We start from the raw sequence: 109,187 nt of genomic DNA on the forward strand, positions 1-109,187 counted from the left end.
TCATTCCCAGCATCGCCTCCGCTTGTGACAATGCCGATGCCATGAGCGGGTATGAATGAAAGGACTGAAGGAAGTGATTTGTCTGCACAATTCCATGCTTTCATTCTGCCACAAGCTGCCACCCCCCCCTCTCCCAAACCCTCGGGATATTTTCTACCCCCCAAAAAAGGGTGCTATACAGGATGCTTTATAGAATGAAGACACCGTGGTTCAAGTTTTCACAAGCAGCGTCTTCGTTCTCACACCCATGCAGCACAGATACGCAGCTGCCTGAGCTGCAGCCCTCTGTCATTTGTGGCCAGTCAGCCTGCTGGTTTGATACAGAGATGCTTATGACTATTGATGGAGTTTCCAGGTGGGTTTTTCTCTTATGAAGCTTTTTAGAGGAGCTAGATGGGCTGTTCATGTACATGAGCTCCTACTTAGTGTCTCATTTTTGCTCGTGGCCATAGGATGTGCCCCAAGATCATTTCTGTATCTCTCCTGAACTTGCCTGTGGCTGCAACACTTCTTTTGACTGGTTAAATGCCCCAGTCCTTTTCTTCTCCTCTTGTGCCTCCTCCAGTTCAGAATTTTTGGCCTCCTCCTTGCTTTTGGCTTTCCATCCTCTCTCTCCCCGGTCTCTCAAGCTTTTCCTCGCTGTGCCTAGAATTTCCCAGCCTGGAGAGCTGGGGAATAGTACAGCCCCTAGGGAGGTGGTATGTTTATGATAAATCAGGGAAGTGGATAAGCAAGTACCTGCTCTTAACAGCATTTACTACATGCAGATGTTTCCTCTTCCCTTTTTCTTGTGACTGAATATGGCAACAGACAACGTGCATCTGCAAATTACCTCTACCCTGCACTTCATCAGTCTGGGTCCACATTTTAGTCATCAGAAAAGAATGAGCCTGATTTAACATCCATTTACCTATCCTGGCTGTCTGAACTAAAAAAAACCCAACCAAAACCCCAACATCTGGGAAGACACAGTGAAGCAGAAGATGGTCTGCTGAGTTACACCCCATGGCAGTGCCCAGTCAGTTCCCACACTCCTCATCCCAGGGGTTGGAAGCCACTAAATGGGCCGAATGCATCCAGATTTAGTAGTTGCCAACAGTAAAAAGAGTGCATCATGTGCTGTGAAGCCTCAAGTTCTCTTAATCCTTGGGAAAAGGCTGGCTAGACAATGTGAGAAGAATCAGGGCTAGCAAGAGACCCGAGGCTGACAGCTCAGCATCACATTACTCCTCCTCTCAGCTCTGTCTCACTAGTAGGTTAGCACCTCTGTGGGCTTGGTTTTGATAACTAAAGAGGAAGAGAGAGACATGACTCCAAGACAACAGGATATTAGGACAGAAGGGTGGAAGAACAGCAAGACTGAAAACAAATCTGCTTCTAGATGGGGTTTCTGGTTCAAATAAGTGCAGTGTATTTTGAACTACAATGTGCACACAGTGCAGCGTTCTGGCTAGCTCTTTAGCATGGAAGTTGCTACACCACAGCATGGCACGCATGTGGTTGGGCTATCAACAAATCAGAGCAGTCCTGGCTTGCCTGGATCCTAGCCAGAAAAGGATGCTCTAAAAGGCTGTCTGACTTTAAATGTAATTTTGCTAAGGTTAGAATATTGCTTGTATTAGTGAAAAGCAGAAGGTAGTCTTGAGATTCAGGCAGGAAATCTGCATTCAATTCCTACCTCCAATACAGACTTTCCTTACGTGGTCTTGGGCAAGCCAAGTAAAACTCCCATGCTTCATACCCTGAACTTGTATAAGAAAAATTATACTGCCTTTTGTCCTTTGTCTTGACTACTTAGATAGTGAGCACTTGGGGAAGAGAAAGGCTTTCACTCTGTGTTTATATGGTGACTGGTTCTTCAGGGCATCAGTCTGCAATATTCCCTCAACACAAATAATGAGAAGTAATAAGTTAAAATGCATACTATTATACAAGTGTACAACAACCAAGCCCAGTGAAACTGCGGCGCTTGGTGTAGTTGGGCACATGAGTCAGTACCTCTCAGCATCATCCCGTATTGACGCAATGCCACAAGACCGGAGGTGGCGATGCCAGGCCATTCTGCCGTGTTTATTTACTGGTTATGTGTAGCCACGCTCAGCACATCTCACCCCCTGCCCTCCAGCCTGCCCAGAAAGACCAAGAGGGACTCAAATCAGGTAAGAGAATCACTAAGAGCCCTGAAAAGGAGGGATGATCAGGTCTGCATTTGCTTTTGGGAGCTGAAGAACATTGTGTACTTCCAACTATGAACCGCCTGGCTCTAGCGTCAGCTTCGCCCTGGGGAAGGAAGGGGTAGTATGAGACAGGGAGGAGCTCATCTCTCCTTATCCTCAGGGATGCTGTATGTACTCTGAGTAGATTTATGCATAAGATGTGTTCTCACTAGCAGAGCTTGTTTCTCTGCTGCATTTGAGCTCCCAGCACATGGACTCTTTTTTGAGCAAGCAGTGGGCAGACAGGGCAGAGACAGCAACATACACAAACCAGGGAGTTTGGTTTTATTTCCAAACAGTCAGACACAGAACCATAGGGGAGTACAAAAGGGAGAAGGCCGCACATTCTCACACTCCAGTATATAAAAAATAACTGTCTAGGCTAATCCAGACACCTAAGACTCAAGGCAAAAATATAAACTACGTGACTAGTGGGAAGAGAAAGAACCAGCAGGAAAAATCTATCAGCGCTTTCCATGGTTCAATCAGTCAGAGCTTGCTTCACTGGGAAAACAATCAATCAACCACTTCCACCAGAGCAGCCACCGATGTGCTATTCTGGAGGTAGTAAATCTTCGAGTTTATTTGTTCTTGGTTGCACTATCAGCTTATTTACAACATCACAGGAATCTTCCTGCTTGCTTATCCTCACTTCTCCAAGACCCTCCCAAGGATCTTTCCATCCACGATGATCAGTGAAGAACACCACTTACGGACTAACACTTTCCAGCTTCATTGCAAATCCGTATTTCCCTTAAACAGGCAGCCAAAACAAACGGCTTCCTCCAGGCATCTGGAGGGCATTACGCCTTTAACTGTCCATCTGATTTCCAACTGTCAATGCATTTTGTCTCACTTTAAGGCAGATGGTTTTGGTTTAGGGTGTTTTGGCCCAACCAGTAATCAAAAAGCCCTGCAGTACACAAATTAGGTATGTCCCTGCCCTGAGGAGTAAAACGTAGCAGGCAAATGAGAGGCAGATGACACCAAAGCTAAGGGATGATGCTGACAGCGCTCAGGCCAAGCCTCTCTGTAGCAGAAGTGTACAGGAAAGGACTCGAGCATGGCCGGTCCCACAGGTATGGTAAAGAGGGAGGTGTGAGACAGCATGGAAAAAAATGCACAAAAGCAAAATTGAGAAGATGTGACCAAGTGGTGCTGAGAAGCTGTGCAGGTGCGAGGGGTTTGAACTGCAACTGCAGAGGAAGAGGAAGCTGGTGGATGGATGGAGCACAGAGAAAGGTGCATAACGGTCATGTGGGTGATGGTCTTCCTCAGCACCTCATAGGTGGATCTCAAAGTGCTCAAAGCAGAAGGGTCTTCAGTCCCAGTGCACCAGTGATGAAAGCAAAGGGTGGAGAAGAGCACTGGGACAGAGATCAGCTATCCAAACCACAGGCCTGCGCTGTCCATTAGGCACTGGTACCTACGCCATCATTCTGCTCTCAAGATGTAGTGAAACGAGACATTTAGATGACCACAGCATCAAGTTGAGATTAATTTTCTATTCCCCATTTAAATCTTTCCTTGCATGTTTAAATTAATAGAAATCAGCTCTCAGCACTTCTAGATAGCTCCTGTGCCTGGGAACCTGGAAGCAGATTTCGATTCACAGATGCTTCTTGCTCCTCTGATCAAATGTGCTGCCAGGATTGGTAGACAGGAGCTGTCTTATGGAGCTTTAATGCACTTGGACTTGTCCCTATAGATGCTGCTAATGCCTTGATTGGTGCTATTGAAGTCTCTTCTTAAATATATGGTAATACATTCCTCACTGATGTCCCTGCCTTTCAAATCTCAGACCTGGAGTCATCATTGTCTGTAATAAGTTCATTCTGTTCCTTCTGCTTTACTGCCTGCCCAGCCTAGCTTTGATGAAGGAATTCATATAACTCACTAAACTCCAGAGCAAATTTGGATTAGTTTTTGAATTAAAAAGCCCCTATTTTCTATTGGGAAACCCTGCAAACTCAGCTTGGCATCTGATATTCAAATGACCTCTGCTATTTTGGATGCATCATTAGTAATGAAGACTCTGGGTGCCAGGGCTGGGAGTGCACTAATAAGCCTTAATTGCCCTGATGAGCCTCAGCTGGGGCTCACATTCACCCTCTCTGCCAGGAGCTCCATATAACCTCTAACTGTCAGGGCCTTTACTTTTTGCTTGAGTTGTGTTGTAGATGAGCCTCTCTCAGACCTGTTCCTAAACTGATGTTTAGCTTTCCTTGGTTGACCTTGGAGCTGGTGTGTTGATAGGGCCCGTCGCCACCCTGCTCTGCCTCCCGTGGTGTGGGGCTGTCCCTGCCCTGTGCTGGGGCTGCTCCTGGCTCCCCTTCCCTGGGAGCAGCTCTGCTCTTGCTGCTTCCTGATGCTGGCAGCCACAAACACACTACAGCTCTGATAGGATCTTCAGTCGATGGAAGACTCCTAATGGATTGATTTGTTAACTGTTTGAGAGAAGAGGATAGGTAATATGGGCTGTAATTCTTACGTTGCTTACTGTGCATGGAAATAAAATCAAAAGCAGTATTTATAAGTATGAGGTCTCTAGCTCTATCACAGCTTTGAGGCTCCAGTGGGGTTGAGGCGAGTGCTGGGAATGACTGACCCCAGGATGTCATCTTCTGCTTGTCTGCAGCTGGGCTCCAGCACTGCATGAGAGAAACCCTTTTTCACTTCAGGCTGTTCCATGGCACTCAGCGTATAGTAGTTTTAGCCACACTTTTCTGTACGGAGATGTTAGGCTCTAAACTGCAGTATGGAAGAGCACAAACAGGCGTGTCACTTGCTATGGGATGGCATTTGGTTATTGTCATGGGTGGACAGACCAAGTGTGTGAGGCACATCTCCCTTTGTGCCCTGAGGGACAGCAGCCCTGCTGGGGAGACTGTCCCTGGCAGAAACATGCTGTGTTTCATCCCATCCCGGGGTTTGTTGCACTGAATAAATAAGGATATTGCTGGGTTTCCTTCCCCAAAGCAGGAATGGGTGATACTGTGGTGTCCATGCGACAGGCAGCGCCTATAGACAGCTGGTACTTTTGAGCCTACAATTCTCCATGAGTCTTGTCAAAAAAGAAATACAAGACGCTAGCCTTCGGTAAGATCTCTCTTCATGGAGCATCCCAACTTCCCACCAGAACCTATCCATCAGTGTGCTGCAGAGCTGCTGAAACGCGGAGCCAGAAGAGGCAGCAGCTTCCAATTTAATTAATTTAACCCTCCAGTCGACCCCCAAGGAACACCTCTTGGTTTACATGCTGTCTGCCTCGGAGCTTGCATACTTCCGGACAGCAGCTTTAGGATTTCTGGGAGGTTCTTTTTCCTGGTGCCTGAAGAGTGGAATGTGGGGGAAGACGACCCTTGGGATATGGGTGGAGAGAAGGTGAGGAATTCAATGTATGGAATTAAATGCTATCGTGGCCTGGTTGGTAATGGCCTTCTGTGGGGCGGCAGGCCTGGTACAGACAATGGCTGACACAGCCCTCCAGAGTGGGGGGATGGCTCTCCCCGTTGTTCCCACAGCGCCTGAGGCGCCCCTTGCCCTGTGCCCGCCTCAGGGGAGCGGCTGCTGTCTGTGGGGCTGGGGGCCAGGCCACCCCTGCAGTGACACCAGTGGCACTGGTCATCCCCCCGTTAGTGTAAACCTCCCGCAAGGCTCAGGGCTGTTTCTGGGGACACCCGCGCGGGGCCCGGGGGCGTATGACGAGCCGCCGGGGGGGGGAAGGCCCGTCCCGCCCGGCGCGGCCTCGCCCGCCGCCCCCGCCAAGAAGATGGCGGCGGGGGCCGAGACCCCCCGCGGCCCCTCAGTCCCCTGGCGCCGCCGGGCCCGTCCCTCCCCTCCGGGCGGCGATTGGCGGCGGCGCGGCCGGGCGTGAGGCGGGGCGGCGGGGCGGGGCGGCGCCCAGAGCGCCGGGCGGCAGCAGGTGGCTCCGCTCCGCTCCGCGCCGCGCTCCCGCCTCGCCTCGCCCCGCCGCCGCACCGCGGCCCCCGCCGCAGCCAAGACGCCGCGGGCCGTGCTCCGAGTGAAGAATGGGGCGGCGAAGCTGGCCAAGCCGCCGGCGGCGGCGGGCGAGGCCCCCGGCGGCGCCCCCGGACCCGGGCTCTTCATGGAGCGCTCGCAGAGCCGCCTCAGCCTCTCCGCCTCCTTCGAGGCCCTGGCCATCTACTTCCCCTGCATGAACAGCTTCGACGAGGAGGACGCGGGTACGGGGGGGCCGCCGGTGGGTCTCGGTGGCGAGTGGGGCTGGGGGTGCGTGGCGGTAGGGGGTGGGCGTGAGGTGCGCCGGGGGGAGCCCCGGGGGTGCCGGTTTGCAGCGTGCGTGCCTGCACCCGTGGGCGCTGTGGGAGCGGGGGCTCGGCGCAGGCTGCGGGTGGCGCTGGGGCAGTGACCCCCGCCCTGGCCGGCGGTTTGGGGTGTGGGGGTCCCCCCGCTGCCCGGCGGGGCTGTGCTGGGAAGGGGGTGCCCACGGAGGTGGAAGGAGGGCATCTCCTCCAGCCGGTGGGGCACGCTCCCTCGGTGGGGACTGGGGGTGCTGGCGGATGGGGGGCTCGCCCCTCCGGCCGCCGCTTGGCCGAGCTGTGCGAGGTGCAGGGCAGCGCTCAGGGACAGGGGTCTGTTCCGCTGCTCGTTTATGCGCGATGAACTCACAGGCTAATTGTTCCGAGGGGCCGCTAGCAGCGTACGCTGTGCTGCTTTCGGGGAGGGGAATAAAAGGGGTTCTATTTAAACGAGGGCAAAGTAGATCACAAAACACGTACAGAAGCCTTATCGGAAGGGATGCGGTGATTTTTACCGGCTTCATAAAGACCCTTCTGGCCTCAAGAGAGTTGGCAGTGGTCATAAAATGTGACCAAGCTTGGAAAGTGGGCTGTCGGTAAGGGAAAGTAGGAAAGAAATGGGGTTGAATGGCAAAGGAAGGGTGCTGGGTGCTGGGGAAGGTGCTGGGTGTAGAGAGCAGCACCGCAGCTGCGTGGGTAGGGCGGACATGCGAGGGAGCGGTGCGTGAGCACTGTGTCCGTTCCCGGCAGCTTACTTACAGACCAGGGCTGTTCATCACCGTGCACACTGTATCAGAGACTGAACCTGTAAATGAATCTTCTGAGTGGTAAACGATGAAAGTTGGTAACGAAGGCGTATTTTAACGCTGACTGTCATGGTTGCATCCCTCAAAATGCCGGTGTGCTCCTTTGTCTAACGGCTTATCCCAAGATGTGCAGATGCCAGCAGGAATACATGGGTAAATCAGCCCTCTAGCTGCTACACCTGTAATGTTGTTGTCCTTAAAGGAATTGACGTAGGAATAAATTCATCATCGGTGTGATTAACCTAGGATTGTCATCAGCATCATGCAGGGGTGTCAGGCAGAAGATCGTATCCCCCCACACTTGTGTATTTTTTAAAAAAATTTTGTTCTCAAAATTTTGCTGATGATTTATTTGCACTTCACATTTGGTTCAGCTGCTGGGGAGCGTACAAGACAATAACGGGAGCTTTGGGAAGTCTCGGCGCTGTTGCTTCGGTAATGATTGATAACGAGACATGCTCGAGTACAAGAACCCGACATAATGCCTCAAACAGTGTGTCATTCCCTGGTGCCCGACCCTTCTTGCTCTGAGCAGGGTGATGGTTTTAAGTGAATGCTTCCTCTTCCAGTGCTTAGAAAAATGATTTTGCTCTGAATTTTATTTATACACTTACTGAATTGTCAGGCATGAATGTTAATAGGCTGCTCTTACTACAACACAAGTACTTGTCTCTAAATTAAATAAATCCTACAATTAAGACTTCATTCTCCAGCACCTTATTAGTGGATCTCGCCTGCTTGAGTTAGTCTCGTTAGTAAAGGTGCTTGGGGTAGCATTCAGTACAGTGGGGACATTGCAGTATTGCTACTGTATTTTGTGCATACGAGTGTGTATTCAGACACCTATGAGCAACCAGCAAGAACGAATGTTTGCCACTTTGTATTCCTTACATTAAAACTGCAAGTGTATAATTTTCTCAAGAAAATCAATGTCATGAAAGAGAAATGATAAAGGAAATGCTGAAATTGTGCCAGACAAGATTCTGTGTTATTCATACCCATGCACGCTCCTGAAATTGAGAGAGATTCTGACCAGTTTGGGTTGCAGCATGGTTTCTGTCAAAAAAATAGATCTTGATAGCTCATTCAGGGAGATGAATACTGCACTTGGCAAGATGTTCTCCACAGGAGATGGTAAGAAGGAAAAAAAAAATGATCCTACGAGCATTGACAAAGTAAACAATCCTATTTCGAACAGACACATCATCCATTTTGTGTGAAGCTGAGAACCACATCTTTAAGAGAATAGTCATCCTACGGAAAAAAGAGAGGAGCTGATAAATGGCCAAGCTTAAAGGAAACTTGACATTTTCTTCTGAGAAGGGAAATAGGCTAATGAGAGCTCAAATCTACAAGCAGTAGAATTTTTTCAGGTGTTTCATTTAAGTTACTATGGGTGGGTCATATTAAAGAAGTGTAAAAGAAAATTTGCGGAAGTGCCTACGCTGGGAGCCATGGCGATGTAGAAACATAGCTAGCCACATCTGGCCACTGCTAGCAATACCTCTGGGTTCCAGTATTCCCCGCTTCTAGTCTTGAAAAATTTCTCTGCTTTTGAAAAATGCTTTTACTTGTAGAATATTTCCTTTTCTGCCATGGCCGCCTTGTTCTTCTTTGCTGCTCATCTTCTGGACATTAGGTGAGAAAACTCTTCTTATCTTCCACAACTCTTCTGCCTGCCGTGCCGCTGGCATGTCTGGCCTGAGTTCTTGGCAATGAAGTGGATGCAGGTGATACCCACTTTATCTTAGTGCGCAGAAGCAGGTAGCCAGCATAGGCAGGATAGCTATAGGACTTGGAGCAAGAAACTGGATCGCTTTTGAATGCTTCCAGAGCATGAGCGTGATTGAGTTTCAGATGTGTCCTGTGGCAAATAAGGCTATGTGCCCATCTCTCTGTGGGCTTCACTCCTATGTTGTAATACCCTTGTCATTCCTCAGCTGCGTATACAAAGAGGATTCTCTGAGCAAACACTCAGCTCTATTCGCCACTAAGCTGCAGTGGGGCTTTGAAATAATGGAAATTACTGTCTGCACTCAATAGTGTAAGGAGTCTAGGTTAATAACTCTTTTGATCTCGGCATGGTCATGTTGCTGTCCTTCCCCCTGACTGAGTGCCACTATCTTCGCTCCACTGGGGTCCCCAGCAATGTCAGTGAAGTTAAGGATTTTTAAACTGCGGTTAATATTATCATAATTGTTGGTTTAACTTATGCAAATGTTTGTCCTGAGCTCTGATAATTTTTCAGTTATGGAGTAGTAGACTAAAAAGACATAAAAGTCAATCGCACGTTCTTCGTGGGCATGTTTCTAGAAATGTGAGCCTTAAATCAGTGCCTATGTCTAGCAGCGTGAACACAAATCTTAGCTGTCCTGAGGATCTGCCATGCCCTTGGTCTTGGCTGGAATCAGCCGTTCGGTATGCTGGTATTCGCATGACAACATGTTGAAAGGGACCAAACTGCCAAATGGCAAATGCATGCGGGTTAATAGTAGGGTGTTGAGGATCCGTCGTTACTGTGGGGACCTGCCTTGTAGGTGCCCTGTGAGTCCTGGGTGCAGTTTCTAATTAAAATTGTGGGATTGTGGAATGGGGTGTATGAAATCCACCTTTGACAGCAGCCTTAGACTAGCTGTGCCCGGTCTGGGACGAGGGATGTCCTTAAGGTTGTTGGGGATGTGTTTGCTGGCATGGAGGAGGACCAGCCTGCTCCATGTGTGGAGCATGAAGTTTGGAAAGCTGGCTAAAGCAGAACAGAAAGTGAGGGTTTGGTAGAGAGCAACAGCAACTGACTTGGAGCTGCACATCAAAACCCAGCGAGCTTTGGGCAGGAGAGAGGAGGTGGTTTTAGTAGTAGGGACAGTCAGTGTAACAGTGGTGGATCTGCTGAGAGTTGGCAAGCCAGAAGCAGTCCTTAGCTCTGCAGAGGTGGGAGCTTCTAGATGAGGACCCTGTGTACTGCAGAGACCAAGGACTACACTTAAAGAAACACAGGTAGGGAAATTTCAAAAATTGCTGAAGGGGACGGGGTTTCCCTAAGCCCCTGTGCCTAAACTGCAGGATCCAGGAGCACTTCTCAGGCTGGAGTGGGTGCTCCAGCCGTGCTGTGGCTTAAGTGGGTGAGATGCAATAACGCACCCGCTCCTGTTTAATCCTGCCTCCTGGTTTTCTCAGGAAGGACACCAACTTGCACTGGCAGAAGGCATCCGAGGCATGCCCTGACAGGGATGCAGGTTTGGGTGTTTGGGGGCTATAGTCATATTGCAAAGGCAGCTGCCCTCGAGTCCAGGTACAACTTGAGGAGCTGCGCAAGGGGAGATGTGTGTGTGCCTTACAGCGATCTTGTACCCATGCAAGTGTGAAGAACAGAGGCGCTTTGATCAGGAAGCCGGAGGAGGTACAGATTAGCTGTGAGGGCCGTGTCAGGGTCGGGACCCCAGCACAGGGACTGTCCAGCTTGGCAGACCTCTGTCCTGGCTGCAAGACAGCAGAATCAACCTGTGTCTCAGCCAGCTGGAACCAAGTGTTTGGCAGAAAGAAAATGGTTTCCAAAGTCAAAATGTCTCCTAGATACTGACGGTAAGCCTTCCTCGTGTCAGCTGCTTGTTCAGAAAAGAGTTGAGTTAGAGATAAAATTCAGCCTAGGCTGCTGCTTTCACATGGTATCAAGTGCTGGCAGATGCACTGTGTTACAATCAATCGCTTTGAAGAGAAGCTATGTGAAATATTATTAATTTAATGGATTGATAAAAACATTTAAAACATTGGGGTGGATGAACATGCTGTGGACGTGCAGTTAAGTTTAGAATACTCTTTTTGTCTGGGTTTTATCTGTTGAACGTCTCTAATTTTAAACATTGAACTTTTCTGTAATTTTAAACATTAAAGCATCACAAAGTTATTAGAGTGTCTATATATGTTTTCATGTTGCCATGGATATTTCTCAAGTGCAGCACTGTATTGGGTTGGGGTACATGATGATTTTTAAAGAAAATGATGATTCAAATGTTTTAACTAGTCCATTTATATATTTTTAAAATGTATATGTATCAAGTGTGTTAAGTCCTTTTGGTGTTTAGTCTGGTTTTGCTTCATCCAAAGCCACCTTTGAAGTTTTATAAGCCTCTAGCCAGTCCAGTGAGTTGTTTGTTAGGTGGGTAACCACATTCACAAGGCAGACATATAGGGCAGGAGACAAGGGAAATTATTTGCACATCTGGAATGTTAACTGTTTTTCTTTGTAATCTTTTACAAATGAAATGAGAGTTCATCCCTGTAGCCCTGCAAAGGCACAGACTGTAGGGCACATCTGACAATGCATCACCCCAGGGATGCTGCAGGACAAATCTGAATCAGTCTTGGAATACACAAGTATGTCGAGAGTTTGCCTGTGGCCTCATCCCTGCTGTGTACCTAGCCGGCTCTCTTGGCTTGTGCAGGAGGCAGCGAAAGCCATGGCTTTTCCCTCTTCTTGCACAGTAAGGGGTGTATCCTTGGCTGGAGGTTATCCTGGTGATTGTAAGAAACGTGTCTCTCCCTGCTGGGCACATTCTAGCTCTAGGTAAGCAGATGTTTGTTTCATAAATGGATTACAAAGAGAGAAAAAATGAGAACAATTTTGGAAGGGCTGCTGTCAAATCAGGTTTTCATCAGAGGAAAGTGTATCAAATGGGCCAGCATTTAGGAGACAGCCTAGAAGATGCTGCAGGTAGTACCTGCAGAGGTTGGTGATCTCACACCCAGCCATAAATTAATCCAGATGATAAATACAGCGACTCACTCTTGCATAGTGGATGTGCCAGTTGGGGCAGAGCTGCACAAGCCGTGCTGTTCCTTGCATCCCTTGTGTACTAAAGGCCAGCTTTCTGCTCTCTGGATCTGTTGCCTGCATGTGTGATCGGTAGGCTGCAATTACAGGGCATGGGTTTTGTCTTCTCTGGTGGCTGTGTGAGACCAGAGCGGAGTAGGAGCCCTGAGAATGAGTCAGCTCTAGGAACAAGTGATTTGAAACCTCGTCCTCATTTGTGTTGCTCTTGGTGGTGTGGCCGCACGCGAGGACCATAGTCCTTGGCCAAGTTCGTTCTGTGTCTGTAGAAATGCAAGGCAGAGTGGCAGTCTCTGTCCCAAAGAGCGTGCCATCTGTGGCAAAACCCAGCAGATGGGTATGGTTAGACAGATGGGAGAGCGCAGGGGAAGGGTGACGTGATATCGGTCAGCGCTCGGTGTGGCAGGCAGCCTTCCCGGGGCACCAGCTGCTGCCTGCTCCCGTCTCTTACGGGGCACCCAGCAGAGTCATCCAGCATGCCCCAACCTGGAGCATCCACCTGTGCCTCGTGCTGCATGTAGGCTGAGGAATTGTTTTAAACAATGATGTAGGATGGGGGAGAAGAGAGGTGGTGGCTAGCCCTGGGATGTCGAGCGCTCTGTCACTATGTGCTGTGTAGACATTTCCTTGGTGGCCATGTGGGTGTGGGTTTACAGGGAGAGGGGACGTGGATGAGGTCATGGGCCTCCCGGTGGTGGCACTGTGCTGTCCTCTTAGCACTGCTTATTGCAGCACACGCTTGCAGTCATGGGAAGGCACAACAGTATCTATCTCCTTCCCTCAAAACTGACTGCGTCTGGCCTGTTGTACGTTATAGGTGTTTGGAGGATGCTGTTACGTTCCAGCCCTGTGTGCAGGAATTGCAGAGGGTGGGTTGTATGTGACCCCTTGACAGCCACAGGGGAAGGGTATCGCTTTCTCTTATTTTGCTGTCAGTTGACTTCCAAATAGAAGAGTGTCCCTGGAAAGCTTGCTATCTAGGAGAGACCGTTTCCTTACTGCTTCTATTTCATGTGATGTTAATTCTAATGCAGTATTTATTAATTCAAAAGCACTCTGTTCTCCAGGCTAAAAAAATTATCTACCCTGTCAGATTCCTACATCAGGACAAGTTGTGAAATGCTGTAACTATTTTGCTTCAGCATTTCTGTTTGACAGAATGTATGTCTGCCTTGTGTAAGGGAAGAATTAAATTTGATTGGAGTAGTTGTTTTGAGGAATAATTTATCTGTGCAATTATTTCTGAAGCACTATCTGCTCATATTTGAGTGCCTTCCGTTAGATTAGAAATGTGAATGTTTTAATTTAGGAAGCGGTTTGCAAGTTGCTAGTATGTTTTAGTGGGGCAGTGAGACCGGGCTCACACAGGCTTCTCAGCCCTGCCATCTTCTCTTCCCTACCCAGACATCTGTCATGAAGCACCGTTAGCATATTTGAATAAGGATTTCTGGTCTCCTGCAGAACTGTTCAACACGCGATTTGAATATCCATCTATCCAAATGATGTTCCTTTGAGGTTTGGCTTTATTTTCTGGGAGAGGGTGTGAAAACGATGCTATACTGTATGGGAACATGTCATGATAGGGATCCTGCAATGCAAATGATGCCTCAGTAGGTGCCATTGCTTAAATCATTCGCTGATGACATACACAAATTAGGCACACTCTGTTTTCGCTGTCAAACAGCTATGCTTGCCTTGGGATCTTCATTTAAGTTGTATCTTTGCCTTTGCTTTTGCAAAACAGCACAATGGAAAGGCTGGAAAGCCCTGCTACCGCCTAACTTCAGGTAGGAATACAGCAAAGCTCAGCAGCCCTGTCTTTTAACCAGATCCAGCCACAGTTAAATCACGGTGGTGGATGTTTCAGCTTCTTGCTGTTAGAGTGTTATATCACCTTTGTCCAATACACAGAGAACTTGTACGGCCTTGCAGCAGCCGGTCTAAAATATTTGAATGCTCAACAGTTTGGAGAGTACAGCGTGTACAGAGGTAAATGTTTTTTTTCTCAGAGCTGTTCTATGACTAAGAGGAACTTGTGCTAATGTTTGTATGTCCTTATTCTTATGAATGTTGAAGTAGAAGGGGTCCTGAGGAGTCACTTGTCTGCTCCCCAAGTAACGATCCTATTCCTAATTAGAAGGACAGTTTATCCTAAAATTTAGCTTAAGTTGCCATGGAAATTAAGCAGATTACTATTGTCTTGCTCCCAGCAACATAGGAAACAATTGATCGCTGCTGTCTTGAGAGCAACTCTTCACACTGCAAAACTGTTCTTCCCTGTGCTGGTAATCGCAAGTCAGCAAGTGACCGTAACCACAACCACCGCTGGCTAGCACCCCTCTCCCTCCTTTTGCATTTTGGACGAAAGAAGCCTGGTTGAATTTTTTGCGTAAAGCAGTTTTCCAAGCATCGTGTTGGCCTTGTTGCTGGACTCAGGATCTTGCCGGAGGAGCGGTGTGAATGCTGCTCTGCCTGCTGCGTGGCTCCTAGCAGGGAGGAATAACTGTCTCCCACACGGTGTGTGCAATATTCCTATAAATACACGCAGCGCTTTACAAGTGTCCCCACTCCTGACTCACATTCGGGGTATGATCTGTGCCACTTTCCAGATCGTTCTCGGCAGGACTGCTGCCTGGCTACTCATTCCCATTCTGGCATTTGTGCATTTAATTTTTAAAATGTTCTGAAGTTACTACTTATTACATGTGCCTTTATTAAACTTCCTTGTGTTGATTTGGAGGGGTGAGCTATTTTATCCCATCGCTATCAGTCTGAATTCTGTATTTTTTGTTTAGCAAGACCTGTGCTGGTGGGGTGTTTGTGGCATTGAAAGGTAAGGGTAAATGGCTGTGATAAGGTGCATTGTCCTCCAGGCTCCAGGAATACTGCACTGTTTTGTGAATTATCTTGGCAGCGGGTGTGTGTATGTGTGTGTGTGTGTGTCTTCTGTAACTGAGAATCTGAGTGAAGTGCAGCATCTTTGAAAACCTTTGCTTTCAGAGCATCTGGAGTGGCCCGTTTTTTCAGGCACCTTCATTGCCTCATTTTGCAACGCTCGTTTCAAGGGACTGTTGAAGCGTCCCCCATTCAGTTACTACCCAAAGACAGTTGTGGTTAGTGGTGCTTCACATTAGTGACAGATGTGATTTAAGACCTCTAAGTTATAATCACCCTCCCCAAGGAACACATGATTGTGTCCCTCTCTGGAGCTGACCATCTTCTTGGGTGCAACAGCTCAGCTGTTGGTGGGTCAGACCTGCAGAATGACCCACCTTGGCAAGGAAGCGGCAGCATCACCAGTAGACAGGACGGTGTGGGCACAGCCTGCCTCTCCTGCGACTGCACGGGCACTATGGATGAGCCTGACATTTCCCAGTGGTGATGGTTTCCCAGTGGTGTGGGACTCTTGCCAGCTGCCCACCAGCAGTATGCATATGTACAGTTAGCAGGGAATGTATCCTGCCACGTGGATGAAAGACATGTGAATTGTGTTCCAGCCAAGATGTCTAAGAAGTTTTTAAGATTTTTGTTGTTGGAAATCCAGCTCCTCGTTTAGCACTTCTCACATCCTGGAAGGATTGCGTGGGAGGGTGTGTTTTTTCTTTCATTTTTTACTATTTACCTTTCTTTTCTAGTATTTGAGGCTTGGTATCACAGCAATAGTGAAAAGTTAGGAAATTTGATTCAAGATTTTAGGGTTGCTGCTTTATATCCATATTTGGGGGTTGATCAGATTATCAGGAAAATAGATTAGAAGGGTTTTGCTTTCTAATGCCTGTTAGGCTTTCAGCTGCTCTAGTCAAATCATTTCTGGATGGTGGTATCATGACAAATCAGACCCAGTAGCTTTCTTTGTCTCTTATGTTCTGTCCACGCTGCTGCCCCTCTGGCTGAAGCCCTGTCACCTACCATTACATCTCACCAGTAACCTGCAGGATTAGAGCAATTGGTCTGCAGCAGTTCTGCAGAGCGCTTCCACCTTTATAGTAGTTTTAATTAAATTTATGATAAAGGTAGGTAGTGGTCCAGCCTTAACTTTTGAGGATTGTCAGTATTTTGCTTTTCCCCAGTTCCCTCAAAACCAGAAGGAATTTCAGGAGCTGCTGTCATGACCCAGTGTTACATTTTGATGGCAATTTTGGTACATTTGTCAAAACCCACACACCTTTGTGGGGGTTGATCCTTGTACAAATGCCCCACTGCAGGGCAAAGCAAGGGCAAGACAAGCTGCTTTGGCAATTGCTGCTCCATTTTATGTCAAACACAGCAAAACACAGTCTTTCCGGCTAACACACAGTAATAAAGAAAATCCTTGGGGTTTAAATGTATATAAATAAAAAAAAAAGTACATTTTTATATATGTAATATAAAGTAATAAAGAAAATCTGCCTTTCTGAATCACATAGTCCACAGTTGCATCCCCTTCAGACTTGGGATTTTTGTTTCAATGTAAGTGAACAAGAAAAGGTTAGGAAGTACTGCCTGATGTGCCTTGAGATAAAAAAAAAATAAAATCTTTCTGCAACGAGCATAGTTTTGACAACAAGAATCTGTGCTTGCTTTAAATATTAAATATGCAAAGTTGGACATTTTCAAAAGTGCCTGAGACTTTTGGCCTCTAGTATTTGTTGAAAGTGAATGGGATTTGGGGCCATACCTGCCTTCAGCAGTTCAGAAAATCACCCTGCAGCCGTGCGGGTGTGGGGCTGAGATTCTGCGGCTCTGGTCGTGCAAAGCCAGCTCGAGCAGAGGAGCAGACTCTCCCTTGGATCCTCCAGGTCGAGTAAGCTGATGAGGGAACATTGAAAATGCTGGTCTGGAAGGCAGGGCAAGCGGTGCTGAAAGTAGGCGTGTGGGCCAGTGCTCAGCCTGGCAGACAGTGCATATTAAATCAGGGTGATTTATGGAACTGTTTCTGTTAAAAGCTTCCTCATGCACTTTAGAAAGCCGGGCTGCCAGGTTGGTCAAAATCCAATACCCAGACAGTTTGAATTGGCTGCCGGCTGCAGTAATAACCGTGGCGAAACTCGAACAGCCGTTTCATGCAGACTTTGCAGGCTGCCACATCGTTGCTGCTTCTCAGAAAACAGACAGTGTCAAAATGTTACGCGGTACGAGGACATTTCCATGGTAACGTTAGCATCCCATGACACCCGTTCTTGTACTGCGATGTCAGTGCATGCTGTCATCGTTGTACTTTCTTCCTCCATCTGGGGCCTTTAGGAATGCTGTGGTACGGATCATACGGATTTCTTCAGCGACTGCTCTAGTTGTGGGGCTGAGGGTGGAAGAGATGCTCTCTCTGGGCTTTCGGGTGTCTTCAGTAAGGCAAGCATTCCTTCTTTTAGCATAGCAACTCTCATATAATTCAGCTTAAAAGCACCTGGGTTTGCTTTTCTGCTGTGCTAAAAAAGCAGCTTTCCCTCTGTGACCAGGCAGCTGGCTGCAATGGCTGTTTTGTACCTGGCATCAGAGGCACCCCACTCCTGGCACGCAGCTCTTTGCCAGGCAGCTCTGAGATCGCTCTGTTTGTGAAGACGCTCCAGTCTCGTTTTGGGTCCAATCCTTTCAGCCCAGAGAAAGCTTATTGCTGAGGACCACCTGCAGCCCGACGGCGGTCGGCTCCCTCCTCCCCTCCCTTGGCAGGGGCCATCAGCTGCTCGGGACGCTGCTGGCTGTGGGGTGGGTTTTGGACAGCAGCCTGAGGCCTTTGGGTAGGGTTTCATCTGTGACTAGCTCCTGGTTTCGTTGTGTCTTGATCAGTGGTTTTGCCCTGTATAAATATTTCAATTCCTGCTGCTACCTCTGCAGTAATAATGTCCCACTAGGATTTTCAGTGTTCCTCCTGTGCGGTTTCCCCCCCGCCCCCCCTGCTTTTCTTTCTGTATTTCCACCAGGTCATTTACTCCAAAATTAGCATCACAGTGTTTTTTGGGTTTTTTTCACTGTGCAGGCAACACATGTTTATCGGCTCTTTTCCCTTGACATAAAGCTGTTCTCAATATTTTATTGATAAGCTAGACCTTTGGCAAGAAATATTAAAGGTAAAGATGTTTTCTGCGTGGCAGCCCGTGGACCCTCCAGCAATGTACTTCTTTCATTTCTGCTTGGTACTTTGTAAGAGCAGTAGGGAGAGCTTCTTCAGCTGTTGTGCATGCATAGGTTCTGAAAATCGCATGGATAGGGAGACAGTTATTTAACTTGACGATTTGCCTACTCAACATGCATAAGCTGTGGATGTGCAATCTAGCTATGTGGGTGCACAGCAAGGCTATTTCTCATACAGCGGTGCTGTAGTGTAAAGGGATTGTGTATGATAAAACCCAGCATTTGTGGTTTTAACATCTGGTCTAAAGTATTTCACTTGAAGGGACTGAGAGGATAAATGTGAGACTTGAGAAAGTACAGGCTGAGACTGGGGGAAGGAGCAGAACTTGACTTTCAATCGTATCTGTTGCCCAGGACCCACTTCTGGACTGTTTCACAACTGTAATTCTCAGCTCTCCTGTTTTGCTCAGGGCTCCACTTCGGGTCATGCCAGAGTCCCAAGTTATCTTTCTATAAACTTGTTCATCTGTTTCCACTGAATTCCTAGCTTCTGCCTGGTAACAGGAATAGGTCTGTTCCTGTGACCTGTCTGCTCTGTCTCTGCAGAAAGACTCTTACTGCTCCTGGACAGGAGGCAGCTACTGCGTCCCAAAGTCAGTTTTTCCCAAGCCAAATGCCTCTAAACCTGGCATCGCGTCGGCCCTATTTCAATATTTTTCTATTTCTGTCTCAGTACTGCCTGGCTTACCTACTAGAGAGCTCTATGAAATATTACATGGTCAGTTAAGGCAAAATTTGGCTTGCTGCTCTAGGAATAATACCAGGCAAATTATCCACAGTCCATTTTAGCTGATGAATTTGACTCTCTGTTGTCACAGTCTGTTCACTGCAGCCATCTGCTGCAGAGGGACAGCAACTTGTAGGACAAGTTGACTGTGGAAATCAGCAATTCTTATTTCAGGCCATAATTTTGTCTAATTTCCTGAGATCTAGAAAACTGTTTATTTCCTAAACCACCTTTCCCCTAGAGCCCTAAGACTGGCTTTCCAAAGATCACCTGTACAGTGTGTTAGCTCCATGAAGAATGTATGCGCGTGAATCCTGAAGCAGTGGCAACATGATGACCTGAAAATGTTCCACTGATCAAAATATACATTAATAAGTTCCTGGGCTTCTGTCAGTTGTGTTAAGAATGTGCTTTTATGTATGAGCTGACCAATACAAAAGTGTTCTGCAAGTGTCGGTAATGCATATTAAAGCAGCATTTGGCCTCTGATACTCAGTAAATGGTTTGGAAACTGGCTTTTGCCTGCTCTAATGCTAAACTACTATGTCAGGAAAGATTCTCAGCCTTTTATTTCAGTTTGAAAGGGGGGGAAAAGCTTAACGTCTTGATTTGAGTACATGTTACGAGGTTTAGACATTGTGAAAGATTTAGTGACCTGCTCTCTTAAGCTCCTATAGTCATCAGATTTGAGAGGAAATTGCGGTCAAAAGCGAACGTTTTAAAAGTTGCTGATCTAAGTGGTCTAATTGCCGACCGGTTTTTCCCCTTGATATTCCTATGCTTATCTCTTCAGACCTGCAGGTGTTCAGTCCAGTAAGGCTGCAGTGCAAAAAGGGGAAAAGAGCTGCAAAACTAGGACAGACTTGGATTATATTTAACAATGTTCTATTTCGACTTGACAACCAGCTATCGAACACCTACAAGTTTGCAACTGTGATTCACTCGGAAGCTGACATAACTGATGTCACGTTGTATTAATAGCTACAGAATTGTAACTGCTTTTAGCAATGAGATTCATTAACAGCCTCTACAAACACACTGACAATCAGTTGAAAACCTGAAAATATTAGGTATATATAAAAATGGATTATGCTATAAAGGAACCTCCCTGTGCTGCCAAATGTGTTTACAGCAAGTTCTCACGGGTGTTATGCATAATGATTCCTCTTCATCACTTTCAGTAGGTCTTACTGTTAGCAAAAGGTGTTTGAGGACTGATCCACACTCTAAATGAATTGGGAGCTGCTGATCTAATGGAGTTATATGACGAGAGTGTATTTGAGAGTTACTGCATCCACAGTGGTGCTCTTGTCAAGTGGAACCTGTCCGACCAGTTCCTGCACAGTGCTGATGGTGTTTTGGGAGGCGTTTGGTCCTTCACTCGTTTCAGTTGAATGTTTTGGCTTCAACAGGAAATGTGACAAACCATGCCTAGACAGTGCTTGCCAAGCTGTACTAAGTGCGTTGAGTTCAGCTCCCCTTTGAGTTTTGCATGCTTTCCTTAGTGTGGGCTGCTAGCCACCTCGGAGGAGATTGGCGCGGAGGAGGTGGAAGCGTTCGTTGCTTCCTACCATCTTCTCTGAACATACTGAATTAGTAGCTAACGATGGTGGCATATAACTGGTCCTCACCAGCCACTGCTAACTGTCCTCTGGGGTGAATGAGTCAGTTATTCTTCCAGGCTCTTGGTAAAGTCATTTTTGCGTTATGTATGTGTGGTTTTCAGGTTTGCATTGCTGGCATGATGGGTCCAGACATCGTAGAAGTGAAATAAAAACTGAGATTCAAGAGAGAAAGTGTTCAGGCTGACACTGGGTCGATGTTGAGTTGAGTAGTTGGACTTGTCACTGGGAGTAAATCTGTGGATGTGTACTTTTGGGCTGAGATTTTTAATGCTCTGGGTACCTCTGAGAGCCAGTCCATTGCTGCTTACAGCAGTCAGTCATCTGCTTCCCTGGGTTCCTTCTTTCCCTTTTTTCTCGTATGTACATCACAGTGCCTCTTCTCTCCCTTTTGGCCATGAATAATTCAATTGTGTTTAAGTTTTCAGGTGATGTCTGCTTTGTGTCATTCATCTATCACCCATTTTTGGCATCTGTCATTTGGATGTGACTTTGCTTTTGCTGACCTGCAGCTCTTGGGCTGGCCTCATGTGCTGCTTTCTGGAGGTGGAGAGTCTTCTGAGACCAGCAGGAATGTTTGGCTCAAGACACAACAAAATTGAGCCTTTGAAAATGGTACTTCCTGGCAAGGGAGCACAGTTCCTTATTTTGAGAGGATGGAAATCCTGGGCATTTTTTCCCCCTTTCTCATTGTTCTCTTTCACAAGGTTAGAAACCTTGTTTTCCGGTACACCACAAAACGGTCATTCACCCTTCCTTTCCTAGAGTTGTAAGCAATGGTCCAGATAATTAAGTACAGTTGATCGTCATCCAGTAACTCTGTATATTTTAAATGTTGCAATAGCCAATGATCCATTGGGCATGTAACACAGCAAGTGATCAGCCCCGCCCCCACCCCCCTGCTCAACGTGTCTCTGTTGAAACAGCCTATGACAGTGAAGGAGTGTAATTAGCAAGACACACAGAATGGGATTGAAAAAAAAAATGTGAAAATAAGCGGAAGGATTTGAGAAGGATTAGGAGGGCAAATGACAAACCAGTAGTTAAATGGTGCATGATTAATGATTGTAGAAGTGAAAGGTTGACTAAATATTGTGACTCTGTAATGGCTGTAACGGAGAATAGTTTGTTCGGAAGACTCCAGAAGTGGATTTATATCGACATAGGCTGACTCCAGGTTTAGACCTGTTTCTTAGACTTGGCTTAGGTCAAGGTGAGTATCCCCCGAGATGCTTTCCTAGTTGACTTGGTGACCTGAGATTCATCTTCCATTTTCAGTATTAATGATCAGCATCAAAATATCAGGTACCCCTCTGAGATGCTGTAACAGAGTTTTTCCTCTCCTGAACCTTGGTGCAGGTGGGAGTATCAGAACTGTCTGGAGTTACACAGGCTCATTGGCTGGTATTAAAGGAAATTATATCTGTACTGGAACTGTTTTTCCTAGTGCTACAAAACCGATTTGTGTATGCAAAAAGAATCTGAAGAAGATGCAACTTCCACAGTGCTTAGAGGCATAAGCAGGAGTTGCTCTCAGTAACATGGAGCTCCTGAGTGCTGCTCTTCATCTTAATGTTGATTTTGTCATGTCTTTTGTATAACGCCTGATCTGGGACTGGATTTCACCTCTGCTTTCTTATTACTGTATGTATTACTGTATGTTAAATTCTGATTTTCAAGGAGGTACTAAACTCTCCTGCATGTGTTTAGTAAATATGCTGTTAAGGACTTTGGAGCAAGCTCTGAATTTTCTCTCTCCTGTAGGATCTGTGTTTCTGCTGTTTTAGGATTAGTCTTTGCATTATTCTTAGCCATGTTTTGCCTTCCACGTGGGCCTTGGCAATTTTCAGATCTGCTCTCTTGCATCTTAGTGGAAACAAAGTTGTATGTCTTTTAAGGTTCAAGATTTGTCTCAAACTGATAAAAGCAGACAGAAATGGAAGTGCCACCCTAATATTGAGATACTTTGACCAAAGATTTGTAGTTGTCATAATTTTTCCATTGGGAACTTTGAAGCAGAGCTGCGGGATAGGGGAATTTTGAACGCAGCTAAGTGCATGGGTTTGCCTATCATGAAGAAAATTTGCTGTTAAAATTGTAGTATGGAGCTTCAGTGAAATTATCCGGTAACCTTTGGTTTGCAGTGTTGCGTTCTTCCCAGAGGGCAGGGAGCTATGGAGAGCACCTGCTGTCTATTCCTTGGTGCAAAGGAGGCAGCCAACATTGGAAGAAGCAGTTTCTCTGGGTTTTTGTTTTGTTTTTTGAACAAAATCTCACTACTGCCAAAAGTAACATTTTTCCTCTTACTGCTTACAGAGTAATGGTATGTGAGTGTTACAAGTTTTTTTATTTCTTTAGCAGGAGAAACTTCACTTCTGTTTCCCTGCAAAAAATTTGCAGGCAACGTGGTCCTCCCAGTTTCTTTGGGGCTTTTGTGCTGTGTTGGGAGAAAAGAGAAAAACTTTTTGCGATAGGTGAATCTGTAAAATCACAGAAACTGCAATAATGTGTGAGTGGGAAGGGAAGAGATTTAGGACTCTAAACTTTTTTGACTCATTTTTGGAAGTCTCCATTTCAGTCGGCATTCCTCCCTGCCTTTCAAGGACTGTTGCAAGCACAGCTGAACTAGTTACACCTCTCGGTCCCAGACAGCCCCACTGAGGCTATTCTGGCGCCTGCCATCGTCCACAGCCTGTTTGGATGTGCAGGCTGCAATTTGGGCATAGCTGGAGCATCTGTCCTCACTGGTCACCTAGCTCTTGCTTCTTGTGGTAGGTAAGAGGCTGAACCGTGGCAGGCGTTTCCTTTGGTGGGGACATTAATTTGAATCTCCCCTTCTGTCCATGGGTACTAGTTTTCATGAATCGATAGGAATATGCTACCTCTGAAACCTGACCCCTCTCTCTGGTGTAGTTCAAAGGTTCAGTAGTTAGGGAGGATGGAAAAAGAGGGGAGACAAGCCTTGTTTCCAGAGGCAGCTTTGTTGAAAATGTTATATTTGCCCTGCAGAGGGAAACCACTGCTTCTGGGTTGTGTGCTTAGAGCAAGGGTCAGGTTTGCTAAGGTACTTAGACACCTGAAGAGCCCCCAGAGCTTTAAAGAGAGCTTCACGAGCCTATTCCCACTGATCCAGTATCTATGATGCCAAGAGGCTAAACATCTTTAGGGATTTGGCCTTTAGCTGCGAGTGGTGAGGGGCTGGGGGACATGGGTTTGTGTACAGGCAGCCAGCGCACACCTCCCTGCAGGGCACGAGGGGCTGCAGGTGGCCTGAGCCCCCCTCGCCCACCGCATGGGCATCCTGCAGTGTCACCCAGGGGCTGTGGACCTTGGGGGCTCCAGACCTTTCACAGAGTCACAGGCCTGGGGTGTCAAGTGCAATTAATCTGAAGGTGTGGTAAATAATTAGGTCTCAGTGTCTGCAGTGATTTTCATCTTGTTGGTGAAGTTGTTACTGGAGGTGTATATTGGGAATCTGTTAATCTTCAAAGATAAAACCACCTATATAAAATGTATCAGTATGAAACGTACTCTGTCGCTGTGGGACAAATGACTATGAGAAATGGGGTTATATTGCACACTGCTTTATAATTGGGATCTTTGAATATAGTTCTGTGTTTGTTGGGCACTAATGTGGAAGAAAAAAGGTTTTATTTAATGCAACTGCTGGTTTATTTATAATGCTTTCAATAGGAAAATCATTCCGTTGTAGTATATCGGCCTGTGCAGGGTGCTTTTGATTTTTAGCAGGTAGGATTTAAGAGTTCTGTTCTCTCCTGCATACATATGCCTGTGCTTCCTTGCAGTGGGAATTAATGGGAATAGCCAACTGTGAAAGGAGAAGGACAGATCCCAAGGACTGGATCATACATAAGAAATTTCAGCAGCCTCTTATGCACAGCTAGTCATATAAATTGAGTTTGGATGGAAAAGGGATCAGTAAATGGGTTACTGTCATCTGCCCGTCATCTGCTGGGCATCAGGGGGTGATCAGCAAGTGATGCCCAGAAGACCAGCAAGCGTCCTCCAGTGAGGCTTGTGAATTATTACTAGTTTTATCTTCCCATGTCCTGACTTGCCTACAGGGAAAGTCACACTGTTAGAGGTGGGCTTTTGCTCCTCATTTTGAGAACGTTTTGTGGCATGTTCTAGGAAGTGGACAGCACAAAGTAAAAATGAGCTGGTAGGACCAGAGATCTACTACGTCAGGAGGAGAGGCTCCGACCTCCTGAGCTGAAACCAGGTGTTAAGACTACACTTGGAAGGTAGAGAAACACCACAAATGCCCTACTGTGCCTGGGTGCCAGGGCAGTGACACCACCGCCTTTGCGAGAACAGGGTGATACAGCTCCATGGCCACTTCTTGCCAGCCCAGCGTGGGCTGCTGCTCAGTGCTTGAGGGGTAGGTCTGCCTCTTGGCTCCGGGAGTGGAGATTGGGAAATGATTGTGTAAAAGTAGCCAAAGTAATTGCAAAGTGCTAGTACTTCCATTGAGAAGACCGTTGCCATTGCATGTTGTGTTTTAATGAAGAGATGAGGTGGTGTTTCCTTTTTTGAGATTTCCACCGGACTGGCAGCCTACAGCGTGTCCGTAAAACTGTTGGAGGGAAATCAGGCTCTGCGTTCAGTAGCTCCCAGCTTATAGAGTTTAATTTTGTCTCTGAGCGCTAAATTGCTTTGAGTTCAATAATTCATCTCCCTCCAAGCGCTTTAGTGTCATTTGATTTATTAATGAGTTGGCTTGGACGGCTGTCCTAATGCTTTATCACAGCAGAGTGAAATCCAGGGTTGTGCTAAGCACAGACTGCAAACGTTTGCACGTGTTGTGTGAACAATACACCATTTCCCTGTAGCTGACCCTGGAGGCACAGTGTGGTTAGTAGATTGGGTGTGCAAGAGCTGGAGCTGCTAAACTCTAACCTTGTTTTGCCCGTCAGTAACCCTTCCTAACACTCATCCTCTCTCTGACTCTCTCTTGCTGTAGAAGAACTTTCTACATATCATACTTTTTCTTGGGGTTTTTTTTTTTTTCAGAAGCGGATTGTGGCTCATTAATTAGATAATGTTTGTAGAGCAGTGTACAAAACCTGCCAAGGGTTACCGTCCTCGCTGGTATTATTAGAGCTGGAGGAAGGCTGCCAGAAGGTATTGATTACTTGGTAAAAATAAACCCTTCAAACTTCTTTGGTCTTTATTCATTACTGCTTTTTATCGCTGCATCCTGCAAACATTTCAGAGGGTGGATTTGTTTGCCGAAAGATCAAAACAAAATGTTGACAACTACTGATGCCAATTTGTAGCCTCCTGTGTGGGCGACATGAGAGGAATCTGTGCAGTGCTTTGGAAAGTCTTTCTAGGCTTTAAATCCACTTGGATCCTTGAACCATTGTTTGAGCAAAGCATCCAAGTGGCCAGGTTTGGATAGTACCTTCAGTATCAGAAATGAGAGAATCTCTTCAGGGCTTGTGAAACTGCATTGTGTACAGAAGCTTGTATGTGCTTCCTGAAGTTGACATTTTGATTTGTTTGGTGAAGTTTGTTGGTTAGTTGAGTGCAAGCTGAGGCTTGCAGGGTGTAGTGGGTGCTGTTGAGAGAACTGTGGCTGACTGGTGGGAAGGGCTTGCTGCCTTCTGTGTTTTCTAGTTCGTCTCACAGTGATGGTTTACAGCTTCTCTTATACCTCACTGTGGAAAACAAAATGTCACACTTTGAATTCATTAAGCAGCTGTGCAGAGGGGGGACTATTGAAAGGGAAAGCTGTTTTATACAACAGTAAAATACAGGGGGGAAATTCACATATATGTAGCAGAAAACACATGAAAAAGACAAACATTGTGTAACATTCAGAAGGGCCAAGTCATGCTTGGTAAAGTGAAATTTCTAAGGCGAATGGATCCAACAGGACACTTTGAGCAGGAATATAGCTTACGGGATGGAAGGAGATACTAGCCATTCATGGAACCAGAGGACTAAAATTTAGTAGTGACTTCTGAATCAAGTGTAGGCTTGTGGTGTCTCTGGTTGAAATGTACGGTCAGAGCAGAAGCAAAACATAGCGTCTGTCTCCAAACGGGACCAAGGACAGAGCACAGACCTCCAAACATCTGCACATGTTAGGACCTAGAAATTGGTTCAGCAGGGAGACTAAAGCCAGGCTTTGGTGGAGACTGCGAAGTGCTTTCTGTGCATGCGTCTGACTTGCAAATGGATTCACTCTATTTATCACAAGTCTCTTCATGTTCATTTCCACCCATTAAGCTTCTTCGAATGAATATTTGGGTAAATGGGAAGCTTTAAAGCAAATACTGAATGACTGCACTTTGAGAGTCATCCAGAGTCGTAAGAACCGACCTGCCATGGATCCAAGGGCACATGTTGTCAAAGCCACCCGTTAGTGCTTGAAGGTCCTGTGCTGGCCTGGCATGCCGACCTGCTTGCTCAGGAACAGAGCACCTTCTAGGTGCACTGACCAATGTTAACCTTTGGTAATCTTCAACAAGTACCAGCTTCTTTTCTTTCAAAACTTGGGACAATTCATGAGCAAAGAAAGGGCAAGAACCATCAGCAGATGCTATAAGCTCACTCCCCCTGTGATAGTTGCTCAGATTTCTTCTAGAAGTAACTAAGATGTGAGCAAGTCTTCTAGCTACCTGCTGCATAACGTGTGGATGAAAGAGGTTAAAAAAAAGCCAAACAAAACAAAACCCTACAAATTACAGCATTAACATGCAGCTGCGTAGGTATGTTACTGCTGAATGGGTGGAATGGCACCAGTGCTGAGAAGTGGCAAAGAGGTTTCTGTTTTTGAAATGTGTCATAACCCATCACTAACTTGAAGACGGAGAAAGAGCTGTGAGGCATGGGACAGTAAATACCTGACAGTACAATTTCCATGTTCTTTCAGTGGAGCTGTTTCAGTGTAGTTGCCCATTTGAGGAGACCACCGAATATAGGTTCGAATGCTGGTGCTGCTCGGTAGGTTCTCATATGGGCATTGCGGCATCATCTCTGGTGGTCCAGGCATGTGTGGAGTTAGACATGAGCATGTCCAGTGAGAGGGGAGCAGCAGATGCTCAATGTGGGGGGACAGGGCCTGCCCTAATGGTCTGGGTACATAGGGAGACCATGTAGGACACCCAGTAAACCTGTTGCACAAGCTATAGAGGAGGGAAACTTGGAAGCAGCTTAGGAAGTGAATGGGAAACTATTGCAGTTTGAGGGCTGTGATTTCACCTCTGTTGTGGCAAATGGAGGGATTAAGAGGTTTTGTGCCTGCAAAGGTGTCTGGAGAAGACTTTCTTCACAGAGGACACTGCACTGACATTGCTTACGAAGCACCTGCGTCTGCATAACTTGCTTCCTTCTTACACCTGCAGTTTACATTTCTGTTCTCATACTTGAAGACTGGGCTGACAGAAGGAGGCCCTGGGATTTCTCAAAATGGTACTGGCAAGGTCAGAGAAGCACAATCCCCCTTCCATCACCGACTGCACTCCGAGCGCTCCGCTTCACGCTGCTACGTGCAATTCCCGCACCAGCAACCTGCGTGCGTACAGCCACCAATAGGCAAGTGTCCAACACCATGGAGGAACCCTGTGAGGGAGATGAGTGCTGGGACAGGGCATCAGCCTGACCTCTTGATCACCAGCAGTATGGATTTCCCACCATTCCTGTGTAATGCACAGCAGAATGGGAAACAGTGAAACCTGAAAGCAGAAGCATGGCCTCTTCCCGGAGAGCCCCACTTCTGCCACCTGTGAGTTTGACCTCTTTTTTTATGAGTGCCCACCTCGTAACCCAACAAGTAGGAGCTGCCCAGATTTATTGAGATGCTTCTTCAGGATGCTGGTCCAGCCTCCACTGACTCGTGGCTTACTTAAGGACTTGCTCTACTCCTGACTTTTCCTGATTACTTTTGTCCAGTTGCTTCCTGAACCCATGTTAATTTCCAGCAGCATCTCAAAGTCCTGCAGTGAGGAGATACCCACTCCTTGGCAGGGGGCAGTGTCCGTGGCCCCTCTCGCCTCATTAGGTTGTCTTCTAAATTGTTGGCATGATGAGTTCTTGGCTGTGGGTTGCCACAGAGCTGTCGTGGGGCAGACCCTAATTTCAGCACATTATGCTGGTTTAATGACAGTAATAGAAAGTCATTTTATAGGCAAGAACAAATTGCCTTTTCATATGGGGAGGAGGATAATTCCTCCCATGTGTTACATTATTAAATTTGTAATCTTCATTTCTAATGCTTTTCAAAAGTGATATTAGCAGAATCTCAAATACAGATCTTAATTTTATGAGCTGCGTTTTTTTTCCCCCAAACTCCTCAAGTTCTGTAACTTTTCTTTAAAGGTGAACTTCAGCAAGGTTTTCTTTTATTAATGTAATAAATTAAAATCTCTTACTCGTTACCTATCTTAGGGCAAGCTTAAAGACTGCAAAGTTACTTACATTTTAAATAGCAGTAATGGATATCTATTTCCATCTTTGCTGAGTGGTGAGTTTTGAGTTCAGACTTATACCCTAGTTACAAAAGACTCTGGAGAGGAAAAAATGTCACATTTTCGTATGCCGTTTGCTAGCGAGGAGGCTGTTGTGATGCTCTTTTTTGTTGCCATGGAAACGGAGCCCTGAACCCATGGCTCTGCAGGCAGGAGGAGGAGGAGGAAAGGACAATATTTCACTCCTGAGCTTGCTTTGTAATTCTGACTCTTGATCGGGGACTGTGAATGGGTTGGGACTGGGGGTCTCTCTCTGAAGTTCGCTTTCAAAATGGTGTGTCCTTCCTTTTAATGTTTGTTCCATGTTGAAATAAATGTGAGGGCTGGAGCCTGATGGCACAACTCCACCCTCATACTGGTGATGCGGGGTTGGTGGCTGTACACACGCAGGTTGCTGGTGCGGGAATTGCACGTAGCAGCGTGAAGCGGAGCGCTCGGAGTGCAGTCGGTGATGGAAGGGGGATTGTGCTTCTCTGACCTTGCCAGTACCATTTTGAGAAATCCCAGGGCCTCCTTCTGTCAGCCCAGTCTTCAAGTATGAGAACAGAAATGTAAACTGCAGGTGTAAGAAGGAAGCAAGTTATGCAGACGCAGGTGCTTTGTAAGCAATGTCGGTGCACAGTGTCCTCTGCTGACCTTGTTGTGCTGCTGTTGGTCAGTCGGTGCCTGCACATCTTCTAAAGAGGTTCCCATCAAACTTTTTTTTTGTGTCAGTTATGTTAAAACTATTTTTTCACTCCTGAATAAAGATACATACTGCTCTATAATGCATGTTTGATCTTCCTGAACTGGTGGTGGTGTCTGCAAGACTGATACTGGCTGTATCACAAGTCCATACTTTTATTTCTTCTTCATCTGTTCTTTTTTCCACTGTCGTCATAGAGAGAAAGAGAAAAATCTGCACGGCGCTCTAAAGCGTTTTGTTTCACCCTTGCTCCTTCTAGAAAACGTATTTCTGAATATTTGGCACAAATCATGGGATTTTGGTGAACATCCTGCCATGTATGTGCCATGGGGTAGGCATGCTACAACAGCCATCAGCTCCTCACGAAGCTGCGCGGCTGCATGGCTGTTTTACGCTGTGAGTGATTAACACAAATTCCACTCAATACGATATTGAAGACCATAGTGTGCCTGTTCTTGACAAAGGACTGATTCTTCCTGCACCTAATGGTTGCTAATTGAGAAAACTAGATCTTGGTATTGTTCCTAAAATGTATCAGTCTTGCTACGTTGATGGCTTTTTTTCTTGAATCCTCAATAATCTTCAGACAGGCATGGTATTTTGATTGGTTTCCCACGTTCTCCTGTATCTTTCAGCAGAGACGGAGAAGTTATGTCTATTTTCCAGCTCTGGCCAAATGGCTTTTTTCCTCTATTGGAAGCTCAATACTGGGTGTAGACAAATGGTGAACTGAATTTCCCAATGGACTTCAAATAATTTGGGGTGGTTTTTTTTATGAGTGCTGCTTTTGTGCATGCGGTAAACAGATGTAGGCAGCAGTTATGTGTCTGCCATGTTTGTCTGTGGGAGAGTTTTATCACTCAGATGAGAGTCTGCATACATCTCTTCAGGGTTTGGGCTGTAAACGTTTTGCTTGAATGTTCAACTGCACTTCTAGTTAAATTTCAGTGCCTCTGTTTTTGGTATTGGATGGTGTTTTCCATGTTTAATGGCTCGACTTGTCACCAGTTGAAGATATTTATGAAAACTGGTGTTTTGACCACTTTGATTTCTTAGTCATGTGAATCACTTTACATTGTAAGGTACTGTTGCTCCTGTCCTGCTTCTGGGTACCAAAGCCTGATCCTCTCTTCCAGCTGTCTAGAGATGCCAGCAGCCAAATGATCAGAGTCATGAAGGGCAGGGTGCTGTCCTTTCACTCCACCCAAGCAGAACCAGGCACTTGCACTTTATTAAAGTGATCCTGGATCCTGAAAAGGGATCCATGTGAGAGAACCGGTATGAGCGCAGTGGATGCATTTGCAAGAGCAGAGCTCTCGTTGGTGGGCTGGAGTAGCTGGTGAGCCAGCTGGGCTACTGCTCTGCTAGGTCCTCTCTCCGCCTGCTGGAAAGGGCTGGGCTCTTCCCCAGGCTTTTGGGAAACGCAGCCACACTCCGTGCTCACCGCTTTGGCATCACAGGCATGCTGCGACTGGAGGGCTTCATTCTGTTCTTTGTACCACTTGGGAAGAAAATGGTCCCCTTTCGTGCAGCTGTGGTGGGATGTGGTTGCACATCCTGGCACAACAGGCACTGCATGGCTGTGGACCTGACAAAGGATGTCTCTGTGAGTCAAAGCAATGTGTACAATTAGAGGGGAAAAGTGTGCTGGCTCGCTTGCTTCCTTTAGTGTTTGCTGCAAGTATTACATGGAAGCACCTATGGTGAAGCCTGACACTGATAGTCGTATCGTCTGGTGAAACTGCCTGGAATTAGAAGCTGAATGCCTGAAATGGTTTAACTTCTCTGGAAACCAGACCATCATCTCCACCTCTCTGCTTCCACAGCGGATCAAATAATTGCTTCCAAATGGACGCAAGTTATTAAGCAGTGTGTATAATTAAAGTCAACTCCTTGTGAATTTGATCATTCATTTCCTTAAGGAAAATATGATGAAGTAATTACAACCCAAGCTAAACACAAATCAAATGCTATTCTAAGCGCCATTCTGCACCACAATTCTAGTTTATGAATGACTCCAGGGTTCTATGGCTTCATGCCTGTTAAAGAAATGTGGCTGTGTCTTTAATTGTGTTTATAACAAATGAACAAAAGGTTGCATGACTCATGCACTGTGCCAAGACCATTGCTTGCTCTTTTTGTTCACACACATGCGGTCTCAACAAAGTGGCTCGCTCCTAAAAGAGCATCGATGGCACAGAAAGGAAAAATCTTGTTAATAAATCTGGCCTTGTCAGCTCTTTCTCCCTGAATTCTGTCTGTACCTAAACTAAACTTTACTTGTCTTAGCTGTGGATTTGAGGGAGGTAATTATTTCTTCAATACTTAAGCCAGAGCCCTGTCCTCACCCTCTCCCCTCTCGCTGTCGTTCCTATGTAGCACATACTTTCCAGTTTCTGTGAAGTTTGGTAGAGCAGTGCAAGATCTGCAGACTTGGCGAACGCTGGGAAAAGGTGGCTCTGGCTAGAGAGAAAGACCCAGACTAGTGTCCCCAGAAGAAAAGGTCTGATGTGTAATCTCAGTTTATAAGTAACACTGAGTGAAAGCAAAACACTGGAGCTCAGCATTATAAATCCCCTGGGCGGAAAGGTGTGTCCGCTCCTCTGAGAAGTTCTCAGTGGCTTCAGGAGACTCACGACCTGAGCCCTTTTCTGCAGCAGGAAAACACAGCTTGCAAACAGGCTGCTTAAGTTATTTTATCCACAGTTTTCTTCCCAAAAGTTACTGAGCAAAGAGCAGGATGCTGGGCTCCTCCAGGAGGTATGGTTAGCGAGCAGGCAGGTTCTGCGGGCTCAGGAAGGGCAGAACAGTCTCATGCAAAGTTGCCTGGCTTAGCAAAGCAGAGGCAGGGCAGCTCTTTCATCTCGTGCCATCCATCTCCTGCAGTGACGCTTTCTATCCGCTTTATTTTTGTGAAGTCACCTCATTTTTGTCATCCTCTTCTAAACTGAGAGGTTTTCTGCAACTCAGCCTCATTCATATTTCAGATCCTGGACTCGAGCAGCATCCTCAAAGTTTTTGATGGTGTGAGATGGACAGCAGAATTAGGACAGAGTTCTCTGGTCCAACTCATTTGCAACTGAGTAGAGATCCTTACCTGGCTTCGTAATTTATGTTGGTCAGCTGGAGGACTTCCAGCCAGAGGGACACCAATATGCTCCACCTTTGGTCCTCCTTGTGAAGTAACAAGAAGAAAGCCCTGGGATGGCCCTGGCAGACAAACTAGCCACCCACCTTCTGGCTTCTCATGGTTTCCTAATGCCCAGACCCTCATAGCCGGCCAAGTTTTAAGAGTTTTGAACTGAGAACACTTAAAGCACAGCTGGTTGTTGGTACTATGCCTGATGTGTCCCTCAGCTTCTAGGGAATAAATATTACAACATAGTAGTTTAAATAAAATTAGTTATTTGTTATTAATTGCCTGAGGCTGTGCCAAATGTACCTGTTTTCTGAGCCCATCAGCTAAAGTTTCCTTGCCTTGGCATATACTCAGATAGTGGACCCCCAGGGCTGCCAAGGTGGGCAGATGTCGGGGTGTGTGTGTGTGTGTGTGTGTGTGTTAAACTCTTAGTGAGGCTTAAACCACAAAATCCAAGAAGTGGGAAGATTGGATCCCCTCACTGCTGTGCAATTAGAACGTGTGTGTGTGTATATGTGGTTTATTGCATTATAAATATCATAGTCAAATTATATAGAATTTTTTTTAAAGTCATCACTCCTTGCCCAAGCAGAAAATGGAGAAAGTCCTGGGACATCTGTCACGGTCATGCAGCAGTTCCAGGGACAAGTGGCGCAGCATCAGCAGTCCCGTGCTTGTTGGTCCCTAGGGACCTGGGCACGCAGACGGGGCAGGGTTTCATTGCTAGGCTGCTGAGGAAATATTGCAGCAGTGAATTTTCTGTATGCATATGGACATTTCATTTAATCAGACTCTCCTGCAAAGCGTGGCAGATTGGGGGAAGAGAAGGGGGCAGCGTGTTCCATTTTCTTATAAAAATAAAAATGCAGAAGCAGCCATCAGATGAAGCTATTTGGGTCCTGCTGCTGCAAACAAAATAAGACATGGAAAGAATTCTGAAGACTTGGATCTAGCTGCAAAGTAGTTCCCATGAAATACCCTGAAAGAAGTGAACATTTTTGTTAGTGTTATGGTACTGTAAGGTTTTTATGGTGAAAAGCTAAACAATTTTTTATGGTAGTCAAAAATCTGTTTAAAAGTCATTGACAGTGGAATATATATGTTTACCTTTTGGTTTGTTAGTGCTCTCTGTTTTGTAAGTGAAGGAAAAAATCTCAAAGTAATTTTCCTGGCTGCATGTTAGTTGATGAACTTTTTCTTTAGACATTTTAAAATGAAAATTTTGGCCACTTTTTTTTTTATATAGATGAATTATTGAAAAGATCAAAATTAAAAATAGTACCATGGGAACTATTTGGTTTTAGCCTCAAAAGGAGCAGAAAAAATATCACACTTGTTTAAAATACGAAATGGATCTCACAAAGATAAGAAGCAAAATTGATGCTTTACCAGGGCTCCAGCCAACCTACGAGAGGTGTGGGTGAGGAAAGGCAGAATTGAATGCTGGGATGAGAGAAAGCTTTTTTTTGGTGCTAAAATATTACAGTGGCCCAGGAGCAGTGGGACAAGTTGGTGACTCTGCTGTGGGTGGCAGTTCAGAGGAGGTGTCTCGCTGGCATCTCCGTAGGCTGCCCACACAGGTGGGGTGTCCTGGCCCTGCTCGGGGTCTGTAGCTGTCGCAGCAATACAAATAGTTGCTAATTTTACTATTTTCTGCTGCTCTGAAGAAGAGTTGACTGACCTTTCCCAACCCTGTAGATGTACTTAATCTGCACAGATTAAGAATTAACATGTTGAAGTATTTTTTCCATCCCATAGAAGATTTTCAGCTTAATTTGGAAAGAAAGGGTGTGATTTTTATTGGTGTCTGAAACTAGGACAAGGGGAATGAAGCAAACAGCCTGATTCAGTGCCCCTGCTTATCCTCAGCCATTTTCTGTCATTGCTGGTAGATTATTCAGGCTGTGGTGATAGCCTGGTATGTTCTGGAGCACGGTACAAACTGCCTCTCTTTAGGTGCTCATAATTCACACTCCATTAGGATGGCAATGTAGGGAATACTTGGCAGGATGTCAGAGCTTGCCAGGCATGATGAGATTGAGTTCATCTCGTTAAACTGCATTCTGAAGTGACAATCCAGTATTTATATATTTTTTTTCTTCTTCAGCAGCCGCATCCCCTTAGGGGGAGCAGCATGGCTTGCTCCGATCAGAGATGCTGATGTAAAAGGGCCTGTGATACCCACCCCGGCAGCTGCTCCATGCAGCACGTGCCAGGCTGTTGCAGGTGTTGGATACTCATGCAAGGTGGTGGGAAGACTTTTTTCTTTTTTCCCTTTGAAGCTGAACAGTGGAATTATTTTATTAATCTCAGAATTGATGCATGGCACACGAATCTTAGCACATGTCTGTAGGGATTCAGCATCTGACTAAACAGAAAATCTTCTATTTTTAAACCCATTAGGAACAACAATGCAGTGGCAAAGTTTGAAGCAGAGAAGCTAATGGGCTGGCTCTTTTCTCTGAGTATTTGAAAATAAGTAGTGGGTAAAGTGGTCAGTGCTTTGGTAGTCTCACAGGGTGCTGAGCTGAGACTCCCTCTACTACTTCTTGCCCATAGCCATGCTAAAGACCAGTTGTTGGACTTGGGGACCTTCTTCCTAATCTCAGCAGGTGATAACATCCAGATGGGTGTTTGATGTTTTCCCTTCTTTGTTTTCAGCCCCAAACCGACATACCTCATCCTTTCTCGGGGCAGATCTTCATGGAGAAGAAAGCAAGAATCAACTCTTTAGTTTTGACCTTAGAAGTGAAGTTAGTGGCTGTGGAAAATGAAGGGGCTTGCAAGTCCGTGTCTGAGCCAAGGATAGAGCAAGCAGGTTTGGCATAAGCCACTGCGGAGCTCAGGGCCTGTCTCCTTTGCAAACAGTCAGGTCCTGTCCTGTCCAGCCAGGCACCCCTGGTACCCCTGGATGCTGTCTGCAGGGTTCATCCCCCTCATCTCTGCTTCTGCATGATCTATAACGCCTGTCAGATGGGGATTTCTCTGTTTCGTTGCTGGACTTGTCAATTCTTCATGCTTCATAAGTGCTGGTTTGTACCTGGGCTTCATTTTGGAGCAAAGCAGATAATGCACTTGCTGAGGAACCCAGGTGTGAAGCCAGAGAGCAGAGTCTGCCCAGGTCGATACCCTGCAGCATGTGTGGATGCAAATCGATGCATACTGCTTGGCTTGGGTAAGAAAAGCAACAGAAATGCAGTCTGTTCACTCAAGCTTGGACTAATCTTTCCTCGAAATATAAAATGTTATCTTTTCCAGAGCTTTGCAATAGGAACAACTGAAAGGAGGCATCCAACAGATTTCCCTTCTGGATTTTCCTCTTGCATCCCAAGGTGAAGTTTGGGAAGGGAAAAAAGCGAACCAGGTTGTTTAGCTGGACCTTTGGTGTGTATTGGGTGGCCGGTATTGGTGCTGTGTGGCCATGTGCTTTGGGTACCAATGTGTTCTGTGTTTGGAAGCAGATGGTTAATTTAGGAACAAAGCTGATCCAGTTGAAATTCAGTCAATTCCTAGTCTCGGGGGTTAAATCAATATAAATTAATTCTGAAGTCTGGGAGTGTCCATAGCACATGCATCATGCTGGTTTCTTTTTGTGTTGGCAGCATCCAGCAAACTGAGCGAACATGGAGGAAAAAATTGAAAACAAAAAGGAAAAGAGAAGGAAGGTACCAAGTGCCTGGGTGGGGGAAGGGAAGCGATGGGAGAGGAGGGAGTGTAAGGATAACAATGAAAGGGGCGCACTCTGTCCCTTGGAAGCATCAGCTCAATAAACATCTATCGTAGGATCGTGACCTTGTGATGAGCTATTGCACAACTCACATGGATTTTTAAAGACTTGATGGGCTCAGAGTGTGGAGAGACCTGTCAGTAGCAGAGAGGAAGGGCCTCAAAGAGCGGTGTGTTGGACTGATGTAGAAGAGGATATAAGAAGTGGTGGCCCTTCCTTTGGGGGAGAGAAGGGGACAATGCTGCACTTAACTTTCCCCACCCCCAAGGTTTAAGGTAAATACGATTCTCAGTGGTATCATCCCTGAGAAGAGCTGCCTCTTGATGCGATTGACAGCTGAAAATATATTTAAGGAAGAGAACTCTCCAAAGAACGCTCTGTGCTGTGCAGGGCACCCGCATGGTCACCTTACTCCTTTTCATCCATTACTGGGTTGTCTGGAGGGAACTTTTGCTTAGTTGATCTGATGTCACTCACAGACAGAATAAGGGGAAACATGATAATGAGATCCAATTAATAAAGAACAAAATGACGGAATATAATTAATATCAGTCAAGAAAGATTCAGGGAAAATGGGTCTTGTCAGACTTTTTTTCTCCAAGTTTTAGTAGGAGCAAGTATCTGGGTAAATGTGATAAGTGTGTAAGGGTTTTGTCCTAGAACAATATGACCCTAAAAAATGTGATAAATAGATTAAAAACTTACTTCACATTTCAAAAAGCAGTTGTCAAGGAAAAACCTCAAAGGCAGGAGGCTCTTTTGAAGGCCTGGCGCTATTAAGCACTTTCATTTGATTTGGAGCAAGCTTGAGTTTAAACCTCACTAAATTCACAGGTGATATGCACATTGGAAGGATAGTAAAGAGTATTGGAGTTGTATAGAGCTGTCTGGAGTTTTTACTGTCTTCAAATGAAATGTTTTTTTCTTACTTATTTCTTAATATAATGTTCCAAAAGGTTGTACTGGCAGGACAGGCAGGGACTGCACTGAGTCCAGACAGGGTGTGATGCTGTACCAGAAGCTTGCTGTGGCCTTGGGAGATGCAAGCAGAAGCAGTGAGGATGAGAGCACAAGCTGATTTTTACCTCTGTACATGTTTTTGCACTAAAACGCAGTCTCCAGTTCTGCTGTGCGTGTTCTCAAAAGGGCATTCTAAACCTGGGGAGGTCATTAAAAAGATTCAAGGGCATGAGAAAGAAATGTCAGCATGAAAAACGTAGAGTTTGGTCTGTTTAACTTGTCAAAAAAGATTGAGATGACGACTTGATTACGCCGCAGAAGAGTCTTTATAGCGAGAACACAAAGCAGCCTTAGTAGTAGAGAAGAGCATTAAAAAAACTGCTTGGTGAAAGCTGAAACCAGACTAACTTAAGGCACATCTCTAAATGTCAGGTAGTGAAATAAACTGCACAGGCAAATGGCAGATTTTTCATCTCTCGATACCTTCCAGAGTGGGTAGCTTTTTAGGAGATATTCTTTAGCCAAACATAAATTGTTTGGCTGAACAGAGCAAAATCTAAGCGCCTGTCAACACAGAGAACTTGGCAATGTGTCTGCTGGTCCCTTCTGGTTCTTGGCACCTGTGAGGTGCTGTGTATCTTCATCCTGGAGATTTGAGCAAAAAATTTCTTCTTCCCAAGGTCATCCTGAAGCAGAATCTGCTCTTCAGATGCGCGTTGCACTGCAGGCTTGACTGGCTGCTTAACCTTTGTCGTTTACTGCTTAACTGGAAAAGGTGCAGGGAATAAATCTGGTGACACCGCAGAAAGCGTCGATACTACTCTTACTTGTTCCAGATACCGCTAACGATTAAATTTAGACAAACGGTTTTGACAGGCAACACCCAGATAGACATGTGTCATTTACCTCCTTGCTTTGCAAATGTGTTGAAGCATAAGATTTCAGGCAAGAGCGGAGACACAACCCCTGTGCCGTGCTCCACGGTGACCAGAGAAGGTTGCCAGTAGGTGACTATTGCTTGTGAAATGTTTTTGGTCCACAGACAAGCAGTGCAGCTTTGTCCATATTTATTTCCTTTCTGTGCTGACCCTTTCCAGGTGTGCTGCTCCTGATCTGCCTTTCTCTCCCAACTGAGGGGGTTAAAACATTGTATTTTTATTACATGCTGACTGTGGGTGAAGTTTGACTTGCAGGGTTTATTGGGTAGTTTAGGAACCTATATCCCATTTCTGATGGCATCTCTGGTGCTGATGCTTATCTCTTATCCTATTTTAGTCTTGATTCTGGTTGCAGTGGTATGGGAGCTTGCCTTTCTGGCCAGATATGTTACTCCCCTTCTGTTCAAGTGAAACTCCTAGAAAAAAAAAGAGACTGGGAAAAGGCTGGAGAAACCTTTTACCAGAATAACGGGAGATGGTTTGTGAGAGCAAGAGTCGCTGTGCATCTCTGTCTGGAAGAGGAGGGAGGAATGAAAGACTATTGTCATCTATTCCTGTTGTCTTGTTTTCCAGAGTTTGTCTGGTACATTTTTTTTTCTTATTTATTTATTTTTAAATAAGAATATCCATGTGTCATAGCTGTAACAGCGATCAGGAACACTAGAAGGCCACCCACTCACAGAAAGCCAGCAGTGCAGAGCTGTTGCGTTGTGGTGCTACAGCTGAACTTGTCCCGTGCCAGCCGAATTGTCTGCATAATTGGGCAACAGGGTGTTTTTAATTTCTTTCCTGCGTTTCTCATTTGCTGCTTTGCCTGTGGTTGCCTACCCCAAAGCTCTTGTAGAACTAACTTGAAAGGCACCAGAAGGATGAATATTCTGAGAGCGCACACGTGAAGGGGAGATGGACATCGGTGGGTGTAGGTGACTAAAAGATTGTTTGTGGAGGTGAATGCGAGACAAATTAAATGGACCATTAAGTCTGCCTACAAGGATGTGGGATGCTCTCAAAGGAACCTACAAAGGCCATCAGAGGATCCAACAAGCTGTATGAGGCTTGCAGATGTTCTGCAGTGGTCAGGAGAGTAGGTGAGGCCATTTCACAAGGCTTTGTTTTCGTTGATGCCTACGTTCTTATTCTTGCCTGAAGGTTTGGATTTTGAAGGCCCATTAAAAATGTGTTTTACGTTTGTGTAACTTACTGATTTATACAATGTACTTCATATGTTGCTCTAGGCACACAAACAATACAAACTGTGGTTAGTGTTGACCAGGAACATGCATATTCTGTCCTCTTAGCCCATAGGGACATGCTGCACCATATGTGGGGACAGCAGTTGGTACAGAGCCCTGGAGCCAACATGTTTACCCACTTGGAAACCTCACGATACCAGAGGAAAAGGGACTGTATAGCTGTACTTAAGGAAAATTTTTCTTTGCATTTCAGTGTAGGTATAATTTGAGAAGTAGGATAGGAGGAAGCATTTCTGATATCTTACTGTTTTGGTTTTGTTTTTTTTTTTTTTTTTAAAGTGCCTGTTCACACCAAGATCTAAATAAAAGTAATTTGGGTCAAGCAGCTTGCTACACAAAACAACTAACAACATTTTGCGTATTTTATACAGGTTATTACAGATATCCTTATATTCCCAAAGTAGCTGGGAAAGACCTGTTTAATATTTGGTGATCCTGAGTTCTCTAGGCTCAGTAGCTGGGTCATTTCTTCTCCACGGGTGGTACTCAAAAAGCTGGTGGTTTTCTGAGGGCACCGCGGGTCAGAGGTTTGTTGCCTGAATCAGGTTAACAGGCGAGCATCTTTAAAGGATTTAGATAATTCTGCTTTGTTCAGAAAACTTGTAGCAGATGTGTTTCAGGATGAGTGCTGTATGTGGGATGAAATCTGGAGCTTCCTAGCACCAGCTAAAGCAATTAATGGTAATGGTATTCATTACATATTCATTACATAACATGGTTTGTTCTGAGAAACAGACTGCTAGAGATGGAAGATGAAAATAGCAGCTGTTAATTTCAGAGGGCTGAGCCTCTGAAGACTGCACCCCGGGGGAACCAGAACCTATTAATTCCCTTTGCGCTGTGGCTGAGGGCATGTACGAAGGGGAATAGTCCTCTCCAGGGTTTTCCACTGCTAGTGCCTTTCCAGGGGCCACCAGGGAATGTTTGGGCCGTACTCAACTATTCCCCTGTGGTCCATCGGGAAGGCCTGCTGCCTTCACAGCACTTCTGGTGCCACCTGACCTCTTCCTCCACTCTGCTGCCTTGGTGCTTACCTGTGGCTTTTGGCTGCTCCACACAGTCTGAGGCAGCAACATGGGATTTGGGAAACGTTTTGAGGCATGGTCGGGCTGTGTGCCTCGGCTCTGCCTGTGGTCACTGCTGCTGTGTTCCCAAACTGGTAGCTCCCTATATAGCCAGCTTGTGTGCCTGCATGCACCTGTACGCGATGCATAATTAATTGGTACAAATGGTTGGAGTAGGTAGGGTGGTGTGTATGTTTTGAGTATCTGCTGGGCCCTGGCTTGCTGGAGCACTGAGTTTGTTCCAAAGTTGACTGGGAGCTGCTGATGAAGTAGGGCTGAGTAACTGAATGCTGCGTGAGAACCAAGTGCTGCCTGGCTACCAGATGCCAGGCTGACCTTCTGAAAGACCTTCTCTGCTTCTCCTTGACTCTGTCATTGTGAAAGGTGCTGGGAACAATAGCTGACTACCATTTTTCCCCCCCTTTTGTTCCTAGATGGGGATGGTCGGAGACTCAAAGGAGCCATCCAAAGGAGCACAGAAACTGGGCTGGCGGTTGAAATGCCCAGCCGGACCGTCCGTCAGGCCAGCCATGAGTCCATTGAGGACAGCATGAACAGCTATGGATCAGAGGGAAAGTAAGTTGCTGAAAGGGAGCTGAGTAATCACTTGTGGGATGCGCTGTTCTTCATGTACCTATTAATTTCCCTCCAGCATGATAGATGATGTGTTTTTCTGACTTGCCTATGCTGCAGGTGTACTGCCCATTCAATTAGAGCAGTTCTCTCTGCCTGCATAGCTGGGACATACTTTAGCTGTTTATATACTTGTTTTAGTGTCCTCATTATTCTGAGCTGAAGCAGATCCCCATTACTTTTAACCACTTTGCCTTTAGAAGAATAATTCAGGGTGAGTAGCTGAGGCTCGTTACTGGTAATAAATTATAAGCCAGTACTTTTTAATGTTGCACAATATTTGTTCACCTCCCCTGTTTCAGAACAGCCCTTTGGTTTGGGGGTAAGTGCTAAGGTGATAAAAAGGATGCAAGTATAAAAATAATCATTCTCATGCCAAAATACATACTTAGAAGCATGCATATACTTTTGGTAATGAATTTTCTTTTGTTTCGTCTGAGTTAAGTGTCCTAAAAAAATGTGTTTTAGAAAAGGCTTTTGACCCCAAGGAAAATTACAACACGCTTTATTGCATTTAGGCTTTATACCAAAATGCAAGGCAGGGGATCCTTAGGCCGGAACTTTGGGGGCCGACTTGTCTCCAGTTCTGGTTTTTCTGTTTCCACTATTTGAAGCCATATATGGAGATTATAATAATTTTATTAAGATGACTATTCATGGGAATGTTTGGAGGTGAAAAACCCCCAGTATTTAAAAAAGGAGGTAATATATACCGTCAGATTCCGTGCTTCTAGGTGTGAGGTGAAAATGTTTGTATACCTAAAATGTTCTCTGTTTTAGCCAGGCACCACACTTGGCATCACTCTGTACACTCTCTCTAGTCCTACGTGATATTCCAAGTACAATGTACTGCTAAAATGCTGGGATAGTCCAAAAACGCTCTCAATTAATGTGATTCTGGTGTTAAATAAGTAACAGGCTGTAAATTAAGAGAGACTTTCTTTAGCGTTAGAAGTAGGCTAATCCTGGAAAGGCATCATAGATCTGTGCTCAAGGTTGGAAATAGTAATGAAGCACAGGCTGCGATAGCAATCTTGTCACTCCAAAGCTGTGATGTACCTTATCTCTTCTGTGAGCTGCTGTCTCCAGGGAAATATTCCTGCTACACCAGCACAGTCCTGTGGCTTGGAGTTCTGTCTCTGCTACGAGATGCAGAGGATTAGTGATTAGGTTCAGTCCCTTGGCAATGTGGGGTAAAAATCTGCTTTCATGCAGAGTAGAATTCTTTCCTTTTTATATTTACATAGCTTATCCTCCTGGGAAGGGATATAATTCTCCGAAAGGTCTGTGTCCTATCATTACATATGCTGGCTTGCTTTGATTGGGCTTTCCTGGAGAGAGAATATTTCTGCCAACAGAATATTGCACCCATACAAGTACTGTTTTACCCTGAAGGCCAGCAGCATGTAGCTATCAGCTCAACAAAGGAAGACAAATCCTGTCTTGCAATCCAAATTGTCTATATTAGAACAAGTCTTAACATTTGGTATTCCAATCTTGAACGCTGCCAGAACATCCTTGCCAGCCCCTCTGCCAGGGATGGGGCGGTTTCTCCTCTTACTTCTCTGAAAAGCGTGATTAAGTGGTTCCTGGATGCTTTGTTCTTAGGTGGGATAATTGATGTCTTCTGGAAAGCCAGTGGGAATTGCAGCTATCTGTCTGAGCCACAATTGATAAGCAAACAGGGCGAAGTGTACAAAGAGCTAAGAGGGCTCTATTCTCTTGAAACATGGTGAGAGAGGAGTTTCTCTGCGCTCTACTCCTGCAGCAAAGAAAGCAATTGTTGGGGGAATAGCTTTGAGGGACAGAAATGTATTCTCCTAAATCAGATTTCTCTTGACCTCTCTCATTTGCTGTAGCTGTGTTCCCAGGGAGGCAAAATGAAGATCCATATGACTGTGTTAGCTGTGGCAAGTTTATTTTCTTTTTTAATGCTAGATTTCTGACTGATGCAGATACTCCTAGGTCAGAGACAGTTTTCACCAGTAACTGCCAAAACCCTGGTTTTCAGCAAGATGAGGTTGCCCTAGTTCTCCCTACCCATGCATCTCTTTGGTACGTTCACACAGGGAAGAAAATGGATTCAAAGCCTCATCTTCCAAGAGGGCTTATTTCTCAACTTTTGTATGTTTTTATAAACCTTTTCAATTTAAGAACTAAAAGGACAACTTCCAAAGGCAGCACACTGAAACGATCAAAGATTTGGTGAAACTTTGTTGCAGAAGGCCTAAACACCTGCTCTCAGACATACAGAGGTGCTTTTGAGAAGTGATGCCATTTGACTGCTTTCATGTTGGTGGCAGCGAGCTACAACTGCTCTGTGCCAGCGCAAAGTATCGCGAAGAATTTTCTGTAGTGTGTGATTTTGAGCAATGCTGCTTTTTCTCTGAGTACCAGAGTGCATGAAATCCACTTTTTTTTTTTTTTTTATGGAGACGCTTACTACAGGATGTACTTGCCCTCAGATATGTTAGGCCCTCCTTCAACAAAATATTCCCTTTAGGGTTTTACCTAAAGATGAAGTATACTGAAGATTAGCTGTTCTTTAAATTCCAGCTCCTGGAGTTTAAGCTCATACAGCATGCCAGTAAATGCTGACAGTATCAACACGCTGCTTCATGTAGTTTTTTGCCATACGAAAAGTCCCCCAGCCATATTACTCAGCTTTTATACTGCACAGTGGTTGTGCACTCGTGTAGCAAATTTATATAATAAAACTCAATGTGAGACTTTATAGAAGGGAAAGACGATATTTATTCTAAACAAAACTGTTTTCAGTCACTTGTGCTTCTAGGTTTCACTCGCTTGTGCTCTCACCGCCCCTGCAGGCGCCAAGCCTTGTGCATCCAGGTGCTGTAGGCAGGCTCCGTTGTGTGCTGCAGGGAGGACCAGGGACACCATCTGTCAGGCCCTCACTGTGTCTTCTGAGTTGTTCTTCACAACAAACCGGCTCTTGGGCTAGTTTTTTGATGCTTTCTCGGGCTTGCCTGTTATTACGGTGTAATCTTTCACCTTGAGGTCTTGCCCTTTTGGATCTCTGTGGATCTTAAGCAGTGCTGCTACCTTTTTGTTCCCTTGTTTGTGGGCTCTTCGTGGCTGCAGTGTGCTTTCAGACAGGCTGTGGATGCAATATGCTCTCTAACCTTGTTGTTGGTCCTCCTGTTGTCAGAGGGCAGGTCTGCTGCTGACGGGTTGGTTGTGCTTTCTCACAAACATGTTTCCATTCATAATTCACCCAGACCAGTCTTAGCACTGGTTACAAATCTCTACAGCAGTATTTTCTTCTATGTATGTACTTTAAAAGCTGCATGAGAGGACAGTTGCCCACTGTAGCAAGTGCCTACCAGGTAGTCCCAGGACACCCAAGATTAGTGCAAGGATAAAATTCTGGATATTGCAATAACTCACAAACAAACTCCAGAGATTCAACAGAGATCTCCAGCTCCATCCTGGCTCTTGCACAACATACATCTTGTTTTGGCTGAGTTTTGCTGCAGCTGCACGAGACCATGTACAACATTCAGAAAGCAATAGATTCTGGACTTGTGTGTAACTTGTTCCTGCCAATGACTTTTCTTTCTGAAAACGCAGCAGAAAGACAAAAATGGACCTGGAACAAAAGACCGTTAACTGCCATAGTCCCTAGTAAGTGGTACTCGCCAGGTTTTTTGTTCTTGCTGGCTACTGCTGAGATGGTTAAGTTACGGAGAGCGAATGTGATTTTACCTTAGAAAAGCACAGCAAGTAATGACTAGCGAAGACTTAGAGGATGGTTCTTGTATTAGCTGAGACTATGCTGCCTGTCCAGCAAGGAAGCATCTTGTTAGCCTTATCATCTCTCTTTCCCCACTGTGAGGGCAGCACCAGCCCGAGCCCTGCCTGAAGCCACCGCTGTGTCACAAGGGCTGGAGGCAGAATGCAGCCTGGCACATGTGCCGCCAGCACGGGCACCTCGCACCTCTCGGCTTTGTGCTGCCTCGTGCTGTTTCTACAAGTTTCTACCAGTTCTCTCATCTGTGCTGATGTGAACCAGTGCTGGGAAGGAGCTTGGGCTGGGAGAGCTGCCTGCCCTTCTCTGCTTTACTGTGGAGCGATAGCTAAAAGGAAGCTGGAGAAAATACTGTCTTGGCTTGTGACCGTATGGCCACGTAAAAATTCAATTTTCTTCACCAAAAATTGTCCTTCATTTGAATTACTCAAATCATCATTTAAGAGTTACCAAAAGACTTGATTCCTAAATGCACCTTGGTATCCAAAGCCAGAGGACTTTTAGACTCTTTCATAGAAAATTATCTTTAGGGCTTTCATTTTATTTGAGTCCTTTTAAAAAAATGTAATGAAATGTGTTGTTAGTACACTTCAGGCTATAAGAAATAAAGGCCTTTTGAGATGGAAACTGGGAAAGGCACAGAGATTGTTTCTGTAATAGATCAAGAAATCAGTCAGCCTGTTCATCTACAGCACATGTTAAACCTGTTAAGCTTGACCAGGGTGACTTGGAAGGGATGTGACCTTGAGAGCTGCAGTTACAGCAGTAAATACAGTGAATCCCACCTTCGGCAACCTCTTGGGAACAGGCAAAATTGCTCTCTGAAGGCAGGTAGCTATCTTTTATTCAGCGCATCTGAGATGACTAGCGATTGCTAAAAATGGAGTTAGCCTGGTAAGTTGGGGAAGGGAATGGAGGAGGTCTTTGTACGAAAAGCACTGCGTGGTTTTTATAGCACCATTTAGGTGGCAGGATTCATACAGCAGAAGGAATCGGATACGCGAGTAGAGCACAGTGTGTTACAGCACATAAGATGGCACATCAGAGTGCTAAAAACATTGCAGAAAGTGGAGTGGCCAGGAGAGAAGCTGAGCTTGTTGAGAGACAGAAATGGGGATATTGCCTGGCAGAGGAGAGGTGTGGGGTTACCTTGGGTTTGGGTCCTGCAGGGATAGATGCTCATAGAAAACCTTTCCAGCCAATGTGAAGGCTCCTGCAGCATTCACATCAACTTTGACAGGGTAAGGGGCTGTGTGCCCAGTCCCCTGACTATGTAGTCGGGTGTGTGTTGTATTAGTAATTCCTCATGTGCACCATAAATACTTTAAAGATGGGGGCAATGGTTGTTAAATTAACCAGTTCTGCCTTCCTCCTTAGCTGACAGATACCTACTTGGCTTCTGTGTGTAAGATGCGATTTAAAAGACCTTAACATGCAATATGGATGAGCGTGATTGTTACTGCTGCCTGAAATTGGAATTCTGATGGGTTTTTTTATGCTCAAATAAAATAACTGTCAAATATGTTATCAATCTCAGAGGAGACTTCCCCCCTCCCCCTTTCTTCTGGATGAAGAAAGTATGTGTTGCTGTCCCTGTTTTTTTAAAGATAGAGCTGGAGAACTTAGGTAGGTGTTAGATGCAGACATACAGCAAATTTATTAGTTCAGCTGTGCAAGTCAAACTGTTCAGTTGCATGGCTGTGTGTAGGCAACTTGCTTGTTAACTGCAACTTTGTCATAAGTGGACTAAAAAAAAAAAAAAAGTCGTCTTTTAGGAAATATTTACAAGAACAGAACAATAATTTCTGAGCCCTGAGCCCAAACACACCTCATGTACACACCGGACGCGGTGGAGCACCTCTTTAAAAGCGTATTGCTTCTAAAGACTTGATAGCAAATAGGCGGCTGTGTGGATAGTGTGAATAAATCCATGAAAAGCACAAGACAAAATGTTATCTTCTGAAAATAGCTGTTCTCTGGGTGTGCTGGGGGGTGGCTGCGTGGAAGCTGCCTGGCTTCACCAGCACCCACCTGGCCGAACCCACAGCGGTGGAGCAGCGCGGCTCGGCAGAGGGCAAGATGTGCAGGTGTAATAGGGCGGCAGGAATGGGGATTTGGTCCAAGGGGGAGGACAAAGTCTTCTCGAAATACCCCTCCCCTTGACAGAGCTCTTCAATAAAAGGGTGTTACACCCCGCCTGTGAAGGGAGCAGGAGGTGAATACCTCACCCTGCATATCTTCTGCACAGATATAGCAGGCAGTGTGTGGCCGTTACAGATTGGTACAGTCGAGACCAGTCCCAAAGTCTTGTAAGATAGAATTGAGAAGTACTGTAGCAAGGGCAAAAGAAAGGGAACATGCTGGTCTGTGCTTTGAACTGGTAATACTTGAATTGTGTTTGAGGTCTGATGTGCAAAGAGGAAGGGCTGGAGAAAGATGTGGAAGGAAAAAGTAAAGCCAAGCACAGGAATAAATTATCTAAGGAGGGTTTTTAAGAATAGGTTAGGCAGTTGTCATGAATGATGTAAATAAGACTGCTCTGGCCTTGGGACCTGGGTGTGAACCGAGTTACCTGTGGAGATGGGTTCTTACCGTATTTTCTGTAAGTTTTGCAAGGTTTTGACAAGCCGATTCTGCAGATGCTTGCAACAGCATAATGGTATACCTGGCATACAGAGTCCCAGAAGCAATTTAAAAATAGATTTAGAAAAGAGGTCAGATAAACTCCGCATGGACAGGAAAAGAAATTAATGATACATTTTCCCTAAATGTGTCTGTGCTGTGACACACTCTGCATGCTAATGCGCCGCAGACGTTGGGAGGGGGTGTGGAAGAGGCTGAGCAGAGCCACATATGCGGTATGAGAGGGATCGGCACAGGTGCTCTGAATTTTCTTTATACCATTTCATATTGAAATCAGCACTGTCCATCTAAGCATTCAGATCTTGGGCAGTTTACAAGGAAACATTGAAAAGCTAGTTCTCCGTCCTAATACGTGTGAAGAGCAGCAGCCTTGCTGTGAGGGAACCGGCTGCGTGATGCTTTGCACGTGGAGAGGAAGGGCACGGATCTTTGCAAGAGGTGCGTCAGGGAGTGCTGCTAGCTTGAAAGAGTAGGGAAGGAAGCAGCTGGCAAAGAGCCTGTAAGCCACTCTTAAATTACACCACAGAGGACAGAGTTCATATGCCCTGACCTATAGCGTGCAACGCAGGAGCACAGTCTTCAGAGACTGCTGCACAGATTTCCTAAATAATCAGGATTATGAATGTTGTGTTTAAAAGAAGAACATCTAGGCAATCTCAGCCCCAGTTTAAGGGCAGGGTTCCTAAGACTGAGCGAACACGCAGTTTTATTCTGCAAAAGAAAGAAATCGTTGATGCTGTCACATGAAGTCAGGAATGGTAATGAGGACCATGTTCTGCCTGGGGATTCATCCGGGCAGCGCTGGCAGCTGCGGGCCGGGCTGAGGGCTCTGCCTGCCAGCTGCAGCCTCGCAGCCCCGGCTCTGCGTGGGCTTGTCTCCCTCTCGCGGGTGTCCAAACGACTGCAGAAGAGCCGCTGTCCCCCGCTCTCCCGAGGTGTGCCCATGCTGCCATGCCTTCTGCAGCGCGTGGAGGCCTCTCTGCTGGCTGGCTGCAGTGCCAGGGACGGCTTGGGCTGACAAATGGGTGTTTTATCCATGTGTCTGAAATGGGGTTTGCAGCCTGTGTTGAGCCTTGGGGTGGAGCGCCTGTGCAAACGAAACTACTGTTCCTAGGGGGTTCTGCTGGTGCTGCTCCACACTGGTGAGCTCGGAGAGCCCGGGGTCGATAGTACCCAGTGTCATCCTGCTGCTGCCTCCTTACCTACAGCCCAGGGCAGTGGTCTGCAGGTCTGCTGGCAGAATGTCCTTCATTTGTCCTTGATGCCCTGGAGGTGTCGCTGACCTCTCTGTGCCTTCAAGTCAGTAATGGAGTCGCATTCGACTTGCAACGAATCCCGCAGCAAACCCCATAATCTTTAACTTCATTAAAATCATTCTCATTCAGCTGTGGCAAAGCAGAGCCCATGAATCATGATTAGCAAAAGCAGAGGGCCAGAGAAGAGATAATTAATTTCTTTTTCCTGTTCAAAAGGCTGTGCTGCCCTCACTCAGTGGAGGATTTGTGCCCTTTAGACAAAAGGATGACAAGTGTCACCTGTTAATCCTCCCTGTGTGTGGCTGTTTGTCAGCACGAGATGGCCCTGCTGCAGCCTCGCTCCCCGGGGCCCTGCTGGTTATGACAGTTGCTGTTTGCAAGTCAGCTGCGAAATGCCCCCTCTTTATTCCTCCAGCTATTTTTAGCAGTTTTTTTCAGATTGCAATTAAAAAAAAACAAACAAAAAACCACAAACATATCTGGTATTTGTGATAACCAGGTTGTAGCGATTTCTCCCCTTAAGGGAGAGGCATGTTCGATGATGAGAGGGGAAGGGCTTTCCAGAGTCACTCCAGTGTGTATGAAATCCATCTGCTGGCTGTCTCCCAGGGTGGAGCTGCCACCGTCACCTGCAGCAGATCCCTTCGGGAGCATGTCTCCCTGCCAGCACATCTAGCGTGTGGTGGTTCAGCTGGAGGACTGGCTGCTGAATCAAGGGTAGGTGAGAAACGGCTCAGTTTCTTCAGAGGTCAGGCAGGAAAAGTCTGCTGAGCATGCAGAGTGGCAGGGGAGGACTCTTGGGAGCACCAGGGTTGCAATTAAAGAGCTGGAAGAAGTCACAGTGGTCCCTGGAGCTCTTTTCCTCCCTGCTTCAGCTGCAGGAAAAGCAAGCGAGTGAATGGGTAAGGTCTATCCCATTGATCTCAGAATCACACTGTACGCAGCCCCCTCACCTCGGCATCCCAGCTCCTCTCTGAGCACTTGACAGACAGAGCTCACTGAGCTGTATTTGAGCATCCTAAATTTAGCCGATGCAGCTAAATGGTTCCTGCTGTTTTTAATTCACATTCGTACTAAATTTCTGCAGTTTTATTTTCCCCTTGCCTCTCCTCTCAAGGGAGAAGCAATGACTTTCTTGGAGGTAGCTTATGATTTTTCCAGACAGAAATTGTTTCCATTCCAGGGTTATTGGCAATATCCAAATATATGTCCAGGAATCGGTCAAAGCCAAGGAGCCTGATTTAGAGCTGCTGCTTCTAATGTCTAATAAAGCAGCACTGCAAAAGGTCAACCTCTGTGCAACATAGCAGCCAGTCCCACCAGCTAATGGCATAATCTATTAAAGAATTAATTCCCTACGTCTTCGCTTTCCAGTCAAATATAACAACGGGGAACATTAACTGTCTAACCTAATATTGAGTTTCATACAGTGCTAGTAAACCTATTAACTGAGGCTGTTAGCCAAACTGCCGGAGTCTTGACCTTGGCCTGAGTGTTTAAGCGGGCTTTTGGCATTCCTTTTGAGATCAGCCTCGGTGCTACAAAGCAGCAGCAGATTCACTCCAGCAGCAGCTTGACTGCTCTCCTTGCGAGGGTCCGCGCTTGCGGCACAGCCCTGATGTCCCTGCAGCACCGTCCTGCCCTCCTGCTGTCATTTGTGCTGAGGAGCATTCATTCTTTCAAGGTCATCCCAAGTGCTTGGACTTGTGAATCTGTGTGGAGATGACAGCAATGTTTAGCTTTGCTGCAGACACTTCTAGTTGCCATTCATTTACCTTTAGCCCAACAGCCCTTGTTCTTGTGCTTTTTAATGCTGTTCTTCGTGCTCTCCTGCTGTTTTGCTTTGGATCGTTGATGTAGGCTGCAGCATCGGCTGCTCCATTAGCAGGTGCTTTTATTTTCTCCTGAGCTGCCCTAGCTGCTGGGCAGAGCCTTTGCTAGCAGCGTTGTCCAAAGGAGGGGTAAGGAGGTGTGTGAGAGCACGGGGTGGTTTCTCTCCACGCACGGATCAGATACTTTGCATCAGCCTTTGACATGACTGTCTGCCCAGCAGGTAAGAGGAAATGGTTTCCTGGACAGGGTTTTTTGGAGTATTTTGAGCCCTCAGGGGCCAGAAGGGTCTCACTCTTCTGTCCTGCAGCAAGCAGAGTTCTGTGAGTGGTCTTCTCCCAGCTTTGTGTCCCAATGCAGTAATGTGGCTGGACTTCACCCCGGAGAGGGATTGCTGCAAGACCTGCTTCTGGGTGTGCTGTGAGCTCTCGCAGCGCTAGGCTTTGCTCCGTCCTGGATTTCCCCTCTGCTTTCCTGGTCCTCAGCGTCTTTTAATGAGCCTAAGCATCTGTTTTGTGCACAGCAGTGAACATTCCCCTGAACAGTTGTGAGTTGCCTTGCCAGCTTGTTATTTACGTGCTTGTTCAGGTCACATACTCCCCAGGGTAGGAGTGAGACCCAAGCTTGGCCCATTTATCTTCCACGAGTTGAGGAAAATAAAGAAAACATTTACCTTCTGACTGATGGTCCATTATGTCTTTCTCTGTCAGGTCTCCTTTTGCTTGAACTATTTTGGGTTCTGTAAGCACTACTTTTCATCCTTTTTTGACTCTGTGGGCAGCTCAAAATGCCTGAGCCAGCAGGCTCAAGGAGTCTCGCTGGTCCTTGTGTGCACCAGGACTCAGTTCTTCCCTCCTTGTATGGGCAAATCATGAGCCTGATAAAGCCTGTCTGGCTCTGGGCTCCCCTGCTCTCCCCATCACACGTCCCTGTAGATTTACCAGTCCTGGGGACATCACTCTGTCTGTGCGCAGTCTATCAGCAGGAGCCTGGCTACAAATCCAGCATCTCTGCCCTGGTCCTGTGCTCAGGGTGCTGCTCCCCAGAGAGGGCTGCCCCAGCAGGCACCCGCTGGGTGGTGGGGCAGGAGGTGCCTGTCCAGAGGGAGCAGAGTGCAGCCCGGGCTGCCTCTGTCCCCAGTGTGGATGGTGGCACTAGGGATGCACTTAGCGCCTCTGCAGAGTTCGTGATACTGAAAACCCAAGAAAAATCTTAAGCTTTCTCTGCAATTAATGCTAATTATAAACCCTGCTGTTTCTATAGTATCTCAAAATATCACACGGAGTGTTTGTGCAAACAGCGGATGCAGGGTGAAAAAACACCGAACTGCAGAAAATCCAGCCGGTGCAGAGTTCCACCCCCCCCCAGCCTGTCTTCCAGGACACCAAGACACCCTCCTCCCTTTCCACAAGGGTGACACTTGTGAAGAGCTCAAGGGCAGGTTTTTCCCTGCTGATGGCTCAGCAGCTCCCTTGTAGCAGTGATAACCAGGTTTCTCAGAGAGCCAGGTCGGTGCAGAGGGAGGGTGCGGTGCTCCGTGGAAGTGTGGCCATCTCGCTTAGTGCCCCAGTCACGGTGAGCTGAGCCACCCCCTGAACCGGTCCTGAGGATATGTCCTAGTGACATGTCCTCTTAGTCTCTAGTCTCGTGCACAGCAAGATGCTGAGGGGTGTGTGCGGGCTTCCTCATCTGAATAAATAAATATTCCTGTGGGGCTGAGAGAAGGTCTGCAAATAGCTAATGAGAGCTGAAATTAACACTTCTTTGGCTGAATAGGGTGGGTTTTTTTAAAAACACTTCTTTTTTTAATGTCTTTCAAATGTAACTGGCTTTGCAGCGGGGGATCAATGAATCTTTGTGGCTGACTCAAGTTGCGTGAGCGCCCGCGGTTCCCAGCCCACCCCGCAGGCAGGCTCCTCTGCGGCTTCACTTGCGCTGAACGTGCAGCCTCCTCACTGCAACCCTTCTAAGAAACAAATCTGGGGAAGCAGGGAGCTGTGTCATTACATGGGTAATTGTCCCCCTCCAAGGATTTTTGGAAAGGTGTAGGAGGTTCGTAACTGTGCCTGACTGACGTGCAGCAGGTTCCCTGGAGGCAGAGAGCAAAACCGGCGCGGTAGCATGGGTACCCCGGCGTAAAGCTCGTAATGGGTGTTTCATGGTTTAGCAGATGCCTGCAGGACAAACATAGGTGCCAAATGGTGGCCTCAAGCCTCCTCCTTGCCACTCGCGGCATGTTTTTGCGCAACCTCTGAAACAGCTGCATAAATCAGGATACCACTGTATAAATCTTGGTTTGTATCAGTGTACCCCAAGGTTTGACCCTTTTGCATTGCTTCACCTGTGTCCACAGGCAGTGACCTGCATGTAGCCATGCCATAGATCAGCCTCAGGTGCCTGGTGATTAGATTTGGATGCTCGGTCCCCCCAGCAGGTTTTGTTTCACTGCAGTAACTGCAGCAGAAGTTTTGCTGGTGTTTGAGGGTATTGTCTCTTTAGCCTTGCACCAGCGTTCAGGTGCTCTTCATGATTGCTTCAGGCCCAGTCACAGAAACAGGTATGAAGACCGCACAGTGGATGTGGTGGATGCTTCTGGTGTTGGGTGGTAGGAAATGGGGCCCTCTGGTCAAAAAGGAGATGCATCGCCTTGGATGTGTGTGATAAATAAATAGCAAACTGAGTCCCAAGGGGACGGATGCTAGCACCCGTCATCTCACTTTTAATTACTGCTCTAGATGCTTTGCTTTGTCCCCATAAATGAAGATTGGGAAGGGACAGCTACCAAGAGACATCCCATAAACTATGCTGGGAAGATTATAACACTACCTGGAAAACGTTACAGGCTGCGTATGAGCCTGAAAAGACAGAGATTTTCCTTACAGACAATTAGTTATAGTTAAACAAGTATCAAGCAACTGGTGCCTGTAATCATTACTGTGTTGGTTGGGTTTTTTTCTGTGGGGAAAGGGATTTTTAAATGGATTCCATGTAACTAAACTGCTTGGGAATCAGTGAGTTTTGCAAAGCAAAAAGGCTTCTGTTGATGTTGTTCATTTCAAAGATATATTAACATCTGGTTCTTTAGTTACTGGGTTGCTTTAAAATGCAAATTAACAACTTGCCAAAATCAATTTCTTTTGCAGCTTGAATTTCAGTGGAGTCCATCTGGCATCAGCTGGGCAGTTCAGTGACTTCCTGGGGAGCATGGGACCCGCACAATTTGTTGGGCGTCAGACCTTGGCCACCACCTCGATGGGTAAGGAACACAAAATGTTAGGTGCCTTTAGTTTAACCTTGAACAGGCAGCTTGTACAAGCCCTAACAATGCGTCCAGCGTGTGCTGATTTACTGTTCTCCCGCTCCATTTCTCTGTTAAATCAAGTAAGCTTGGCTGAAAGGTTTTGCTGATTGCTGCAAATGCGGCGTTCATAGGAGAGCACCAGCTTTGTGCTTTTCTCTGTGAGATCTGAAAGGCACAGACGAAGTAAAACGCAGCTGAAATCTTGAAAATGCATTGCGTGCATCTTCCTGTTTTTCTTGCTCTCTAAGGCCCACTGGGCTCTGTAAAGATTTTCTTATGTCCACCGTAATTGCATTTTCCAAAGCAGCCTGCAGTTCTAGGTGCTTCAGTTTGGGAGAGATGAGAGGCTAGCTGCCGCTGAAGAGTATGAGGCTGAGTCACCAAAGCCACCACGTTAGAGGGCCGGCGGTAGAGCTTGCTTTTGAAAATGTGGGCTTGAATCACTGTAGAGCTGCTCCAGAGTAACGCAGGAGGAGATCAGGCACTCGGGACCTACAGTTTGTTATAGCTCTAGCAGGTGTGACATGAAGACAGTTTTTTTTAAAACATTTTAGTAACCCACAGAGGTATTGTTTTGAATGTCTTCTCTTTTGATGCTTTGGTTTAGGGGATGTGGAAATTGGCTTGCAAGAGCGAAATGGGCAGCTAGAAGTGGATATCATTCAGGCTCGAGGACTGACACCAAAACCCGGCTCCAAAACTCTGCCAGGTAGTATGCTTTGACTTCCTAAAGTAATTCACCGAGCCCCAGCCTCCTGCGATGCTTGCTGATAGGAGAAATTTTAATTCTGCTTGGCTTCTGCAGGAATAAGCACCCTGTATGCAGTATTGAAAATAAGTCTGGTTGAGCAAATCTTTTCACTGTTGTAAATGCCTTCTTTAGAAATACCTGAGACGTGGTACTCTGTCTTTTCTAAAGTGAGCATGAAGATTTTTTTCATATTTGACCATATTTATTTTTTCCAGCTGCTTACATCAAAGCTTACCTGCTAGAGAATGGCGTGTGCATTGCGAAAAAGAAGACAAAAGTGGCTCGCAAATCATTAGACCCTTTGTACAATCAGGTGTTACTGTTTGCTGAGAGCCCGCAGGGCAAAGTATTACAGGTAAGATGAGCAAGTCTCAAGTCTGCCCATCTCTCTTTTCCATCTCTGCTGGAAGATATTAAGTCTGGCAAGAGATCTGGATAATTAACATAGATGAGGAAAAGCCAATGCTTTCATTGAACCAATCGATGATCTGAATGTAACAAATGGAAAGAAAAACCTTTTTTCATACTCAAACATTGTTATTTGACACCCTGCCAGGTAACATGAGTGCCTACCAGGAAAAGATTGATTTTTATTTTTTTAATTCTTTTTGTCCCCACCCAGTTAGGAGATAGGTAGTACCTATAGATGCTGAACAATCTTGCAGCATAGGTTATCTTCTGCGTTTATACATATTCAGAGCACTCTGTGTTGGCCATCACCCAATCCTGCCTTTTTCTGCCTCTTCTTTTACTGCCATATATTTTCTGCCATGCTCATATTTTCAATTCTGCACCTATGTTTCCAGAGCAAAGAGTGATTTGCATTGTTAATCCATACCTAAATCATTTCCATCCAGTAAAGCCTGGCTAAAATCCACTGGTAATACTGATGTAATTAATCTGCAAGTTTCAATTGCTTACCTCCACTGGCACATGAATTGCTAGCTAACCTGCTGGATCCTTCTCATTAGTGAGCTCTTCCTCATTTACCTTAATTAGAAGCCTTTTGCCCTGTTGCAACGGGACTGCCTATTTTTGACTGAAACGGGGTGAGACCTGGCTTGGTCTGCTTTTGCCTTGCGTGGGTTTCCTTACCTGCTGCCTTGCTGCCAGGAAGGCACTTATTCCAGGAGAATAAAATGAGGAGCTTGGCTCTCTGCCAGTGGCAGTGCCACCAGACCAACTTTCTGCAGTGGCTTGCTCCATCTAATGCTGACCTAGAGCATTAATTTTTGTCTTTTAATTGACATTTGTCAATAATGTTCTGGTTATTTGGAGCCTAGGGAAAGAAACTGTCAGGATTAGCTGGAGATCACTAGTCACCGTCATAACCCATCGTACTCATGCTCTCCTCTTCAGAACACGGACTCGCTCTGGAGTCAGTCGTCACCTTTGTCTTGAGCCGCGTAGGGCCACTTGGTCACGTGCAGATCTCCAGCATGCCTAAGCCCATGACCCTCACTACATCTGTTGTTCCACCCACTGGTCTCCATCGTGTCGTAAGTGTGATTCAGCTTTCCCTGCTCGTCTGCCAGCTCTCTTTCATTAGACCTTCCTCTGCATCCACAAGCCTTTCTCGGCAAGTCTGTTCTGCTTCCCCTGCATGCCACTCCATGTGTGCCCCTTGCGTCACCGGTCCCGCTTGCCAGCGCTCAGCTCCTGCCCTTTCTCCAGGTGAGTAGCCGTGCCTCGTCTCCATCTGCCCTGTGTCACGAGCTCCGAGTGCAGAAGCTAAGACATCCTCTTTTCCTCAAACTTGGCTTTTGACACAAACTGTTGCCCCCCTGTTTTTTCTTTGTTTATTTTTCCTGCCCTTTTCCCCCCAGGCCACCTTTTGTTGTGTCCAAGGCCTATTACTGTGCCAGGACCAGGTTTTACCTGCAGGTGTTGGAGCTGCAGCTCCAAGGATGCTTTGTGCACATGCTGTCCCTGCCCAGGAGGTAGAACAGCAGAATGGTGTCTCACCCATGTTGTGATTCACCTCTTTTCCATGAGGGGCGGGGGGGGGGGGGGGGGGGGGGGGGGAAGTCTGATAACATTAGAATTTGTAAAACTGTGCTTAAAACAACCACAAACCAGCAGCCAGAGCTTCGCTTCACCTTTTGGCAGTGTAAACCTTTCTGCTCTTCTCGGACTGTAGTACAGCCCTGGGAAGGTGAATGAACAGAAAGAAGGATTGATCAGACTCGTGCTCCCAAGCAGATGTGCAAGTTGGAGGATTAACTGTGCTCCCCCCTCTTGTTCCTAAGGTGATAGTCTGGGGAAACTATGGACGCATGGAGCGCAAGCACTTCATGGGAGTCGCCAGGGTCCTCCTGGAAGAACTGGATTTGTCAACTTTAGCAATCGGATGGTACAAGCTTTTCCCAACCTCCTCGATGGTAGATCCCACTACAGGCCCGCTCCTGCGTCAGTCCTCACAGCTTTCCCTGGAGAGCACAGTGGGACCCTGCTGTGACAGGTCTTAGTGAGTAAGGAAGGGGGAACTGCTTTTGTTTTTTAAACATGCTGTCAAGGTTTTGTTTGCTGGAACTCTGACCTCAAGCGCAATGCATGTTCAATCAGTTCTTGTGGAGCTGGAAGAGGAGGAAAAACCAGTGACCTTAGACAGAAGACGAGGGGGAGGGCGCTGTGCCCTCTCCGTCCGAGGAGGAGGTGCCATGGGGCATGAGTCCTAGTTGTCAAATTAGACATACACCTCTTGTTTCACTTCTCTCGCTGTCATTCTTGGACCCTTGTTTCATGATCAGTATCAACCCTGGAAAGTTGCAGCATTTGAAAGAATTTGAGGGGAGTAAGGAAGGAATTTTTCTTAACTGTGTGTCTTAGAAATTTCTAATACGGATTCTTTCACGAGAAAGTACCTGAAATTCAGAGGCCGATATCTGACCTAAAAAGAGCAGGAACAGAAAGTTGAAGAGAAGCGTTAGGTTTTTCATAAGGTCTTCCTTCTTGAAAGGAAGAAAAAGAAAGAAACCTGCAGCTCTGTCTTTAGAATCAGTTCCCTATCACTGAGTCATGTTAACTGTAACGCTGTCGTTGCTGTGTTTTCAAACTGTGCCAAATTACCAGCAAGTGTCTTTACTGCATTACTTGTCTAACACTGCTGATGAAGCGTACTTGGTGGGAGAATAAGTAGCGCCTACTTAGACCAGACAGTTTGAATGAAGTTCGAGTTTAGCAGACTAATTAACTGCAATTTTGCTCAGAAAAAAAAAGAAAAAAGTACTAGAAGAGGGAGCTGAACATCAGACTTGCAGCTTGAGATATGTTTTGTACTGTCAGATACAATGTTCTGCAATTTACTGACTCCCTTACTTGTTGCCGTGCATCCTTTAGTCACGATGTCTTCTATCTCCTGCTTTTCTTCCATCTCCTTTGTACTGGTACATATCTGCTGGAGATGCTGCCCTTCCCGTTGTGCTGTGGACTGACCTGAAACAGGACTGTTTTATTCTGCCATGGGAAAGGAGATTGAGGTTTCTGGGGGTGCAGAAGAAAGAAACCTCAGTTTGTCATCTGACAAGAAGGTGCTGGCGAGCATGTAACCTTCCTTACGGAGAGGGAGGTGCGTTAGGCAGTCTCGGTAGTACACAAACGTTGTCCGGCGTCCTGCAAGAGGACATGCAATCCCCAGAGTATGGAGAGGTAGCGGGTGAGGAATCTGAAGACGCAGTGGTCACAGCATGTATATTTTGTTAATTAAAGTGCAACACTAACTGTAACCAAGTCTTGTAGGTTAAACCAGTAAAGCACATTCTCTGAGCTGCTGAGCTGCAGCAGCTGTTGTCAGCAGAGTCACGTGCTGGAGTAAGTGCGCTAGATCGTCAGACAATTAAAATCTTATTATCCAAAATAACAGAGAGTCTCCAAAGATTTTCTGTTGATAGGCCTGTTTTGGCTAAGTTTTGTCTTAGTTCCTAATGAGGGTTTGATGACTGCCGTCTCAGAATAAGCTTTTGGAGATGTTTTACTTTGTGATTTAAAAGTGAAGGTCCCATGTCATGTTTAGGAATGAGCAGATCCTTGACCTGTCGTAGAGGCATACTGAACATTTATTTCTGCATGTGGACCTCAGCTTTGTTAGAGTAAAAGCATGAGTGTTGAGTGGATGGTAGAAGCAGTTGCTTTTGGTCCTAGCTTGTCTATGGCATTTTAAATTATTTTGAGATAAATTACAGGATAGATGCAAAAATAATAGGCCTTACAATAATCTCTGTAAAAAAAATGATATAAAGGAGAGGGAAGGAGGATAAGGGATGTAGAATGAATAGTTTTTAGAGTCTTCAGTGGCAAAAGCCTCAACATTTCAGATAAATCTCTTAATTTCCTTGATCAAATATGTCTCTGGCCTCTCACTAATTATTTTTTCTAATCGTATTAGAAAAATTCTATATATTAGCTGAAGAAAGTTTGTTGCATGCTGGTCAAACTGTTGTGGCGCTCTCTTTTAATTTTATTTTTTAAAAAAGCACATTTACTGTAATTCAAGTCAGCATCTTTTCCTCTTGGTATGTAGTGAGTACTAGGCAATATTGTACAATATATGTATGAACTAGAATAGATTAGGTAGATTTAGTGGTTTGTAGCACTGGATCTTTTAATAACTATGTCTTTAAAAGGACTGTGGGGAGCTCCAGGTACATGCCAGACCTGGCAGCTGAGTAACAGGGCTTCTGTCTTAAGTTATGCCGAAAACTTTATATTGGTACCTAGTTTGGACATTATCTACCAGTAATAGCTAGTTAATCATGGTTTTCCTGTGTCAAATAAGATGAAGGCAACATTTTTGCAGTCTTTAATGGGGAGTAGGAAACTATATATGCCAAAAATATTCCCCCGGAAAACTTTGTTTAATGGCTGTCTGTTGAAAAGCTCAGTTCCTGTATGCCTGGCAAACGCAATGCGTTTCTATATCCCACCCCTCCAAAAGCTCTGCAAGCTCAGTGATGATCAGTTTAGTTACAACAGGACTACTTAACACTGAGGACTATCTTCCGTATGTTTTTAATCATGTTAAAAGGTCATTGTCAGGGTAAACAGAAAAGTTACAGATCTACTTGTGTTATTTTTGTTAACGTCTCGGATTCTGAAATTTGGAGGCAGTTTTAACAGTCTGCTCCGTCCTGTTTTCTTCTACATTTTTTACGTGGTTGATTGTAGTCCAGTCTTTCTCGCTTTTGTTTCTACTCACTTCCAAGTCCTCTTTCTCCCCAGAAAGCGAACGTTGCAACCCCTGGCTGCCACACACAGCAAAGTCACATGAACTGGCAAGTGCAGATGATTTTTGTAAAGCAGCCTCGCAGGAGGCCTGAGCGTGCCCGCGGGGCACACAGCAAGGCCAGGAGAGCTGCACGGTACCCTGCACTCTAAGTTCTTGTTTCACTCGCGCCTGTGATGCCTGCACTGACCATTGTGTATTACAGTTAAAAAAGAAGTCTTCTAGTTATCCATCAATTTAAAGACTACCAGTTTAGCATCCGAGGCAAGTCTCAGACTTGGAATAGCTTGTTTTTATAAAGCTTAACCTTCTTTTTTCCCTAAAATTTGACTTGCCAGTTTCTGTTTAAGGTGATGTGAAGTGGCAGTTGGGATTGCCAGCGTGGTTGTGTAAAAAGTGGCAGTTTGCTAGAGTGCTGAGAAGCTGAAAACTAATCTTTGGTCCCCTTTACAAGTCTTGACTGAGTTTTTTCCTGTGTCTGAGTCTAGCTGTTAGTTATGTTAAGGAGGGGGAGAGAGAGGAAGAGCAGGAGACTTAATTAAAAATAAAATAAAATAAGGCATCATAGTATTTGGTCTGTGAACGATGATGAGGGATGAGACTGAGGAGAGAGAAATACCTGCGCAGCTCAGGGTTGATTCCCTGTTCCTCATGCATGAAATACTACATTATAATAGCAATGGGAGGATTGCTTGCCAAAAAAAAAATAATGGAGAACTAGTCCCTAAATGTTACTTGCATTACTATTGCCATGGAAAACAGAGAAATCTTGATGCTGAGGGCATCCCTGAGAGCGGAGTGATCTTTCCCCAGTGGGATTCCCCTGCACACAAGGAGAGCAGCCCTGCACATGGCTTTGCCCTCCTTGTGCTCTGAGCAAAAAGCAGCTGTGACCATGGATAGTCCTGGTTTGTTCAGGCAAAAAAATTAATGATTTTTTCCCCCTGGTCTCCTGGTGTTGCTTTCCCTTTGCCCCAACACAGCTGAGATGCCGCAGAGCCAACGCAGGGGCCTCGCTCTGCAGTTCAGTCCGTGGGTCCGCATCCTGCAGGCAAAGCCACGTGGGCAGGCTGGAGCATCCCTTCTGTGCTGCGCGTGGGCGTTTGCGTCCATGGGCAGGGTAAGGGCCAGATGACTTTATTGTTTAGTCAAGTACATCCCTACTTCTTGGCCATGGATTGTTTCAAAGGATATTGCAGAATTATTTGCTTTGAATGAAAATATATATTTATTGTTTCTAGCTATCGGATCCTTTATCAACGTACTGTTCTAAATTTGCAGGTCTTCTGGAGTATGAATATCACAAGTTCCTGTAAAGGAGCTATTTTTAAGATGTTGAGGCAGTTAACAGAATCTCAACCTAAGCATGTTTAGTAATGTTTAGACAGCAAGACAACTTTTTTATGAAACTCATTTTAAGTTAGTTTATTACATGCTGTTGGTAATATTTTAAAACAGGAAAAATATTTTTCTTTAAAAGACAAAATGATGTATGTTTTTTAACAGATAACATAATTTAGTGTTTTCAAAAATGTTTAATGTTCTTGGTATGAAGTTTACTCATTCTTTTGATTTCTATGTTCCTTGTTATATTTTACCAACTTTTTTCCAAAAGAAAAGAGGCATATGTAAATAAACACCAGAAAAGAGTCCTATAAGAAATTCTGTTCAAACTGGCCATAAAATTATTAGTAAATATTTGTTATCGTTCATTAACTCTCAGCTACTATTCAAGCCTTTGTTGAAAGAGTTGATGTTGTATTTTCAAGATGAGAACTACTTAGCTAGTTTTGTCATAATCCTGTACTCTGTATAAAAATCTTTTTATAAAGAAAGTCTAATAGGCTAACAAGCAATAATTTATTCCATTTGGTGTGCACAGATTGTGACTTGCAGGCTGTAGTACATATTGTTGATACAGTTTATAATTGTCTTCAATCTCAATGATGTCACTTTTGAAAAAGATCCATATTAACTTTGATTGTAAAAAACGAAGACTGGGCTGTTGCCTCGTGAGATACATTCATCCTATAGACTTCTCTGTGAGTATATGTGCCCATTGACATGAAATCTCTTAGGTAAAGAATGAAACAGCTGTAGGTGACTTCATACTACAGAGGTTAAAAAATAGTTTCAATGTAAACTTTGTGACTGTTTCAATCTCCCTGTTTTTCTTAGGCTATCTAGTATTTGTAACTCAACGCGAATGGTTCCCACTGCCACTGTAGCCCTGATAAAGCAAAAAAGCCTTTGCACTCTGGGGCCACACGAGTTCTGCCTGACAGCTGCCTATTTTCCTTGAGATACCGGGAGCAAGCTAAAGGGAGGGGATTTTTTTCAGAGCAGCAGATTGAGCTGCCCTTCTTTAAAGGCTTTGTGGGTTATTTTATCCATTTCATAGGTGGTATTTGTCCATTGTGTTAGAAAATTCCACCCAAGGCAGAGAGATTGCACCTTCGCAGAGGATCACGGGGGTCTAACGTGTAAAACGGGAACAGGCTGTTCTGTGCCATTCTCCAGAAGTTAGCTAATGCTGGGCTCATCTCAAGATTTTTCCAAAGTGGCAGGATCAGGATACTGGCTTTTGTCAGCTCTACTGTTGATGCAGTGCGTAAAATAAAACAGCTTCGAAACCGTATCCCAGTTCATTGCCTGTGGATTTCTTGCAGCGTTTCCCATAGGAAAAATCTTTGTGTTGTTCTCGAGATTGCCAGTGCACTGGCCTTGCAGGCAGCAGGTCACTGGCCCAGGGATGCCAGGAGCCCCGGTGAACGATGAAATAATTCACCTTTTTTAGTGAAATGCTTTGAGAAGAGAGAGAGACGTGGAAACGTGAAGTGCCGTCAGTAGAGAAGTCCAGGGCATATTGAGACCTGGGGAGAGCATCTCAAATGAAGTTGTAGCTACCAGATTGGAGCCAAACATTTAGAAAAGAGGACGATCAGTGAAAGCCTTTTCGTGTTTACCCCAGCGCACGCCTGCCAAGGCGTGGATGTTTGTGGATGTCCATACGTGTGCATCTGAATGTACGCAAGCACGCGGTAACGCTTTGGAAAATAACAGGTTCCCTGAGGGAGGCGAAATCCCTCTGAAGAGGCTGGCTGGTTGTGCAGTCGCTTGTATGAGCCCTTTGCCTGCGCAAGACCCAGCAGCCAAGTCCGTGGGACACTGGTGGAACCCAGCATGGCAGAGCCCCACAGCTGCACTGCTGCTGCGCCCTGTGTCTATCTGACGGTCTGCCTGGCTTTCCAGCGTGCGTCTGTGAGTGCAGTAATTCTCCGGGGAGTTTGCAAGTGATTAGGTATTTGCAAAATGTGGCTAACAGGTCTTAAACTCACACTGCCAGACTCCTCTCTGCTCAGTGACCAAGCAGCCATGCGTCCATCCCTGCTCGCAGCCACACAGCCACCCCTAGTCCCAGCCGCTCACCGATGACAGCAGCATCAGACTCATTCCTGGGGAATCTCAAGCTCTTCTCATGGTGTAGACACCCTTCTGCCCTTCCTTCCCTGTGGTAGCTGCTCTCGTCCTGGTGGAGGAGAGGAACTGGGGAGAGTTTCTTGTAGCATTGGTTCTTTGCACTTTAGCAGCTGAAACCGAGAAAGAGCCAGCACCAGCCCTTTACAGAGCACCAGCAAACAGAGGCTGCAGCCTAACGGTGCTCCCGTCGTGACTTCCCAGTAGGAAAATGACAACCAACACTATGTCGTTGGACCCCGCTCTGCCGGGTCAGTAGACAGCCTTTGCATTCACACTGCAGGCTAGGCACCCTGGGTGGGCTTGAGACCCCCCGTGCGTGGGAAGGGAGGGGCTTTTTGCCTTGCAGGCAGGTGGTGGGGGCGCAGGCAGCGCGTGGGCACTGAACGGGGATGGGGCAGAAACAACCTGAGGGAGGAATCAAGGCACCCCTTCTGCTGAAGCCATGCCAAGAAGCTTTCCAGGAGCTAGGTCTTTGTAGTTGCTTGGGCACCACAGATTGAGATACCTGCCCACCGGGGCTCCCCATCCCACTAAACACCGGCCTGGAACTTTAAATCCTGCAGCAGTTTTTTCTTCGGGGCTGTTGCTCCCTACCCAGCGCTGCTCACTGGTCTCTGCTTTGGTGATTCCATCTCTTTGACCTGGAGCTGGTTTTGGCTTTGGAGCAAGGAAGAGCAAGGTGTGGAGAGTGAATCCAAGGCACGTTTCCCCAGCCTCACTGCGCTGCCCTTGCCTTCCTCCTGCGAGCTGCAGGCTGCTCCCGGTGCCAGGTGGAAAGGGCATCCCGGGGATGCAGTGCCTCAGCCCAGACCCCCTCACACAGCACTGCCATGGCCTGGGACCACCTGGGACCAGCGTCCTGCCCACATTCTGTGACGGGCCTGAATTCAGACCACAGGGGGTCCTTCCTTTCCCATCCTTGGGCTCCGCAGGCGTGATGTGCCATGGGTGGCCAGGAGAAGGCAGGGACAGGGAGGGAGCTGCCTCTGTGCTGGCCAGGGAGAAGGGCAGCTCCCAGCGAGCTTTCCTCCAGGTTCCCTTTGCTTTCCCCTGCGCCTGCTGCTCCCTACATGGGTTCTCCCTTCCCTCTCGATACGAGGCCTTATTCCACCCCGAGGGGCCCGAGGCTGCCCACAGCATCTCTTTGCACTGAAGGGTCCGTCCCCCGCTGCTCGCGGGGAGCCCCGGCGCGGTGCTGCAGAGCTGGCCTCTGCTCGGGGATGGAGCCAGCACCCCCAGCCCATCCGCGCTCTCGCCTCCCCAGCACCCGTGCCGGCGCTCTGCCTTGTCCCCCCGCTGCCCAGGGGCCTGGCCGTGGTAGGGACATCTGCTTTCATGGGGTTGAACCTTTTTACTTCATTAATTGCTCCACAAAACCCGATAGCTTTGCAGGGGCCCTATACGGTTGCTACATCTCCTGTCGCCTTTCCCTAGGAGTGGAGGCAACTGATCTGCTCTTTTTGGCCTCTGTGATCCTCTCCAAAAATTTTTTGGAGCTTTTTAACATCAGCCGGTGAGATGTAATCTCTGTGGAGCCAGAGGGAACGCAGGCAATGGGGCCGGGCAGCCTGCTTGCCGGCACAGCGGGTCGCTTGCGAGGTGCGTGGGCTGCCTTGGGTGGAAGGTGGACACCGTCCCGGCAGCGCCGGTGGGACGCCGGCTGCTTGTCTGTAGTCAGGAGAGGATTCTGCTGTACCTTTTTCCTGTCTGTAGGTTTTATTCAGACAATATGTAATGATTGAGTGATTTACAATTCAGTGTTAAGCTAATGAAGACGTTGATAATAGTGACAATAAAACCTTTTTTTTTTTTTTCCTACGATGTGTTGGAGGTCTTTTGTGGAGTGTCTCTGCCCTCTCTGTTGCCACCACCATTATTTTCAACCTAAGATTTCAGCTGGCCCATCCCTCCTCCTTGTGCCGATAGGGAGTGAGAGCAGCTCAGCCCGGTGTGCCCCAGCACCGCCCCAGGCTCCTTCCCAGTGCTCTCCATGGAAGGCCCCTCTCTGAATCAACCCCAGCTCCAAACCTGCATTTCCCTGTGCCCTTTCCAGGTGTAATTTGGTCACAGGCATCTCCAGGTGCAGAGCCAAGCTTGCTCCCAGCTCATACTCTGCTCACTACCCCAGCTGGAAGCCTTCTGCTCCTGCTTTTTTCTTCCCAAGACCCTTCATGGCCAACACTGGTCATTCAAGGTTGATTCTGAAACCCTGGAGGTGAAGATGCTGCTGGCAGAACAAACTACCCCTGGGCCAGGCTGCTGGGAGTACCCAGAGCCAGCGTGGGTGCTGGGGGAGCCTGGGGATCCTCGGGGAAGGAGACCTGTGGGTTTTACTGGGTGCGCAGCTACTGCCTGGTCCTGGGTGGCCTCAAGCTGCAGGCACTCGGGTGGGGAGCGTCTGGGGGCTCTGTTGTGGCTGCTGCTGCGGGGGTCTGTGGGAGGAGGTGGTGAGAAGAGGCAGCATTCCCCAGGGAGCCACCACCAGCCCTTTTCCCATGGGAATTAGGAGGGATTGCAAAGTCCCAGTTCACTGAGAATTTCTCAAAGGTTTTTCTCATGCTTCCAAATCCCTCTGCAGCTCATCAGGGCAGGACCGAGGGGCAGGGCAGCTCCCCACGCAGCCACCCACCTGCCCCAGCTACAGCCCTGGGGAAGCAGCGGTGGGGGAAGGAGGAGAAAGGATGTTTTCTCCAGCAGCGTGAGTGTCTTGGAGGTAGGGGCAGCCCAGCTCAACCTGGCACCTGGGGATGAACGGCATCGCCCACCCTCAGACCATCACCAGCTTCCAAAAGCAGGATGGGGCTCAAGCAGTCACTAAGCAACTCAGCTGCCTGGCAGCTCCGGCTGCGCAGAAGCAGCAATAAACCCGAGCCGGTGCCCTGCTTTCTGCACCAGCTCCGTCCTTTGCCCCAGCCAGGCTCCGTGGTGCAAGCATCACGCCACCTGCCTTTGCATCATTGCATCGTGGGCAATGCGGCACCGTCACGGAGTCACGGAGCACTGGCAGCACCACACTGAATCCAGAGGGAGAGTGCCAGGCTGGCTCAGCCTCCGGATTGTGGTTGTTCTGCTTCCAGCTGTAGAAGAGGTGGGTTTCACCCAGGCGATGCCACACAGGCTCTGACTTGTGCAGGAACAGAAGAGCTGCTTCATTCCACGAGGGTGGATGGAGGGTGAGAGGTGCCGGCTCCATCCTGGCCACTCAGAGGGTGTCCCAGGCTCAACATGGAAAGGGTGAGAGATCTGCATCTGCTGCACAGCTCCGACGGCCAGGGCCCCACAGCACAGCCGAGCCTTGGGCTGACAGCCTTGGTGAGGATGGGAGCAGATGGGACAGGGCAACAGAGGTGCTGAGCTGGTGGGATCAGCATGAGATAACACCCCTGAGGAGCTGAGAAGCAAATGAAAGCTTCATTTTTAAGCCTATTTTATATGCTTACAGCTTGCTTTCTCCCCCCGCCCCTCCTCCCCCTTTCTATTTAAACCAAGGCTTACACAGCTGGTCCAGCTTTGGGGCCACTGGTGCAAAGCAATGCAGCTGCTGAGCCCCGGGGGGTGGGGGGAGCTGCAGCCAGGGCATTCTGGTGGTGGGAGGCTTTCTGCCCCGCTGCCTGTGAGATGCCACATGCCCGAAGGGCCCTGGGGAACATCCAAGCAGAGATGTCACAAACCAGCCCCTCGTGCCAGCCCAGCAGCACCTGCACCATCCTCCCTGCCTGCATGCCCCAGCTCCTGCTCCCTGCCAGGACATGGGATGAGGGGACAAGCTGAGGCTGGGAAGGGCTGAGCACCTTGCAGGAGAGTCCTGCTGCCCAGGGCCAGGAAGGATGGATCTACTGTGGCCATGTCGCACCCCAAGAGTGGGTGTAAAGTCCTACCTCTGCCACCAGTGGGGTGGAGAACCTGGCAGGCAGCAGGCAGCCCTGCCAGAGAGCATCCCCCAAATAAAGGCACGAGGCGAGGGACCCCCCTCACCTCCCCAGGCAGCGTGGCAGCCCCCAGCAGACCTGCCCTGCCAGCTGGCCCCAGCAGCCAGAGCTCCTGCCCATCCCTGTACTTGCCTGCTTGGGCATCTCCTGTCTCGAAGCCCAAATCCCTGCCATTGTAGAGACTGGAACAAAAAAGTCCCAGTCTTAACAAGCCTGCCCAGATTTGGGGTGACATCAAAGCGCAAAGCTGCTTCCAGGGAAGTCCAAGCACCACAAAAGGTTGGAAATTTGAAGGTCACTGGCCAGGGCGGGTGGAGGAGCCCAGGGCATCCCCGTGACACTATCCCATGATGGGCAACGAGACCCAGCTGCTTCCCAGCTCCAGGACAGCCACTCTGCCTCCCTCCGATGCCCAAACATCCCAGCAAACATCCACAGGGATAATACCCCTGGATACAAACACTGCCCACACCCCCTGGGAGGGGAGCCAGCCCTGGTGTACCCCTGCAGCCAGGCTGGGCTGGGGCTGGGGGCTTGGACACATCCCTCTGCTCCCCCTCGTGAAAAATAACCAACCACCAGCAGCTGGATTCACTTTTTATTAAACTGCCCAGAACAAAAGGAGGAGAAAGCAAAGCCTGCCCAGAGGCCATCCCGGCGCTGGCGCTCACGCCTTCCCCACCAGGAAAAGGGGATTCTCCTCTGGGACAAACCCCCTCAGAGGGTGTTTCAGCTTGACCTAAGAGTTAAAAGGTCCCTTTATTGGGAGGGACGTGGGGGGGGAGTGAAACAGAGCTCCTACCGCTGTCAGAGCCTGGTCCAGCTTCCTTGCGGATGAGGCAGGATGGGCATCAGCTGCATCGGGAGCGCCAGCTGGAAACAGCCCTGCAGGCAGGGCTGCGGGTACCACCCCACACCCAGAGGGCTCCTGCTGCCCCTGATGGCCCCAGCAGCACTGAGCACAGCCCCAGGGAGGCGGCGAGGGCCAGGCACCTTGCTGGGCTGCCAGCTGGAGGACAGGCCGTGAAGGGAAGGGTGATTTTAGCCGATGCCCTCATCCGAGCCAGGCCCTTCGCAGTGGCTCTGTTTGGCTCGGGGAGGCTCTCCCTGGGGCCGTGCCCTTAGCACAGTCTGGGCTTGTCACGAGGAAGGTCTCTGGCTGGGCTGGAGTCCAGCTTCCCCTGGCAATGGGACACAGCACCCAGCATCCCAGCAGCCAGCTCAGCCTGGAGGACCTACCAGCAGCCAGGTGAGGTGTGCTGGTGGGTAAGCAGGTGAATGGACGGACCTCCAGCTTCCAAGAGTACTGACCAGCCATGAGGCTGAGCTGAGACCTGGCAGGCTGGTGACGGGAGGTACAGTGCCACAGAGCTGTCCCTGCGTGCCAGGCAGCAGGGGTCCCCTCCCTCCTGCCCACCCACCAGCTGCAAACTGCTGCGTGGCACCCACTGACCTGCCCCCCATGCCAAGGAACAACGTACAGGTCCCCAACCCTGCAGGGCTCGCCGACATGGGTTGTGCTTTTGATACGCTCCCAGCAAGTGCAATCCAGCCCTTGCAGCAAGAGGCATGTGCTGGCAGCAGCCATAGCTGAGGGTGTCCAGGGCGGGAGGGCAGCAATGCCCCCGTTTGGGGAGCAGGGAGGTGGGAAAGCAAACCTACAGCTTGCTGGCCTTCTCGTCACGAGACCTCTTGCCAGACCAAAACACTCGAACCTACTTGGGAGGAAAAAAAAAAACCAAACAAACAACAAAGAAAAACTAACAATGTCATTCAGTGCCTGCAAAAAAGGATTGATTATTTCTCAACAGGCTTTAAAGGCTCCTGCTGGACCCTGCGTGGGGCTGGCTGCCAGCTGAAAGGGGAGAGGAACAGAAGAAATGAGAGCAGTAAGAAGGACCTGACATCTCTGTTCTTAATTTATCATCATAGCAAGACTTGAGCACCGAGTACAGCTCGGCACGTGCTCCTAGATGGATTTCCTCCGCAGCTGGGGGTGTTGCCGGCAGCGAGGGCTGCTGGATGATAAAGTGCTCCCAGGGGAAGAGCCGGTCTGACCCCGCGTGCTCAGGGAGACCTCGTCGATTTTGTAGGAAATGGAGTTGTAATACACAGGGTTGGTGTGGCAGCTCAGGGTCTCGGGGTGGGAGGGCACCGGGCTGCTGCACAGCTGAGGTCTGTAGCACAGGCACGTGCAGAAGGAGGGGACCGCGGCCGCTGAGTTGGCCGACTGGCGCCGCTGCTTCTCTGCGTCCTCCTGGATCAGTGGGATGAGGTTCATCTGGCTCGTCCTGTCCTCCACGGGGAGAAAAATGGCGTTGCTGCTCCGGCTGTCCTCTTTCGGCTTGAGGTGGATGTTGTTCCGGGCTCTCCTCAGTGAGGCTCGCTCTTCAGCATCCCGCCGCTCGTCCTCCGAGTTCATCGTCAGGAACCGCAGCACTACCAGGTTGAGGAAGGCGCCGATGACGGTCAGGCCCACCAGGATGTACATGAAGCTGAAAGCCACATACGGGGGCTTCTTTTGCAAAGCCTCGTTCTTCTGCAGAGCCACAAAGTCTCCAAAGCCAATAGTGGTCAAGGTGATGAAGCAGTAGTAGTAGGCATGAAAGAAAGTCCAGCCCTCAAAATAAGAGAAGGCTGCCGCGCCAATGCACAGGGTCCCCATGCAGGACAGAAAGCCGACCAGGACCATGTTCTCCATGGAAACATTGGTCGTCCTCATGCCCAGACACTTCTTGATCTTCTTCAGTAGCAGCCGCACAACAGTGTTCATGCGCTCCCCCAGGCTCTGGAACATGACCAGCGTCAGAGGGATGCCCAGGATGGCGTAGAACATGCAGAAAACTTTGCCAGCATCCGTGCCCGGGGCAGCGTGCCCATAGCCTGCGAAGGAAAGAGGAAAGGCAGGCATCAGCCCTCACTGGGGCTTCCAGCAGGGCTGGCCTGGGACTAAGAGGAGCAGAAGAATGGGAGGTAAATGGAAAATGAATTGGTAACAGATCTGCAGGCAGTGCTAAGGGGGCCATGGGATGCCACATCCTTTGGGATGATGGCACGTGGCAGTATCATGTAGGCAGAGCCTGATTTGGCCTCTAAAGAGAGAAGGTACTCTTCTGAGAGCCCCTGAGATTGTATGAGGTCATGGAGGCCAAGAGGAGCCCTAGAGCTCGACAGGGGATTCGCGGGCCTTCTGCAGCTCACAAGCAATTTAGAGGCAACGATGCCATGCCAGCGCCGGGTCTGCAGGGCAGCCCGAATCCCCGCAGTGAGGGAGGACGGAGGCTCCGCAGGATGCTGAGGCCAAGACCCTGCAGGCAGGTATGCACCCAGCCAGGCCCATCCACCACTGCCCTTGCAGGGCCATCGTCACCTCCCCAGCACTCGCCCCCACCCCTACTGTCCCCTGAGCCCTCCAGTACCACGTGCATCTTTGACTCTCAGCTGTGCGATCATCTTCTGCTTGGCCTGTGGGACAGGAGCTACAGGGCCCTGCGCTATAGGGTTGGTCCCCGCGGGAGCAGGGGGACTTCTGCAGAGCAACTTCGGATTTACACCAGTGTCACTGAGACTCAGACCTCAGTTCACTGCCAGACTGCTGGTGAGGAGGGGTTGTGCTGTTTTAGATGCAGGGACGTATTTAAGTCACCACAGCCCTGTCAGCCTTTGTCCCAGGGACAAGGATCTCAAGAAGGACAAGGTTCTCCTTGAACGCCTTCTGAGATTTAATTTCCTCACCTTGCTCCAAGTTTCAGAGCTGTGACTCAAGGACGCGCACAATTATACCATGAGTCGTAATGAGGCATTCACCGCAGCCTTCCGGACTCCAGTGATGCTGCACGCACCTCACTTAATTATAAAAGCTTAACAGAAATCGGTGGCCTCTGAACCTAAGCGGATGAGTAACTCGGTGCAAGGGAGTCATGCAGCGTGGGGAGTAACGGCATCCAAAGGCATCCAAGCCTTTCTTTTGACTTTCCATAAGAAACTACCAGGGCTGGAAACTTCCTTTCTGAAGGTGCCTGCAGAACAGCACCAGCTCCTTCCCGTGCTGCTGCACGGCCTTTTGCAAACAGCTGATTATATTTTCACTTTTTGCAGGCATTTGTGTGACTTTTGTGTGAAGTACGTGGAGAAGGACAAAAACACCCTCTTTATTTCTCAGTCTTGTTCGAAGCTGTGACTTGGCTTCACCTCCACCTCTGATGACTGTGGATTTCCAAGACTCTTAGGGAAGCTGGTAGCACAGAGTGGTGGGACAACCAGAGGCTGATGACCACATTGTCCCCGGCCCCTGAGCACACGTCCTGCCCCAGGACACTCCTGCACTGGGGCAGGGCTGAGAGGCTGAGGACAGCGTTATCCTCGACCACGCTGTGCTCTAAAACGCAAGCAGGCAGGCAGGGACCAGTTTCTGCTGTGTCTGTTCATAAACCAACACAATCAAAAATGATAAACTTAATGCCTGCATGCCACATTTTACAGAATACAGAGCAGACATGAGACTGCAGTGGCAAAAAAACCCCCCAGATAGATCCAAGCTTATAACCGAAGGCAATTATCAGGTCCTAGGCTACAAGATAATACAGTGACAGCAGTGAGGAGGTAAATATAATGATCCAGAAGAGCAGTAAGTGGAAAAACAGTTGTTGTACCCTGAGAGACTGCTGAAAGAGCATTTGACTGATGCTTTCAAAATGACAATGGGAATTAGAAAGAGTAAACACAGCTACATTAACATTAAAACTGAGATTTGGAGCACAGCCCAATATAAAGAGATCTGACATGCCAGTGTTTTGGAAATACGGCACCTGGGCTGAGATGATTTATCGCACAGGGTGTGTGAGAAGTGTAGCAATTGTTTGTCACACTCCACAGACAAATAATGTAAATGAAGCTATAACCTGTCACGTGACGATGGAGGTTTTCACTGAAGCCATCCATCCTACCCTCCTGCTGGGGCCTGACACTAGCCGTGCCCTGAACCCATCGCTGTTTGCTGGCCACATGTGTTGCCAGCTGCACACACACACACCCCCCGCCACATCTTGTGGGGGCACACGGAGCCCCCCCAGGGCAGGGCCTGCAGGGTACCTGCCCCTCCACCACCTCTTGTACCCTGGTTGATCCCACCAGCCCTTGTCCTGCGGGATGATGCTTTCAGACACCAGATGTATTTCACCCATCCCAAGCCCCTCGGTAAGGCTGAGCCTCGTCCTGCGGATGAGGAGGTGGCTGCCGGCTGTGGAAGGGCAGGATTCGACCTCAGGGTTCCAGTCTACAAAACACGCCTGCTGACCGAAATCCCAGCACAAGCAATGACATGAGCACAGGATCCTGTGCCTGTCTACCCCCAGAGGATGCTCAGGGTGCATGGATTAATAAAAGTGGATTAATTAAACAATGCTCAACTCCCATGTGGCTAATCTCACCTAGAATAAAGGCAATCCTCATTCAATTTAGTTTCTTTCTCGAAGCAGGGCAAACCAAGACGTTAGGCTCTAGTATGGGTAAGTGTGTCTACACGGGGGTTTCAATCCTCCCCTCCAAGCTAATCGCCACCCATCTCTCCGCAGGTTCCCGTGCAGGCAGAGCGAGGTTCGGTGTCTGGTGGCTGCCTTGGCACCCTGAAGTGGTCTCATACAGCCAAACATCTAAGAGTTTTCAGCTGGCAAAGAAGCCAGCCGTTCTCATCCAGCTCTTCAGCCCGGCTTGCTGGCTACAACGCTGCACAGAGGACAGACGCGGCTCCCACATCTGCCCTCCTACCACCCCTGCCAACTTCTGCAGCTGCCTGCCCCAAAGGTGCCTGCTGCCACCTCCCCGGGACAACCTGCACGTCACATCTCATGGCCCCAGCCACAGCAGCACCCTGGCATCCCCCAGAACTGGGTGGCCCCAGCCTGCCTGCGGGTCATCTCTCGCACCGCTGGGCACCGGGGTCCTGCAGGGTCAGCGCTGGTGTCCCAGGGGAGAGGTGTCCCAGCCTTGCAGGGGTGAGACCTGGCGCTCCTGTGCAGGCATTCCCCGCGGGCTGGGCTGGGGCACCCAGCGGTGCTGGGGTGTGGGAGGCGGTGGAGGTGCAGAGGTGTGGGGATGGAGGGAAATAGGGGTGCAGGGCATGGGGATGATGGGGTGCAGGGCTGAGGGGATAATGTGGTGCTGGGCATGGGGATGATGGGGTGCAGGGCTGAGGGATGACGGGGTGCAGGACTGCATGGATGATGAGGTGCAGGGCTGAGGGGATAATGGGGTGCAGGGCTGAGGGGATGATGGGGTGCAGGGCATGGGGATGACAGGGTGCAGGGCTGAGGGGATGATGAGGTGCAGGGCTGAGGGGATGATGGGGTGCAGGGCTGAGGGGATAATGGGGTGCAGGGCTGAGGGGATGACAGGGTGCAGGGCATGAGGATAGCGGGGGGCAGGGCTCTGGGATAACGGGGCGCTGGGCTGCGGGGAGGGGGAGGTGCGGGGAGGGGCACGGCGGGGCGCACGCCGGGCTGCCGGCACTCACCGATGGTGGTGATGACCGTGATGGCGAAGTAGAAGGAGCCGGCGAACTTCCACTGCCGGCCGGCGCGGTGCGGCTCGGCCTGCAGCACCAGCCGCTCCAGCTCCCGGTAGTCGTCGGCGGAGAAGCGGTACTTCCTCCGCAGCTCCCCGCGCTTCTGCTCCAGCAGCCGCTTGCGGCCGCTCTCCGCCTCCGACTCCAGCGCATCGAAGACGGCGGCGCCCACCAGCAGGTAGGAGAAGATGCAGAGGATGAGCGCGGCCGTGCGCAGGTTCTGCCGCTTCATGGCGAGGGGCGGCCGCGGCGCCTCAGCCCGGGCTCCGCATGGCCCCTCGCCCGCCGCGGGCCCCGCCGCGCCCCCCGTGCGCCCCGCCTGCGCGCCCGCGCACCGCCCCTGCGCGCACCGGCCCCGCGCACCGCCCCCTGCGCGCACCGGCCCCTGCGCGCACCGGGCTGCGCGCTCCCGGCCTGAGGAGCCCCCCCGGGCCCTCGCCGCCCCCTGCCCGGGACAGGGACCCTGGCAGGGCACGGAGCCACGGACGGCCGGGGCACCGGGGGGCTCTGCCCCTGCCCGCCAGGGTACCGGGGGGCTCCGCCCTCGCCAGCCGGGGCACCGGGGGGCTCTGCCCCTGCCCGCCAGGGTACCGGGGAGCTCTGCCCCTGCCCGCCGGAGTACCGGGGAGCTCTGCCCCTGCCCGCCGGGGTACCGGGGGGCTCTGCCCCTGCCCGCTGGGGTACTGGAGGGCTCTGCCCTTGCCCGCCGGGGGAGCAGGGCACGGGGTGCTGGCCCGCTGTGCCCAGCGCAAAAGTTTTAAGAGAGCAGAAAAGAATGAGACCAGCAGGTTGAGTGTTTGTGCTGGTTTCTCTGGCACGTTTGGCAGATGCTGCAGGCACAGGGGGCCGTGGGACCCCCCAGTGTGGGGGCAGCGAGTGGGACCCCCTGCGCTGGGGCACCTGGCAGCCCAGGCCAGCGCTAGCATGCAGGGGGATGGCGGTGGGAGGAGGCAGAGCCCACAAAGTGAAGACCCTGTTTCTCATTACTGGTTTCCTGAGCTTTTATGTAACCCTTAAATTTCACTTTTAAAAATAGCAAGATACTTCTCTGAGTTGTACATTGCAGGAAATAGCATCTCCTTCAAGAAACAAACTCCTTCTTTTGACTGGGAATAAAACATACAAGGGAAACAAACCTACAAGCAGACTTGCATCCCTCTTCATCCACCTCACCTCTCTCTGGAGAGGACAAGGTGCTTAGGGCTTTAATCGCAGCAAAGGAGGTTGGAATTGGACATAAAAACTTTTTAACCATAAAGACAGTGAAACACCGGAACAGATTGCTTGGGGAGATTGTGGCAGCCCTGCCACTGGGGGTGTTTAAAAATAAGATAAGCAGATGTCTGGATGTCTGCAGAAAGTGCTCTGGGTACAGCTGATGCTCGCCTGGAGCAGGGGATGACTTGACGCCCTCCTGGACCCCCCCCTCCAGCCCCAACCTCTGCATTTCCATGGCCAGCACCAGGGACACGGTGCCCTTTCCCGCTGTAATCGTGAACTCTTTTTCACCCTGGACACTTGCCACTTCCCTCCTCCTTGCCAAGCCTCTGTGCCAGCCCCATTAGTGAAAGTTGTTATTGAAGAAAAAATACAGGCTCCACATCCATCACCAGCAGCACAAGCTGTCGGTGGATTGCTGTTCGACATCGTAGTGCTTGCAGCCTCCTAAATCAGGCGGCAAAGCCTCTGCTGGAGGAATCTGTCTGGTTTGTGTTCTCTGTGGTGTCGTTTGCAGCCCTGCTAACGGGGCCTGGGGTGCTATCAAACCTCCAGACCCAGGGCAATATGAGGGCTGCGTGCTAGAGAAGGTACGCTTCACCTGCTAGTAATTTTTTCCACTAGCCAGTGATGGCATCCCACCTTGAAGACAGGACACAGTGCTGATAACTGAGCTCCTGTTGGTTCCATTACAGAGGAAGGAGATCTTACAGCGACCGCATCACTGGGTGCCTGTCACACATCTTTTAGGAAGGGTTCTGGGGCCTCCAGTGCCTTTCAGGTCAAATTCTGGGGTCTCCAGGTAATATGTGGAGCATTAAGCTGATGCTGTAGCATCTTATCCAAGACCAGTTGCTCTGTGCAGATGTTGGGCCAACATGCCAGTGCAGGTTCAAGCATGCAAAACCCCAGGAGAAGCTCTCAGCCATGGGTGAAGAGAGGCACATGCTACTTACACAGTTTCCTGCAGCAGCAGCATCAATCTTAGATGGTTATGGGCTACCTAAATCCTCTGCAGTTTGTTTCCAAACGCGTGTCTGCGATGACAGCCCACAGTGCTTCTGTAGAGGTGGTAGAGCACAACTGTCTCAAAGTGTTACCTACACAGGGGGTCTGTGGATGGGATCTCACGCTCCCTGTGGCTGGGGCCATTTAGGGCAGGGGGGGCCATCTCCACCCCTGCAGTATGAGCAGCTCTCAGCGCTTCCTCGGTGTGGTTTCTGCTAGTCCTGTCCTCTTTGGGTCTTGTGGTGGTTGACCTTTCCTGGCTTCAAGGTCTTTACCTGACCCCAGAAGAAATCCTCACCTGGTTGTGTCTTGTGGCACGGGTCTTCCCTCGGCATGGCCTCTCCCTGCCACCTTGGGAGCTACAGAGATTCAGGCACATCCTTTCTCTAGAAAAAGGGATGCCATTGATGGAGCAGTGTTGGGTGAGGGTCTCATTCAGCTACAGGCACAATGAAACAGCTGCTGATCGCTTCCACAGGGGCTTGGGATGTCACTGATTTCTCCTTTGGGGGTTTGCTTTGACCTTGTGCAGGTCATAGGCCCTGATGGAATCCGTGCTGCCCAGCAGGAAAATGGCAACAGGATCCATCTCCTAATGAGACACCCCCCCCAGTTCACAAATCCGGCACAGACAGAACCAGGACCGTGCAGCAGTAACGTGCACAGCCCTGTGCTCTGAACGGGGCTGGAGGCTCCGTAATTCAGGTGGTGCTGAGATCAGCCTGATCTGCCGTCTTACTGCTCACATATTGCTTTTTCCTGCATGCAGTGAGCGCAGGGCATGAGCGACACCAAACCCTGTCAGATGGCTGTCGTGCAGGGCAGGCCCTCCTGAGGCACAGGGAAGTTTGATGCTTTCCCACTGGGAAGATCTGTCCATCCAACCTTTGTCTCTCTCCCAACTTCGCTGCGCTTGAGAAAGGTCAGGCTGGAGCCGCAGGACCAGACCAGGCAAGATAATGTACTTTATCATTGATTTCCAGTGAGAAGTTGCATTATGAGATTAAATGTCTCATTTTTATTGCATGGGGAGGCAGAGAGAAGGCGAAAGCTCTGAAAATAAAATAGACACCAAAGCGATATGTTTTTGTTGTAAGGTGTTTGTGATGGGGAACGAACGTATCTTGTTTGTTCAGTTCTTTGGAGGTGAACTTTGAGAAGCTGCTTCCTTGTGAGGTTGCTAAACAAAGTCAAACCTCATCTGTGTTTAAACCAGTGCCTAATTAATGTGTCTAATTGGCCCACATCTACTAATTCCAGGCTGGCAGGGTATTTATTAAAAAGCTTTTCTAGTTTTAATGGATTTAAATAAGCAAAGCTGCTTAGCAGTCTCAGTCGAAAGGCACTAAATAGGGACCAGCAGTGTGGGTCTGGGTCGGTCCCACAGCCCGACATGCATGGGGAGAGGTGGGAGCATCCCGCCAGCTTTGCTCAAGCTGCTTTGGGCACCAGCGCTGCCTCGGTCTGTGCAGGCAGCTCCTGGTCCCCAAGCAAAGGGGTCAGCGTTAGTGGGACATGTGGCACCAGCTGTGTCACACCTGTGGCTGTGCTGCCCACCTGCCCACGGTGGGCAGCCAGGGCCAAGGACGGCGTCTGACAGGTGTCAGCCCCCTCCCCAGGTTTCAGCCACAAGGTGCTCCAGCTCTCTGGGAGCTTGGGGACCATACTGGCATGCCCTGCTTTTTTTTTTGTTTTATTTTTAAGGACAAAATAGATATTTTCTTTTGCCTTAGTAAAAGCATCAGCTATTCTGGATTTAATGCCAGTTAATACCGAGATTACAGCCTCGCAATGCCACAGGATATTTTTGAAGCAATGGATTAGTTAATTTTGAAAAAAGATTAGATGCTGAGATATGAATAACAACCAGCTGCAGCTGTCCAGAGGAGAGCGGGACCCCAAGCACGGCTCAGCTGTCCCTGGCCAGGCAGCACCGTGAGCCGGCACAGGGAGCGATGTGGACACAGAGTCCCTGACCCGATCCAGACTGGACGTAGCAGCGTTTGCTTCTGTCCCATGACTCCAAAAATCTTCCTGTAAAATATCCCCCTGCTAGCTGGAGCTAACTTCTCTCTGTCCCGCTGGCCACGCTCAGGGTTACTGGCGGCCCAGGAACCTCACAGCTTTCTCTCTGCTCCGGGATTTCCCCACTGCCTCCCTCCCTGACTCTTTGTGGCGTGGATGGCTTGCAGGTGCTTTGCTCTGTGTTGTAATCTGGAAGCTCAGCAAGGGAATTAATGAAGGATTAGAGATAAACTGGTTGCAAATGCAGATGGCCTCTGTGTGGTCACCACGGATGTGGCTTGCAGGTTTCAAGCCCCAGGGCAGGTGGGCACAGCTCCACGTATGACTGTCTTCAACCCCCTTGCCTAGGACCAGCCACGATAAACCTTGGCTGTGCCTCCTCCTGATACCCCACAGCCTGTTGCTGAGCCTTCCCCAATTACCCTTCCTACCCAAAATGGGTCCTGCAAGGGGTTGCACAGCCCCATCCTCCCCACCCCTGCTCCCCCTGGCAGCCCCATCTGCCAGTGGTTGTACACAAAGCAGACTGGGGCTGGAAATGCTGACAGTGCTCCTGACAGTTTATGGTCACAAACTCTATTTTCAGCATAATAAGTTTTTTATATGCTTGGAAAACTGTCAGTTGAACGTCGGCCAGGCACAAAGTACCTGCCATAAAGTGCCTGGACCGCAACCAAACGGGGAAGGTGCTGCTCTGCTTTAGCAAGTTCTTGATCTCAGCAGCTTTAGTGGGTTCATTTATTTGGTTTGAGGATCTTGGCTTTAATAATAAAATTATTATATATGTAATATATTTTATATATATCTCCTATAAAAGATATAAAATAACAATGCCCCTGCTTAATAATTTGTGGAAATATTTGCTGAGAGCCTGTTAAACCAGAGCTGTCAATCAGTTTGGATTGGGGCTCAGGGCTGGAGGCTCCACGGTGCTGCTGCTGCTGCTGGGGTGGGCTGGTCCCTGCGAGGAGCCACTGGACCCCAGTGACGAAGGAGAAAGGCTTTGGGAACATGTCTGGAGAAGAGTCCCACTCCCTGCGAAGGTAAATCTGGAGATGGGCTGCCACAGCCACGACCAGACTCGCCACAGAAACACGGCCACATCAAACCCTCGGCCAAATGGAGAGAGGGGCCTGATCCTGAGCGCGACTCCGCTCCCACCGTGGCAGCATCGCGATGCTATAAATTACTTTCCTGCATCACAGCCTGCGGGGCTGCCAGTAAGGTCAAGGGTGGAGGGGCAAAGGGTCTGGGAATGAATTGCAAATATGCGAGGCTCTTCCAGAGGGTGCCCCGGTGACAGCTTCACCCTTGTCCTGCAAGGCACCCTGTGCCACGGTGGCACTGCACCGCAGGGACAGGAAAGGTCCTGAACTGCTGTAGGGTTCCTATGGGACACCCTTGGGTGAGCGATGGGCTCTGGCATGCTGTGTGGCACATCATGACCCACGTGGCACCTGGTGAGCACCATGGTCCTTGCCGGGAGCCCTGCGGTGGCTTCAGTGCCCAGGGTGTAGCTGGTTCACCGCCCGGGTCCCATAGCACCCTCCTCCCCCCGGGCAGCGGCAGGGCAGCGGATCCCACTGCAGGTACCGCAGGCTGGCCGGGGCAGGAGGCAGCTGCTCCAGCTCCGGCAGCGCGTGAGTGCCTGCCTGGATGTGCTTCAGGGAGGAACGGTGGTGGCTTCCATCCCACCAGCAAGCTGAGCCGTGCTCTGGGTGAGATTTGGCCGTGCGGGCAGCCGGGGCGGTGACCTCGTGGCGCGGGAGCTGTGGCAGTCCTGTCTGCTGCCCCGGGACTTTGCTTCCCAGGCAGACAGTTTACAGCAAATGGCTCCTTTCGGTGCTAAAAATAACCTGGTAGGAAACAAATTGGCTCCAGCACTTCAACTGGGGAAAAGTGCATTTATTAGTAAAAGTCAAGACATCCTTTCCTGTTCTGCCTCTGAAGCTCAGGGAACCAGCACCGCGATGTTGACTGAGCTTCCCAGCCAGGCACCACCTTATTTCAATGCAGCCTTTGATTCCACCAAGATGCATTGTTCTTTCCTTGCTAGTGATGCTCCACAGGCTGGTCCCAGCCGCCAGACCCCACCGGCCAGAAGCGGCTCCGGCTTTGGGGCCACAAGCGATTTCCCAGCTGAGGGAGCTGTGAATCACCCTGTGAAAATGCTCCCAGATGCGCCGTGCCTGAGAGCACAGCAGGTTCCCGGTGAGGAATGAATTTAACAAAATGAAAATATTTGTTTTCTCTTGCGGTGCAGGCACCATGTTGGGGACATATTTCTTCTTCCACCTCAAGATTGCAGATTTTACTAAGTCTTGTTTATATGCAGATATTTTCCAGCTGCTTCTCTCCAGGCTTTTCTCTGCAAGGATTAATTGGGGAGATGAGACACATCCTCTCTGAATTGCAAATGCAGAAATATTTCTGTGTGTGCCTGGCCCAGCTGCTTGTCCCCTGGTCCAACCCTGGCCCTTTCTTTCCAGTCACGCTCAGGGGCCGTGCGGTGTCCCTGGGGCAGAGCAAATGGCAGCACAGGAATCACAGCTGTTCTGGGCATCAGGACGCCAGCTCTGCCAGGAATCGGTTACAGGCAATCAAATTAACACTAGGCTTTTCTGGAGGCAGGCAAACCACCTGAGCTACATGGGAAAATAAGCCAGAGGCTTCTCTGGGTTCCGAAATATTTAGCTAGATTTTAGCTCCCTTGTTTGAGTGTCCCTTCAGGTGGGAGCTGAGGTGCTGAGCTGTGGCAGAAGGCGATGCTCATCTGGGTATCCCCCCAGGGCACCTCCACACAGGGCTGGGTGACAGATGCAGCCATGGCCGTTTCTGGGTTCCTGCCTTGGGAACCACATGTGAATGGTCCCCTTTTGTAGGAAGGTTGAGAGCTTTGAGCTGTCCCCCAGCCTGGGATTTGCAGGTGCTGATGCGACTGCAAATCCATCGCTCCTCCTTGTGCTGTGCCTTTGGGAGGGGATGCTGCCCTGTGCTCCCAGCCTGAGTCTGCTGCTTGGGTTTATCCATGAACCACCCTCTGCTCCTCACCTATGCGGCACTGGAAAGGAAAATAAACCCTCCTCTTGGCTTCCATGGTGCTGGGTCTGCTCCCCCCCCACCCGTCTGGGCTAAGCAGAGCTACTGGCAGTAAATCTGGGCATGAGGAGTTACGGCATGGAGACCTGGCACGGAGGGGGAAGAGGCACTGGCCCACCCAGAGGTCAGTTCCTTTACCACCAGCTGTGGCCACAAAATCCAGCCATGGGGAGATGGCTCATGCTCATCCTTGTGGACAGGTGGGTTAAAACACAGACTTCTCCCTAATATTTCAGCTGACGGGGCCCCTCTCCTTCGCTGTGCACCTTGTGCCGTTGGTGTCTCTGCTCTGCAGCTGGCCCTGGGGCAAACCTGCCAGAGCTGTTCCCCACCTCCCTGCCCAGTGCAGTGGGACAGCGGCTGTGGTGATGGGACTGCTGTTCCTGCTTTGTACGCAGAAAGATGCTTTCCCCCAGCAGCCCTGGGGAGGCTGCAGCATCTCCCGCTGGGTATTGCAGACCTGCTGGGGTCTTGCACACCCCCAGGCACCTGGATGAGCTGCATCCCAAGGACTGTCCGTGTCCCTGGCTCCTCTGGGCTCTCAGCACGGCACTGTGTTGCCATCACAGCACCGCACACTTTTACATTATAGGGGGATTTTTGCCTCCATAACCAAATAACACTTCATGCAGTGAGAGTGCCTGGCTTTTGGCATCACCACCACCAAACGTCCCCCTGAGCTCTCCTCAGTGCCAGCAGCTTTGTGTTGCCAGGGCGCCTTCTCAGCCTGCAGAGCCTGGACCAGAGGTGCAGCAGTGCTGCAGTGTGGGCTGGGCTGGTAAGAGTTGACGGGGAGCTGCGGTATGTGGTTCTCCCCCACCTCTGCTGAGCAGCGCCTCCGCATCCAAGCAAAGGAGGCCAGGATGGAGTTAATCTGTCTCCTGTCTTTGGACCTCCTCGGCAAGCATGGAAGCAGCCTCTCTGAGGAGGAGCTGTGCTGCTACTGAGAAGCCTGGGAGTTTTCTGATGATCCTTAAGGTAAACTTTTTGCCCATCAGCCCAAACAAGCAGAAGAATTTCACAGTGGCTGGGCTGTGCCCTGGCACAAAGGGCTCTTCAGGGAGCTGGATCTGACCTGAGCATCTCCTGGTAGGAGCAGAGCGGAGGTGTGGGGTAAAATTCAAACTATAGTCTCCTCCAAGGTTGCTGAGAAGACAGTGCAGGTCATGGTGTGCAGACCCAGGGGTTTCTTGCTGCCCTGCTCTCTGTGCTGACCCCTGCCTTGAGCAGCAAGCAGCACTGATGGCAAGGGGTGCGGAGGGCTTGCCACTGGGGGATATTTAGGGGGGTGGTCAGAAAGATGGCACATCTTTATTAAGCCTGGGCTCATCAAGTCCTCCAGGACAAATCCCTGTCTGCAGGGTGCAGCCGCAGTCGCTCTGTAACACACATACAAATGCGTGTCACAGCTGCAAGCTGCGCAGTGCCGCTGCTGCTGAGCTGCAAGTGCATTCCTCAGCTCTCGCTCTCCTCAGGTCCCACGCTACACGGCATCACCTATTTATAACTGCATGCACTGCAGGAGTAATATTAGACTGATGGCCTCATGCAGTCACGCTAAATGTTATTCTATTTATGTGATTTGCTCTTCTTCACAAGCTGTTGGTCTCCCAGATGCCAAAACACTCTGTGTAGCACAGACAAAGACTCAGATTTTTCTTTTATTAAAATCTTCACCACTGGCACCCAGTTGCAGGTACATTTACCATTTTATCCCAGGTCACCTGGAGTAATTGCATCTACTATTCCCTCCCCAGTCTTACCGATATCCTTGGCAAATAAGATAACCTGTCAGGTCTGTTGTCCCTGTAGCCAAAGGTACTTTAGCAATGAAATTGTTTTACAGAAGAAATAAATGCCTCTCGCTGAATGTGAGGATGCTGTGACCTTTCATTAGTGACCTGAGTGACTCATCCCTTTTTGTGTGCTCACTGCAGCCTCCCACCACGCCGTAGAAGATTCACCAAAGTCCTGCTGCCTGACGCCTGGTGTAATGGGAAGCTGAGACCTGCGGAAGCCTCCTGCTCATGCTGCTTCTCCTCCGGCTTCGCACAGGGTCTTCACACCTCCACCTGGACCAGGGGGCTCTCGCATTATGGAGATGCCCTGTTTGCACAGTGGGGACTCTGTGCACCAGCTCAGTCCCACAGCAATGTCCCCGGTACCCCAGCCCTTGTCCGAGCAGCAGCTCCTGCTCCCCCAGGCTGTGGAAATCTCTGACACAAATGCATAAGCCCCTGTTTTCAGTACAGGGCAGCCAACCCACGCTTGTTTAGCAAACGGGGCTTTGCTGGCCATACCGACCCCCTGATGTGAGGTGGGCAGCTCGGTCAGAGCCAGATTTCAGCCAGCGGCCACGTATCACACCACGAACTCTCTATTCACCGGTGGGGGCAAGTCCTCCTACTCCAGCAGGCTAATGCCTGGTACCTCTGCAGCCAGCAGCTGTTAAACAGCACCTGGCAATCATTTTGCTGAAATCAAGGAGTCTTTGCGGCTCCTGTGGCACTCATTGCTCACTCCCGCTCCCCACTGCTTGCACAGGGGAGCCTCTCGCTCCCTTGCTTTGCTGGGTGCCTCTGGAAACACAAAGACCTTGGAAACACAACATTTAGTCTCTTTTTAGAAATCCATGCAAAGTGAAATAAAGAATTAAACAGAGTCAATTCCTATACATTTAGCTGCTGCTGATAGTTACATTTTCTTTTTGTAGCGTGTTTTGCATGCCAAGAAAAACAGTTTTGCATTTTAAAGAAAGTGGCTGTACATCTGTGCATCTGTACATACGCCTGTTAATTCTGCATGAATGGCTTCCCTGGGCTGTCAGCTCAAAAGTTCTCTTTAATGTAACGAATCCTGACTGCGTTTGCAACAAATCCTCAACCAAGAAGGTTTTATTTAATGAAGCAAGAAGTTCTGCCAAATTGCCAAGCTTGATCCCAATCCCATTAATGTCAGCAGGAGAATTCCCACCATGTTTGGTTTGTTGGTTGGGTCTAATTTGGGTAAAGGAGTTAATAGCCTGCTTTCAGGCTGATTGTTCAGACAAGATCATTGCTCCGCTTCGGTGTGCCAGAAAGGCTGTGGGGAAAGTGGACAGTACAGGTGGGATTCCTCCCACCTGATTTTAGGCATCTTCAAGTCTGGCAACAGATAGCCAAGGGAGGGAGAGAGGGACATTCACCTCATCGTAAGCCAGGAGCTCGCAAGAGGTGAAATGAATTTTAATTCCTACCGAGCCATCTCCCATGAGGATTTGCATCCCATGTAAAGGAACCTGACAGCTCTGGAAGGTCTCTGCAGCAGAGGGGAAGGGGCCTTGCTCAAAGCCAGCCCCTGAGTGGGTGGGTGTTGACCCAGGCGCCGCTGCAGCCCACTCATGTCTTCTCCCTGTGCTTGTGCCAGCCTGGAAGTAAAGCTGATGCCTGGTCCAGGATGCAACCATGGCACAGCAGCTCCGGTGAGCACTGACCCCCACCTGCCAGCAGCAAATGCTCATGCACGGCCCTGCCAATGGCTGGCAGAGCTGCTAGGAGAAGGAGAAGGGGGGATATGGCAGCTCCCCACCTTCCTTGTCCCCTCACCCCCTCCCAAACATGTGCCGCATCCTCCCCTCCCCATGCCACAAGCAGGGACTGGCACAGAGCAAGAGCTGCCTGTGCTGGTTGCTCCAGGGACAATCCCACCCCTCTGGTCCCAGGGGATAAGGAGCCCTGGGGAGGCTTTGAGGGGTCAGTAGTGCCCACATGTTTTGGGCAGGTCCCCAGCAGTGACCATGCAGCTGCAGTGTCCCACAGAGAGCAGCGGCTGCTGTTTGCAAGGGAAGGAGCCTCCCTTGACAGGGAGGGCTGGAGGAAGGAGGACTGCTTGGCTGCTCCATCGCCAGCTGCAAAAGCTGGCCACACAGGCTCATGTGCCAGCGGTTGGCCCTTAATTACACATACAGCTAATAAAGGGAAGGAGCTTAGTCCTTTAGCTCACAGGAGGAAGTAGTATTGTCTGAGAATCAAGGGAACTGCAAAGTAGGAGATACAAAAAGAAGCCAAGCCCCTAGTATCTCAGGGGCATCAGCCTGACACACAGATCCTTAATGGCTTTTGCTGATTTGACAGATGCAGGACAGAGAAAAATGAACGGATTTTGTGGCTGCAACTGTCCCTAGGGCTTAGGGATGCTTCTCAGGATACAGATCTTTAAATCATCATTAACAATGACTTGAGGGGTCACTGGAGAAGACAGAGTTGGGCACAGTGATGCAGGGGGTGAGAGCAGAGTTTGCTGGCACTTGTTACACAGTGCTCCCTCCCTGGGATGCAGGTGATGCTTTGTTTCAATCAATCATGCACAAAGTGGGTGCAGTGACAGTGAGATGTAGCTCCTGTGGGCTGTGGGCAGCTGAAGCTGGTTCTGTGGGGAGCTGTAGCATCTTGGATGGGATCCAGGTGTGAAGATGGAAGAGTCGGACAGCTTTTGGAGGTGTGGATATTTTTTCAGGAAAAGAGGAGAAGAATTCAGAGCTCCGGTGAAGCTCAGATCTGGGGAGTGTGTGCAAGGAGGAGACAATATCTGATCCCAATCCCCCAAAGATCTTCCCTACTGCAGAGACAGAAGAGCATCTTGTAATTTAGGCTTTGTCTTAGTGTTTCCTTTGGTTGAGGTGGGAGCTGAAAGTTTCAGGCAACCCTGCCTGGTGCTGAGCAGACTCTGGGGACCTACCTCAGTGTATGCCATGCTCCCTGTCTGCAGAGTCCTGGGAAACTTGTCACTGCTCCCCGGGGCTGGCAGGCCCCTGCTCCAGCCCGCAGGCCAGCTGGCTCCTGTGTTCTTTTAAAGCTTTAAAAGAAGCCAGATGACTCATGGCTGAAAGCATTAGGTGTTTATTTGCACTTCAGACCTATTAACTCCATCTGAAAGCAAGTTGCAGCTCCCTCCACACAGCAGCAAAGGTGGGTCTGTAGGAGGAACAGTTGACCTTGATAAATATCAGGCTTTGGTCCAAAAAGCGCAGCATCTGTGGGTTGGCCCTTTCCTGGAATGGGCTGATTTTAACTCACAATTCACTTCTTCAGCTGAGCTGCAAAATCTGCTGTCACATTGCTTCTTTCACAAGGACCAAAACATCAAGCTGTTCGTGGTGGGGTGCACCAAGAGCAAAAAACGAAATGCCTCTTGGTTGCTGCTGTTCCCCCTGAAGAAGGGGTCCCCACATGCCCCCCCCAACAACAGCAGAAGGACTGCCCTCACCAGTGAGCCTTGCCTTTACAAGCCTTCAAACCAGTGGTGCTTCTCTTTTTGCACGTCTAATTTCTGCTAGACACGTCTAATCCCCTCTCAAGGCGGGATGCAAGACTGAGATGCAGCCACCCACCTGAAGATTTCAAAACTCTCCTGGGATCTGCCTGCTGAAAGCAGCGGTTCAAGCCACTACAGTCATTTGCCTTGCAAAAACCCCCACCCCCAACCAACAGCCTCCAGAAACTTTAAAATACCAATTTGTTGTCTGCTATATGCTCTTCCAAAAGAGAGTGAGTAATGCTAAAATTCTTTTTTTCTTTTGCAGGGGGGGTGGGCAGTAGAGAATAACACAGATCCTGAAGCAGCCCAGTCACCCAGGAACTGGCACAGCTTAGTCATGTATCTAAAAACCTAATATTTTGATGACAGCACTTCCCCCCCTGCCCTGCCCCACAAAGATTCACCCTCTCAGCTGTCCTGTGACGCAGGTAGTTAATTACCAGTGCCCTCTCTTCAGGTGAAGGAGGGAATCCTGTCTCAAACCCACGTCCAGTGGAGGAGAGGGGATGCAGCAGGGGGGGCAAGGCGTCATTCACCCCCATCCCTCACTCACTGAGAGCTCGATGAGTGGCTGGGGAGCCAGGGGGATGTTAACCAGCTCAGACTGCTGTGTCGGAGGCTGAACTGAGAAATACTTCAGGACTGGAGGAAACGCAATGTTCACCTCTTTCCATCTCCAAGTTACTGTAGGCAAAATGGTTGGGTTGAGTAGCTTTGCTCTAAAACCTGGTCCCAGTATGTGCTCTGATGCCAGCAGTCCTGTCTATCCCTGTGTGAGATGAGCCAGTGATGCTGCAGTCACCACCTCTCTGTAAAACAGGCATCAAGGCTGGGGGGCTGCTCCCAAGATGGGGCCAAGAGCAAACAGAAGTGGTGCATCCTTTGGAGGGGGTGTTGGGTACCTCAGAGGTCATCAGAAGCCTCCACCTCACGAAGAATGATGCTCATCTTCTTCTCATCTGCCTGGCAAGAGGTTTTGCTCCTGAAGGTGGACCCCAGCGACTGGCTGGCTCTTTGGTGGATGGTCCTCATACATGACATGCAGTCTTTGCTGGTCATCACGTAGAGCAGGGGGTTGAGGGCACTGTTGAAGCTGGCCAGGCCCCGGGTCACCTGGTAGGAAACGTAAATGTGCTTTGAAGCCTGTGTGCAGGACCCTTGCAGCTGCCAGCCTCGAGACAACAAGCTGAGGATTCTGAAGACGTGGTAAGGAAGGAAGCAGATGGAGAAGAGGACCATCACAAGAATCACCAGTCTGATGCTTCTTCTCCTGAGGCTGAGGTCCATGGTGTCATTCCTGCAGAGCACCACCACCACGTGACAGTAACATCCGATGATGATGAGGAATGGGATGACAAACCCAGTCACAGTGATGGCCACAGTGTATGGCAAGTAAACTCCCAGGTTCTCGTTCCCGGTCGTGTCGTGGCACCGTGTCCCCATGTCGTCCATCTTGCTGAAGATGAAATCGGGAGCTACCTGCGCAATGACCCACATCCAGACCGTCGTGCTGAGCCACGCTGAAGAAGTTGCCCCCTGGCACCTGCCCCGAGCCTTCAGTGGGTGCACGATGCCCAGGTAGCGGTGGATGCTGATACAGGTGAGGAAGCCGATGCTGGCATAGAGGTTGAGGTGGAAGAGGCCCCGGGTGATCCGGCACCAGCCGGGTCCAAAGAGCCACACTCTGCCCTGCAGGTAGTAGCTGACGAGGAAGGGCAGCGTGCTGACGTACAGCAGGTCAGCCAGACCCAGGTTGCCCACCAGCAAGCCCAGGGGATGGCGGGCACGCTGCTGGGGGCCGGTGCACATGTGCCACAGTCCCAGCCCGTTCCCCGCCAGCCCCAGCGGGATCACCACCAGGTAGACGGCAGGCAAGAAGCGCTGGGCGAAGGTGACATCCACAGGGCACAGGGTCCTGCTGTCATTGCCGGGCCACGGGGTGAGAGACTCCGTGGCCATGGTGGGCTGCAGTGGGCTTCGCGGGACGGCGCTGGTCGTGGCGCTGCTCAGGGTGCCGGTGCCCGGCGAAGCGGTGCCTGTGGCTCGTAGGCAGGGCAGCACGGGCAGCGCCGAGCCCAGAGCCAGCCCCGGCAGCGCCACGTTCCCTGCGGCTGCCCTTGCCTCTCCGCTCCCAACGGGCCCTGGCAGGGGGGTCGGGGGCACCCGGCTCTCCCCGGAGCATGGGGAGGCTGTGGCGATGGCCGCCTCAGTGGAGAGCCCCGGTGGCTTCCACCGCTGCCGGGGCCGCTGCCAGCCCACTTGAGATATTTCGAGGCGGGCACCGGGGACGCGCGGGGGCCCGGCTATTTCGGACACGGCGTGCCTGGAGCGAGCGGGAGGGAGGGAGCGGGGAGGGAGGCTCTGCCTCGGAGCGGGTGGGGGATGTCTGATGGCGGGGGCCAAAGCTTTCAGCCCGGTGTGTCCCATGCGGCGTGAGGAGAAACCTCCCACCCTTGCAGACCGGGGGCTGGAAGCCTGCGTCCCGTGAGCTCGTCCCTCACTTCCACCCCTGACGGCCTTTCTCCCGGCCGCCTGCCCGGACCGTGTTGTGCACCGGTGGCAGTGGGGCAAGGTCGAGGCCGGCAGCTTTCCGTGGGGCAGCAGCGGTGCCGCAGGCAGTGCCGGCAGGCGTGGGCACGCCGGGCTGCTGCCCCGCTCCCTGCTGAACGCTGCCCCTTCCCTAAGCAACCACCTGCTCTGGCTGCCCACCGTATCCCTCCCCAGGTACAAAAATCCTCTCCCTCCTCCTCCTCCGAGCCGTTTGGAGCCACGCAGGGAGGAGATGCGTGTCAGGCTGTGACCTTCCTCCGCCGCCTTCCCTGCCGCCGGGGATGTCACGCAGAAGAAGCCAGATACTGTGAGGGTGGGGCAAGAGCTAAAAGCAGCGACCCCAAAGAGGACCCCCAAAGAAAGCCACCCCCCATCTGCATTGCTGAACACGTCCTGCCATGTAAACACGGCCAGAAATAACTTCACCTCCAGGTGCAGGAGTAAACAACAGTCAGAGGGGGGAAGGTTTACCCTGGCAAGCCATAAGGAAATGACCTTGGTAAAACAGCTTCAGGGAAGGGCCGCGGCCACCTGATTTCCTGGAACTTGACGCAGGGCAGGGGATGGGAAGAGGCTGGGATCTCACCTGCCAGCAGGGAAGGAAGGGGGTGAGTCCTGCCTGAGTCATCCCGACTGCCTGTCTCTCCTTGGGAGCAGCCCAGCATCTCTGCTGGACCACGCTTGGGCACAGCGGTTTGAGGACAGTGTAGGGAAGGTCATGACGTGGGGTGGTGGCAGCTGCTTGTTGTGAGTGAACACACATATGGTACCCCAAAATGTGCTTGCTGGAGCAGATAAACGATGGGAAAGGCTGCATGTGATTTCCACCTATGTAATAACATGTAGCCACTATGGTTGTGCCCCAAGAGATGAAGCTTAAAAGCTGTTTCCACGGAGTAAGGATATGGCTTTTCTGAGGTTTGCAGAGGCTCTGGTGGCTCTGTGCTTCTGTATGAGCAACAGCAACAGAGGAGGGGGTCCATGGGTGTTCACCCCTCAGGAAAGCAGTCCTCCATCCTGCCCTGCTCCTGCACCCTTCACTCCGTGCATGTCAGCTGCTCCTGCAGCCTGGGGTTGAGTTATGAAGTGCAGTGAGATGAGAGGAACAAACCAGGAGCAGTCCCCTTTGTCCCAGGACATCTGCCGTTTGGGAAACTGAGGCAGAGACAGCAGCTGGCTGGGAGGACTGCTGTAATCACAGGAAGGGCCACAAGCTGCTCTCAGCAGTGTAAGCAAAACTTTCTCTGTCCCTGGAATGAAGGCTTGGAGCTGGGTGCCTCCTGCCAAGGGAAGAGAGGAGCAGGGCAGGGTACGGGGAGCAGTACCCGTTCCCTGGCTGCAGCCCTGTGCCCTCCACACCCCCTGCTCCCAGGACCTGTTGGAGGCACACACACAGCAGCACTGCTGTTCTCTCGCGCCTGTCTCATGTGTAAGACGTTCCCTCGACCCATGATTTCACTCGCAGTAGAGATGCTACCACCCAGCTTTGCATCCCGTATCAGGATGCTCCCCTCTGGTGCCCAGCTCCAGCATGGGGCGGCAATGCTGCTGCCAGCCCAGGGCAGTGTGAGAGCACAGGGCTGGGACAGCTCCTGTAGGTAGCAAACACGGAACTTGAGTTGTAGCCAATTCAAGGCTCTTCACCAACAGCAAAAAAAGGACTTTGATGTACTTTTTTTTTTTTTTTTTTATGGATAACTGCATTCCTGTGCTCAGGAGGTAGCTGAAAACATTTAGCTTTAATGAGAGGCTCATCCAGCCCTTTCTCCACCAACTCCACCGTTTAAAAATCATCAGTCATGAGAATGGCTTGGGAAAAAAATTCTGATGCACTTTGTTTACTCATGCAGCAGCACACAGTTTCTCCTTCAGCTGCTGCATCTGTTTGCACGGAAATGAGCTGTGATCTGTTGCTCACCACTGTTGGGGAATATGGTTGTTGAATCACCACGTGCCATTTATGCTCTCAGAGGTGGCAGTGTGCCTTGAGGACGGGGTGAGTTGTCTTCTGTTTGGATTTTTGATCTTTACAGGTGACTGTAATCACCTGTGGATGGCAGAGTATTTACTGCCCCACAAGAGCAGGCAAAGCCCAGGACCTGCTGCACCAGGACCTGCAGTAAACGTGATCCTCAAATAACCACATGCTTCCGGGGTAGCAGGGCTATAGAGGGAACAGCATATATTGAGAGACTGGCAGTCAAATTGCAGGAGTTGATTTCCATGTATTCTTAAGGAAAAATAACTCTGATTTATTTGGAGTCATTAATTCATTATTTAGATGTTTTCTGCTTAGTGAATCAGGGAGAAATGTAATTTTGCAGGGAAAAAAAAGAAAATTATAGCAGAGGTGTGTTGAGTCATTTCTGTTTGAGATGAGAATTACAGGTTGCCACTTAAAAAGTGACCTTTTGATTTTTACCATCACCCAGAGGTGGCTGGGCAGGATTTGGGAGGGGGTGAGAGTCCTGACAGCGCTCCCTGCCAGCAGCTCACCTGGCCCTGGTGGCTGTGTCCCAACATGCTCAAAAAAGAACTGGTTTAAAAACAGGATTTTCAGTACACAGAACAAGTCTTATGCATGTCAATCAAGGAACACTGTGGTTTTAAAGTCAACATGAGCTGTTTTTTTGGCATGGCCGTTGCAGAGGTGAAAAAAGTAAACAAAAGCTGCGGATGGGGCCACGTTCATTCTCTGGTTTGCTGCCTGCCAGAGGTTCACTGTGTCCCCCGTATCAAACTGAATTAATGATTTGTATTCGGGCAGAGCACCAGATGATCACAGTAAATTCTCTTTGCAAGCCATATTTTACTGCATAAGCAGTGAGATATTTTTTTTTTTTATTATTCCCAAGAGGTGACTGAAAAGCATCCTTGACTTCAATTTTATTTTCAACACTTGCAAGGGCCCAGGGAGTGGGCGAGCAGCTGCCTTGGCCCTGCTGCCTCTCCTGCTGCTTGTGGGGAGGCTTTCCCCCAGCAGGAGAGGGGAGCTCCCCCTGCCATTCAGCCTTTTGCCCCTGCACCCCCAAACCTGCCCTGGTGTCACATTGGCCTGGGTTGGGATCACGTGGCAGCTGGTGACAGCAGTGGCGTGATGCCAGGGAAAGCTTGGTCTGGGGTCTGGAGGAGGCGTGGGGCTGGCGGGAGGAGGGATGAGTTGCAGGGGGAGAATTTGGGCTTTGGTTTTGGAGAGGCTGAGAAGAGGCATGGCCTGGTGCGTGCCTGGGGCTGCAGAGCCAGCGGTAACACAGCCCAGCACCATGCTGTGCTCCCCCACACACCCCAGCAGCAAGTGGAGATCCAGGCACTGCCACGGCCAGGGCTGGTCCCGTTGGCAGAGCTGATGGAGCTTACAGATGGGTAGAAGCAAAGGGGCAGAATTTAATCTAGGGTATAATATACTGTAATAATGTTTTCAGTGCTTTGATTCACTTTTTTTTTTCTTTTCTTTTCATTTTCTTATCCTAAACAGCCTGAATTGAGGTGCTTCCAAGCTGCCCCATCCTGGGTCAGACCTCTCCTGCAGCAGCCAAGCTAGCCATGAGCAGCAGGGCTCCTGAGGGCTCACCGGAGCCGGGCTTACCCTGCACAGACAGGCTCAGACAAGCTCCACACCTAGATGAGCACATCTTTATTTTCAGTTCCACGAATACACATCTAAACTGTCTGTATCTTGCCTGGACACGTCACCTAAACCACTGCTGCTTTCCAGTTGCCCTTCTCGCCCTGCCATGGGATGCGCGTTCCCTCTGCACACTTGTGCGAGGCCGTTAGAGGGCATTTGGGTTTCATTTTTCAATCACCCAGAAGGATTGTGAGAAATGACGTGATCATGTGAGAAAGTCAAGGCAGAGCTGCTCGCAACATTCCTGCGCCGACTCTTGCATAGCTGGAGCAGCTCCAGCCCGTCGGGAGAGGCCCCGACTCATCTTTGCGATTTGTTTTCTCTTTTTCCTGCTTTTCTTTTGGCCTTGGCTTGTGGGGTATGTGCTTGGATGGCAGGCGGTATGTCTGGTGCTGTGGAGCGGTGTCTCCTGCGTCTGAGCTCCTCGCTCGCCGAAGCCCTGCCAAACCGCCAGTGCTTTGGAGAGGAGGAGGCCAGGCGGAGCAGGAAGGTTTGTGTTTATTCTGGAGGGATGCGGGGAAGGTGAATTAGAGCTGCCATCAGGAGGATGCCTCTGCCCATGCCCAGGAAGCAGCTGCTGGTCTCTGGAGTGGATATCGTGGGATGGCAGAGCTTGTGCACTGTCAAGCTGCTCAGCCTGGTGTGATGGTGACTTGTGGTGTGCAGCCCGATGTACCTGCTCCTTCCCTGGAAGGGCAGGGTGTCAGGGTTCCCCCTGGGGATTTGGGCTTCCAGGTGCCTGGAGACAGTCTCTTTCACAGCCCCTGCAGAGCAGAGCTGTGTGCGTGACACGGTGGAGGAGCAGCATCACCTCTCCAAAAGCCCCACCGATCCGCGAAAGGACCAATTCCTGGTTTCTTGGGTCAGTTCACGCTCAGGGAAGGGTTTCCCCATTTCCCATTTCATTCAGCCTAAGAAACTCGGGGATGCTGCCCAGTAACCCGGCCTGGAGCAGCGGGGTGCACAGAGGGGGCAGGTGCTGGGTGACACAGGGATCTTGTTTTCTATTTCCACCTTTCTTTGCAGCCAAAGTCCATCAGTTCTTCCCTAGTTTCCTCAGGGACACATTCTCCATCTCCACCAAAACCACAGTGCCGTGGGCTTGTGCCAGACTCTGCTGGGACGAGGCCTTGGCTCTGGGATGCGATGGGGGTGGGCATGGCTACAAACGACCTCATTTTCCCCTCTGGAAAGGTAAAACAGAGTGATGGGGAGATGGAGCAGGGTGATGGCATGTCCCCCACATCTAGGGGGCAGGGGCATGTGGCAGTGCAGGTGCCTGACCCCAGAACGCGCCGCGTGTGTGTGAACAGGGTGCTTTTGCACCATGTCCGCACTGGGGCTGTGCTAGGCTGGCTGAAGGTGGCAGAGCCACCTCTCAGGTGTACCCAGGGAGCCAGGTGGGAGCTGCAAGTGCACCTCTGGCCATAGGGGCAGGGTCACCCCTGTGGCTCAGGGTTATGTGGGATCCACAGTACTCTTGGATTCAGAGACCCCAAAATTCAGGTCTGCACCTGCCATCATCTGTTTTCCAAGTGAAGTTTCAGGAGGTGGTTTATCTGTCCCTGAGACACGGTCAGCTCAAGGCTGAGGAGAGGTGATGGGGTGCCCACAGGTCATCGAGGGTCCCCTGGCTCATGTTGGCTGGCATTTGCCTTTCACAAGCAAACCTGTTGCCAGAGGCACCAGCTTCACCGAAGCCCTCACTTACCACCAGGGATGCTGCCGGCAGAGCCGGGCAGGGTCTGGCCATGCAGAGCCGCCTCTGAGTCTCCAGCCTGCAGTAACGGTTCTGGTTGGAGATGCGGGTCGAAAAGCCCACGCCGCAGGTGGCCGAGCAGGCACTCCACTCTGTACCCCACTCCTGGCAGGGGTACAGCAGCGGTGGGGATGCTGCCCCAGGGGCTAGATGAAAAGAGATGAGGGGAAAAAGGGTGGTTGGGGCCAGGTACAATGTGCCCTGAAAGTGTAGCCCTGCGTGGCAGAGAAACGTGTAGCAAGGTGTCTCCTGTTGATGTTCATAGTCTGGGGTGAAGGGACCATCCCCAGAGACCTGCGCGGGCATCCCTTCACTGGCACGTCCTGCATCTTACCTGCCCCAGCATCTCGGAGGAGGTACTGGTCCCGGGCTTCACAAATCCACTCAGGGCAGCACTTCCCTGGGACCTCTACGCGCCGTGGGTAGGGGCAGTCCGGGGTGGGCAGCCGCACATCCTCCTGGCAGAGCGGGATGCAGGTGAAGCCCCCATCCAGGCAGCGGCACTGGAGTTTGCAGCTGGGCTGGAAAACCTCCCCATCTCGATAGACCCGGCCATTCACCTCGCAGCCCTCCTCACCATCTTCAACTGCAAGTGACAGCCAGGGAATCCATTAGGGACAAAGTGACAGAGAAATGTGGATGGCAGAGGGGACTGCTGGGGGGAAATGTGGGGCTGGCATAAAGGGACTGAACTGGGGGGCCACAGAAGTGACTGACAGAAGTGGGGCAGACATGATTTGCAGGTGCGTTGCCGAACCTCCTCCCCTTCCCTGCCTCCTCCTCTCTCTGTTTTTTCAAAGCAGCAGCTCACCGGCAGGTGAGAAACCCACTGCCCTTTGGCTGTGACCCTGCCTTTCAGAGTTTTCAGGCTAGAAAAAATGCACCTGGAATTGCTCTGCAGGACTCCCAGGCTCCATCCCTGGCAGGGTGACTGCAGCATTCCTGGGACCCCCGCATCCATCCCTGCTCAAACCACCTTGCATCCCCAGATGGTAAACAGCACGAGAGCTGGTGGGACCTGCAGCACAGCCCCATGCCCAAGCTGCCAGCATCATCCTCAGTACAGCTGCTTTCCTGACCTTAACCTCTTCCCTGAAAATGCCATGGGATGCCTGGAGCTGGCCAGGGCCACGGCTGGAGCTGGGGTGCACGATGGGCTGGGAGCACGGGGTGATCCCTGGGGGGAGAGGGCACCCCCTGTGCTCACAGTTGCAGGTGGCTCCTGTCCCCGCGGGCACCGCACTGTAGTCACAGACGAGGCCCTGGCTCTGGTCGCAGATGTGGAGGAAATCGCAGGGCTCTCCCAGGCGCCGGGCGCAGATCTTACAGCAGCCACAGCCATCCAGGACCAGGGGGGACCCACGGGGGCAGCGGGGTGGCACCCAGGGGCAGTAGCATGGTCTCCGGCACAGCTGGGCACACACCTGTGGAGGCAAAGCCATTGCTGGTTCCATACAGGTTGTGATTTTGGCTAACGGCTGCTGTTTCACTTGGGACAGCCAGGTAACCTTCTCTCAGTCATGGGGGCAGATTTTCGGCGGAGGGAGGCTCTGCGAATCCATGGGAATACGGCAAAGCAGCCTGGAAAGCTACTGTCCCCTTAGGGTACAGTGTGGATGGGCACCTATTGAAAACCAGGGAGAATCAGGGATGCTCAGCACCGTGCAGGATGGGGACTTAAATGCACCACTGCTTTGAATACACAGGGGAGAACAGAACTACAAGGGGAATGCCCCATGCAGTGGTGGTGATTTAAGGGGCTGGCAGTCCCCTTAAAGGGAGGGAAAGCAGCCACCCCCATGCCTGCCCCCGAGGCAGCGGGCTGCACCCAGCTGGAGACGTGGCTTTGCAGGGACTGAATGCACATGGTGAGGGCACAGCACTCCACTCCCAACAGACTTAACAGCCAAGAAACAGGGCATTGCAGCGGCTGTGGGGGAGCTGAAGCCAAGCGAACCTCACTGCTTTCCTTCCTGGTCCAGCTGCCTCCTCTGCCTGGCCTGGCTGCAGCATCCTCTGCCTGGCCCTGGCTGCAGCATCCTCTGCCTGGCCTGGCCACTGGGCGAGGAGCCCTGAGATAGGCACTTTTTCGAGGGCTGGGAGCTGCATTTCCCCTCCTAGCTAGACTGAGCAATTGCTTCGGCAGGGCTGTGCACTGCAGTCGTTTGCCTGCTCAGCCGATTGTTTGCCAGGGATGTGCCTGCAGGAGTTCACCCAGGCAGGTAGGTGTTTATAGCCACGGCTCATTCTGCTTGCACAATTACCCTGGCACAGACAGCTTTTGCAGGCAGCACTTGTGCTCCCATCATGTCGTATCTGACAGGGCTGTTACATATAGAGCCTGAAGCCAAGTGAGTTAGCTCTGCAGTTTGAAAGTGAATTCTTTGCCAGTCCTGGCCTGACTGTGTGTGAGCCCCACACAGAAGCTCTGAGCTGCCCTGCGGCAGCCCTGCTGCTCAGTACCACACACGCTTTGCTTGCTGCGTGGCCAGCAAGTGCAGCGCAGGCAGCAGTTCAGCAAACACGCAATCAAAGAATGCATCCCTGTGCTGGTCCAAATACTGCTGAGACTGCCAAGAGATCGATGGGTTCAGCTGGACCACATGGATTTTAGACAACGGTTTTCTTTCTCCTTTACTTTCTCCCAATAGCATCAGGTCTGACATGACCAGTTAGACAGAGATGGTAGGTACTGGTGTGCTATCTGTTCCCCATTCACAGCAGTTCAGATGTTTTTTATGGGGCGGTAGAAATACTAGTGCCAGCAACTGAAGATAAAATATATGCAAAATGGGCTGGGCAATCTGGGTCTTGTTTTAGTTCTATCAATGAGCAGCATTATTAGTGTGGCAGAAACCAGAGGGGGTGGTGGCAGGGACTGAAGGACTGGCTGTGGTGGCCAGGTTTGGGCTGGAGGCACGAGGGCTCTTGGTGATTCTCCAGGCACTCATCAGTGCCTGGAGCAGGAATCATTTCTCCATCACAGCTTACCCAGGCAGCCAAGGGCATTTTTCATCTTTCAGGAGGCTGCTATTACAAATCAATGTTTTAGAAAGACTAAACAAGCCGTTAACCCATTTTCCCCTGCTCTTTCTAATTAACTTGTCTTTAGATGACAATGTGGCTTCTGTCAGAGATCTTAACTGTCTGGGAAAGGAGTCAAATATGCACGATGCTGCCACGATGTCCCTGCTTGCAGAAGGTCTGCTTTGAGTTTCAAGCAGAAATTAGAACTTGGAGCTGAGATACCCCAAACTTTTCAACTTTCCTGTTCTCTACACAGGCAACTATCTTCACACAGAGTCCAAGAGAAAAAAAATAATAAAATCACTACAACCCAAATTCTGTCAGAGGCATCAGCTTTGCTTGAGCAACCCAGGGAGAGCTGAGTAACGCAGAGGCTGGGGAGCCTGGGCAGGGACAAAGGAGCCTGCAGGAGCTGCTACCACCGAGCTGCTCGCTCACTCGCAGGGAGCATGCCACCGCCCTGGGAGGGCTGCAGGGACGGGGCAAGCAAACAGAGCACATTGCTCTCATTCCTCTCTGCTCTGTGGACTTGCACCAGCGAACGTCTTTGGCCCAGGAACGTTAAGGCCCCACTGCTTAATCGCAAATAACTCTCCCAAGCATAGCTCTGCCCCCGTGCGACTGCAGAAATACAGCCTGTCTGCCAGCCAGCGTTAGCTACTGGGCTCGTAACACCCCAGTCCTCCCTGCATCCCACTTTGCAAGATCCAGGTGCTTCCCCGAGTAAGGCTAAAGCTGCCCCAGGGTCCCGTCTCCCTTACCTTGGTGAGGATGCAGAGGAGGGAGAGGAAGAGGAGCTGCTTCTCTAGCTGGAGCCTCATGCTGCTCTCCACTCTGCCACTTCAGCACATCATCCCCCGGGCAGTTTGAAGGCAGAGGAGAGTTTGCAGGTTTTAAAGCTCGGGATAGGTCCTGCTGGTGTTTATACTCTCCCTGCTCTGATGTCACTCACAGGCTCCAATATAAACATGAGTAGGTTTGGATAAGCCTCAAGATTTTCTTTTTTTTTTTTTTCTTTCTTTTTTTTTTTCCAGCCCGCATTCCAGCTGCCATTTCCAGTCCCCTCAAGGTGAGAATGTGCTGTCCACCGAGGCAGCGAGCGAAGGGAAGGGACGCTCTCCCTGAGGAGCACAGGAGAGGGGCTGGGACCCAGGCTGGTGGGGTGAAGTGGCTCCTTGCTGCTAGCCCCAACCAGGAGGGTAGGTCCATGCCTCTGCCTACTGATCAAGGTCTGCCCAGACAGAGTTGGTATCTTCCTCCTGGGTTTTGAAGGGTTTGGCAGGGCTGTCTGTGCTGCTACCCGGGGGCATTGCCAGACGAAGCAGGAACAGGGCATGCACCCCTGTGTTTTACAGTGAGCCCAGCGCCTGGCAGGCTGTGGGAGAGGGGTGGATGCCCACGCTGTACAGAGCCCTGAAGCCAAGGGCAGGATCCTGTCCCTCCATCGCTGGGGACCGTGTATGACTTGCTTTTGACTGCCAGCAGCTGAGGCTGCAGCAGTTTGCCAGGCAAGATCTCCAGGCAGCAGAGGTGTGCTTCCCTCTCTGTGCCGAAGGGGATTTGCTGGGGTGGTGCTGCTGCCACAGCACCCAGGGAGGCTGCTGGGGCAAGGGGGGCTGGATGCACATTGTGTTGCATTGCCCCGGGTACATGATGCAGGGAAAGCTGCAGTCTGGCCCTGCTGATTTTAAGCCTTGTAAACACAAATTCAGCTCCCCCAAAATTATGACTGTCTTAAGCAATCATGAGAATCTACAATCCAAGTCTGGGGAGGAAAAGTGGGTGCTCAGCGGTTGCCTCCTAGTGCTTTAGCACTTCTCAGTCTGCCCTGTGCAAGCTTTCCTCTCAATCACTGTTTCTGGGGGCAGAAGGCTGGTGTTTAGGAAATTGAAAACGAAACATCTCAGGAAACTGAGGCCCTTGTCCACATTCCCATCCCCCAGATCTTATCACAAGATGTAAGAGGGGGAATTTATAAGTCCAGAGGTCGAAGGAAAGGCCTGAGATCACGTAAGGATGTGGGATGCCCTGCAGCTCTCCCTGGCTCCCCTCCTGCACCCCCCTTACCTGCAGGACATGGGCTGGGGGCCAGACCCTGGTAGCTGCACACAGACTCTCCGTACCTTGCAGGCATGACGAGAACTGCCACTATATATAACATATTAACATATATTATTATTAACATATACTTTGCTATTTATTAATTATACTATTATTACAAACATAGCCATGATATGATTATTAACATATACATATATACAACATATATTATGATAAATGTTGGCAAACAGGCAGGAGGGGCTGGGTGCCATTTAAGCAGAGCATCAAAATTCTACAAGTAGGAGTGATGGCCCATACCCCCCTCCAGGCTTTTCCCCCTTCTTTTTGCTTTTGCTTTCACAAAACAGGTCTTCAGTCACCTGAGCAGCAATCCCAACCCCAGCTCCACCACTCGCCATGGCCTGGAAGCCCGGGCACGGAGCAGGGAGGGCAGAGCCCGCAGGGAGGAGCGCACAGCCCGAGCTCTCCTGTTACCACCCTGATTCTCTGCTTTGGTTTTGCTTCGTTAGCTGCAATCAGCCTGTTAATGAGGTCATGGCAGCTTGTGGAAATACCAGGCCACTTTCCAAAGGCTGCTGTCACTGATCCTGGCGCTGGACTCTCTGCTTCTCACGCGGGAGCCCCAGCTCCCTGCAACATCAGAGCCATGCCCAGAGGTCCAGGGATTCGCACTGGCAGCCCTGCCTATTGCAGGGAGGCGTGAGGACCCCGCATCTCTCTGTCCTCACTAGCAGGGAGGTCCAGGCCCCACTGACAGGTGCTCACAAGCCAGAAGGTTTGATACTGAAGGCTGGAGCCACATCTCTGGGGCACAATCCACAGCAGAGCACTTCAGTATGGTGCACAGGTGGTTTATGTCTCTATAGAAAATATATGGATATATGGATACATTAGCAACAAAAGGAGGGCTAAGGAGATTCTCCGACCTTTATTGGATAGGGAAACACAGGGACAAAGGGTGAGGAAAAGGCTACAGTACTTAATGCCTCCTTTGCCTCAGTCTTTAATAGCAAGACCGGTTGTTCTCCAGGTACTTGGCCCCTGAGCTGGAAGGCGGGGATGAGGAGCAGAATGAAGCCCCCATAACCCAAGGGGAAATGGTCAGCGACCTGCTACACCACTCAGACACACACGGGTCTCTGGGGCCGGATGGGATCCACCCGAGGGCACGGAGGGAGCTGGCGGCAGCGCTCACCGAGCCAACCTCCATCATTTGTCACCAGTCCTGGCTAACCGGGGAGGTCCCAACTGACGGGAAGGTAGCAGGTGTGATGCCCATCTACAAGAAGGGCTGGAAGGAGGATCCAGGGAACTACAGCCCTGTCAGCCCAACCTCGGTGCTGGGGAAGGTTATGGAGCTGATCACCCTGGGTGCCATCACGTGGCATGTGCAGGACAACCGGGGGTCAGGCCCAGCCAGAGTGGGGTTATAAAAGGCAGGTCCTGCCTGACGAACCTAATCTCCTTCTATGACAAGGAGACCTGCCTAGTGGATGAGGGAAAGGCTGTGGCTGGTGTCTACCTAGACTTTAGTAAAGCTTTTGGATACTGTCTCCCACAGCATCTCCTGGAGAACCCGGCTGCTCATGGCTGGGATGGGGATGCTCCGCGCTGGGTGAGGCCCTGGCTGGGCGGCTGAGCCCAAAGCGTGGTGTGGGATGGAGTCTCATCCTGCTGGTGCTGGGCACCAGCGATGTTCCCCGGGGCTCAGCGCTGGGGCCAGCCCTGTTCAATGTCTTTACGGATGATCTGGACGAGGGGATCAAGTGCACCCCCAGTCAGTTTGCAGACACCACCAAGCTGGGGGGGAGCGCTGGCCTGCTGGGGGGTGGGGGGCTCTGCGGGGGGGCTGGGCAGCCGGGCCGAGGGGCCGAGGCCACTGGTGTGAGGTTCAGCGGGGTCAGTGCCGGGCCCTGCCCGGGGGTCACACCAGCCCCCAGCAGCTGCAGGCTGGGGCAGGGGGCTGGGAACTGCCCGGCGGGAAAGGGCTGGGGGGGCTGGGCGGCAGCGGCTGGGCAGGAGCCCCCAGTGTGCCCAGGTGGCCAAGAGGCCAACAGCAGCCTGGCTGGTGTCCCCAGCAGTGTGGCCAGCAGGACCAGGGCGGCGATCGTCCCGCTGTGCTCGGCACTGGTGAGGCTGCACTGCGAGTCCCGTGTCCGGCTCTGGGCCCCTCGCTGCGGGAGGGACGTGGAGGGGCTGGAGCGTGTCCAGAGATGGGAACGGGGCTGGGGAAGGGGCCGGGGCACCAGTCTGATGGGGGGCGGCTGGGGGAACTGGGGGTGTTCAGCCTGGAGAGGAGGAGGCTCAGGGGGAACCTTATTGCTCCCTGCAATCACCTGAAAGGGGCTGTAGGCAGGGGGGGGTCGGTCTCTTCTCCCAGATAACAAGCAGCAGGACAAGACAAAAGGGCCTCAAGCTATGCCAGAAGAGGTTTAGATTGGATATTAGGAAAAATGCCTTCATGGAAAGGGTGGTCAAGTATTGGAACAGACTGCCCAGGGAAGCGGTGGAGTCACCATCCCTGGAGATGTTTGAAAGTCGTATAGATATAGCACTTGGGGACATGATTTAGTGATGGGCTTGGCAGTGCTAGCTTAACGGCTGGGCTCAATGATCTCAAAGGTCTTTGCCAACCTCACCGATTCGATGGTTCTATGATCTCACGCTGCCGCTTTCTCCTCCGCTGCCCGGAGCCGTGCCCTCCCACGAGCCGCTGCATTTCCAATGCCGCAGGCCAGCCAGGTGTCCCGGGGGTGGCTGCTGTGCCTCGGTCAGCAACGGCTCCGGAACAGCCAAAGTGCTGATCCAGCCTTGCCACAGGACGGGCACTTCAATTACTTATTGCAGGCTGGTGTTTATTAGGGACTCCTGATTAATGGGTGTGACTTTATTTCCCAGTTAGCAATCAGGTGACAGTGCTGGTAAGGGAAATAAAAACCTCTCATCGCCCTGAGCGAGCAGCTCTGGGAGCAGCCAACAGCCCCATGTGTGGGGCCTTGGGGGGCAGCAGGGCACCCCTGGGGGGGCTTAGGGCTGCCCAGGGGGTTACCCTTTGCCTGCCCTTCCCTGGGTACGGGTTCAGCTCTTTGGGATGGGGACCCTTTCTTTATGTCCCTCAGCTAGGGACAAAAGGGGATATTGCTTGCCCCACATGCCTGATGTCACTGAGATGTTACTGCAGTAAGGTGACATCACTGGGATGGTACGATGTCACCAGGAAGCCAGCGGAGCTCAGGCAGTGACAAAGAGCTGCAGCAGTGAGTCAAGCAGCCAGGCAGGGGCCAAACCCACCACCCTGTGCAGCTGCCCATACTTCAGGAGGTGTTGGCCATCCCAGGCAGTACCTCATTGGACTTTGGGGGTGCTCAGAGGAGCTGGCCGGAGGGGTACCCACAAAGCCTACTGTGACTCTTGCCGTCCTGAGGAGGCTTTTCCATGGGGGAAGTGGGCTTGAGCTTCGCTTCTGCTGGCTCTCCATCCCCAGTGCCAGCAGTGCAGGGGCTGCAGGCAGAGCCTGGCAGAGCAATACAGCCCTTGCACAGGTTTTGATTTGCAAACCACGTGAGAGCAGCACGTTAGCAGTTTGTGTTATAAATACTCAGCCATAACCCTTCCCCTCTGGAGCACATGCCCCATATGTGTTCTGTACCATACGTGTGATCTCATAGCTACTAATTAAGTCCATATGCTGTGCTCCACAGTTTCCATGGTATTCTTGTCAGTTTTTTTGGGGGTTGTGATATTTTTTTTATTTTTTGTGGTCAGTTGTGCAAGAAAGTACTTGATACAAGGATCTGGATACATCTCCTTTGAGTTAGCTACTGGCAGGCTCTGCTGTTTCTATAGAAATGAAGGAATGGACCCAGTGAATTTACATTTTAGACAGCTGGGTTTTTTCGTGTCTGTGCCATTTAACGTGCCACCATGAACACCACAGCAAAGTTCTCATGTGTGCACCCCGCTCAGCTGAAATTGCATCCAGCTGTGATGGATATAGGCCGTATTCTCCCTCCATCCCTTTCATTTGCTTGAGACTCTCTCCTTCTTTACGCTGTGTGTGGAACACCGTCCCTAGAGCTGGCTGGAGTCAGATCAGGGTCTAGACGTGTATCTTTGCCTGGGAGCACCTGGGCGGTCCTGGGTCATCAACAGTGAAATCGTGGGTCTAGGGCGAGCCCAACTCCATACCTTGGTGAGGAGGATGTTCCCTTTGCTTCTGGGCACTCCTGGCTTGGCTGCCCACTGCAGGGGAGCAGGGCTGTCCATGGAGGGTGGGCAGCACTGGTAGGAAAGCTGGAAAGACACCCAGCTTGGAAAGGCCAAGAGCCCTGAGATGAAAAGGAGACATCTCAGGTCTCCCGTAGCTGTTGGACACTTTGGGGTGGCTGTCGGCTGTTTTTCATGAGACTTCTGGAAACACCCCGGCTTTGGGAAACTTTGAAATACCTTTGTTTTTGGCAGGATGGGAAAGTTGTTTCCTACCCAGAATGAATCCAGCTCCAGTTTCAAACAGCAAGAGCTGAGAGAGGTGGTGATGGCCATTTCCATCCCTGTCTGGCCATTTTTATTCCCCCTGGTTCTCACACCTTAACTGGAGAGTGGAGCTGGGCTGGGAGGACTGGCCACCCCGAGGGACGAGGGATGGGCCAGGCAATCTTTTACCTTGAGGTCACTGCTTCCACCCCAGACACGGGCTAGCAGAGGCTGAAAGTATTTACCATCTGGTGCCTGTCCAAGTGACTTGTGAGAAAAGAATTCAGGGCTGTCGTCCAGTTTCTGATGGTCAGGCAACTACATCAGAAAACCTCGGCTTCATCTGGGACCAACTGACCCCTCCAAGCTCCCAGCCACCGTGGCAAGGCCAGCAAGGGAGTGAGCAACAGCTGGGCATTTCCCTCGCCAAAGGAGAAAGGGTCTTTCGGATGGAGTGGTGTGTGCTGGAGACACTTGATCCTTCACCATTTTCCAGGCATTTTTTAGTAGGTTTCTTTGGAAAGAAGCACTGATAAATGGCACTCGGTGCTGCTTCTGGTCTCAAAGTCTTGACATTGCCAAGAGGAAGGAGCTGAGTGATTACACGGGGAGCAAATGGACCATCACAACCAAGAAAGGGCTTGCTTAGCCAAAATTATAGCAGGATCTCATCGTTCAGACTGAGGGGCTTCTCATTAGTACAGCCCAGCCTTGTATCAGCTGTTGTGAAAGGACAATGCTTTTTCTTAATAGACATACCAAACCCTGGGCAGTAGTTAGTTCTATGTGATTTTCTTTTTTGTGCTACAGTCCAGACGAGAGCAATTCATAATTGTCCCCCTAAGTTAAACATTCAGATAACCCAAAGAATAAGAATTTTGTAAAACAAAGCCTGGAAACTTCAGCCAAATGAATCTTTCCATTATTATTTGGAAAACAGTGTCAGAAATCATCACGTATCAAACATTATGATCCCCTGGGAGTTTATTTTTGGTATAAAACATCGTCAAACATAAACTTCTAAAATATCTCACTAGAATTTTTGTCTTTCAGACAAGATATAAACCCCAGATCCTGACCTTGGGTGGTTAATGACAGGCCTTTGGTATTTTCCATGGAACTGCACGGCTAACTCATGTTTCCTGATCAAATTGCTCATTCTTTTTTACTATCTCTATTTTTCTTGTGGTTTCAGGCTAAAACAGTGTTTTTCCTCCAGCTCTTGTCTTGCTCAAGTGTGCTATGTGTTCTCCAGCAGCTGCCATGTCCCTTACAGCATCAAATAGGCTGCAAACTGAGGCATGCACTGAGGTACCACCAGGGATGCTTTTAGGTCTCTCCAAACTCACCTTGTAATTGCAGCCAGCTCTGCTTTATCTCTCTCTCTATATATATATATGTATAGGTGAGGTGATGTCTATGCCTCCTTCCAGTCCTGTTTCCTGTGATTCTGGGAAGACCTTTGAAGACGCAAGTGCTGCACCCATGCAGCAGCTAGTGTTGTGCCTGGGAAGTGGGTGGTGCTGGAAGAGGTTTGGATGACTCGGGTTTTGTCTGTTCCCAAATGTCACAGCCCTTCACATCCTCAGGGCTGCCCTTGGCTCGCCATCAGCAGGAGCACTGTGAGCCAGAGCAGCACAGGGTGCCGGTGCTGGTGGATCCACGGTGCCAGGACTGTGTGCAGGGAAGGGAGGGTGATGTTGTTGGGACAGGATGGTGCCAGGGAGGGGACAGTGACCTGGGACAAAGATAGACCTTCTGGGCTAGCACATCTCTAGTGGATGCTCTGCACATCTTCCTTGCAAATTCCTGGTTGTTGCCAGGACCTTCCCTAAGACCTTGTGCAGCAGAAACTTCTCAGCATCCTTGTTGGTTGGAAGGAGTTTGGCTTGTGCAGGGAAGGGGCTTCCAGCTTAGGCACTGGGCACGTTAGCGGGGCTCAGTGTGGTCGGCTGGGCTGGGGAGAGCTGAAGAGCTGCCAGTTCACCTGTCTTGAACCAGTGCTTTGCTCACATCCAGCACTTAAAAAACCCAAATGACTGGTCACCACCAGCTGGCAAGGGGACCTGCTGCTATTCACCAAGGCTCACACCAAAAGCTCCTACCCCTGCCCCAGCAAATAAAGTGAGGGCTGGGCTTGCTCTCCATCTCCTGAGCAAGACTACAAAGGCTGAGGCCAGTGATGCCTCCATATGCAGAGGGATCGCAGGACCCCAGCCCTCCCCTATGCCCCCTCCCAAAGCCTGAGACATCTGGAGACATCTCCCAACCATGCACTTCACATACACCACCTCCTCTTGTCCACATCCCCAGGCAAGTCAAAAAAGATACGGCTGAAACCTTTAGTGTGTGTGTGGGACCCAGTTGAGAAAAACAAACTTCTCGGTCTCTCTATGGTTATGAAAGCAACGATGTCGCCTGGAAAGTATGTACCAGAGAGCAAAAGGAGCTGCCTGTGTCGAGGGGCGAGCAGAAGAGGTGGGAACCAGCTCAAATATGACTCAAAATCAGGGGAAGTTATTTCTGATTAATGTAATTACTTCGGCTCCAGTCCTGATCAATATGAGGAGCAAAAATGCTCATAAACCGGCCGAGAATGCAAACTATGCAGAATGATTTGTAAAAGGTGTTTGGCTGGGCGGCTGTCAGGCTGCCCACGGGGCAGGGTGACCTGCTGTCGTGGGAGCTGGGAAAGCCGCAACTTGTTAATTGCAAACCGGTGGCCCCTAAATGAGAATCCCCTGCGAAGGAACAGGGAAGTGGCTGCCTCACGCAGGTCCTGAGTCTAATTAAAAGCAACCAGCTTGCTTGGCTGAGTTTCTGTTGTGCTCTGACCACAAAGCAAGAGCCAAGGCTGGCCCTTTACAGCCAGGCAAGGGCTTCTGCTGGCCCCCACGGCATGGGGAGGATCTGGTGGGCTGGCACCCAGCACAGCCTGGGCAAGGGCTCTGTGTGGGCACGGGGGGAGTAGGGCTGGGGACCTGCAGGACCACAAGGACAGAGCTGGAGGGGACAATGTCCTCAGACCTCATGGTGGCTCAGCCTGAACTGTGCCGAGTGTGGTGTCAGCCTGCACAGGAGGGATGCTTCCTCCTCAGGGGCATGGCTGTATCTTGGGGAACCGCACACACAAAAGCAGATCAGGAGGAGGAAGCGCAGCCTGGGAGATCACCTGCAGCAAGTGCCTGGGAAGCTGGTGCCTGTGGCCTTCTGGAGGTGTCAGGAATTTCCTCCTGAGAAAGCAAGCAGAGGCTGGGGGATGGTGTCCTGGGGCATGGGGTCTCCCGTGAACCGGTAGTTTCCCTGATGTGGGGAGGAAAGGGAAGGAGAAAGTCTGTGACAGACTCATTTTTGTTCCACTCTTCCCCAGGGATTCTGGAAAACCCCACTGTGAATATCTCTTACTGCCCAGGCTTCTTCTCAGGAGAGCATCCCCAGAAACCACAATGGCAGAGGCGCAGAAATAGGAAAAGATGAACAGAGCCCCTGGGCTGGCAGCTACCCGTGCCCTGGCACCGCAGGGCAGGAGGAGATGGTGGTGAGTGCTTCCCCTTCCCGCCTGGGCTGCTCTGCAGGCTCCGAGCTGCCGCTGCCCATCAGACAAGGCGATGTCTCCATCTCCTGTGGTGACAGCTCCATCTTCCCCTGACAGAGTGAGGCTGCAAGTTACAGCCGTCACTTGATGCTGCGGCACTGCAGCCACCCCACCTCATTTCCACAAGATGCTTGAATAGCAGTTGCAGGAAAACTCCCTGATTCTGATTTAATGGGACTCTGTTGGCTTTCAGCCATGCAGGCCCTGCCTGCCTGGGGTCCCTGCACCCACAACCCTCCCAGACATGGGAAGGGAGACTGTTCTGGAAGATTTTCCTTTTCTGACTAAAGTTTTTTCGTGATTTTCTTTTTTTTAAGAAAAAAAAAAAAAGGGGGGGGGTGTGGTGGGAAGCCCATCCATGATTCGTGACTCACTGGGATGTGTCAGGCTCTGGATTAGCATTTCCTTGTTCTGGGCTGGTCCCCTTCACCACAGATTGCCTTTCCCGCTTGCATAACTGGTCCAGTTCTGTTTCTGGCACAGCAATTGGCATCTCCCTGGCTCCAGCTGCACCACCTGGACCAGTTCCTCCAAGGACCCTGCTGATGAGCTCCCTTTGAGGGCTCTGGGACAGACTGGGGCAAGAGGAACCCACCAGGCATCACAGAGCATTGCTGCCCTGCTGAGCTGGCCGCAGACCTCTGGGAGCATCTGCAGAGACATCCCAGCGAGGCAGGCAGGGCGCTGTTGGGAAAACCATGTGTGCCTTGACAGCAGCCCAGATCCCCGCAGCCCCAGGAGAAAAATAGCAGGAGCTTCTACCGAGGGTCACCAGAGCAAGGCTTCTGCCCACAGCCATCTCCTCCATCCTGGGAAAAAGCCCAGCAGCTTGTGGTGGAGCTGCAATGGGACTGTCTCCTGCCCTCAGCCATGCTGGGAACTGGGACAGGCTGAGCTGTACTGGGAATTGCAGGGCATCCTTCATGTAGTCCTCAAATCAAGACCCTTCAGTGTTGGATTTCCACCTGCTGCAGGCTTTGGGGAGGGAACTACAGAAAGGGAGTGTTTGACTGATGTGACTGTCTGTACCTGGTCACCCAGGGCTGGCAATGGCAGCCCGACTGCAGCTTGGCTTGTCCCAGGAGCTGTCCCAGCCAGGCTTCCCCCTCTGGTTTGGAGTCAGCCCGAGCCCCAGAGGAACATCTCACCAGGCAGCTCCTTGCATGGACCAAACTCCAGGAAGGGGGATGCAACCTGGAAGCCCTGGCCTGTGGGGTAGGACAGAC

At 49.9% G+C, this 109,187-nt stretch overlaps 4 protein-coding genes across 6 annotated transcripts; 1 reads left to right on the plus strand and 3 right to left on the minus strand.

The window, feature by feature from the left end:
• Positions 1 to 6,108: 6,108 nt before the first annotated feature.
• RIMS4 (regulating synaptic membrane exocytosis 4) lies at positions 6,109 to 62,400 on the plus strand. The gene is made up of 6 exons (XM_055722358.1): positions 6,109 to 6,421; positions 41,283 to 41,424; positions 54,123 to 54,235; positions 54,888 to 54,989; positions 55,247 to 55,386; positions 57,281 to 62,400. The coding sequence occupies exons 1-6, from the start codon at positions 6,325 to 6,327 to the stop codon at positions 57,497 to 57,499; spliced, it is 813 nt and encodes a 270-aa protein (XP_055578333.1). The 5' UTR covers positions 6,109 to 6,324; the 3' UTR covers positions 57,500 to 62,400.
• A 5,847-nt stretch (positions 62,401 to 68,247) lies between these two features.
• Positions 68,248 to 74,535, minus strand: KCNK15 (potassium two pore domain channel subfamily K member 15). Its single transcript, XM_055722353.1, has 2 exons — positions 74,173 to 74,535; positions 68,248 to 70,544 (listed from the first exon to the last, which is right to left on the minus strand). Exons 1-2 carry the CDS (start codon positions 74,453 to 74,455, stop codon positions 69,631 to 69,633), a joined length of 1,197 nt encoding a protein of 398 aa, XP_055578328.1. The 5' UTR covers positions 74,456 to 74,535; the 3' UTR covers positions 68,248 to 69,630.
• Positions 74,536 to 87,482: 12,947 nt separating this feature from the next.
• Positions 87,483 to 88,827, minus strand: LOC102054915 (P2Y purinoceptor 1-like). Its single transcript, XM_005439031.4, has one exon. The coding sequence runs from the start codon at positions 88,825 to 88,827 to the stop codon at positions 87,772 to 87,774; it is 1,056 nt and encodes a 351-aa protein (XP_005439088.3). The 3' UTR covers positions 87,483 to 87,771.
• Positions 88,828 to 93,035: 4,208 nt separating this feature from the next.
• Positions 93,036 to 98,755, minus strand: CCN5 (cellular communication network factor 5). 3 transcript variants are annotated; one of them, XM_055722356.1, is made up of 5 exons: positions 98,594 to 98,755; positions 96,013 to 96,229; positions 95,140 to 95,391; positions 94,758 to 94,951; positions 93,036 to 93,810 (listed from the first exon to the last, which is right to left on the minus strand). In XM_055722356.1, the coding sequence occupies exons 1-5, from the start codon at positions 98,651 to 98,653 to the stop codon at positions 93,802 to 93,804; spliced, it is 732 nt and encodes a 243-aa protein (XP_055578331.1). In that variant the 5' UTR covers positions 98,654 to 98,755; the 3' UTR covers positions 93,036 to 93,801. The 3 variants fall into 3 exon arrangements, with proteins under 3 accessions (XP_055578331.1, XP_055578330.1, XP_027660983.2); XM_055722355.1 differs by having other exon boundaries at positions 93,036 to 93,823; positions 98,594 to 98,754; XM_027805182.2 differs by having other exon boundaries at positions 93,036 to 94,232; positions 98,594 to 98,752.
• Between the last annotated feature and the right edge of the window lie 10,432 nt (positions 98,756 to 109,187).

Source organism: Falco cherrug, chromosome 10, assembly GCF_023634085.1.
Source record: "Falco cherrug isolate bFalChe1 chromosome 10, bFalChe1.pri, whole genome shotgun sequence".
Taxonomy (NCBI): Eukaryota; Metazoa; Chordata; class Aves; order Falconiformes; family Falconidae; genus Falco; species Falco cherrug.

Coding starts and splice junctions, on each gene's coding strand:
- KCNK15 (XM_055722353.1), bottom strand. CDS start 74,455: ATGAAGCGGCAGAACCTGCGCACGGCCGCGCTCATCCTCTGCATCTTC. Junction 70,545..74,172: donor CACGGTCATCACCACCATCG/GTGAGTGCCGGC, acceptor TTTCCTTCGCAG/GCTATGGGCACGCTGCCCCG.
- CCN5 (XM_055722355.1), bottom strand. CDS start 98,653: ATGAGGCTCCAGCTAGAGAAGCAGCTCCTCTTCCTCTCCCTCCTCTGC. Junction 94,952..95,139: donor CCTCCGAGATGCTGGGGCAG/GTAAGATGCAGG, acceptor CTTTTCATCTAG/CCCCTGGGGCAGCATCCCCA. Junction 93,824..94,757: donor TGCCGGCAGCATCCCTGGTG/GTAAGTGAGGGC, acceptor TCACGCACACAG/CTCTGCTCTGCAGGGGCTGT.
- RIMS4 (XM_055722358.1), top strand. CDS start 6,325: ATGGAGCGCTCGCAGAGCCGCCTCAGCCTCTCCGCCTCCTTCGAGGCC. Junction 54,990..55,246: donor CGGCTCCAAAACTCTGCCAG/GTAGTATGCTTT, acceptor TATTTTTTCCAG/CTGCTTACATCAAAGCTTAC. Junction 55,387..57,280: donor CGCAGGGCAAAGTATTACAG/GTAAGATGAGCA, acceptor CTTGTTCCTAAG/GTGATAGTCTGGGGAAACTA.
- LOC102054915 (XM_005439031.4), bottom strand. CDS start 88,827: ATGGCCACGGAGTCTCTCACCCCGTGGCCCGGCAATGACAGCAGGACC.